Here is a 144,179-nt window from a genome sequence, read left to right on the forward strand (position 1 = left end):
GGTTCTCGCCCGGCTTGTGGAACTTGAGCGCCGCGCCTCTCAGCTGGTCCAGGAGGGCCGTGGAGGTCACCGTCGTCGCGTCCTCCGGGGGTTTCGCCGTCTCGCCGGCTTCTTTCGTCTTGGCTTTCTCGCCGGCGTTCGTCGCCGCCTTTGCCTCCACCGCGACGACCTCCGCCGGCTCGGCGGCGGCGTTCTCCTCGCCGCCTCCTCCTCCGGGGGTGGTGTTTCTTCGGAAAGCCTTCGTGGCCTTGGGTTTGGGTCTCCCGGTCCGGAGGAGGTCGGCCGGCGTCTTGGCGCCGAGGAGCCGCAGCAGCTGCGCGTCCACCTCGTCTCGGACGCTCCTCCCGTCGGCCCAGCGGAGCGTGTCGCGCCGCGCCTCCCCGACCAGGAGGCCCGTGTTGAAGCGGTACCGCTCCGCCAGCAGCCGCTCCCGGTGCCTCTCCACCGCCGCCGTCACCGCCGCCCGGATCTGCTCCGGCGTCACCACCGCCACGCCCACGCCGCACGCCGCCTCCAGCTCCCGCGGGTCCACGGCGGATTCCCCGTGGCGGCCCTTCAGGAAGTCGATGGCGGCCGCCAGCTGGAGCTCCGTGCGGATCTTGCGCTGGGCGATGTGTCGCGCCAGGAGGAGGAGGTGGTGTCTGGGCTCTCTGAGGCGGGAGGCCATGGCGTAGAGCAGCGTGCCCATGGCCTTGTCCACTCCGGACGACCGCGACGACGAGCCTCCCTCCGATTGGACGCTCTCCTGCGCCTGAGCGATGGCCTCCCGGAGCGCGGCGCTCAGCGCCTCGTTCTTCAGCGTCTCCTTCGCCCGCTGCTCGCTGAGCCCGATGGACGTGAAAAGGGTCAGGGCGTCGTCGGCCATCTTTATACCGAAGCGCACGCGAGTTAAACCTAAACGTCAACGCGTCAGGCGTCGACTTATAATGGGATGGATGCGTGATGTCACGTCATGCGTCATATGTCATCATATATAAATGCACCGAGTCTCGTGCGTGTACGTACGGTTTTAATCCACGTATCTCGGGAACCGTTCGCCTCGTCGACTTCTCATTCGACACGTGCGTTCCACACCCCCGCGGGGAGGGCAGTGCCTGGTGTCGAGTCGGTCGGACCCACGGTTGTCCAGAACCGCCACAAAAAGGCCTCTCTCTCTGCCCGGGCTCTGCATGGACAGCTATAGGGCCCCTGCCCAGGCTCCAGAGGTGGGGACTTGGACTCGAGACTCGAGACTCGACTTGGACTCGAGTCCCGATTTTGATGACTTTAGACTTGCTTGATCAAATCAAAAATAGACTTGGACTTGCTTGGGACTTGAATGCCAAAGACTTGAGACTTGACTTGACTTGAACGCCAAGGACTTGAGACTTGACTTGACTTGAGCCCTCTTGACTTGAACATTTTCAAGTCACTTAATACCTTACAGCATCTGATTATCTTTTGTATGACATGTAAAATGGTTTGGTATTGGTATATAAAGGGCCGCAGATCGGATATCTGGTCGATTCGATATCAGCCAAAAAACGTGATCTGGATCGGATCGGACTACAGCGAAACGTAGGCTACTGCAAGCACTCCACTCCAGTCCATTCCAGTACTCCACTCCAGGACTAAAGGACTTTATTCCTCCAGCAGTGTTGCGCTACAGAGCTGCACATTGTATTATATATTATAAAACAAAAAAGACCCAACAGCCGAGTGCAAAAATGGATTCGCCACCGTGGCAACTACAGCAGCAAAGTTTCAGCCATGCAAGCTAATCTTTAGCATTGATTAGCGTCAACATCTTAGACGAGAGAGACGGAACAGCGCAACAAGCTGACAGCTGAGCATGACGACATGCTCATGTTCTTAAAATGATATCTCCCCACAGTCCCCAACAGTTTTGGTTGACAAATATGACCGCTGTTTGTCAATACTTATGTGACAGACCATGCTATGATGCTAATAACTGCTTAAGTGCTAACCAATGCTTAAATAAACGGACGTCACTACTAGTTACATTGTCACGGACAGACAGTGTGCTGTGTAGCTGTAGGACAGTGCACGGTTTGGGGATCAGGGGTCCCCTGCACTCCCAGCCAAATGATAGGTTCCATTTGTACACTCTAAATTGACATTGATTTTACAATATAAACAAATACAAAAAAATAATTTGGGGTCCCAGAGATACAAATTGCTGGGTCCTTAAAATTTAAATGATGATCATTGATAGATCCATAAAAACACAGCTGCTGTATTGGGGCAAATTAGTTTAAAAACTTATATTCAGAATGAATGTGTATAGCCTACCTATACTATTGATAAATGTATTAACACAAAGAAACCTGATCAATGTGCATTAATAATAATAAATAGTATGGATAAAAAAAGCATAGAATACAATAAAATAAATTTGTCACTAGAACACTTCCACATTTGAAGTATAGGCTCAAGTTGGTAAAAATAAATGGGTCAGTTATTCTCAACCTACTCATGTGGAACTTGTTTGTTGACTATTATTGTTTGTTGACTATTATTCTGGGGAGGTGTTGTTCTCTGTTTTGAGTAATAATATTATCACTTGATCAATCCTGATTCAACATTCCAGACTATAAAATCTGTAATAAAAGGTAAAGATAAAAAAGTGTGCTATCTGACAGATTTGGTAAAGCATAGAGCGACTTAAATATGTGCTGGATCGGATCGATATCGGATCGGTAATCGGATCGGTTTTGATGATTTTAGATCGGTATCGGATCGGGAGTGGAAAAAGTGGATCGAGGCATTATGTAACATTCCTCTTCTACCCTGTATTTTAACACGGTTTCAATGCAAGTAATGACATTTTACCATTGTAATAATACTAGCCTGCTTGCTCAGGGGAAACATTGAATTTGTGTCAGATCCTGTGTCTCGGTGAGACATGACCTTTGACATGATCTAAATGGCTCAATAGAAGAGCAGAGAGACAAACTACAACCACACCATTGTACAGAGTGGTGCTTTAAACCATATATGTCAAACTCAAGGCCCGGGGGCCAAATCAGGCCCGTGAATGAATTATCTTCGGCCCGCGGGATGATATTTAATTAGTATTAGAACTGGCCCTCTGGTATATTATTGCACGGACCACCATAATACTACAAGTCCTGCTTTGTGAGGATCATAGAACAGGAAACTGAGCATAATAATAATAATGCATTTTCAGTTTTAAATGCATTTACTTTTTTGCTGTTTGCCGTTTGGGACGTCCTCCTGACCGCGGTGCCCCGTGTGTTGAAACACAGTCCGGCCCTCGACTTCTACCAATTTCTTTATTTTGGCCCACCGTGTATTTGAGTTTGACATCCCTGCTTTAAACCCTGTCCTCACGGAGGAAATTGAAAAGTACAGTATCGTTGTGGAATTGTGGAAAATGCTCATGATTTATGTAAATCTTTACATGTCATTAATTAGTATTATGTCTTGGTGGGACTTGTTTGGGACTCGAAACAAAAGGTAAGGACTTGGTTGGGACTTGAAACAAAATGCTTAGGACTTGTTTGGGACTCGAAACAAAAGGTAAGGACTTGGTTGGGACTTGAAACAAAATGCTTAGGACTTGGTTGGGACTCGAAACAAAAAGTTCAGGACTTGGACTTGCTTGGGACTTGAATGCCAAAGACTTGACTTGACTTGAGAGCAAAGACTTGAGACTCGACTTGGACTTGCAACATAGGGACTTTGTCCCACCTCTGCCAGGCTCCATATATGGAGCCGGCCTGCTCTGACACTCCATATTTGGGCATGCCTGACACAGAACTCCATATATAGGAATAAAGGGACACCACTGGGCACCGGTCTATAGTTTGTACAACACCACACACACACACCCGCGAATACTGGACTACTCGCCCCGGTGCGTGCCCGTTTTTCCTCCCGGAATTGTTCCCAGTGAGGGGGATAACTTTGTAATATGTTATTGGCTGTTTGTATTCTTTTTGGAAAAATATAAAGAGATACTCCTGTGGAAAGGCTATATTATTTGACTTATATTGAACCTATAAACAATTTAGTATTATTTAGTATATGTAAGGTTTTGCCCCCTCAAATGGTACCTCGTCAGATAATCCCCACATATCCTACAACAACTTCTGTGAACAGACTTCACTGTAGTAGCTTTTCATAAATTATATTTGTACTTAGGCTGTTCTGCTGTCATGAAAGTTTATAGTTAGAGAAATTCAAAGTCCAGCCGTCTGCTGTCCAGGAAAACAGAAACGGGGCGAGTCTTCTTGTTACCACACACGCATACACACACACACACACACACACACACACACACACACACACACACACACACACACACACACACACACACACACACACACACACACGCACACGCACACGCACACGCACACAATGAAACTTATCCAGATGATTACCGGTACTTATATTAAAACTACGATTTTTTTGTATTAAAGTGTTCTGAAATTATATGTTTAAATATGCAAATTAGGCATTATATGTGCTAATTTGCATACATTTCGGGACGTTAAATCTGAAGATGGGATAAAGCCAGGTTCAAAATTATTGTTTCATTTTGTTGACATATTTGAGACAAAGAACAAAGAGGGGATTTTAGATATCTCTAATGATCACTCCACAAATCAGAAAATAGTGTCAACAGGCATAAAAATACACAACTTTCGGCATGTTTTTATATAAAATGTGATGTAAATCAGGCTGTGAATGATTAAAACCCCTCTGTAAATTCCTGCAGAATATTATGAATAAGATTGGTGTATGTGAGTTCAGTGGAGAATCTTTGTCTCAGGTATGAGGAAAACTCATTTTGAGAAAGATTTGTATTGAAAGTATTGTATTTGTAAGATTTGTATTTTAAAGATTTGTATTGTAAAATTCCAAAACGTTTTATTTGAAGCCACTATTTTGAGACAAAATATCTCATCCAAACCTTGGCAACAACATATAATGCCATATATCATTGGAAAGGTCTGGACCTCGAGCTGACTGTGGTCTGATCCAAATATGGTCACTTCCTTTGTACCAACAACCAATCATGAAAATAGAGAGGGTGGATTTTCACCCAGCAAAACGAGCTGCCATTGGCTAAAATAAACTACTAAAATAAACATCTAAATCTGTATTTCGAATGTTTATTTTGCTTTAGTTTGAAAGAAAACATGTTTAGGAAGCAAAATATAAAAATAAAAAAATGGAAAAATCACGATTTCACCGTAAAATGGGTGCTAATAAACGGGTATTATTACAGTAGGTTCCCAACTTGCATCGTTCCTAAGTAGGCTACTGTAGGTCGGTGACTGACGGGCGCGTACAGGTCTAGTCCAGACAATCTCAGTTAACCCATTTAGGCCTGAAAAAATGTCTTCTAAATCCTGACAGTTTTCTGAAATACCTATAATGTTTAAAACACCAAAAGGTGTTCCCGCCCCAAAATGGGTTAAATATGAAATTATATTATGTGGGCTACTAATCAACTAATCATTAAAGTACATATTTTGGAACCTTTCTTGTGCACCTACATTTTTAACCACTTTGTCATCCCTGTTTTGGTTATTATTATATTATATATTATATTATGTTCATGTTATTATATATTATTATTATATTATATATTATATTATGTTCATGTTATTATATAGGTGAACTGGTGGTGCCTTTTAACATTATTGTTTCTGTTTACAAATAAAAATAAATTAATTTTGTGTATAAATATAACTTTCTCTAAGCTTATTTCACTTTAGTTTCTAATCACTGGAATAATAAAGGTTACTATAAGGAACATCATTGTATTTTATGTAAGGCTTATGTTAAAATACATTTCATAAAGGCTAAACATAAATATCAGTATGTTTTATCCTTTCCATAAGACTGTTTAGTTTAGTGTCAACTTTCTAATCACTGCTCCAGTCTGGAGACAATTTCATAAATAGCTGATCTATACAATAAACATGTCATTGTGATCTTGTAGATTGCATATTTTCATAGACTAAGGAAACACTATAGCCTATACATTGTACAGTAGGCCTATAGGCTATAGTCAGATAGTCTATACTATATCAACCCTGACTATAAAAACAACTCATTGAAATAATTTGAGAAATAAATACATAATAAATAAATCTGTGGGTTTGACATCCTATTGATTGATTGTTTGATTGATTGAAATATTTATTAACAGTTTGCAGAATTACAGTACATTTCAAGCACAAACTCAATACAAAGACTGTTAACTGTGAGTGGACGACCCAATTAAGCATTACACTTGTTTACAAGAGGGTCCACCATGTTCAATTCATCAAAACATTTAGAGACGTACAAATAGACACTTCTTATATAGTAAAAGAACAGAACAGGAATTCATCACAAAGGAAGCAAAAACACTGATGAAGACAGCATATGTTAGCATAACGATGAAGACACTGATGAAGAGTTTTCGCTGCAAGTTGGACAACTGGCGAGTTCTCCGGTGTCCCTCTGTGTCCTTAATGTAAACGAAGTCCACACCCACAACACCAGAGGGAGTGCAACAAACCATGTACAACCCAGATTCACCCACAACACCAGAGGGAGTACAACAAACCATGTACAACCCAGATTCGGCACAAACAAGGGACTAAATTATTATCGCTCCTATGCCACCAAAATGTGGAACACCCTACCAACAGTCATTAAGACTCCTTCAAAACCGCTCTCAAAGGGCACCTACGGACAGCTGCAATTTGAAACTGGCCTCTGTAAAATCTGAATCCCCCCCCCCCCCTTTTCCCCTCACTGTATATGTATCTTTTCCCTTTTTGCTTCCTTTATGATGAATTCCTGTTCTGTTCTTTAACTATATAGAAGTGTCTATTTGTACGTCTCTAAATGTTTTGATGAATTGAACAATGTGGACCCTGTTGTAAACAAGTGTAATGCTTAATTGGGTCGTCCACTCACAGTTAACACTAGTCTTTGTATTGAGTTTGTGCTTAAAATGTACTGTAAATGCTACAAACTATTAATAAATATTTCAATCAATCAATCAATCAATCAATCTGAACTTGCATCACAAGTTGCGAAACAAGCGGAACGCTCGTTTGGAACATTTCGAACTGCTTGTGTTGCCCGTCGGTGAGGTTCAGACGTCACACCACCAAAACCCCGGCCCCCTGGTGACGCGTGTTCCGGTGCTGAAAGCAGCCAACTCATTGAGTGTTTAATGTTGAGTCGCAGAAATATAAACATCAGTTAAAAACGGACAGAACGGAACCACAAAGCAGGTAAAACCCGTGTGGATGTTCTCCTCGTGGACAATGACGACCCAAAGCACCGCCTGGGTTACATTTACTGACCTGTAGTTTACTGTAGTTTACTGACCTGTAGTTTAGCATTTTTAGGGACTTTCTAGTTGGCACGTTAGCATGTTAGCACGCCGGCTAGCCGGCTAGTGGTGGTGTGGTGGTGGTTTGATGCTAACGCCGACTAGCTAGCTGCTAAATCCCAGTGTGTCACAGGCTAGCGAAGGGAGAAGATTGTAAAAGAACAATATTATATCCATTATTGTGTTTTTGCAGATTATTTACTTTCTGTTCCACGTGAATAAAACCCTGTTCTTGTTGCAGGTTGTGTATTATTTGTTCCAGCATGTTTCTGACCAGATCAGAGTATGACCGGTGAGTCCGAAGGGGGATACAAGTTGCTTTGTCACGGATTGGATTTAAGTTTTTGATTGATTGAAATATGTATTAACCGTTTGCGGAATTTACAGTACATTTCAAGCACAAACTCAATACAAAGACTGTTAACTGTATGAGTGGACGACCCAATTAAGCATTACACTTGTTTACAACAGGGTCCACATTGTTCAATTCATCATTTAGAGACATACAAATAGACACTTCTATGTAGTTAAAGAACAGAACAGGAATTCATCATATAGGAAGCAAAAAGGGAAAAGATGCATGATATACAGTGAGGGGAGAGCAAACTGTCATGATTTAAATTCAATGACGTTGATGGTGTAATCTGTTGTGAGGTCTTAATAATGTAACTCACTATCAAATACATCATCTGCACACATTGTTGATTATAGTGTAATAGGGGTATATATATATATATATATATATATAGATCAGATCAGATTCACTCAAAAATTCATATATATTTTGTATGTACCTTTTTTTTATGTCATATTTTTAAATAATTCATGTCTTTTTCGTAAATGTAGGATAATGGTTGATTTGGGCTTTGTGTGTGTGTGTGTGTGATATTGTATTCGGTTATTTTAATTGTTTAGCTTTTGCGTGTAAATTTCTTTAAGTGCAATGTCCTTTTTTTTAATTGTACTGTTTGACCAAGGAGGGAATGAATGAGGACCTAAAAATAAACCATGACAGTTAACCCATTTTGGGGCGGAAACCCCTTTTGGTGTTAGCATTAAGTTATGCTTTAGCTATTGAAAAATAGCAGATCTATAAGCTCATATCGCGCCACCGAGTGGCGCGCTACGAGCTTGTAGGTCTGCTATTTTTGAAAAATGAAAGAACGACTGACACACAGAAACATAGCTTTTTCAGAAAAGTGTCAGGATGTAGAAGAACATTTGTAGAATCTGATCTCAGGTCAGAATGGGTTAATAGTTTATATGTGGTGGTTTATTGTACAGTGCTGTATTTTTGTGTGTCTCGTCATTAAAATGTTTCGATGAATTGAGTATTCTGGTCCCCAATGGAACTGCTCTGTGTTGCAGGGGGGTGAACACCTTCTCTCCTGAAGGGAGGTTATTCCAGGTCGAGTATGCCATCGAGGCCATCAAGGTGAGGCTTTCACTGTGTGTGTGTGTGTGTGTGTGTGTGTGTGCACTTGTGTGTGTGCACTTGTGTGTGTGTGTGTGTGTGTGTGTGTGTGTGTGTGTGTGTGTGTGTGTGCGTGCGGGATCTATTATCCTATTTAGACCTGAGGACACATCTGTGTCACCTTATAGCTTTTGACCATATTTTAAACTTTAGCTGTTAAAAAATATCAGATCTACAAGCGCTCATAGCGCGGCACTCGGTGCCGCGCTATGAGTAGATCTGCTATTGGCTGCCTACATGCCCCCAGCCATTGTAACCTGAGACCTCTCGTGGCTTATTGTTTAACCCATTCTGAACGGGAACCCATTTTGGTGTCAGCATCATGTTGTGCTTTAGCTATTTAAAAATAGCAGATCTACAAGCTCATACGAGCTTGTAGGTCTGCTATTTTTGAAAAATCGAAGAATGACTGACATTTTTAGAATCTGATCTTAGGTCAGAATGGGTTAATCAGACCAGTGTGTGTCCAGTGGAAACCTCGTATGAATCTGATCTCAGGTCAGAATGGGATAAATATTGTATCGTTGTGTCCAGCTGGGCTCCACAGCCATCTTTATAAACATGTATATTGTGTTGTTCTGTCCAGCTGGGCTCCACAGCCATCTTTATAAACATGTATATTGTATCGTTCTTGTCCAGCTGGGCTCCAACAGCCATCTTTATAAACATGTATATTGTGTCGTTCTGTCCAGCTGGGCTCCACAGCCATCTTTATAAACATGTATATTGTATTGTTGTGTCCAGCTGGGCTCCACGGCCATCTTTATAAACATGTATATTGTATCGTTCTGTCCAGCTGGGCTCCACAGCCATCTTTATAAACATGTATATTGTATTGTTGTGTCCAGCTGGGCTCCACAGCCATCTTTATAAACATGTATATTGTATCGTTCTGTCCAGCTGGGCTCCACAGCCATCTTTATAAACATGTATATTGTATTGTTGTGTCCAGCTGGGCTCCACAGCCATCTTTATAAACATGTATATCGTGTCGTTCTGTCCAGCTGGGCTCCACGGCCATCTTTATAAACATGTATATCGTGTCGTTCTGTCCAGCTGGGCTCCACGGCCATCTTTATAAACATGTATATCGTGTCGTTCTGTCCAGCTGGGCTCCACGGCCATCGGCATCCAGACAGCAGAGGGAGTGTGTCTGGCCGTGGAGAAGAGGATCACGTCTCCTCTGATGGAGCCCAGCAGCATCGAGAAGATCGTGGAGATCGACTCGCACATCGGTGAGTCGGCCGGACAATACTTTCTGACGCCTAAAAACGAGTTAACCCCATTCTGACCAGTGTGTGTCCAGTGGAAACCTCGTATGAATCTGATCTCAGGTCAGAATGGGTTAATGTCGTCATAACGTTCCAAACCGTTTCCCCTCCCAGGCTGTGCCATGAGTGGTCTGATCGCAGACGCCAAGACTCTCATCGACAAGGCTAGAGTGGAAACACAGGTACGTTTATGATTATTAATATTAAACACATTAAACACAGGTACGTTTATGAGTATTAATATTAAACACATTAAACACAGGTACGTTTATGATTCTGACTGAAGGATTGGCAGCACACAAAGGGCAGACATCAACGTTTAACGCTTCCGTTGCTCCAGACTGTACGACAAGAGCATTTATATTTTACTCGTGATCAGAGCTTCCGTTGCTCCAGACTGTACGACAAGAGCATTTATATTTTACTCGTGATCAGAGCTTCCGTTGCTCCAGACTGTACGACAAGAGCATTTATATTTTACTCATGATCAGAGCTTCCGTTGCTCCAGACTGTACGACGGAAGCATTTATATTTTACTCATGATCAGAGCTTCCGTTGCTCCAGACTGTACGACGGAAGCATTTATATTTTACTCATGATCAGAGCTTCCGTTGCTCCAGACTGTACGACGGAAGCGTTTATATTTTACTCATGATCAGAGCTTCCGTTGCTCCAGACTGTACGACGGAAGCATTTATATTTTACTCATGATCAGAGCTTCCGTTGCTCCAGACTGTATGACGGAAGCATTTATATTTTACTCGTGATCAGAGCTTCCGTTGCTCCAGACTGTACGACGGAAGCATTTATATTTTACTCATGATCAGAGCTTCCGTTGCTCCAGACTGTACGACGGAAGCGTTTATATTTTACTCATGATCAGAGCTTCCGTTGCTCCAGACTGTACGACGGAAGCATTTATATTTTACTCATGATCAGAGCTTCCGTTGCTCCAGACTGTATGACGGAAGCATTTATATTTTACTCGTGATCAGAGCTTCCGTTGCTCCAGACTGTACGACGGAAGCGTTTATATTTTACTCATGATCGGAGCTTCCGTTGCTCCAGACTGTACGACGGAAGCATTTATATTTTACTCATGATCAGAGCTTCCGTTGCTCCAGACTGTACGACGGAAGCATTTATATTTTACTCGTGATCGGAGCTTCCGTTGCTCCAGACTGTACGACGGAAGCATTTATATTTTACTCGTGATCAGAGCTTCCGTTGCTCCAGACTGTACGACGGAAGCATTTATATTTTACTCGTGATCAGAGCTTCCGTTGCTCCAGACTGTACGACGGAAGCATTTATATTTTACTCGTGATCAGAGCTTCCGTTGCTCCCGACTGTACGACGGAAGCATTTATATTTTTTACTCATGATCAGAGCTTCCGTTGCTCCAGACTGTACGACGGAAGCGTTTATATTTTACTCATGATCAGAGCTTCCGTTGCTCCAGACTGTATGACGGAAGCATTTATATTTTACTCGTGATCAGAGCTTCCGTTGCTCCAGACTGTACGACGGAAGCATTTATATTTTACTCGTGATCAGAGCTTCCGTTGCTCCAGACTGTATGACGGAAGCATTTATATTTTACTCATGATCAGAGCTTCCGTTGCTCCAGACTGTACGACGGAAGCATTTATATTTTTTACTCATGATCAGAGCTTCCGTTGCTCCAGACTGTATGACGGAAGCATTTATATTTTACTCATGATCAGAGCTTCCGTTGCTCCGGACTGTACGACGGAAGCATTTATATTTTACTCGTGATCAGAGCTTCCGTTGCTCCAGACTGTACGACGGAAGCATTTATATTTTACTCATGATCAGAGCTTCCGTTGCTCCAGACTGTACGACGGAAGCGTTTATATTTTACTCATGATCAGAGCTTCCGTTGCTCCAGACTGTATGACGTAACGTGGGACTAGCTACATTTAAACGGTGTTTCGTTCCTCACAGAACCACTGGTTCACCTACAACGAGACCATGACGGTAGAGAGTGTGACCCAGGCTGTGTCTAACCTGGCTCTGCAGTTTGGAGAGGAGGACGCCGACCCTGGAGCCATGGTACACACACACACACACGGACACACACGGACACACACACACACACACACACACACACACACACGGACACACACACACACACACACACACACGCACACACACACACTCCACCTGCAGAGGAGGAGGCTGACCCTGAGGCTAGGGTCAGTCAGTCACTCTCCTCATCCTCGCCTCAAATCCATTGACTTGAGTTATTACACAGCCTTACACTATACTATTATTATTAATAATAATAATAACTTATATAGCGCTTTTCTGAGTACCCAAAGACGCTTTGCAGAGGGGGGTCTTTACAGAGATAACAACACAAACAAAAACAACTTTATTAGAAATAATCACTGGAAGCTAAAAAAAACATTAAAAGACAGTGAAAAGGTTTAGCTGCGGAAGGCAATGTTGAAAAACCCACCTTTTCAGACTCCATCATGGCCCATAGCACTTACCCCACCCCCTTAGATAGCATTTCTATAGACTTAGATAGCATTTGACACAGACTTATAGCATGTTATGTAGACAGCACTATAATTGCATTGTATGTAGTCATAGCACGTCATAGTACATATGTATAGCATAGTAGTATAGATGTATAGTTTATATGTATAGTTTCATTATATAGATATTCCACTGTTACTTTCTTAGCTTACGCATGTTTCATGATTGTTTTTATGTGATGTATTCCCATGCTTTTTGTTCTTGCTTAATGTAAGTCGCTCTGGATTAAGAGCGTCTGATAATGCCTACATTGTAAATTGTAAGAGGGGGGTCTTGAGGGCGGTTTTGGAGGGGGGGGGGGCATCTCTGAGTGCCTTAGGGAGGGCATTCTGTCACCCCGTGTTATTAAAGGGACACTTCACCCTTTTTGCAAAAAAAAATATGTTAATGACGTTTAGAAGATTTAGAACACTTTCCTGGGGGTCTTTATGTGTGTAATATGTGGTTTTAGATATTTTAGATTGTAGCAGTGAGCCCGGTGTCTCTGATGTCATGGACACTGGTCTCACTACCTTCCTGGACTACAATTCCCACCATTCTTTGGTGCACTGCTCCTCCTTGTGGATAGGAGGGAGGGGCTGTCTTACTGAGACAACATGTAGTCCAGGAAGGAAGTGAGCCCAGTGTCCATGACATCAGAGACACTGTGCTCACTGCTACAATCTAGAATATCTAAAACCACATATTACACACATAAAGACCCCCAGGAAAGTGTTCTAAAGCTTCTAAACGTCATTAACATATATATTTTTGCAAACAGGGTGAAGTGTCCAATTAATGCCTATTGTGGGGCACGTGAAAGGTTCCCGTCTCTAAATAAATGTCCCCGTCTCTAAAAAGCGTGCGTTTCTCCTCCTCAGAGTCGGCCTTTCGGTGTAGCGCTGCTGTTTGGAGGACTCGACGAGAAAGGACCCCAGCTGTACGTAGAATCACTAATCGCACGCACGCACACACACACACACACACACACACACACACACACACACACACACACACACACACACACACACACACAGCATGCTTTCTGCCAATGTTGTATTTTGTTTAACCCATGTCTTCTACATCCTGACAGTTTTCTGAAAAAGCTAAGTTTCTGTGTCAGTCGTTCTTCGGACTTTTCAAAAAATAGCAGACCTACAAGCTCATAGCGCGCCACTCGGTGGCGCGCTATGAGCTTGAAATATGTACACGGTAGAATGTGGTTCTGCGTGGGAGCGTGCACGACGAAAATACTAGATCTGCGAGCTAAGAACACGTTGCGGCGTGATACCTTTGTTAGCTTGTAGATCTGTTATTTTTTGTCACATGTAGCTTTCGCTGGAGTCTGTCTTGGTGCATTAATGGAACACTGTTGTTTTCTCTGCCAGACATTACTCTATAAGACATGTCTCTAAACCTGGAGGGTCAAACTGAACGACCAATATGTCCATTTGAAGCTATGATTGATTCCATGCTTTCATATGGCATGAAACAACGGAAATATGGCCACCTTCTTTCACTGCATTCTTTCACCTTTTTAACTCTTAACTTTGCTTACTTTGTCCTAAATGGGTTCATTTCGTCCTGTGCTCCTCAGGTCCATATTTAACCCTTCCCTGTGCTCCTCAGGTCTATATTTAACCCTTCCCTGTGCCCCTCAGGTCTATATTTAACCCTTCCCTGTGCCCCTCAGGTCTATATTTAACCCTTCCCTGTGCTCCTCAGGTCCATATTTAACCCTTCCCTGTGCTCCTCAGGTCCATATTTAACCCTTCCCTGTGCCCCTCAGGTCTATATTTAACCCTCTGTGCCCCTCAGGTCCATATTTAACCCTTCCCTGTGCTCCTCAGGTCCATATTTAACCCTTCCCTGTGCTCCTCAGGTCCATATTTAACCCTTCCCTGTGCCCCTCAGGTCTATATTTAACCCTTCCCTGTGCCCCTCAGGTCTATATTTAACCCTTCCCTGTGCTCCTCAGGTCCATATTTAACCCTTCCCTGTGCTCCTCAGGTCCACATTTAACCCTTCCCTGTGCCCTTCAGGTCCACATTTAACCCTTCCCTGTGCCCCTCAGGTCCACATTTAACCCTTCCCTGTGCCCCTCAGGTCTATATTTAACCCTTCCCTGTGCTCCTCAGGTCCATATTTAACCCTTCCCTGTGCTCCTCAGGTCCACATTTAACCCTTCCCTGTGCCCTTCAGGTCCACATTTAACCCTTCCCTGTGCTCCTCAGGTCCACATTTAACCCTTCCCTGTGCCCTTCAGGTCCACATTTAACCCTTCCCTGTGCCCCTCAGGTCCATATTTAACCCTTCCCTGTGCTCCTCAGGTCCATATTTAACCCTTCCCTGTGCTCCTCAGGTCCATATTTAACCCTTCCCTGTGCTCCTCAGGTCCATATTTAACCCTCTGTGCCCCTCAGGTCCATATTTAACCCTTCCCTGTGCTCCTCAGGTCTATATTTAACCCTCTGTGCTCCTCAGGTCCATATTTAACCCTTCCCTGTGCCCCTCAGGTCTATATTTAACCCTTCCCTGTGCCCCTCAGGTCTATATTTAACCCTTCCCTGTGCTCCTCAGGTCCATATTTAACCCTCTGTGCCCCTCAGGTCTATATTTAACCCTCTGTGCCCCTCAGGTCCACATTTAACCCTTCCCTGTGCCCCTCAGGTCCATATTTAACCCTTCCCTGTGCCCCTCAGGTCTATATTTAACCCTTCCCTGTGCTCCTCAGGTCCATATTTAACCCTTCCCTGTGCTCCTCAGGTCCATATTTAACCCTTCCCTGTGCCCCTCAGGTCTATATTTAACCCTTCCCTGTGCTCCTCAGGTCCATATTTAACCCTTCCCTGTGCTCCTCAGGTCCATATTTAACCCTCTGTGCCCCTCAGGTCTATATTTAACCCTCTGTGCCCCTCAGGTCCATATTTAACCCTTCCCTGTGCCCCTCAGGTCTATATTTAACCCTTCCCTGTGCCCCTCAGGTCTATATTTAACCCTCTGTGCTCCTCAGGTCCATATTTAACCCTTCCCTGTGCCCCTCAGGTCCATATTTAACCCTTCCCTGTGCTCCTCAGGTCTATATTTAACCCTTCCCTGTGCCCCTCAGGTCCATATTTAACCCTTCCCTGTGCCCCTCAGGTCTATATTTAACCCTCTGTGCCCCTCAGGTCTATATTTAACCCTTCCCTGTGCTCCTCAGGTCCATATTTAACCCTTCCCTGTGCCCCTCAGGTCCATATTTAACCCTTCCCTGTGCTCCTCAGGTCTATATTTAACCCTTCCCTGTGCCCCTCAGGTCCATATTTAACCCTTCCCTGTGCCCCTCAGGTCTATATTTAACCCTCTGTGCCCCTCAGGTACACATTTAACCCTTCCCTGTGCCCCTCAGGTCCATATTTAACCCTTCCCTGTGCCCCTCAGGTCTATATTTAACCCTTCCCTGTGCCCCTCAGGTCTATATTTAACCCTTCCCTGTGCCCCTCAGGTCTATATTTAACCCTCTGTGCCCCTCAGGTCTATATTTAACCCTTCCCTGTGCCCCTCAGGTCTATATTTAACCCTTCCCTGTGCCCCTCAGGTCTATATTTAACCCTTCCCTGTGCCCCTCAGGTCTATATTTAACCCTTCCCTGTGCCCCTCAGGTCTATATTTAACCCTTCCCTGTGCTCCTCAGGTCTATATTTAACCCTTCCCTGTGCCCCTCAGGTCTATATTTAACCCTTCCCTGTGCCCCTCAGGTCTATATTTAACCCTTCCCTGTGCCCCTCAGGTCTATATTTAACCCTTCCCTGTGCCCCTCAGGTCTATATTTAACCCTTCCCTGTGCTCCTCAGGTCCACATTTAACCCTTCCCTGTGCTCCTCAGGTCCACATTTAACCCTTCCCTGTGCCCCTCAGGTCCACATTTAACCCTTCCCTGTGCTCCTCAGGTCTATATTTAACCCTTCCCTGTGCCCCTCAGGTCCACATTTAACCCTTCCCTGTGCCCCTCAGGTCCACATTTAACCCTTCCCTGTGCTCCTCAGGTCTATATTTAACCCTTCCCTGTGCTCCTCAGGTCCACATTTAACCCTTCCCTGTGCCCCTCAGGTCCACATTTAACCCTTCCCTGTGCTCCTCAGGTCTATATTTAACCCTTCCCTGTGCTCCTCAGGTCTATATTTAACCCTTCCCTGTGCCCCTCAGGTCCACATTTAACCCTTCCCTGTGCTCCTCAGGTCTATATTTAACCCTTCCCTGTGCCCTTCAGGTCCACATTTAACCCTTCCCTGTGCTCCTCAGGTCCACATTTAACCCTTCCCTGTGCTCCTCAGGTCTATATTTAACCCTTCCCTGTGCCCTTCAGGTCCACATTTAACCCTTCCCTGTGCCCCTCAGGTCCACATTTAACCCTTCCCTGTGCTCCTCAGGTCTATATTTAACCCTTCCCTGTGCCCCTCAGGTCCACATTTAACCCTTCCCTGTGCTCCTCAGGTCCACATTTAACCCTTCCCTGTGCCCCTCAGGTCCACATTTAACCCTTCCCTGTGCTCCTCAGGTCTATATTTAACCCTTCCCTGTGCCCCTCAGGTCCACATTTAACCCTTCCCTGTGCTCCTCAGGTACCACATGGACCCCTCGGGGACCTTCGTCCAGTGTGATGCTCGGGCCATCGGCTCGGCCTCAGAGGGCGCTCAGAGCTCTCTGCAGGAGGTCTATCACAAGGTACGGAGCGGTGTTGTTTTCCTCGACTAAAACTAAGACGAAAAATGTCCGTCGACTACTTTTTTCCACTGACGAAAACTAAATGAAAACTATGCTATGGTGACTAAAACTAAGACTAGATATACTGACAATTTAGTCAACAAATAAAAATTAGACTAAAATGTTAGGAAGGGACTAGTGGACAAGAAATCCAGTATAAGTCATTTTACACTTGGTTGCATCATGCTGAAAATAGCAGATCTACAAGCTCACAACGCGGCGTCTCTTATGCCTTGCTTTTCTTTTATTCTCCATTGTTCTGTAAACTTTGAGCTGCATTTCATGTCATGAAAGGTGCTATAAAGATAAAGTTGTATTATTATTATTAAAATATGTTTATAATCCTCTCTCTCTCTCTCTCTCTCTCTCTCTCTCTCTCTCTCTCTCTCTCTCTCTCTCTCTCTCTCTCTCTCTCTCTCTCTGTCTCTCTGTCTCTCTGTCTCTCTGTCTCTCTGTCTCTCTGTCTCTCTCTCTCTCTCTGTCTCTCTGTCTCTCTCTCTCTCTCCACAGTCCATGACACTAAAAGACGCCATCAAGTCGTCTCTGACCATCCTGAAGCAAGTGATGGAGGAGAAGCTCAACGCCACCAACATCGAGGTTTGTCATTTCATTTCCATTTTAACCCATTCTGACCTGAGATCAGATTCATACGAGGTTTCCACTGGACACACACTGGTCTGATTAACCCATTCTGACCTGAGATCAGATTCATACGAGGTTTCCACTGGACACACACTCGTCTGATTTACCCATTCTGACCTGAGATCAGATTCATACGAGGTTTCCACTGGACACACACTGGTCTGATTATAACCCATTCTGACCTGAGATCAGATTTAAAAAAATGTCAGTCGTTCTTCGATTTTTTTCAAAAATAGCAGACCTACAAGCTCGTAGCGCGCCACTACGAGCTTGTAGATCTGCTATTTTTCAATAGCTAAAGCATAACATGATGCTAACACCAAAATGGGTTCCCGTTCAGAATGGTTTGGATTATTGATTTTTTTTTAGATATTTTTTATTTTCATTTAGAGAGAACTTTAGAGCTGTCTGTGCTTGAGCAAAATGTGACGGTGTGTCTGGAGCAGTCTGGACACATCCATGTCTCTGCCAGGTGATTTATTCTGATCGACTGCACCTTTTGTTAAACACATTCTGGGCTCTAACTGAGCATCATGTTATACTTTAGCTATTGAAAAATAGCAGACCTACAAGCTCGTTTTTAATCGTGAAAATGCTGCACAAATCGTTGAAAATGTAACATATATTCTTTCAGAAGACTTTTTATTTTATTTCGAAGTCACGCCTAAATGGGTTAAATTGACACACACGTACACACACTCCTCTCTCTCTCTCTCTCTCTCTCTCTCTCTCTCTCTCTCTGTCGCTCTAATTAATCAGTCTCATGTCACACAGCTGTGTCTAGTTTCTTCCGGCAGGATGGGAGCTGCCGTTGCCAGTCTCTCTCTAACCCCTCCCCTCCCCCTCTTTCTATTCCCAGCTGAACCAGGGAAGACGTCCCACATGTATTATAACCTCTCTCTCTCTCTCTCTCTCTCTCTCTCTCTCTCTCTCTCTCTCTCTCTCTCTCTTTCTCTCTCTCTCCCCCCCCCCCCCCCCCCCCCAGCTGGCCACCATAGAACCAGGGAAGACGTTCCACATGTACTCCAAAGAGGAGCTGGAGGACGTGATCAAGGACATCTAGAGACCGACCGACCGACTGAGGGACAGACGGACGGGGTCACGTGTTCCTGTGACCTCTGGGGGGGGGGGGGGGGGGGGGGGTGGTGGTGTACCAAAATGACTCCAAAGGTCACCCACCACCCTCCCAACGACAACAACAAACACTTCCCCATCGGCACTAGAGAGAGAGAGGGAGGTTCTTGGATCAGATCTTATGGTTTTCCATTATTTCTAAAAGTTCTGCGATGTCGTGTAGATGTTTCCTAGCTCTGGGGGGGGAGGGGAGGGGGGGGGGTCTTTTTTTCTTACCGATTAATGCCACCATTAAACTGTTATATTCTAAACGTTGATCTGACTCATGGATTCCTTCTGTTCTTTTAGGAGTTTAGCGGTTTGTTCACATTTAGGGAGGTTTTTTATGGGGGGGAAGTTCAGTGAATTATGTTGAGTTATTTAGGCATCCGTTAACGATATACCGTATTGTGTCGAATATAAGAACCACTCTTATTATAAGACGACCCCTATTTTTCGAAGACTCATTTGTGGGGGAAAAAAAGAACATTGAATGTCAAATCTAGTCCCCCAATAATAATAGTAATACTGAGAAGAGAAGAGAACTGCTGAGGACAGACAACCATCCGCAAACTACAGACAGGTGTCTGTTCTGTTCCAAGGTTATAATAGTTAACTAAAACTAACTAAAAAACGAAAACTAGAAAAAGAAAAAAATAATTGAGTTAACAAACTAATGACTAAAACTAAATTAAACGATAACTACAACTGAGACTGTATTGTGTGTCCTCAAAACTAACTGCAATTATAGACAAAATACCCTTAGTTTTATCTCCTCTTTTCTCCAAGTTTCGCGGCAGTTTCAGCATGTAGCCACGCTAACCCTAACACGCTAACCTAACACGCTAACCCTAAACCCACAAATAAACTAAAACTTAAGCATTTTAACCTAAATAAAAACTAGCAAACCCGCTCTAAAAACTAACTAAAACTAACTGAATTAGAAAAGAATGTCAAATCTAACAAACGAAACTATAATGAAAATAACTAAACTATTGTCTGTTCGTCAGAGGTAAATAAAATCATGTGAAAACTGAAAATACAAGATCCTTGTAAGATAATTGATCAAATAGTTTGTTGGACGAGAGAATTAACATTTAACCCATTCTGACCTGAGATCAGATTCATACGAGGTTTCCACTGGACACACACTGGTCTGATTGACCCATTCTGACCTGAGATCAGATAAAAAAAAATGTCAGTCGTTCTTCGATTTTTTCAAAAATAGCACACCTACAAGCTCGTATCGCGCCACTCGGTGGCGCGATATGAGCTTGTAGATCTGCTATTTTTCAATAGCTAAAGCATAACATGATGCTGACACCAAAATGGGGGCCCGGTCAGAATTTGAAGGAGAAAAAAAAAAGACTTCTCTCTTCTGGGAAAAAAAAACATTTCTTTTTTTAAAGAATCTTGAAACATGTTGAACCAACCTATTGTGGCATCGTGTGAGTTGAGTTCCATAATATAAGCCTAGCTTTTTTTCTACACACTTTTCTGCGCGGGAACCCCTTTTGGTGTCAGCATCATGTCATGCTTTATAGCTATTGAAAAACAGCAGATCTACAAGCTCGTAGCGCGCCACCGAGTGGAGCGCTACGAGCTGGTAGGTCTGCTGTTTTTGAAGAATCGTGACAAAGTGTTCGAGAACGACTGACATAGAAACATAGCTTTTTCAAGAAAACAGTCAGGATTTGTAGAATCGTTCCCAGGTCAAAATGGGTTAATTTATTTGAACATGGAAGTACAGGACTACATTATTATGGTACAAGATGTCATGAAATATCAGTATAATAAATGTCATGTATAATAAATATCACACCCGTGTGAAGTTAGGGCCGCTGTATAGACACAGTTTTATGACGTAATTATCAGACAAAACAAACATTAAACCTTTATATAGCCTCAATACGTTAATACAACAAATGCACAAGAAAGAAGTGTGTGTGTGTGTGTGTGTGTGTGTGTGTGTGTGTGTATACTATAAGGGAATTCTGGACAAAATGTACAACTATTATCAAACCAATAGGCTAATGATAGAACTGTTCTTAGATTCAATCAATCCTCAGTGAAGGTGAAATCCTCTCTTGTCGGGGGGGTCCGTGGCGTGTCTTTTCAAATGGGGGGGGGGGGGGTCCGCGGACTAATAAACCGTCGGTTTGTTTGGGGGTCATTCATTTCATGACATGAAATAGTTTGAGAACCACTGATTTGAAATGTAACGGTTTGACGCTTGTGTCCCAGTGAACTGTAATTCCCACTCAGACCACAGGAGGGCAGACTAACACCACGAAACGAGCCCTGGAAAGCTCCCCTCCTTTAGTTAAACAGCCAATGAAAATGCAGACGATGTTCTCCTCTCAGACTCAGCCAATCCTGTGCCATGCTGGATGGGAGAGAGAGAGAGACACACACACACACACACACACACACACACACACACAGAGAGAGAGGCACACAGAGAGAGAGAGAGAGAGAGAGAGAGGCAGGAGAGAGAGAGAGGGGCAGGAGAGAGAGAGAGACACACACACACACACACACACACACACACACACACACACACACACACACACACACACACACACACACACACACACACACACACACACACACACACACACACACACAGAGAGAGAGAGAGAGATATATACACACACACACACACAGAGAGAGAGAGAGAGAGAGAGAGAGACACATACACACACACACACACACACACACACAATCTACTGGAAAATAACTGAACCGGTTCCCACTGGGAACCAACCGGTGGAAAAGAACTGAACCGGTTCCCACTGGGAACCGACCGGTGGAAAAGAACTGAACCGGTTCCCACTGGGAACCGACCGGTGGAAAAGAACTGAACCGGTTCCCACTGGGAACCGACCGGTGGAAAAGAACTGAACCGGTTCCCACTGGGAACCGACCGGTGGAAAAGGGGTCTGACTCATGTTGTCCTGCAGAGGCCATAATAATAATATTAGCACAGTGAATAATAATATTATAATAATTATTAGCACAGTGAATAATAATATAATAATAATATTAGCCCAGTGAATAAGCTATTGAAATAAGCTGGTCATCAAGGACTGTTTGGACGAAGCTTTAATATTTAGATACTGTGTGTACAGTCGATTTTCACCATATTAACGGTTTGTATTTGCACTGTATATCCACAGAGCTGTGAAAAAAAGGTACATTTTGCATCCAAGTATTAATTGTAAACTGTTAAGACAATAAACTTTTGTATAATGTACGTTCAGCTTGTCTTCATCATTTGCCAAGATAATTATTATTGCTATAGTCATTTAGTCATTGCTATAGAGCCGTATAAATATTCTCTTATGGGGGTGGGGGGGTCCCCTGGCATATATTATCAAATGGGGGGGTATATAAACTAAATAAGGTTTGAGAACCACTGGATTAAGGCAAGGATTGACACGGTTCTGAGGCCGTGGGGGGCCATGGTGTAGCATGTGGGCACAGGGGTCACGTTTGGGCTGGACACTATTAACTTTGCACAGGACGGTGATATTATAATGCGTTTTGTTTGATCCACAATACTCCGGGGCAGAAGGTGGCGCTAGTGAAACAAAAAGACCAACACTATGTCATGTGACATTAGTGGGCGGGACGTTAATACTTCCTGTCATGTGACATTAGTGGGCGGGGCGATGATTCTCTTCCTGTCATGTGACATTAGTGGGCGGGGCGATGATTCTCTTCCTGTCATGTGACATTAGTGGGCGGTTACCCTGGGTAAACATAGTACCTTTCCTTAGTCCAGTTACCCTGGGTAAACATAGTACCTTTCCTTTCCTTAGTCCAGTTACCCTGGGTAAACATAGTACCTTTCCTTTCCTTAGTCCAGTTACCCTGGGTAAACATAGTACCTTTCCTTTCATTAGTCCAGTTACCCTGGGTAAACATAGTACCTTTCCTTTCTTTAGTCCAGTTACCCTGGGTAAACATGGTACCTTTCCTTTCCTTAGTCCAGTTACCCTGGGTAAACAGTACCTTTCCTTTCCTTAGTCCAGTTACCCTGGGTAAACATGATACCTTTCCTTTCCTTAGTCCAGTTACCCTGGGTAAACATAGTACCTTTCCTTTCCTTAGTCCAGTTACCCTGGGTAAACATAGTACCTTTCCTTTCCTTAGTCCAGTTACCCTGGGTAAACATAGTACCTTTCCTTTCCTTAGAGTCCAGTTACCCTGGGTAAACATAGTACCTTTCCTTTCCTTAGTCCAGTTACCCTGGGTAAACATAGTACCTTTCCTTTCCTTAGTCCAGTTACCCTGGGTAAACATAGTACCTTTCCTTTCCTTAGTCCAGTTACCCTGGGTAAACATGGTACCTTTCCTTTCCTTTTTGATGGGGGGGGGGGGAACCCCTCCTTCCAAAAAAAAAAGATCAATTAAGAAAAAAACAATAAAGAAAATGTCAACAAAGAAGAAGAAGAACAAAGCGGCTAAAACACAAAAAGCTCTCGGATGAAAAAAAGTCTCTTCCAGGAAAAACTTTCATGACAATAATCTTTAACGTAGGACGAAAAACGACACCGCTCGGAAAACACGACACTGAAAACAAAGAACGCGACTCAAAAATTAACCTTTTTATCAAAAAATCTAAAAAACCTTCTCCGATTTTATTTTCCCGTAAAACAAAAAGGTATACCTCGTCGTACCAACCAACCAAAGGTCAAAAGGTTTCAATTCATAATTAATTAATATTCACGGGGGGGGAAGGGGGGGGGGGGGGGGGGTTTCGGGGTTTCATCATCATCATCATATTCTGCGGATCTTGTCGGCGACCACCGCCGGGTTCTCCTTGCGGATCTTGGCGGCCGCCTCGGCCTTGTAGTCGTAGGGACAGTCGTGCTGGTCCGAGTAGCGGTGGCGCCCGCAGAACTGCTTCCCGCAGCGGCAGTCGAAGCCCGCCAGGCCCACCTTCTTGCGGCACGAGGCCACGAAGCAGCGGTTGGTCTTGGGCTTGGCGGGGGGGCCGCCCGCGGGGTCGTCTCTGGAGCAGCTGCTGACCGTCGTCGTCGCGAAGGCCGTTGTTGTTGTCGTCGCGACGGCAGGCTGGACGACGGACGGGACCGCCGGCGAGTCCTTCGAGGAGACCGACAACGACGAGTTCTCCGACGAGTTCTCCGACGTCTTCGCCGCCGCCGCCTCCGCCTCGGCCCGTCGCTGCTTGTCGTCGTCCTCCAGGCCGGCCAGGCTCATCTCAGTCATCTGCTGGGAGAGGAGGGTCGACGCCCCCGGCTCCACGCCACCGCCGAGGACCTTGTTCACCGCCACGGCCTCCGAGGAGGACACGGAGGATACGGAACCACCGCCTCCTCCTCCTCCTATAGCGCCCCCTAGGGGGGGGCTCACCCGGCCCGCGGTGGTGGTGGTGGTGTTGTTCTTGAGCCTGGACTGGTGCTCCTTGAAGCAGACGGAGCACATGCCGTTGGTGTTGGGCACGCCGAAGAAGCCGCATCCGTTGGAGCACGGCCGCGGGCTGGTGTTCTGCTCGGCGCTCGGAACCGGGCTGGACTGGTTGGTCTTCTGGGCCATGATGATGATGATGATGACGACGAGGATGGATGGCGTCCACCTCCCGCCGCGCAGACCGTAGCGGTTCTGTGTCGGGCTGTGTGTGAACTCTGTGGACAGGACGTGTACGTACCGGGCATATCAGCCGACCGCCGATACCAACGCTGAGCGTAGAAACCTCCAATGCATGAGTCGAGTGGTTTGGGTTATCTGTGGGAGGGCGGGACCCCCGGCGAAATATATATAACGACACGCGTATGACGTCACCGTGATGTCATCGTCGTCGTGATTAAAACGGCACCGCTCACTTCCACGCGAGTGTGATTTTTTTTTTTTTTTTTTGACGGCCGTCGTGTGACAAGCCAGAGCCGTAGATATAGACAGTTACCGCAACTCCGTTCACTTCTGAGCGTCGCAGTCCCTCCCCCTTTCAGAACAACGAGTGGCCCAGGAAATGGTTCTCCATTCGTTTTCTCCATAGGCTTGTCCTAAAGTATTTATTTAAAGACGGTTACGCCGTGGACAAAGCCAACTCGGATCGTGACAAATCATGACAATGAACACAATGTTTTGGGCCGATCAAATAATATATAAAAAGAAAAACAACAAAAAAAGTGTTATAACCTGTCGTTTTTTTCTACTTTCTGATTATTTGTTTTGCCCAAAACATTGTGTTTATTGTCATGATTTGTCACGACAAGAGGTGGCTTTGTCCGCGGCGTAAACGTCTTTAAATAAATACTTTCTGAAAAGTCTATGAGGAAAATGAACGGCGATTTCTTTTCCGGGTCTCTCGAGGGGGCGGGACTGCGACGCTCTATTGGCTTCAGTCCAACGGAGGCTCTCCTACATAGACTTCTATTGGCTTCAGTCCAATGGAGGCTCTCCTACATAGACTTATATTGGCTTCAGTCCAATGGAGGCTCTCCTACATAGATAGACTTCTATTGGCTTCAGTCCAATGGAGGCTCTCCTACATAGACTTCTATTGGCTTCAGTCCAATGGAGGCTCTCCTACATAGATAGACTTCTATTGGCTTCAGTCCAATGGAGGCTCTCCTACATAGACTTCTATTGGCTTCAGTCCAATGGAGGCTCTCCTACATAGACCTCTATTGGCTTCAGTCCAATGGAGGCTCTCCTACATAGACTTCTGTTGGCTTCAGTCCAATGGAGGCTCTCCTACATGGACTTCTATTGGCTTCAGTCCAATGGAGGCTCTCCTACATAGACTTCTATTGGCTTCAGTCCAATGGAGGCTCTCCTACATAGACTTCTATTGGCTTCAGTCCAATGGAGGCTCTCCTACATAGACTTCTATTGGCTTCAGTCCAATGGAGGCTCTCCTACATAGACATTACAATTTACAATTTAGGCATTTAGCAGACGCTCTTAATCCAGAGCGACTTACATTTAAGCAAGAACAAAATCATGGGAATACATCACATAAAAGCATTTATCATGAAACATGCGTAAGCTAAGAAGGTAACAGCGGAATATCTATATGATGAAACTATACATACACTATACATAATAAACTATACATATTCACTACTATGCTATACATATGTACTATGGCGTGCTATGACTATATACAATACAATTATAGTGCTGTCTACATAACATGCTATAAGTCTGTGTCAAATGCTATCTAAGCCAACATAAATGCTATCTAAGGGGTTAGGGTAAGTGCTATGGGCCATGATGGAGTCTGAAAAGGTGGGTTTTCAGGCTACGGCGGAAGATTGGGAGTGATGCTGCAGTTCTGACTGCAATGGGAAGTGCATTCCACAGTTTTGGAGCCAGAAGGGAGAAGAGTTTGGGACGTGTGGAGCGTTGTCCCGGCGTTTTTAGTGAGGGTACTTCCAGTTTCCCTGCGTTGGCTGATCTGAGTGCGCGGGAGGGTTTGTAGGGTTCAATCATACTTGTAAGATATGGGGGAGCCATACCTTTGGTTGCTTTGAATGCCAGCATCAGAGTTTTGTATTCTGTGCGGGCAGCGACCGGGAGCCAGTGGAGGGAGCGGAGCAGGGGGGAGACATGTGAGAATTTTGGCTGGTTGAAGACCAAGCGAGCTGCTGCATTTTGGATCAGCTGGAGAGGCTTAAGTGCACATGCTGGTAGGCCAGTAAGGAGGGAGTTACAATAGTCGAGTTTTGACAAGACTGTTGTCTGGATTAGGAGCTGGGCTGATTCCTGGGTGAGGAACGGTCTAATCCGTCGTATGTTATAGAGTGTGAACCTACATGATCGAGTGACAGCTGTGATGTGAGCTTTGAACGAGAGCTGACTGTCCAGGACAACACCAAGATTCCTGGCTGTTGGGACAGACGTTACCAGGGCGTTGTCTACGGAAATCGTTAGCTCCCGCATAGGGCAGGACTTAGCTGGGAAGAAGAGAAGCTCAGTCTTGTCTGGGTTCAGCTTGAGGTGGTTGGAGGACATCCACTGTGAGATGTCAGCCAGGCATGCAGTGATGCGCTCTTCCACCTGAGTGGCAGAGGGGGGGAAGGATAGGAACAGTTGTGTGTCATCGGCGTAGCAGTGATAGGATATATTGTGAGCAGAGATGATAGTGCCAAGGGATTTAGTGTACAGTGAGAAAAGGAGGGGACCAAGTACAGATCCCAGTTTGGAGGGTTCGGGGGGATGATAGCAGACCTTTCCAGGAAACCTGGTAGGTCCGGTCGGTGAGGTAGGAGGAGAACCACTTTAGTGCCGTTCCACCGATGCCTAGCTCAGCTAGGGTGTCTAGGAGCAGCTGGTGGTTCACTGTGTCAAATGCTGCTGATAGGTCTAGGAGAATCAGTACTGCAGAGTGGGAAGCAGCTTGGGCAGCATGTAGTGCTTCTGTGACTGCCAGCAGGGCAGTTTCTGTGGAGTGGGCCTTCTTGAATCCGGACTGGTTGGGATCCAGCAGGTTGTTCTGTGAGAGATGGAGAGAGAGCTGGTTGGAGACGACACGTTCAATGGTTTTAGAAATAAATGAAAGGAGTGATACCGGTCTGTAGTTCTTGACATCTGAGGGGTCAAGGGTTGGTTTTTTGAGGAGTGGTGTTACTCTGGCTGACTTGAGGGCAGATGGGACGTAGCCTGAGGTTACTGAGGTGTTGATGATGGAGGTGATGAAGGGGAGCAGATCAGGTGCAATGGTCTGGAAGATTGGAGACGGGACAGGGTCAAGAGGACAAGTGGTAGGTCTAGAGGATGTTACTAGTTGTAGAACCTCGTCTGGGGAAAGAGGAGAGAAGGAGGACATGCATGGTATGTTGGGGTTGGTGTTGGTTGAGTCAGATGCCACTTTATGTGGGAGGGGAGGAAAGGAGCTGCTGATATCATCAACCTTCTTCTCGAAGTAGTTGACAAAAACATCAGCAGTGAGGGATGAGGGTTGAGTGGGGGGAGGGGGTTTAAGGAGGGAGGTGAAAGTGGAGAAGAGCTTCCTTGGGTTAGAAGTACAGGATTGGATTTTGGTGTGGTAGAAAGAAGTTTTAGCAGTGGTTAGTGAGTGGGCAAAGGCAGAGAGGAGTGAGTGAAAGTGTGAAAGGTCATCTGGTAGCTTCGACTTGTGCCACTTTCTTTCGGCTGCCCTTAGAGGTGTTCGTTCAGATCTGAGAGTTTCAGATAGCCAGGGAGCCGGTGGACATGAGCGAGCTGGCCTGGATGAGAGCGGGCAGTGTTGGTCGAATGCAGATGAGATAGAGGAGAGGAAGGATGAGGTTGCAGTGTCAGGTGAGAGGGAGAGGAAGGACATTTGTAGTCTATAAATGTTTTGATTAATTGAACAAGGTGGACCCTCTTTGTAAACAAGTGTAATGCTTTATGGTGTCGTCCACGTCATGCAGTTAACAGTCTTGTATTGAGTTGTGCTTGAAATGTAGGCCTACTGTGATTCTGCAATCTGTTAATAAATGTAGGCCTACTGTGATTCTGCAATCTGTTCATAAATGTAGGCCTACTGTGATTCTGCAATCTGTTAATAAATGTAGGCCTACTGTGATTCTGCAATCTGTTAATAAATGTAGGCCTACTGTGATTCTGCAATATGTTAATAAATGTAGGCCTACTGTGATTCTGCAATCTGTTCATAAATGTAGGCCTACTGTGATTCTGCATTCTGTTAATAAATGTAGGCCTACTGTGATTCTGCAGTATGTTAATGAATGTAGGCCTACTGTGATTCTGCAATCTGTTAATAAATGTAGGCCTACTGTGATTCTGCAATCTGTTAATAAATGTAGGCCTACTGTGATTCTGCAATCTGTTCATAAATGTAGGCCTACTGTGATTCTGCAATCTGTTCATAAATGTAGGCCTACTGTGATTCTGCAATCTGTTAATAAATGTAGGCCTACTGTGATTCTGCAATCTGTTAATAAATGTAGGCCTACTGTGATTCTGCAATCTGTTCATAAATGTAGGCCTACTGTGATTCTGCAATCTGTTAATAAATGTAGGCCTACTGTGATTCTGCAATCTGTTAATAAATGTAGGCCTACTGTGATTCTGCAATCTGTTCATAAATGTAGGCCTACTGTGATTCTGCAATCTGTTAATACATGTAGGCCTACTGTGATTCTGCAATATGTTAATAAATGTAGGCCTACTGTGATTCTGCAATCTGTTCATAAATGTAGGCCTACTGTGATTCTGCAATATGTTCATAAATGTAGGCCTACTGTGATTCTGCAATCTGTTCATAAATGTAGGCCTACTGTGATTCTGCAATCTGTTAATAAATGTAGGCCTACTGTGATTCTGCAATCTGTTAATACATGTAGGCCTACTGTGATTCTGCAATCTGTTCATAAATGTAGGCCTACTGTGATTCTGCAATCTGTTAATAAATGTAGGCCTACTGTGATTCTGCAATCTGTTAATACATGTAGGCCTACTGTGATTCTGCAATCTGTTCATAAATGTAGGCCTACTGTGATTCTGCAATATGTTAATAAATGTAGGCCTATACTGTGATTCTGCAATCTGTTCATAAATGTAGGCCTACTGTGATTCTGCAATCTGTTCATAAATGTAGGTCTACTGTGATTCTGCAATCTGTTAATAAATGTAGGCCTACTGTGATTCTGCAATCTGTTAATAAATGTAGGCCTACTGTGATTCTGCAATATGTTAATAAATGTAGGCCTACTGTGATTCTGCAATCTGTTAATAAATGTAGGCCTACTGTGATTCTGCAATCTGTTAATAAATGTAGGCCTACTGTGATTCTGCAATCTGTTAATAAATGTAGGCCTACTGTGATTCTGCAATCTGTTAATAAATGTAGGCCTACTGTGATTCTGCAATATGTTAATAAATGTAGGCCTACTGTGATTATGCAATCTGTTCATAAATGTAGGCCTACTGTGATTCTGCAATCTGTTCATAAATGTAGGCCTACTGTGATTCTGCAATCTGTTAATAAATCTTTCAATCAATTCAATTCAATCAATCAACCCTGCACAACCACATCTGACACAATTAGACATTATAGACATGAGAATATATGTATTGCATGTAATTGTTTCGTTCAGTGATAAATTCACATATTTAAAGTCATTCTTAATAAGTGGCACTGCAGCGCAGACCTATATATAGTCGCGGGATTGGCTTTATCAGAGCAGAATTATGACAATGCCATTAAAATGCTTACCTGCAGTCGTTTTGGGCGCAAAGATCTATAATAATTAATGCCCACATGAAACAAACTGTTAAATCTGACTCCAGTTAAAAGGGCCAGAGATGTGATTGCATTAAGTAAGTAAGAAGCCTAGATTCAATGGGAGTTGTATCCGACACGTATGGAAACGTATATTGTGCCCAATTCTCATGGAAATGATACCGGAGGAAATCACATTAGGTTTCACTCGTCAAACTGGCTAGAAGGTCTTGGGTTCGATTCCCGCTCGGGACGCTGTGGGGGCTGGGGCCCTTCATTGGCCATTGATTTAGTTAAATTTAGGTCAAAAACATGATAAAAACACGGAAAAACAAAAAAATGTTGCGCGCACGTGTGCTATGGGGGCCCTGCAAAAATGACCGGCCCAGGGGCCCTCATGGGGGTTAATCCGTCCCTGCTGCAGACATTTACCATTTGGATCGATGCACCAACGCAAAGCCAAGTAGGCCTATAGCCAGGTGCCTTTAGATGGGGGTAGCACCCGTAGTTTAATTAAAGAGGATATTTCCAGAGCACTTAACCTGCCACTTATAGGTAAAGAAACGTTGAATATGTATGTTTTTGGTTCCAAAACACCCCAGAGAATTACCTGCAGGAAAGTGAAGGCTCGTTTGAGAAATATTAGGAACAATCAAAGCATTGATGTCCATTTATTGGAAACACCCAAGTTGAGCTCTTCTATGATTAAAGCGCCAAACGGAAAGATAAGGAGGGACTTGGGAAGCAAAAGGAATGCCCATAGCAGATGTACCCATCATAGGGATGGATGCAGTGGAATTAGGAGTCCTAATTGGCGGAGACCAATATTGGAAAATGGTCACAGGACAAACGGAGAGACTGAATGAAGGACTATAGTTGCACTGGAAAGTGTATTTATTTTGGATGGCTGGTGCAAGGAGAAGTCACCACGCTAAATATCATAACTGAAGTTGTGGACATTGAAGTGATGCACATCAGGAACAGGCACTGTCAGATCAGTTATGCAACTTTTGGGAAATCGAATCCACAGGAAAGAAATGCATTCTGAGAAGGAAGACATCATGGCAGTGTATCCCAATCCCAAGCCGTGCATATCCACGGATATCCAAAGCCGTGCATGCCTATTCCCACTATAGGCTGAGGAAGAAATATGCCACTTGACAGTTTTCAAATCAGCCTCATGGTGGCGCTACAAACAGGCCAAGTTGCGTCTCACACACACACGCACACACACACACACACACACACACACACACACACACACACACACACACACACACACACACACACACACACACACACACACACACACACACACACACACACACACACACACACACACACACACAAACAAACAAATGTTCTAGACTCTAGAGGCCCACAAAAGGGTCCCGGACCCAGTGTTTGGAAACCCACTGCCTGTCCTCTCCTTCTTCACCACACTGTGATACTATCCTCTTCCTCCTATTAGCTCAGTTAGCTTAGCATCCCCTCCAGGGAAGGGAAGGGATGACGTAAGTGTCCTCTCCTTCTTTCCATGTCCTCCTTGGCTAGCTCAGTTAGCTTAGCATCCCCTCCACGGCCCCAGACAGACAGAGAGAGTCAGACAGTCAGAAGATGGCGGCGGTGCAGCTGGTGTTCCAGGCGTCCTGCGGCTCCTCGGAGCCCTCCAGCCGGCCCGTGCTCATCGTGGGCGGCCAGAGCAACCTGCAGAGCCTGGACTGGAGCCTGGTGAAGGGCAAGCTGCAGCCTGCAGTCAGCAAGGAGGTCAGACCAATATTAATATTAATATTAATATTATGTATTACATGACATGGCGTTGTGTAAGCATGAAACACACTGCAGAATGAATGGACAGGGGGATAATAGCATTAGCCTGCTAAAGAGCTGTGTGTGTGTGTGTGTGTGTGTGTGTGTGTGTGTGTGTGTGTGTGTGTGTGCGCGTGTGTGTGTGTGTGCGTGTGTGTGTGTGTGCGTGTGTGTGTGTGTGTGTGTGTGTTTGATTGAATTGATTGAAATATGTATTAACAGTTTGCAGAATTACAGTACATTTCAAGCACAAACTCAATACAGAGACTGTTAACTGTGAGTGGACGCCCCAATTAAGCATTACACTTGTTTACAAGAAAGAGTGTCCACCCTGTTCAATTCATCAAACCATTTAGAGACATACAAACAGTGTGTGTGTGTGTGTGTGTGTGTGTGTGTGTGTGTGTGTGTGTGTGTGTGTGTGTGTGTGTGTGTGTGTGTGTGTGTGTGTGCGCGCTTGCGCGTGTGTGCTGGTTGTCAAACTTTTCCAACTATGAAAAAGACCCTAGCTATTTTAAGGGTCCATTTGGTTACATGTGTAGCTCTCAGAGTTACAGACCTGTAAGGCAGTGGTTCTACGTTCTCATGTCAAGGACCCCCAGATTGACACTAATTAGCCCGCAGACCCCCCATTTGAAAAGCTATTCCAGGGACCCCCCCCCAGGGACCCCCCCCCCAGGGACCCCCCCCCAGGGACCCCCCCCCAGGGACCCCCCCCAGGGACCTGCATTAGTCTACGGACCCCCAGTTTGACCTGCATTAGTCTACGGACCCCCAGTTTGACATGCATTAGTCTACGGACCCCCAGTTTGACATGCATTAGTCTACAGACCCCCAGTTTGACATGCATTAGTCTACGGACCCCCAGTTTGACCTGCATTAGTCTATACGGACCCCCAGTTTGACCTGCATTAGTCTACAGACCCCCAGTTTGACCTGCATTAGTCTATACGGACCCCCAGTTTGACCTGCATTAGTCTACAGACCCCCAGTTTGACCTGCATTAGTCTACAGACCCCCAGTTTGACCTGCATTAGTCTACGGACCCCCAGTTTGACATGCATTAGTCTACAGACCCCCAGTTTGACCTGCATTAGTCTATACGGACCCCCAGTTTGACCTGCATTAGTCTATACGGACCCCCAGTTTGACCTGCATTAGTCTACAGACCCCCAGTTTGACCTGCATTAGTCTACAGACCCCCAGTTTGACCTGCATTAGTCTACAGACCCCCAGTTTGACCTGCATTAGTCTATACGGACCCCCAGTTTGACCTGCATTAGTCTATGGACCCCCAGTTTGACCTGCATTAGTCTACGGACCCCCAGTTTGACCTGCATTAGTCTATGGACCCCCAGTTTGACCTGCATTAGTCTACGGACCCCCAGTTTGACCTGCATTAGTCTATACGGACCCCCAGTTTGACCTGCATTAGTCTATGGACCCCCAGTTTGACCTGCATTAGTCTACGGACCCCCAGTTTGACTTGCATTAGTCTACAGACCCCCAGTTTGACCTGCATTAGTCTACGGACCCCCAGTTTGACCTGCATTAGTCTACGGACCCCCAGTTTGACATGCATTAGTCTACAGACCCCCAGTTTGACCTGCATTAGTCTATACGGACCCCCAGTTTGACCTGCATTAGTCTACGGACCCCCAGTTTGACATGCATTAGTCTATACGGACCCCCAGTTTGACCTGCATTAGTCTACAGACCCCCAGTTTGACCTGCATTAGTCTATACGGACCCCCAGTTTGACATGCATTAGTCTATACGGACCCCCAGTTTGACCTGCATTAGTCTACAGACCCCCAGTTTGACCTGCATTAGTCTACGGACCCCCAGTTTGACCTGCATTAGTCTATACGGACCCCCAGTTTGACCTGCATTAATCTATACGGACCCCCAGTTTGACCTGCATTAGTCTACGGACCCCCATTTAATGGCATTTATATCTTTGGGACCCCCAATTTATTATGGTAAAATCAATGTTAATGCAGTTGTACACTCAGAGTTACAGACCCACAATCGTCCATTTTGGTTCCAAATTATCATTTAGCCGGGGACAATTTACAATTTAGGCATTTAGCAGACGCTCTTAATCCAGAGCGACTTACATTAAGCAAGAACAAAAAGCATAGGAATACATCACATAAAAATATTTATCAAGAAACATGCGTAAGCTAAGAAAGTAACAGTGGAATATCTATATAATGAAACTATACATATAAACTATACATCTATACTACTATGCTATACATATGTACTATGGCGTGCTATGACTACATACAATGCAATTATAGTGCTGTCTACATAACAATGCAATTATAGTGCTGTCTACATAACATGCTATAAGTCTGTGTCAAATGCTATCTAAGTCTACAGAAATGCTATCTAAGGGGTTAGGGTAAGTGCTATGGGCCATGATGGAGTCTGAAAAGGTGGGTTTTCAGACCCCCTGGAGCCCCCTCAAGGACCCCTGGGGGTCCCCGGACCACACTTTAGGAACCACTGCTGTGGGCGATGAAGTGAAGTCCACGTGATTTGTGGTCAAAGTGCTGAAACAGCAGAAACTCTGGTGTGTTTTAGCCTAAATATGTCTACTGCTGCATAATGGAACACACACACACACGCACGCACGCACGCACACACACACACACACACACACACACACACACGCACACACGCACACGCACACACGTAGCATGCACACGTGAGTGTTTTTATGGCCAGACCTCATGCTGTCTGGGGTAATAATCTTCTTCCAAAGTTCATAGTTCCATCGTTGCTTCCTTTGCGAAAAAAATGCCAATTAATTATTGTGTGAACGACGATGATGATGTCACCAGAGGTGCAAAGCCTCATCGCTTTGTGTTTTTTTGTTTTTGGGGCGGGAGAAAGAGTTGATGTCTGACTTAGGGATGTGTAAATGTGTCCAAAATGAAAATCGATTTGTATAATTCAATATTAACGATTAATCGATTAATCGTTTTTGGGGGGGGGGGGGGGGGGATTTTTTTTTAATTAAAAAAAAAAAAAGAAAAAAGAAAAACATTTTTTTTTTTTTTTTAATGAACCCTACAAATAAAAAAACTCTTCCCCCCCAAGGGGTACCTAAGTCAAAAATGTTTGGGAACCCCTGATGTAGTTGATTAACAATAATTGTAACTCTTGAGAGTTAATAAGGGTCCATTTGGTTACTAACTCCATCTTTTAAATGAGGACCACTGGTGGTCCCTGGACCACTGTTGATCCAATAGGCCCTGCGGTAAGCCCCGCCCGCTCGCTCAGCTGCCTCGATACCGTTGTTAAGCAGGACAAACATCAGCGAACCTCTATTGAGGACCGTGTTATGTCGGCGTTTTTCCGAAGAGGAATAGAAGCATTCACATCAACAACATTCATACTATAATAACGCCATGGTGAAACGTTGCTGTTGGGCGTCCTGCAACAGTGCTTAATAAGTACCCAGAACGTTTGGGGCATTTCTTTTTATTCCTTTCCCCGTGGGTGCGCACATCATGCACATGTCAATGTTTACATTCTGGAGGTGGAGGACGCGGCGGTCACTCATTCACCCTCCCTGCTACTAAATCATACTATTAACGTCAACTTTTACTAAACAATGTTTAAATCAATCGTCTAATAAACAACTAACAACTTACCTTGGAGCAAATGGTGTGCTTTGTAACTTTCTAATCTCCACGCTCAGTTGCTTGTGTTGGTCTCCAGCCTCCAGTCACGTTCCCTCCCACTGCGGTTCAGAAAAAGAACGCTGCTTACCATTTTCTGCACATTGTATCCAAAAAGTGAAGGTCCGCTAATGGTCTAAACTATTTTGAATTTAGGAACGGCAAAGAAAATAGTTTAGACCATTAGCGGACCTTCACTTTTTGCATGCAGAAGGGGGTAAGCAGCGTTCTTTTTTTTCTGAACCGCAGTGGGAGGGGACGTGACTGGAGCCTGTGGTTGAAGACAGTTATGTGGCTGCCGTCCAACACAAGCAACTAGAAAGTTACAAAGCACACCATTTGCTCCACGGTAAGTTGTTTGTTGTTTATTAGACGATTGATTTAACCATTGTTTAGTAAAGGTTGACGTTAATACTAGTATGATAGTAGCAGGGAGGGTGAACGAGTGACGCCACCGCCGCTTCCTCCTCTAGAATGTAAACATTGTGCGCACCCACGGGAAAGGAATAAAAAGAAATGCCCCAAACGTTCTGGGTGCTTATGAAGCACTGTTGCAGGACGCCCAACAGCAACGTTTCACCATGGCGTTATTATAGTATGAATGTTGTTGATGTGAATGCTTCTATTCCTCTTCGGAAAAACGCCGACATAACACGGTCCTCAATAGAGGTTCGCTGATGTTTGTCCTGCTTAACAACGGTATCGAGGCAGCTGAGCGAGCGGGCGGGGCTTACCGCAGGGCCTATTGATCACCATAGCAACCCCAGCCTAGGCCTGATTAGGTAAATTCCCAACACCTGCTAAATCCTCCAAACCTGTATCTTGATTGGAATCAATCTCCACTCACACTCCTCTCAGTCATGCAGCTACACAGACACATCCCAGGCACACTTTTGTAGGCCTATAGCCTTTCCAACCGATTTTCATTAAAAAAAAAAAAAAAAACAAAAAAAACGATTATCGATTATTAATTTTCATAATCGATTTCGGGTCCTATCAACGATAATCGATTAATCGATTAATCGGACCCATCCCTAGTCTGACTAGTCTCTTTTTTTTCTTTTATATTTTTTATCCCACGATTTTGTAACCCATTTTTCACCCCTGTGTCAATCATCTAATGTGATCCTGGGCTCTACACACCCTCCACCAACCTAGTCCCCATATATGGGGGACAAGGGGAGACCAACCTAGTCCCCATATATGGGGGACAAGGGGAGACCAACCTAGTCCCCATATATGGGGGACAAGGGGAGACCAACCTAGTCCCCATATATGGGGGACAAGGGGAGACCAACCTAGTCCCCATATATGGGGGACAAGGGGAGAGCAACGGACTTGAACTCATGCTTCCTTCATGCCTGAGTGTCCAAGTTGCTCCTTTACACCTGACAGGGGGGAGTTTCCCTGGCTGGACGTAGCGCGTGGAAGGAACACGTTATTCCAACCAGTTCCTTTCCCCTCCATCAGGCGCCCCGGCTGGCCAGGGGGAGGCAGTTTAGTGACCAGGATTACTGCATGTTTTTTGTGAGGGTACCTACCCTAGGGGACACGGGGAGAACATGTGAGGGTACCTACCCTAGGGGACACGGGGAGAACATGTGAGGGTACCTACCCTAGGGGACACGGGGAGAACATGTGAGGGTACCTACCCTAGGGGACACGGGGAGAACATGTGAGGGTACCTACCCTAGGGGACACGGGGAGAACATGTGAGGGTACCTACCCTAGGGGACACGGGGAGAACATGCAAACTCCACACAGAAAGGCCCTTTCGCCAACCCCGCCTTCGGGTATGGGCACTGATGACGCGGAGCCTGACTAGTCTCAATGGGGTTTGTAATCCATAGGATTATTTTTCTTCTTTTAAACCCAAATAATTAATTGAATTGAACATTCATAAATATGTGAATTATTTTAACGTAGACTTCCGTGATATAAAGGTTGTCGATGACTGTATAGGTCTGACCGAGGGCGAACTGATAAAGAGTTGACTTTGGTATCGTCTTATCGCGTTAATTAATGATAGCTACACACATGGTTTCACATTTATTAGCCTGTAGAGAGAAAGAAGAGACATAAAGCAGGTGGTAAAAAAACGAATGGAGGAGAGGGGTGTAAAATCTCTCTCTCTCTCTCTCTCTCTCTCTCTCTCTCTCTCTCTCTCTCTCTGTGTTCTAGGTATGGCAGGCCGCCCTCAGTGGGCTGAACCCCAACCCCACGGACAGCTGTCCTCTGTACCTGAACCTGGCCACGGTGGCGGCGCTGCCCGCCCGGGTCAGCAGACACAACAGCCCCTCCTGTGCCCACTTCGTCTACCGCCTGGTGAAGAGCTGCCTGCCCGCGGCGGGCGACGCCCGCTGCATCCTGGTCAGTGTGTCGTCACCCCGCCACAGTGTGTCCCGCGTTACGTAGCCAGACCACTATTACACAATGTCCGAACGCTGTATAGAGTCTGAAACTCCTCTCCTCTTCCTCTTCCTCTTCCTCTCCAGATGGTGTGTGAGCGCGCCGACGTCTTTGCGTCGGCGTGCGCCATCTCCCGGGCCTTCCCCATCTTCTCTCGCCGCTCATCGGCCTCGCGAGACGGCGGCGCGGAGAAGAAGCTGGTGACCGTGGAGTTTGTTTTGGTGGGCCAGGACGCCGGGCCCCTGAGCCCCAAAGAACTACAGGTAGGACACCACGGGGCCCCTGAGCCCCAAAGAACTACAGGTAGGACACCACGGGGCCCCTGAGCCCCAAAGAACTACAGGTAGGACACCACGGGGCCCCTGAGCCCCAAAGAACTACAGGTAGGACACCACGGGGCCCCTGAGCCCCAAAGAACTACAGGTAGGACACCACGGGGCCCCTGAGCCCCAAAGAACTACAGGTAGGACACCACGGGGCCCCTGAGCCCCAAAGAACTACAGGTAGGACACCACGGGGCCCCTGAGCCCAAAAGAACTACAGGTAGGACACCACGGGGCCCCTGAGCCCCAAAGAACTACAGGTAGGACACCACGGGGCCCCTGAGCCCCAAAGAACTACAGGTAGGACACCACGGGGCCCCTGAGCCCCAAAGAACTACAGGTAACTGATGGGACCATGTGAGAATGTCATAATCTTCTTTTCTTATATCAATAATCTCCGTCCTGCGCGCTGACATTTAACCCATTCTGAACGGGCACCCATTTTGGTGTCGGCATCATGTTATGCTTTAGCTATTGAAAAATAGCAGATCTACAAGCTCATATCGCGCCACCGAGTGGCGCGATATGAGCTTGTAGGTCTGCTATTTTTTGAAAAATCGAAGAACGACTGACATTTTTAGAATCTGATCTCAGGTCAGAATGGGTTAATCAGACCAGTGTGTGTCCGGCGGAAACCTGGTATGAATCTGATCTCAGGTCAGAATGGGTTAACCCCGCTTGAGTTCCTTTGGTCCTTGTATGTGTTTGGTCTCACTGTGATGCTGTTTTCTGTTGTTTTCTGTAATGTGTCTCAGTTGTTGTCACTGTTTGTACTTTGTTTTCTTGCTGTTAGTGCACTTGTTTTTATTACATTTTTTCTCCTGTACAGCACTTTGTAAACTCTGAGTTTTAATACTGTACGTCATATTGTACTTTGACAGACGGCGCCCCCCCCCCCAGGGGTCGAGGCCCCCCCTCCTTTTCTTCTCTCCACACACACACGAGTTATTACACTGTTTATCATAACTAGCTGGTTTCTCATACCTTTACAGTGTTAGTTATTACACTGTTTATCATAACTAGCTGGTTTCTCATGTCTTTACAGTGGTAGTTATTACACTGTTTATCATAACTAGCTGGTTTCTCATGTCTTTACAGTGTTAGTTATTACACTGTTTATCATAACTAGCTGGTTTCTCATGTCTTTACAGTGGTAGTTATTACACTGTTTATCATAACTAGCTGGTTTCTCATGTCTTTACAGTGTTAGTTATTACACTGTTTATCATAACTAGCTGGTTTCTCATGTCTTTACAGTGTTAGTTATTACACTGTTTATCATAACTAGCTGGTTTCTCATGTCTTTACAGTGTTAGTTATTACACTGTTTATCATAACTAGCTGGTTTCTCATGTCTTTACAGTGTTAGTTATTACACTGTTTATCATAACTAGCTGGTTTCTCATGTCTTTACAGTGGTAGTTATTACACTGTTTATCATAACTAGCTGGTTTCTCATGTCTTTACAGTGTTAGTTATTACACTGTTTATCATAACTAGCTGGTTTCTCATACCTTTACAGTGTTAGTTATTACACTGTTTATCATAACTAGCTGGTTTCTCATGCCTTTACAGTGTTAGTTATTACACTGTTTATCATAACTAGCTGGTTTCTCATGCCTTTACAGTGGTAGTTATTACACTGTTTATCATAACTAGCTGGTTTCTCATGCCTTTACAGTGGTAGTTATTACACTGTTTATCATAACTAGCTGGTTTCTCATGTCTTTACAGTGGTAGTTATTACACTGTTTATCATAACTAGCTGGTTTCTCATGTCTTTACAGTGTTAGTTATGACACTGTTTATCATAACTAGCTGGTTTCTCATGCCTTTACAGTGTTAGTTATTACACTGTTTATCATAACTAGCTGGTTTCTCATGTCTTTACAGTGGTAGTTATTACACTGTTTATCATAACTAGCTGGTTTCTCATGTCTTTACAGTGTTAGTTATGACACTGTTTATCATAACTAGCTGGTTTCTCATGTCTTTACAGTGTTAGTTATTACACTGTTTATCATAACTAGCTGGTTTCTCATACCTTTACAGTGGTAGTTATTACACTGTTTATCATAACTAGCTGGTTTCTCATACCTTTACAGTGTTAGTTATTACACTGTTTATCATAACTAGCTGGTTTCTCATGCCTTTACAGTGTTAGTTATTACACTGTTTATCATAACTAGCTGGTTTCTCATGTCTTTACAGTTAGTTATTACACTGTTTATCATAACTAGCTGGTTTCTCATGTCTTTACAGTGTTAGTTATTACACTGTTTATCATAACTAGCTGGTTTCTCATGTCTTTACAGTTAGTTATTACACTGTTTATCATAACTAGCTGGTTTCTCATGCCTTTACAGTGTTAGTTATTACACTGTTTATCATAACTAGCTGGTTTCTCATGTCTTTACAGTGGTAGTTATTACACTGTTTATCATAACTAGCTGGTTTCTCATGTCTTTACAGTGTTAGTTATTACACTGTTTATCATAACTAGCTGGTTTCTCATGTCTTTACAGTGTTAGTTATTACACTGTTTATCATAACTAGCTGGTTTCTCATGTCTTTACAGTGGTAGTTATTACACTGTTTATCATAACTAGCTGGTTTCTCATGTCTTTACAGTGTTAGTTATTACACTGTTTATCATAACTAGCTGGTTTCTCATGTCTTTACAGTGTTAGTTATTACACTGTTTATCATAACTAGCTGGTTTCTCATACCTTTACAGTGTTAGTTATTACACTGTTTATCATAACTAGCTGGTTTCTCATGACTTTACAGTGTTAGTTATTACACTGTTTATCATAACTAGCTGGTTTCTCATGTCTTTACAGTTAGTTATTACACTGTTTATCATAACTAGCTGGTTTCTCATGCCTTTACAGTGTTAGTTATTACACTGTTTATCATAACTAGCTGGTTTCTCATGTCTTTACAGTGTTAGTTATTACACTGTTTATCATAACTAGCTGGTTTCTCATGCCTTTACAGTTAGTTATTACACTGTTTATCATAACTAGCTGGTTTCTCATGTCTTTACAGTGTTAGTTATTACACTGTTTATCATAACTAGCTGGTTTCTCATGTCTTTACAGTTAGTTATTACACTGTTTATCATAACTAGCTGGTTTCTCATGCCTTTACAGTGGTAGTTATTACACTGTTTATCATAACTAGCTGGTTTCTCATACCTTTACAGTGTTAGTTATTACACTGTTTATCATAACTAGCTGGTTTCTCATACCTTTACAGTGTTAGTTATTACACTGTTTATCATAACTAGCTGGTTTCTCATGCCTTTACAGTGGTAGTTATTACACTGTTTATCATAACTAGCTGGTTTCTCATGTCTTTACAGTGGTAGTTATTACACTGTTTATCATAACTAGCTGGTTTCTCATGCCTTTACAGTGTTAGTTATTACACTGTTTATCATAACTAGCTGGTTTCTCATGTCTTTACAGTGTTAGTTATTACACTGTTTATCATAACTAGCTGGTTTCTCATGTCTTTACAGTGTTAGTTATGACACTGTTTATCATAACTAGCTGGTTTCTCATGCCTTTACAGTGTTAGTTATTACACTGTTTATCATAACTAGCTGGTTTCTCATACCTTTACAGTGGTAGTTATTACACTGTTTATCATAACTAGCTGGTTTCTCATACCTTTACAGTGTTAGTTATTACACTGTTTATCATAACTAGCTGGTTTCTCATGCCTTTACAGTGTTAGTTATTACACTGTTTATCATAACTAGCTGGTTTCTCATGTCTTTACAGTTAGTTATTACACTGTTTATCATAACTAGCTGGTTTCTCATGTCTTTACAGTGTTAGTTATTACACTGTTTATCATAACTAGCTGGTTTCTCATGTCTTTACAGTGTTAGTTATTACACTGTTTATCATAACTAGCTGGTTTCTCATGTCTTTACAGTGTTAGTTATTACACTGTTTATCATAACTAGCTGGTTTCTCATGTCTTTACAGTTAGTTATTACACTGTTTATCATAACTAGCTGGTTTCTCATGCCTTTACAGTGTTAGTTATTACACTGTTTATCATAACTAGCTGGTTTCTCATGTCTTTACAGTGTTAGTTATTACACTGTTTATCATAACTAGCTGGTTTCTCATGTCTTTACAGTGTTAGTTATTACACTGTTTATCATAACTAGCTGGTTTCTCATGTCTTTACAGTTAGTTATTACACTGTTTATCATAACTAGCTGGTTTCTCATGCCTTTACAGTGGTAGTTATTACACTGTTTATCATAACTAGCTGGTTTCTCATGTCTTTACAGTGGTAGTTATTACACTGTTTATCATAACTAGCTGGTTTCTCATGCCTTTACAGTGTTAGTTATTACACTGTTTATCATAACTAGCTGGTTTCTCATGTCTTTACAGTGTTAGTTATTACACTGTTTATCATAACTAGCTGGTTTCTCATGCCTTTACAGTGTTAGTTATTACACTGTTTATCATAACTAGCTGGTTTCTCATGTCTTTACAGTGTTAGTTATTACACTGTTTATCATAACTAGCTGGTTTCTCATGTCTTTACAGTGTTAGTTATTACACTGTTTATCATAACTAGCTGGTTTCTCATGTCTTTACAGTGTTAGTTATTACACTGTTTATCATAACTAGCTGGTTTCTCATGTCTTTACAGTTAGTTATTACACTGTTTATCATAACTAGCTGGTTTCTCATGTCTTTACAGTGGTAGTTATTACACTGTTTATCATAACTAGCTGGTTTCTCATGTCTTTACAGTTAGTTATTACACTGTTTATCATAACTAGCTGGTTTCTCATGTCTTTACAGTGTTAGTTATTACACTGTTTATCATAACTAGCTGGTTTCTCATGTCTTTACAGTGGTAGTTATTACACTGTTTATCATAACTAGCTGGTTTCTCATACCTTTACAGTGGTAGTTATTACACTGTTTATCATAACTAGCTGGTTTCTCATGTCTTTACAGTGTTAGTTATGACACTGTTTATCATAACTAGCTGGTTTCTCATGTCTTTACAGTTAGTTATTACACTGTTTATCATATCTAGCTGGTTTCTCATGTCTTTACAGTGTTAGTTATTACACTGTTTATCATAACTAGCTGGTTTCTCATGTCTTTACAGTTAGTTATTACACTGTTTATCATATCTAGCTGGTTTCTCATGTCTTTACAGTGTTAGTTATTACACTGTTTATCATAACTAGCTGGTTTCTCATGTCTTTACAGTGTTAGTTATTACACTGTTTATCATATCTAGCTGGTTTCTCATGTCTTTACAGTGGTAGTTATTACACTGTTTATCATAACTAGCTGGTTTCTCATGTCTTTACAGTGGTAGTTATTACACTGTTTATCATAACTAGCTGGTTTCTCATACCTTTACAGTGGTAGTTATTACACTGTTTATCATAACTAGCTGGTTTCTCATGTCTTTACAGTGTTAGTTATTACACTGTTTATCATAACTAGCTGGTTTCTCATGTCTTTACAGTGGTAGTTATTACACTGTTTATCATAACTAGCTGGTTTCTCATGTCTTTACAGTTAGTTATTACACTGTTTATCATAACTAGCTGGTTTCTCATGTCTTTACAGTGTTAGTTATTACACTGTTTATCATATCTAGCTGGTTTCTCATGTCTTTACAGTGGTAGTTATTACACTGTTTATCATAACTAGCTGGTTTCTCATGTCTTTACAGTGTTAGTTATTACACTGTTTATCATAACTAGCTGGTTTCTCATGTCTTTACAGTTAGTTATGACACTGTTTATCATAACTAGCTGGTTTCTCATACCTTTACAGTGTTAGTTATTACACTGTTTATCATAACTAGCTGGTTTCTCATGTCTTTACAGTGTTAGTTATTACACTGTTTATCATAACTAGCTGGTTTCTCATGTCTTTACAGTTAGTTATGACACTGTTTATCATAACTAGCTGGTTTCTCATACCTTTACAGTGTTAGTTATTACACTGTTTATCATAACTAGCTGGTTTCTCATGTCTTTACAGTGGTAGTTATTACACTGTTTATCATAACTAGCTGGTTTCTCATGTCTTTACAGTGTTAGTTATTACACTGTTTATCATAACTAGCTGGTTTCTCATGTCTTTACAGTGTTAGTTATTACACTGTTTATCATAACTAGCTGGTTTCTCATGTCTTTACAGTTAGTTATGACACTGTTTATCATAACTAGCTGGTTTCTCATACCTTTACAGTGTTAGTTATTACACTGTTTATCATAACTAGCTGGTTTCTCATGTCTTTACAGTGGTAGTTATTACACTGTTTATCATAACTAGCTGGTTTCTCATGTCTTTACAGTGTTAGTTATTACACTGTTTATCATAACTAGCTGGTTTCTCATGCCTTTACAGTGTTAGTTATTACACTGTTTATCATAACTAGCTGGTTTCTCATGTCTTTACAGTGTTAGTTATGACACTGTTTATCATAACTAGCTGGTTTCTCATACCTTTACAGTGTTAGTTATTACACTGTTTATCATAAATAGCTGGTTTCTCATGTCTTTACAGTGTTAGTTATTACACTGTTTATCATAACTAGCTGGTTTCTCATGTCTTTACAGTGTTAGTTATTACACTGTTTATCATAACTAGCTGGTTTCTCATGTCTTTACAGTGTTAGTTATTACACTGTTTATCATAACTAGCTGGTTTCTCATGTCTTTACAGTGGTAGTTATTACACTGTTTATCATAACTAGCTGGTTTCTCATGTCTTTACAGTGTTAGTTATTACACTGTTTATCATAACTAGCTGGTTTCTCATGTCTTTACAGTGGTAGTTATTACACTGTTTATCATAACTAGCTGGTTTCTCATGTCTTCACAGTTAGTTATTACACTGTTTATCATATCTAGCTGGTTTCTCATGTCTTTACAGTGTTAGTTATTACACTGTTTATCATAACTAGCTGGTTTCTCATACCTTTACAGTGTTAGTTATTACACTGTTTATCATAACTAGCTGGTTTCTCATGTCTTTACAGTTAGTTATTACACTGTTTATCATAACTAGCTGGTTTCTCATACCTTTACAGTGGTAGTTATTACACTGTTTATCATAACTAGCTGGTTTCTCATACCTTTACAGTGGTAGTTATTACACTGTTTATCATAACTAGCTGGTTTCTCATACCTTTACAGTGGTAGTTATTACACTGTTTATCATAACTAGCTGGTTTCTCATGTCTTTACAGTGGTAGTTATTACACTGTTTATCATAACTAGCTGGTTTCTCATGTCTTTACAGTGTTAGTTATTACACTGTTTATCATAACTAGCTGGTTTCTCATGTCTTTACAGTGTTAGTTATTACACTGTTTATCATAACTAGCTGGTTTCTCATGTCTTTACAGTGGTAGTTATTACACTGTTTATCATAACTAGCTGGTTTCTCATGTCTTTACAGTGGTAGTTATTACACTGTTTATCATAACTAGCTGGTTTCTCATGTCTTTACAGTGTTAGTTATTACACTGTTTATCATAACTAGCTGGTTTCTCATGTCTTTACAGTGGTAGTTATTACACTGTTTATCATAACTAGCTGGTTTCTCATACCTTTACAGTGTTATTTATTACACTGTTTATCATAACTAGCTGGTTTCTCATGTCTTTACAGTGTTAGTTATTACACTGTTTATCATAACTAGCTGGTTTCTCATGTCTTTACAGTTAGTTATTACACTGTTTATCATAACTAGCTGGTTTCTCATGTCTTTACAGTGGTAGTTATTACACTGTTTATCATAACTAGCTGGTTTCTCATGTCTTTACAGTTAGTTATTACACTGTTTATCATAACTAGCTGGTTTCTCATGCCTTTACAGTTAGTTATTACACTGTTTATCATAACTAGCTGGTTTCTCATGTCTTTACAGTGTTAGTTATTACACTGTTTATCATAACTAGCTGGTTTCTCATGTCTTTACAGTGTTAGTTATTACACTGTTTATCATAACTAGCTGGTTTCTCATGTCTTTACAGTGTTAGTTATTACACTGTTTATCATAACTAGCTGGTTTCTCATGTCTTTACAGTGTTAGTTATTACACTGTTTATCATAACTAGCTGGTTTCTCATGTCTTTACAGTGGTAGTTATTACACTGTTTATCATAACTAGCTGGTTTCTCATGTCTTTACAGTGGTAGTTATTACACTGTTTATCATATCTAGCTGGTTTCTCATGTCTTTACAGTGGTAGTTATTACACTGTTTATCATAACTAGCTGGTTTCTCATGTCTTTACAGTTAGTTATTACACTGTTTATCATATCTAGCTGGTTTCTCATGTCTTTACAGTGGTAGTTATTACACTGTTTATCATATCTAGCTGGTTTCTCATGTCTTTACAGTGTTAGTTATTACACTGTTTATCATATCTAGCTGGTTTCTCATGTCTTTACAGTGGTAGTTATTACACTGTTTATCATAACTAGCTGGTTTCTCATGTCTTTACAGTGGTAGTTATTACACTGTTTATCATAACTAGCTGGTTTCTCATGTCTTTACAGTTAGTTATTACACTGTTTATCATAACTAGCTGGTTTCTCATGTCTTTACAGTTAGTTATTACACTGTTTATCATAACTAGCTGGTTTCTCATGTCTTTACAGTGGTAGTTATTACACTGTTTATCATAACTAGCTGGTTTCTCATGTCTTTACAGTGTTAGTTATTACACTGTTTATCATAACTAGCTGGTTTCTCATGTCTTTACAGTGGTAGTTATTACACTGTTTATCATAACTAGCTGGTTTCTCATGTCTTTACAGTGTTAGTTATTACACTGTTTATCATAACTAGCTGGTTTCTCATGTCTTTACAGTGTTAGTTATTACACTGTTTATCATAACTAGCTGGTTTCTCATGTCTTTACAGTGTTAGTTATTACACTGTTTATCATAACTAGCTGGTTTCTCATGTCTTTACAGTGGTAGTTATTACACTGTTTATCATAACTAGCTGGTTTCTCATGTCTTTACAGTGTTAGTTATTACACTGTTTATCATAACTAGCTGGTTTCTCATGTCTTTACAGTGGTAGTTATTACACTGTTTATCATAACTAGCTGGTTTCTCATGTCTTCACAGTTAGTTATTACACTGTTTATCATATCTAGCTGGTTTCTCATGTCTTTACAGTGTTAGTTATTACACTGTTTATCATAACTAGCTGGTTTCTCATACCTTTACAGTGTTAGTTATTACACTGTTTATCATAACTAGCTGGTTTCTCATGTCTTTACAGTTAGTTATTACACTGTTTATCATAACTAGCTGGTTTCTCATACCTTTACAGTGGTAGTTATTACACTGTTTATCATAACTAGCTGGTTTCTCATACCTTTACAGTGGTAGTTATTACACTGTTTATCATAACTAGCTGGTTTCTCATACCTTTACAGTGGTAGTTATTACACTGTTTATCATAACTAGCTGGTTTCTCATGTCTTTACAGTGGTAGTTATTACACTGTTTATCATAACTAGCTGGTTTCTCATGTCTTTACAGTTAGTTATTACACTGTTTATCATAACTAGCTGGTTTCTCATACCTTTACAGTGGTAGTTATTACACTGTTTATCATAACTAGCTGGTTTCTCATACCTTTACAGTGGTAGTTATTACACTGTTTATCATAACTAGCTGGTTTCTCATACCTTTACAGTGTTAGTTATTACACTGTTTATCATAACTAGCTGGTTTCTCATGTCTTTACAGTGTTAGTTATTACACTGTTTATCATAACTAGCTGGTTTCTCATGTCTTTACAGTGTTAGTTATTACACTGTTTATCATAACTAGCTGGTTTCTCATGTCTTTACAGTGGTAGTTATTACACTGTTTATCATAACTAGCTGGTTTCTCATGTCTTTACAGTGGTAGTTATTACACTGTTTATCATAACTAGCTGGTTTCTCATGTCTTTACAGTGTTAGTTATTACACTGTTTATCATAACTAGCTGGTTTCTCATGTCTTTACAGTGGTAGTTATTACACTGTTTATCATAACTAGCTGGTTTCTCATACCTTTACAGTGTTATTTATTACACTGTTTATCATAACTAGCTGGTTTCTCATGTCTTTACAGTGTTAGTTATTACACTGTTTATCATAACTAGCTGGTTTCTCATGTCTTTACAGTTAGTTATTACACTGTTTATCATAACTAGCTGGTTTCTCATGTCTTTACAGTGGTAGTTATTACACTGTTTATCATAACTAGCTGGTTTCTCATGTCTTTACAGTTAGTTATTACACTGTTTATCATAACTAGCTGGTTTCTCATGCCTTTACAGTTAGTTATTACACTGTTTATCATAACTAGCTGGTTTCTCATGTCTTTACAGTGTTAGTTATTACACTGTTTATCATAACTAGCTGGTTTCTCATGTCTTTACAGTGTTAGTTATTACACTGTTTATCATAACTAGCTGGTTTCTCATGTCTTTACAGTGTTAGTTATTACACTGTTTATCATAACTAGCTGGTTTCTCATGTCTTTACAGTGTTAGTTATTACACTGTTTATCATAACTAGCTGGTTTCTCATGTCTTTACAGTGGTAGTTATTACACTGTTTATCATAACTAGCTGGTTTCTCATGTCTTTACAGTGGTAGTTATTACACTGTTTATCATATCTAGCTGGTTTCTCATGTCTTTACAGTGGTAGTTATTACACTGTTTATCATAACTAGCTGGTTTCTCATGTCTTTACAGTTAGTTATTACACTGTTTATCATATCTAGCTGGTTTCTCATGTCTTTACAGTGGTAGTTATTACACTGTTTATCATATCTAGCTGGTTTCTCATGTCTTTACAGTGTTAGTTATTACACTGTTTATCATATCTAGCTGGTTTCTCATGTCTTTACAGTGGTAGTTATTACACTGTTTATCATAACTAGCTGGTTTCTCATGTCTTTACAGTGGTAGTTATTACACTGTTTATCATAACTAGCTGGTTTCTCATGTCTTTACAGTTAGTTATTACACTGTTTATCATAACTAGCTGGTTTCTCATGTCTTTACAGTTAGTTATTACACTGTTTATCATAACTAGCTGGTTTCTCATGTCTTTACAGTGGTAGTTATTACACTGTTTATCATAACTAGCTGGTTTCTCATGTCTTTACAGTGTTAGTTATTACACTGTTTATCATAACTAGCTGGTTTCTCATGTCTTTACAGTGGTAGTTATTACACTGTTTATCATAACTAGCTGGTTTCTCATGTCTTTACAGTGTTAGTTATTACACTGTTTATCATAACTAGCTGGTTTCTCATGTCTTTACAGTGTTAGTTATTACACTGTTTATCATAACTAGCTGGTTTCTCATGTCTTTACAGTGTTAGTTATTACACTGTTTATCATAACTAGCTGGTTTCTCATGTCTTTACAGTGTTAGTTATTACACTGTTTATCATAACTAGCTGGTTTCTCATGTCTTTACAGTGTTAGTTATTACACTGTTTATCATATCTAGCTGGTTTCTCATGTCTTTACAGTGGTAGTTATTACACTGTTTATCATATCTAGCTGGTTTCTCATGTCTTTACAGTGTTAGTTATTACACTGTTTATCATAACTAGCTGGTTTCTCATGCCTTTACAGTGGTAGTTATTACACTGTTTATCATAACTAGCTGGTTTCTCATGTCTTTACAGTGGTAGTTATTACACTGTTTATCATAACTAGCTGGTTTCTCATGTCTTTACAGTTAGTTATTACACTGTTTATCATAACTAGCTGGTTTCTCATGCCTTTACAGTGGTAGTTATTACACTGTTTATCATAACTAGCTGGTTTCTCATGTCTTTACAGTGGTAGTTATTACACTGTTTATCATAACTAGCTGGTTTCTCATGTCTTTACAGTGGTAGTTATTACACTGTTTATCATAACTAGCTGGTTTCTCATGTCTTTACAGTTAGTTATTACACTGTTTATCATAACTAGCTGGTTTCTCATGCCTTTACAGTGGTAGTTATTACACTGTTTATCATAACTAGCTGGTTTCTCATGTCTTTACAGTGGTAGTTATTACACTGTTTATCATAACTAGCTGGTTTCTCATGTCTTTACAGTGGTAGTTATTACACTGTTTATCATAACTAGCTGGTTTCTCATGTCTTTACAGTGTTAGTTATTACACTGTTTATCATAACTAGCTGGTTTCTCATGTCTTTACAGTGTTAGTTATTACACTGTTTATCATAACTAGCTGGTTTCTCATGTCTTTACAGTGGTAGTTATTACACTGTTTATCATAACTAGCTGGTTTCTCATGTCTTTACAGTGTTAGTTATTACACTGTTTATCATAACTAGCTGGTTTCTCATGTCTTTACAGTGTTAGTTATTACACTGTTTATCATAACTAGCTGGTTTCTCATGTCTTTACAGTGTTAGTTATTACACTGTTTATCATAACTAGCTGGTTTCTCATGTCTTTACAGTGTTAGTTATTACACTGTTTATCATATCTAGCTGGTTTCTCATGTCTTTACAGTGGTAGTTATTACACTGTTTATCATATCTAGCTGGTTTCTCATGTCTTTACAGTGTTAGTTATTACACTGTTTATCATAACTAGCTGGTTTCTCATGCCTTTACAGTGGTAGTTATTACACTGTTTATCATAACTAGCTGGTTTCTCATGTCTTTACAGTGGTAGTTATTACACTGTTTATCATAACTAGCTGGTTTCTCATGTCTTTACAGTTAGTTATTACACTGTTTATCATAACTAGCTGGTTTCTCATGCCTTTACAGTGGTAGTTATTACACTGTTTATCATAACTAGCTGGTTTCTCATGTCTTTACAGTGGTAGTTATTACACTGTTTATCATAACTAGCTGGTTTCTCATGTCTTTACAGTGGTAGTTATTACACTGTTTATCATAACTAGCTGGTTTCTCATGTCTTTACAGTTAGTTATTACACTGTTTATCATAACTAGCTGGTTTCTCATGCCTTTACAGTGGTAGTTATTACACTGTTTATCATAACTAGCTGGTTTCTCATGTCTTTACAGTGGTAGTTATTACACTGTTTATCATAACTAGCTGGTTTCTCATGTCTTTACAGTGGTAGTTATTACACTGTTTATCATAACTAGCTGGTTTCTCATGTCTTTACAGTGTTAGTTATTACACTGTTTATCATAACTAGCTGGTTTCTCATGTCTTTACAGTGTTAGTTATTACACTGTTTATCATAACTAGCTGGTTTCTCATGTCTTTACAGTGGTAGTTATTACACTGTTTATCATAACTAGCTGGTTTCTCATGTCTTTACAGTGTTAGTTATTACACTGTTTATCATAACTAGCTGGTTTCTCATGTCTTTACAGTGGTAGTTATTACACTGTTTATCATAACTAGCTGGTTTCTCATGTCTTTACAGTTAGTTATGACACTGTTTATCATAACTAGCTGGTTTCTCATGTCTTTACAGTGGTAGTTATTACACTGTTTATCATATCTAGCTGGTTTCTCATGTCTTTACAGTGGTAGTTATTACACTGTTTATCATATCTAGCTGGTTTCTCATGTCTTTACAGTGTTATTCTAAAGTTATTAACCCCCTATTAGCTCTATATTCCTTCCTGACGGTAGCCAATGTGCAAAACAATGTTGTTTCTGATAAACGCATAACTACAGTATATTCTTTACCCTCTGTGTGTGTGTGTCTGTGTGTGTGTGTGTGTGTGTGTCTGTGGTGTGTGTGTGTGTGTGTGTGTGTGTGTGTGTGTGTGTGTGTGCGTGTGTGTGTGTGTCTGTGTGTGTGTGTGTGTGTGTGTGTGTGTGTGTGTGTGTGTGTGTGTGTGGTGTGTGTGTGTGGTGTGTGTGTGTGTGTGTGTGTGTGTCAGTGTCTCTCCAACACAGCGGACGGCGTGAGACTGGCGGCGCGCATCGTAGACACGCCCTGCAACGAGATGAACACTGACCACTTCTTAGCTGTGAGTCACTGTGTGTGTGTGTGTGTGTGTGTGTGTGTGTGTGTGTGTGTGTGTGTGTGTGTGTGTGTGTGTGTGTGTGTGTGTGTGTGTGTGTGTGTGTGTGTGTGTGTGTGTGTTTTATACTATAGCCTACGTGAGGCCCAAATGTGCACAAGTTTAGTCGATTATCAGAAACGGACGTGTTTTCCTGGTTTTTACATATTTTCTTTTAGGTCAAATTGATCGTTAGAGATACCTTTACAATGAGGACAAGATTGGGGTTAAGTTCGGGGTTGTAGTAAAACATAATTTAAACGTAGTTTAATAATTTAAACATAGTTTTGGGGTTGGAATTGGAGTAAAACATAATAATAATAATTGTAGTAAAACATAATTTAATCGTAGTTTTAACGTAGTTTTGGGGTTGGAATTGGAGTAAAACATAATAATAATAATAATTGTAGTAAAACATAATTTAAACGTAGTTGCGCGTCGGTGTAATGCATAGACAAAATGGCTGATCTGTAAGCTGCGGCATGTTGTGAGCTTGTAGATCTGTTATTTTTCGGCTTCGGGCTTAACGATTAAAAAAATGGCTAAATAGCATTCATACAATCGTTGTGCTAAACTATTGAAGTTAACTATATATTTTACTGTATTTTACTGTATTAGAGACCCTCCTGTTTTCACCGTACACTTATAATCGCCTCAAATGTAACGTTAGCTCCAGGTCAGGGATGCCAGGTTTGAAGTGAAACATGGATATTATTACTCTAGTAAGTAAAATATATTCTTTATCCCACGATTTTGTAACCCATTTTTCACCCCTGTGTCAATCATCTAATGTGATCCTGGGCTCTACACACCCTCCACCAACCTAGTCCCCATATATGGGGGACAAGGGGAGACCAACCTAGTCCCCATATATGGGGGACAAGGGGAGAGCAACCTAGTCCCCATATATGGGGGACAAGGGGAGACCAACCTAGTCCCCATATATGGGGGACAAGGGGAGAGCAACCTAGTCCCCATATATGGGGGACAAGGGGAGACCAACCTAGTCCCCATATATGGGGGACAAGGGGAGAGCAACCTAGTCCCCATATATGGGGGACATGGGGAGACCAATCTAGTCCCCATATATGGGGGACAAGGGGAGACCAATCTAGTCCCCATATATGGGGGACAAGGGGAGAGCAACGAACTTGAACTCATGCTTCCTTCATGCCTGAGTGTCCAAGTTGCTCCTTTACACCTGACAGGGGGGAGTTTCCCTGGTTGGACGTAGCGCGTGAAAGGAACACGTTATTCCAACCAGTTCCTTTCCCCTCCATCAGGCGCCCCGGCTGGCCAGGGGGATGCAGTTTAGAGACCAGTTCCTTTCCCCTCCATCATGCGCCCCGGCTGGCCAGGGGGAGGCAGTTTAGAGACCAGTTCCTTTCCCCTCCATCAGACGCCCCGGCTGGCCAGGGGGAGGCAGTATAGAGACCAGTTCCTTTCCCCTCCATCAGACGCCCCGGCTGGCCAGGGGGAGGCAGTTTAGAGACCAGGATTACTGCATGATTTTGTGAGGGTACCTACCCTAGGGGACACGGGGTGAACATGCAGACTCCACACAGAAAGGCCCTATCGCCAACCCCGCCTTCGGGTATGGGCACTGATGGCGCGGAGGAGGAAACTGAACTGATCGGTGGGGGACTGAACTGATCATTAATGTGTGTTTCCAGGAGATCCAGGCGGTGGGGACTGAACTCGGCATCACTCCAGTGGTCGTCCGCGGAGAGGAACTGAAACAGCGAGGCTTTGGAGGTTTGTTGTTGTTGGTTTTGGAGGTTTGTTGTTGTTTATTTTTCTCTCCACTGTGGGGCGGCAGTGGATCAGCGGTAGAGTGGTCAGTTCGATCCCTGTGGGCTCCATCAGAGTTGGTGTCGGAAAGTGTCCTTGAGCAAAGACTGAACCCCTAATTTAGAGTTCTGGCTGATCAGGCCCTAACTGGGCCTGATCAGATCTACAAGCTCGTAGCGCGCCACCGATTGGTGCGCTACGAGCTTGTAGGTCTGCTATTTTTGAAAAATCAAAGAACGACTGACGTAGAAACATAGCTTTTTCAGAAAACTGTCAGGATGTAGAAGAACATTTTGTAGAATCTGATCTCAGGTCAGAATGGGTTAAGACCACCTGTTCCTCTGCCCCCCCCCCCCCCCCGGTCAGGTATCTATGGAGTGGGCAAGGCAGCATCCCACCCCCCTGCCCTCGCCGTCCTCAGTCACACACCAGAGGGCGCCACCCAGACCATCGCCTGGGTGGGCAAGGGCATCGTCTACGACACCGGAGGGCTCAGCATCAAAGGAAAGGTAGGAAGACTCCATCATGGCCCATAGCACTTACCCTATACCCCCTTAGATAGCATTTCTGTAGACTTAGATAGCATCTGATACAGACTTATAGCATGTTATGTAGACAGCACTATAATTGCATTGTATGTAGTCATTGCACGTCATAGTACATATGTATAGCATAGTAGTATAGATGTATAGTTTATATGTATAGCTTCATTATATAGATATTCCACTGTTACTTTCTTAGCTTACGCATGTTTCATGATGAATGTTTTTATGTGATGTATTCCCATGCTTTTTGTTCTTGCTTAATGTAAGTCGCTCTGGATTAAGAGCGTCTGCTAAATGCCTAAATTGTAAATTGTAAGGAGGGAGGAAAGGAAGGGAGGGAGGGAGGAGGTAGGGAAGGAAGAGAAAATCACTCTGGAACATATTTTAACACATCTGTTATGGTAGCAGTCAGTGTTGTTTTTTCACGGCAAAGTTTAATTTCAGTTTTAGTCACATTTTAGTCACCTGGAAAATGTGTTTGTGTCGACTAAATATCACAAGATCTTTGGTCGACTAAAAATCTACAGTTGATTTAGTCGAACTAAATATATTTTGGCGGGACTCGATGCCGTCGTGATGACTGCTTTTACACTTTCCATGAAAATATCAGATCTACAGCAACGCGCTGCGACGCGTCGGTGAGCCTAGCTACTTCAGCCACATCCGGTCCGGCGCTAAAAGTGCTCCGCTAGCTATAAACCGCCGGGCGCTCTGATTTATTAAAACAGTTTGACTGTTTTAAACGCGTAACCCACATTTTAATCAACCCCCCTTCACTGCCCAGATTGTTGTATTACCTTTAGAGCATACGCTGAATTATTTGGGCTTTTGATCCGTGAAAATCCGGAGAAAAAAGGTTGCTCCGCTTGTTATGCACGATCTTAGCTTACGCATGTTTCATGATAAATGCTTTTATGTGATGTATTCCCATGCTTTTGTTCTTGCTTAAATGTAAGTCGCTCTGGATTAAGAGCGTCTGCTAAATGCCTAAATTGTAAATTGTAATTGTAATCGCACCACCCGCCATCTTGGCACAAGACCCTCCTCCATGAGGCGTTGTACCCCGTTCATTTGCATTGGCCTCAGTTTCCCAGAAGCCCTAGCGGCCCCACAGCATGTGTTGATTTCCGGTTTCGTCATCAAAACGAAACCTTCTCGTCTCCAGCTCCGCAGCAAAGACGGAGTTTCTTTTTAATTATTACAATAGGGCGTATTAAACACATAAAACAATCGTTTTACAGTCGTATATCGCAGCGACAGTAACCTGGAGTAAACCATTCCTGGCAGCCTGGATTATAAATAACCCTGGGGCGCTCTGATTTATTAATGGATTAAATAAATAACCCTGGGGCGCTCTGATTTATTAATGGATTAAATAAATAACCCCCGGGGCGCTCTGATTTATTAATGGATTAAATAAATAACCCCCGGGGCGCTCTGATTTATTAATGGATTAAATAAATAACCCCCGGGGCGCTCTGATTTATTAATGGATTAAATAAATAACCCCCGGGGCGCTCTGATTTATTAATGGATTAAATAAATAACCCCCGGGGCGCTCTGATTTATTAATGGATTAAATAAATAACCCCGGGGCGCTCTGATTTATTAATGGATTAAATAAATAACCCCGCGGCGTTCGCGTTGTGTTTCTCCAGACCTCCATGCCGGGGATGAAGAGAGACTGTGGCGGAGCGGCGGCCATTTTGGGAGCTTTCAAAGCCACCATAAAGCAGGTGTGACTTTAACTTTAACCCTTTCTCCTCTTACTTATTTCCTCCTTTAACCCATTCTGACCTGAGATCAGATTCTAAAAAATGTCTTCGACATCCTGACAGTTTTCCATTCTGACCTGAGATCAGATTCAAAAAAATGTCTTCGACATCCTGACAGTTTTCCATTCTGACCTGAGATCAGATTCTAAAAAATGTCTTCGACATCCTGACAGTTTTCCATTCTGACCTGAGATCAGATTCTAAAAAATGTCTTCTGCATCCTGACAGTTTTCCATTCTGACCTGAGATCAGATTCTAAAAAGGTCTTCGACATCCTGACAGTTTTCCATTCTGACCTGAGATCAGATTAAAAAAAATGTCTTCGACATCCTGACAGTTTTCCATTCTGACCTGAGATCAGATTCTAATAAATGTCTTCGACATCCTGACAGTTTTCCATTCTGACCTGAGATCAGATTCTAAAAATGTCTTCGACATCCTGACAGTTTTCCATTCTGACCTGAGATCAGATTCTAAAAAAAATTCTTCGACATCCTGACAGTTTTCCATTCTGACCTGAGATCAGATTCTAAAAAATGTCTTCTGCATCCTGACAGTTTTCCATTCTGACCTGAGATCAGATTCTAAAAATGTCTTCGACATCCTGACAGTTTTCCATTCTGACCTGAGATCAGATTCTAAAAAATGTCTTCGACATCCTGACAGTTTTCCATTCTGACCTGAGATCAGATTCTAAAAAATGTCTTCGACATCCTGACAGTTTTCCATTCTGACCTGAGATCAGATTCTAAAAAAATTCTTCGACATCCTGACAGTTTTCCATTCTGACCTGAGATCAGATTAAAAAAAATGTCTTCGACATCCTGACAGTTTTCCATTCTGACCTGAGATCAGATTAAAAAAAATGTCTTCGACATCCTGACAGTTTTCCATTCTGACCTGAGATCAGATTCTAAAAAAATTCTTCGACATCCTGACAGTTTTCCATTCTGACCTGAGATCAGATTTAAAAAAATGTCTTCGACATCCTGACAGTTTTCCATTCTGACCTGAGATCAGATTCTAAAAAAATTCTTCGACATCCTGACAGTTTTCCATTCTGACCTGAGATCAGATTTAAAAAAATGTCTTCGACATCCTGACAGTTTTCCATTCTGACCTGAGATCAGATTCTAAAAAATGTCTTCGACATCCTGACAGTTTTCCATTCTGACCTGAGATCAGATTCTAAAAAAATTCTTCGACATCCTGACAGTTTTCCATTCTGACCTGAGATCAGATTCTAAAAAATTCTTCGACATCCTGACAGTTTTCCATTCTGACCTGAGATCAGATTCTAAAAAATGTCTTCGACATCCTGACAGTTTTCCATTCTGACCTGAGATCAGATTCTAAAAAATGTCTTCGACATCCTGACAGTTTTCCATTCTGACCTGAGATCAGATTCTAAAAAGCTCGTAGGTCTGCTATAAAATCGTGATATTTATGTCAGAAAACTGAAAGGATTTAGAAGGTTTTTTTTTTCAATGTTGAGCTCAGGCCTAAATGGGTTAAGTTCGTATAGCTGTGAGCTTGTAGATCTGCTATTTTTCTGTCTCCCAGGGATTCAAAGACAACCTCCATGCTGTGTTCTGTTTGGCGGAGAACGCTGTCGGCCCCACGGCCACGAGACCCGACGACATCCATACGCTGTACTCTGGGAAGTAAGTACAAATACTCTGTACTCTGGGAAGTAAGTACACATACTCTGTACTCTGGGAAGTAAGTACAAATACTCTGTACTCTGGGAAGTAAGTATTCTAAGTAAACACTAATACACCCATAATCGTACTGTATATGTTTACAGTATATTTCTACAGTGATGTGTCGACACTGAACCCCTGATTGCTCCTGATGTGCAGGTTGGTGCCTTGCATGGTTTCCGCCGCCATCGGTGTGTGAATGTGTGTGTGAATGGGTGAATGTAATGCACAATATATGTAAAGGTGTGTGAATGTAATGCACAATCTATGTAAAGGTGTGTGAATGGGTGAATGTAATGCACAATCTATGTAAAGGTGTGTGAATGGGTGAATGTAATGCACCATCTATGTAAAGGTGTGTGAATGGGTGAATGTAATGCACCATCTATGTAAAGGTGTGTGAATGGGTGAATGTAATGCACCATCTATGTAAAGGTGTGTGAATGGGTGAATGTAATGCACCATCTATGTAAAGGTGTGTGAATGTGTGAATGTAATGCACAATCTATGTAAAGGTGTGTGAATGGGTGAATGTAATGCACAATCTATGTAAAGGTGTGTGAATGTGTGAATGTAATGCACATTCTATGTAAAGCGCCTTGGATAAAGGCGCTATATAAATGCACCATTTAGTATTGAAGTCCACACCCACACCCACAACACCAGAGGGAGTACAACCCAGATTCGGCACAAACAAGGGACTAAATTATTTTCGCTCCTATGCCACCAAAATGTGGAACGCCCTACCAACAGTCATTGAGACATGTGAATCCCTTGACTCCTTCAAAACCGCTCTCAAAGGGCACCTACGGATGGCTGCAATTCAAACTGGCCCCCGTAAAATCTGAATCCCCCCCACCGCTCCCCCCCCCCCCCTTTCCCCTAACTATATGTTTCTTTTCCCTTTTTACCTCCTATATGATGAATTCCTGTTCTGTTCTTTAACTACATAGAAGTGTCTATTTGTATGTCTCTAAATGTTTTGATGAATTGAACAATGTGGACCCTGTTGTAAACAAGTGTAATGCTTAATTGGGTCGTCCACTCACAGTTAACAGTCTTTGTATTGAGTTTGTGCTTGAAATGTACTGCAATTCTGCAAACTGTTAATAAATATTTCAATCAATCAATCAAAGTATATATTTACAGTATGTTTCTTCTCGTCAGGACTGTAGAGATCAACAATACGGACGCAGAGGGCAGGCTGGTGTTGTCGGACGGCGTCGTGTACGCCAACAAGGACCTGAGTGCTGACATCATCCTGGACATGGCAACCCTCACCGGGGCACAGGTGGGTCCGTTGTTCACTCGCTGAACCTCGTTATAGAATGCTGACATCATCCTGGACATGGCAACCCTCACCGGTGACGGTTGGGTTGAATTCAGCGGTGTGTTATCCCATTCTGACCTGCGATCAGATTCATATGAGGTTTCCACTGGACACACACTGGTCTGATTAACCCATTCTGACCTGAGATCAGATTCTAAAAATGTCAGTCGTTCTTCGATTTTTCAAAAAATAGCAGACCTACAAGCTCGTATCGCGCCACTCGGTGGCGCGATATGAGCTTGTAGATCTGCTATTTTTTAATAGCTAAAGCACGACATGATGCCAACACAAAAACGGGTGCCCGTTCAGAATGGGTTATGTAAGGGATAATGTCTGGCTAGGTGGTCGTTGTAGGAGATAATTCACCTCCTTTATGTAAGGGATAATGTCTGGCTATAGGTGGTCGTTGTAGGGAGATAATTCACCTCCTTTATGTAAGGATAATGTCTGGCTATAGGTGGTCGTTGTAGGGAGATAATTCACCTCCTTTATGTAAGGGATAATGTCTGGCTATAGGTGGTCGTTGTAGGAGATAATTCACCTCCTTTATGTAAGGGATAATGTCTGGCTATAGGTGGTCGTTGTAAGGAGATAATTCACCTCCTTAATGTAAGGGATAATGTCCGGCTATAGGTGGTCGTTGTAGGGATATAATTCACCTCCTTTATGTAAGGGATAATGTCTGGCTATAGGTGGTCGTTGTAAGGAGATAATTCACCTCCTTTATGTAAGGGATAATGTCTGGCTATAGGTGGTCGTTGTAGGGAGATAATTCACCTCCTTTATGTAAGGGATAATGTCTGGCTATAGGTGGTCGTTGTAGGGAGATAATTCACCTCCTTTATGTAAGGGATAATGTCTGGCTATAGGTGGTCGTTGTAGGGAGATAATTCACCTCCTCTATGTAAGGGATAATGTCTGGCTATAGGTGGTCGTTGTAGGGACATAATTCACCTCCTTTATGTAAGGGATAATGTCTGGCTATAGGTGGTCGTTGTAGGGAGATAATTCACCTCCTTTATGTAAGGATAATGTCTGGCTAGGTGGTCGTTGTAGGAGATAATTCACCTCCTTTATGTAAGGGATAATGTCTGGCTATAGGTGGTCGTTGTAGGGAGATAATTCACCTCCTTTATGTAAAGGATAATGTCTGGCTATAGGTGGTCGTTGTAGGGAGATAATTCACCTCCTTAATGTAAGGATAATGTCTGGCTATAGGTGGTCGTTGTAGGGAGATAATTCACCTCCTTTATGTAAGGGATAATGTCTGGCTATAGGTGGTCGTTGTAAGGAGATAATTCACCTCCTTTATGTAAGGGTTAATGTCTGGCTATAGGTGGTCGTTGTAGGGAGATAATTCACCTCCTTTATGTAAGGGATAATGTCTGGCTATAGGTGGTCGTTGTAGGGAGATAATTCACCTCCTTTATGTAAGGGTTAATGTCTGGCTATAGGTGGTCGTTGTAGGGAGATAATTCACCTCCTTTATGTAAGGGTTAATGTCTGGATATAGGTGGTCGTTGTAGGGAGATAATTCACCTCCTTTATGTAAGGGATAATGTCTGACTATAGGTGGTCGTTGTAGGGAGATAATTCACCTCCTTTATGTAAGGGATAATGTCTGGCTATAGGTGGTCGTTGTAGGGAGATAATTCACCTCCTTTATGTAAGGGATAATGTCTGGCTATAGGTGGTCGTTGTAGGGAGATAATTCACCTCCTTTATGTAAGGATAATGTCTGGCTATAGAGCACCGAAGTCTGACGTCACTTTCAGTAGAGGGCGTCAGTCCCCAGGTTCATGTATTTGTTTAGTTGCATTGTAATCCCCATTGAGGCGATTTGACATCGCCTCATATAACAACTGTGTTTGAAAAATAAACATGTCACCCCGGCCGCTTCACTCATATGGATATGAAGAATCAACTGACTGAGAGAAAACGCTAATGTTACTGCTGCTGAATTAGTTAGATTTTCGCTAGAAGCAGACTGTGTCATATATGAGTGACTGACTGTTGCAAACGATACAGAGACACCTCCCTGACAATAACGCCGAGACAGCTTGTTTATGTTTGGACCACAACGCTTATAGTAGACGATATTAAGATCACCCCATGTTATTCTCCATAGAGAAATCACTTCCGCGAACCAGGGGAATGGTCGGGATGAGCGAGTTACGTCAGGACTTCGGTGCTCTATAGCTGGTCGTTGTAGGGAGATAATTCACCTCCTTTATGTAAGGGATAATGTCTGGCTATAGGTGGTCGTTGTAGGGAGATAATTCACCTCCTTTATGTAAGGGATAATGTCTGGCTATAGGTGGTCGTTGTAGGGAGATAATTCACCTCCTTTATGTAAGGATAATGTCCGGCTATAGGTGGTCGTTGTAAGGAGATAATTCACCTCCTTTATGTAAGGGATAATGTCTGGCTATAGGTGGTCGTTGTAGGGAGATAATTCACCTCCTTTATGTAAGGGATAATGTCTGGCTATAGGTGGTCGTTGTAGGGAGATAATTCACCTCCTTTATGTAAGGGATAATGTCTGGCTAGGTGGTCGTTGTAGGGAGATAATTCACCTCCTTTATGTAAGGGATAATGTCTGGCTATAGGTGGTCGTTGTAGGGAGATAATTCACCTCCTTTATGTAAGGGATAATGTCTGGCTATAGGTGGTCGTTGTAGGGAGATAATTCACCTCCTTTATGTAAGGATAATGTCTGGCTAGGTGGTCGTTGTAGGGAGATAATTCACCTCCTTTATGTAAGGGATAATGTCTGGCTATAGGTGGTCGTTGTAGGGAGATAATTCACCTCCTTTATGTAAGGGATAATGTCCGGCTATAGGTGGTCGTTGTAGGGAGATAATTCACCTCCTTTATGTAAGGATAATGTCCGGCTATAGGTGGTCGTTGTAGGGAGATAATTCACCTCCTTTATGTAAGGATAATGTCCGGCTATAGGTGGTCGTTGTAGGGAGATAATTCACCTCCTTTATGTAAGGGATAATGTCTGGCTAGGTGGTCGTTGTAGGGAGATAATTCACCTCCTTTATGTAAGGGATAATGTCTGGCTATAGGTGGTCGTTGTAGGGAGATAATTCACCTCCTTTATGTAAGGGATAATGTCTGGCTATAGGTGGTCGTTGTAGGGAGATAATTCACCTCCTTTATGTAAGGGATAATGTCTGGCTATAGGTGGTCGTTGTAGGAGATAATTCACCTCCTTTATGTAAGGGATAATGTCTGGCTATAGGTGGTCGTTGTAGGGAGATAATTCACCTCCTTTATGTAAGGGATAATGTCCGGCTATAGGTGGTCGTTGTAGGGAGTTAATTCACCTCCTTTATGTAAGGGATAATGTCTGGCTATAGGTGGTCGTTGTAGGGAGATAATTCACCTCCTTTATGTAAGGGATAATGTCTGGCTATAGGTGGTCGTTGTAGGGAGATAATTCACCTCCTTTATGTAAGGGATAATGTCCGGCTAGGTGGTCGTTGTAGGGAGATAATTCACCTCCTTTATGTAAGGGATAATGTCTGGCTAGGTGGTCGTTGTAGGGAGATAATTCACCTCCTTTATGTAAGGGATAATGTCTGGCTATAGGTGGTCGTTGTAGGGAGATAATTCACCTCCTTTATGTAAGGATAATGTCTGGCTAGGTGGTCTTTGTAGGGAGATAATTCACCTCTTTTATGTAAGGATAATGTCTGGCTATAGGTGGTCGTTGTAAGGAGATAATTCACCTCCTTTATGTAAGGGATAATGTCTGGCTAGGTGGTCGTTGTAGGGAGATAATTCACCTCCTTTATGTAAGGGATAATGTCCGGCTATAGGTGGTCGTTGTAGGGAGATAATTCACCTCCTTTATGTAAGGGATAATGTCCGGCTATAGGTGGTCGTTGTAGGGAGATAATTCACCTCTTTTATGTGGCTCGCTTATTACATGGCTACCTATAAATTAATACATTGACCCAAAACCAAAAGTATTCCATAAGTGTCGCGCTGGCTGCGTCTGGCCAGCTCCAGCACTGTCGGGAAAAACAAGGAAGTGGAGTTGATCAATTGGAATCCATTTTCGGGTTTTACTGCTTCGTCTATTTCTCTCTCAAATCTTTTCAAAAACATTCTTGAGAGCAACGTTTAGCTGCAAATGACATTGTGTCATCTACAAGCTCATAGCGCGCCACCGAGTGGCTCGCTACGAGCTTCGGTGGCGCGCTACGAGCTTGTAGGTCTGCTATCAGGGCACCCATTTTGGTGTCAGCATCATGTTATGCTTTAGCTATTTAAAAATAGCAGATCTACAAGCTCATATCGCGCCACCGAGTGGCGCGATACGAGCTTGTAGGTCTGCTATTTTTTGAAAAATCGAAGAACGACTGACATTTCTAAGAATCTGATCTCAGGTCAGAATGGGTTCATCAGACCAGTGTGTGTCCGGCGGAAACCTCGTTACGAATCTGATCTCAGGTCAGAATGGGTTAAAAAAAAAACATCAAAAAGGTCGTCGCCCCCGGCGGGTTTTTGTTTCCCCTTCCTACAGGGCATCTCCACGGGGAAGTTCCACGCGGCGGTGATGACCAACAGCGCGCGCTGGGAGGTGGCGTGCGTGCGCGCGGGGCTGCGGAGCGGAGACATGGCCCACCCGCTGGTCTACTGCCCCGAGCTGCACTACGGCGAGTTCACCTCCGCCGTGGCCGACATGAAGAACTCTGTGGCCGTGAGTTATCAATGCTTTGTTTTTAATACCCTTTTATGGTGTTATAGCATCACGCTATGCTTTAAGCTATTGAAAAATAGCAGATCTATGAGCTTGTAGGTCTGCTATTATTTTTTTTTTAATCGAAGAACGACTGACATTAGAAACATAGCTTTTTCAGAGAACTGTCAGGATGTAGAAGACACTTTTAGAATCTGATCTCGGGTGTGTGTGTGTGTGTGTGTGTGTGTGTGTGTGTGTGTGTGTGTGTGTGTGTGCGTGTGTGTGTGTGTGTGTGTGTGCGTGTGCGTGTGCGTGTGCGTGTGCGTGTGCGTGTGCGTGTGCGTGTGCGTGTGCGTGTGTGCGTGCGTGTCTTTCCAGGACCGTGAGAACGCCCAGAGCTCGTGTGCAGGCCTGTTCATCGGCTCCCACCTGGGCTTCGACTGGCCTGGAGTCTGGGTGCACGTGGACATCGCCTCCCCCGTGCACGCTGTGAGTTTACACACACACACACACTACTGTGGTGTCTGGGTGCACGTGCAACGTGCACGCTGTGAGTCTCACTGTCATTTCACGACAGGGATTTAGGTTCAACTTGAGACTCTCTGAGTCAACATGGATAGACTGACTGACGTTGTGGTCTCGTCTCCACCAGGGGGCGCCACAGGGCCTTGGGGTTAGATGTTAGATCAGAGGTGGAGCAACTTTGACATGGGATGAGGGCCAATATATTTCCACACTCACTCCAGAGGGGCCACAATGCATAGTACTGTCGTAGCAAAAGTAGCTGATCTACAAGCTCAAAACACGTCGCACTGCGACGTGTTTTGAGCTTGTAGATCAGCTATTTTTGCTATATTTGAATTGAAAACCTGAATATTTTTGCCATTTTTTAATTGGAAGCCTGAAAAGTAACCTTTTTATTGAATTCAAAATGCATTTAGTTATAGTTATGTCAACTTTATAAACTGTTAACATAACTACATTTAGACACAAAAGGACAGGAACATTTTAATACTATAGTCATTTAACCCGAGTGAGTGTGGAACTATAGTGGCCCTCTGGAGTGAGTGTGGAACTATAGTGGCCCTCTGGAGTGAGTGTGGAACTATAGTGGCCCTCTGGAGTGAGTGTGGAACTATAGTGGCCCTCTGGAGTGAGTGTGGAACTATAGTGGCCCTCTGGAGTGAGTGTGGAACTATAGTGGCCCTCTGGAGTGAGTGTGGAACTATAGTGGCCCTCTGGAGTGAGTGTGGAACTATAGTGGCCCTCTGGGGTGAGTGTGGAACTATAGTGGTCCTCTGGAGTGAGTGTGGAACTATAGTGGCCCTCTGGGGTGAGTGTGGAACTATAGTGGTCCTCTGGAGTGAGTGTGGAACTATAGTGGCCCTCTGGAGTGAGTGTGGAACTATAGTGGCCCTCTGGAGTGAGTGTGGAAATATATTAATAATGATAATAAATCTTTATTTGTATATCACCTTTCATGACATGAAATGCAGCTCAAAGTGCTTTACAGAACAATGGAGAATAAAAAAGAAAAGCAAGGCAACGACATTAAAAAACAAGCAGTAATGCAATACAGTGAGGACATGAATAACAAAAAATAAAAGATCAATTAAAAGCAATGTTGTAGAAGTGGGTCTTGAGCTGTGCTTTAAAAATGTCTACAGAGGCTGCCTGACGAAGGTACAGTGGGAGCTTGTTCCATGCCGACGGCCCGTAGAAGCAAAAAGCTGCTTCCCCGTATTTTTTAGTTGCCATTTCTTTAGGCAAAGCGAGCAGGCCAGCAGTGGAAGACCTTAGCGGGCGGTTTGGGACATATTTAGGCAGGCAGTCATGTAGGTAGGAAGGTGCGAGACCATTGAGAGCTTTATACACAAGTAAAATAATTTTAAATCAATCCTAAAAACAACCGGAAGCCAGTGCAGTGATGCCAAAACTGGAGTAATATATTCTCTCATCTTAGTTCTAGTTAAAACTCTGGCTGCTGCATTTTGGACAAGTTGTAATCTGTCAGTTGTTTTCTCAGGCAGTCCTGAAAAAAGTGCATTGCAGTATAAATCAAGCCGAGAAAAAACAAAGGCGTGGATTAGCGTTTTTGCATCGTCCAAGGACAAATAGGCTCTGATTCGTGCAATATTTCTAAGGTGAAAAAAGGCAATCTTGGTAACATGATTAAAGTGTGAATTAAAATTCAATTCAGAATCAATAATGACCCCCAGGTTCTTTAGTGGCCCTCTCCGTCTTCAAAGTGGCCCACCCCTGTGTTAGATGTTCTGTTCTCGTCTCCACCGAGCGGGCCGAGCGGGCCACAGGCTTTGGGGTTAGATGTTCTGACGTTGTGGTGCTTCCTGTCTCGTCTCCACCAGGGCGAGCGGGCCACGGGCTTCGGCGTGGCTCTCCTCATGGCTCTGTTCGGCCAGGCCTCAGAAGACGCCATGCTGAACCAGGTGTCTCCGCTGACCGTCTCCAAGTCCAGCAGCGCCACCTCCTGTTCCTCGGGCGACCGCCTGGAGAGGGACTGCAAGAGGAGACGACTGGTGTAGAACATATAAAACAATAAAACGGTCTACTTGTGTAACCGATTGCTGCCACAACACACCCTCACTCTTCTTAAAGGTATATTCAGTGATTTCACTCAAAGAAACCTTAGGTTTCGTTTTTGGCTGGGACCCAGCCTTTCGTCCAATCAGTATAGAGAGTCAAAAACGAAACCTAAGGTTTTTTGACCCCCAGGGGTTAACTGGGGACAGGGAGGAACTCCTTATATGGTCAGCACACTCTATAGTAGAGGATTATCACAACAAAACAAAAAAATAAGTGATATTTGAATTAAGGGAAATCACTGAATATACCTTTAAAGGTTTTATGACATTCATTTTCATTTATTTTTGTTTTTGTTTTTTTCTTTTAGGTTTTATGACCTCAGTTACACCCCAAAAAAACCTGAACTTTGAACATTCAGTGGATTTTCTGTGGTCTGAAGTTTTCTTTGGGGTTTGGAAGCCTTTTGAGCTACAATGAAAACAGGCAACACAGTGAAAACAGTGACATCTGCTGGCAAATCCCATTGACATATATGGGATTTGCAGGCTCTTACATCACAAACTGCCGGCAAATCAGAGCACCTGTTTGAACCAGAAAACCCCAGATCACAGAAAATCTACTGAATGTTAAAAGTTCATGTTTTTTGGGTGCAATTGAGATTAGAAAACCTAAAAAAAATAAGAACAATTCCAAAACCTTTTTTTTTAAATGTCACAATCCCTTTAACGCAAAGTGCTCCACAATCATGGTCTAATTATAGAGCAGTGGTTCTCAATTTGTTTTTTAAATTTTTTACTTAGTTTAGACTAGTCATTGGTTAGACATTGGTTAAGGTTAGGTTTAGGTGTGCTGCCCCGTGGGAGGTTAGGTTTAGACTAGTCATTGGTTAGACATTGGTTAAGGTTAGGTTTAGGTGTGCTGCCCCGTGGGAGGTTAGGTTTAGACTAGTCATTGGTTAGACATGGGTTAAGGTTAGGTTTAGGTGTGCTGCCCCGTGGGAGGTTAGGTTTAGACTAGTCATTGGTTAGACATGGGTTAAGGTCAGGTTTAGGTGTGCTGCCCCGTGGGAGGTTAGGTTTAGACTAGTCATTGGTTAGACATGGGTTACGGTTAGGTTTAGGTGTGCTGCCCCGTGGGAGGTTAGGTTTAGACTAGTCATTGGTTAGACATGGGTTAAGGTTAGGTTTAGGTGTGCTGCCCCGTGGGAGGTTAGGGTTAGACTAGTCATTGGTTAGACATGGGTTAAGGTTAGGTTTAGGTGTGCTGCCCCGTGGGAGGTTAGGTTTAGACTAGTCATTGGTTAGACATGGGTTAAGGTTAGGTTTAGGTGTGCTGCCCCGTGGGAGGTTAGGTTTAGACTAGTCATTGGTTAGACATGGGTTAAGGTTAGGTTTAGGTGTGCTGCCTCGTGGGAGGTTAGGTTTAGACTAGTCATTGGTTAGACATGGGTTAAGGTTAGGTTTAGGTGTGCTGCCCCGTGGGAGGTTAGGTTTAGACTAGTCATTGGTTAGACATGGGTTAGGGTCAGGTTTAGGTGTGCTGCCCCGTGGGAGGTTAGGTTTAGACTAGTCATTGGTTAGACATGGGTTAAGGTTAGGTTTAGGTGTGCTGCCCCGTGGGAGGTTAGGTTTAGACTAGTCATTGGTTAGACATGGGTTAAGGTTAGGTTTAGGTGTGCTGCCCCGTGGGAGGTTAGGTTTAGACTAGTCATTGGTTAGACATGGGTTAAGGTTAGGTTTAGGTGTGCTGCCCCGTGGGAGGTTAGGGTTAGACTAGTCATTAGTTAGACATGGGTTAAGGTTAGGTTTAGGTGTGCTGCCCCGTGGGAGGTTAGGGTTAGACTAGTCATTGGTTATAGACATGGGTTAAGGTTAGGTTTAGGTGTGCTGCCCCGTGGGAGGTTAGGGTTAGACTAGTCATTGGTTAGACATGGGTTAAGGTTAGGTTTAGGTGTGCTGCCCCGTGGGAGGTTAGGTTTAGACTAGTCATTGGTTAGACATGGGTTAAGGTTAGGTTTAGGTGTGCTGCCCCGTGGGAGGTTAGGTTTAGACTAGTCATTGGTTAGACATGGGTTAAGGTTAGGTTTAGGTGTGCTGCCCCGTGGGAGGTTAGGTTTAGACTAGTCATTGGTTAGACATGGGTTAAGGTTAGGTTTAGGTGTGCTGCCTCGTGGGAGGTTAGGTTTAGACTAGTCATTGGTTAGACATGGGTTAAGGTTAGGTTTAGGTGTGCTGCCCCGTGGGAGGTTAGGTTTAGACTAGTCATTGGTTAGACATGGGTTAAGGTTAGGTTTAGGTGTGCTGCCCCGTGGGAGGTTAGGTTTAGGGTGAGGGTTTGAGATAGGTTGTAGTTGTAGGACTAATGACTAAACCAAGAACTGTCTAAACTAAGTACTGTCCTTTTCAACGGCAGTGAAGTGAAATCTGAAAGGAGCAGGTGGACTCGTCTGTCTCGTCTTGAATGACTGACTGATTAATTGGCTGATGTTTTCTATTTAAATGGTGGTTGTTCATGTTTGACCTTGTGTGACCTTAAAGATGTGGCGACGTGTGCACTTTAAAGATGTGGCGATGAATTAAAGTTTGACCTGCCAAAGTGACTTTGGTTTCAGAACTTAACGCTGCCGACAGTCTACAGCGAGCGATCCAGTTCCATGGTTTTATTTATACATTCGTCGCTGTCTGACTCGGAACAGAAATGTCTTTATGTTTTGCCTACATTAATGTTAGCCTTTAGTTGTGACAGTATCAAACATGGTCTCCTGAATATAGTAGGCGTGGTTTGCTTCTCTCTGATAATCCCCCACAATCCCCTGATAATCCCCCACAAAAATACCCCACAATATGCCCACAATAATGTGATACATTGCAACAGAGTTTGACCCAATTGTAAACTGGCTATTTGCAAATGGCTGAAATGAGATGGTTAGTGTATGTTTTTGTAATAATAATCAGTTGGATAGTAACCAAAGTTTTCAAATGTGACTACATTTGACTGAGGGACTGCAATTGGATTTTGTTCATGTCCTATGAAAGCAGGGAATCATAGCAATTCAATTAGAGATATTGCTTGTTCAGTTTGACCCACCAGTTCTGGATTGGAGATATGGTTTATAGAGTATTTATTGTCTTGCAGAGAAACAGCGAGTTGAGAAAACAGGCTTGAAAGGTTCACTTCTGTGGTCTCTTAACATTACACCTATAGCTACATGTTTAAGCATTTATTTCATATTTACATGTCTTCTGTGGTCTCTAACATTACACCTATAGCTAGCTACATGTTTGAGCATTTATTTCATATTTACATGTCTTCTGTGGTCTCTAACATTACACCTATAATTACATGTTTAAGCATTTATTTCATATTTACATGTCTTCTGTGGTCTCTAACATTACACCTATAGCTACATGTTTAAGCATTTATTTCATATTTACGTCTTCTGTGGTCTCTAACATTACACTTATAGCTACATGTTTAAGCATTTATTTCATATTTACATGTCTTCTGTGGTCTCTAACATTACACCTAGCTACATGTTTAAGCATTTATTTCATATTTACATGTCTTCTGTGGTCTCTAACATTACACCTATAGCTACATGTTTAAGCATTTATTTCATATTTACATGTCTTCTGTGGTCTCTAACATTACACCTATAGCTACATGTTTAAGCATTTATCTCATATTTACATGATTTCTGTGGTCTCTAACATTACACCTATAGCTACATGTTTAAGCATTTATTTCATATTTACATGTCTTCTGTGGTCTCTAACATTACACCTATAGCTACATGTTTAAGCATTTATTTCATATTTACATGTCTTCTGTGGTCTCTAACATTACACCTATAGCTACATGTTTAAGCATTTATTTCATATTTACATGTCTTCTGTGGTCTCTAACATTACACTTATAGCTACATGTTTAAGCATTTATTTCATATTTACATGTCTTCTGTGGTCTAACATTACACCTAGCTACATGTTTAAGCATTTATTTCATATTTACATGTCTTCTGTGGTCTCTAACATTACACCTATAGCTACATGTTTAAGCATTTATTTCATATTTACATGTCTTTGTGGTCTCTAACATTACACCTATAGCTACATGTTTAAGCATTTATTTCATATTTACATGTCTTCTGTGGTCTCTAACATTACACTTATAGCTACATGTTTAAGCATTTATTTCATATTTACATGTCTTCTGTGGTCTCTAACATTACACCTATAGCTACATGTTTAAGCATTTATTTCATATTTACATGTCTTTGTGGTCTCTAACATTACACCTATAGCTACATGTTTAAGCATTTATTTCATATTTACATGTCTTCTGTGGTCTCTAACATTACACCTAGCTACATGTTTAAGCATTTATTTCATATTTACATGTCTTTGTGGTCTCTAACATTACACCTATAGCTACATGTTTAAGCATTTATTTCATATTTACATGTCTTCTGTGGTCTCTAACATTACACCTATAGCTACATGTTTAAGCATTTATTTCATATTTACGTCTTCTGTGGTCTCTAACACTACACCTATAGGCTACCTACATGTTTAAGCATTTATTTCATATTTACATGTTCATTTCAGCTCTGACACTTATTTCAGACATGCTCTAGTATGTGAAGAGTTTGCCTGTGCTATTAACTCATTATGAAAAGGGAAAAAGATCATTCGAACTGGGGCTAAATGTGTATTTTTGTTATTTTGTTATTTTTTAATTATTTACTATAGTCCTACTGGACCTCAGGAAATTACATCTGGTCACAAAAGATCACAGGATCTACTGAATGTAAAGGGGGTCCAAATTAACTGACATGTTGAGCCATACAACGCACTATGGCACACAAGAGTAACACATCCCAACAGCAGCGATGTTGCACAGAGAACTGTGACCCGTTGAAAGTAGTTACTTCTTCCCAGCATGCATTGCACTGTTTTAGACAAACAGCAGCGTCCATTAGCTTAGCTCATATAGAGTTATATAACTCTATGGCTTAGCTCTGTTAGAATAGGACTGAGTCAAGAAGAAGCTGACAACATGGCAGCGAGTAAAGTCACATCCCAGACGCTAAAAGCGGACCTCAAACGTACTGGACCGTCAGAGCGGACCGAAGGAGGAGACCAACTAGTTGGGCTTTTTAAGAGAGAGATGTCGGAGGAACAGATCTACCAGACCTCCATGCTGAAGCAGCCTGTGATAAAGTTACACAGAACAGAGAAGGAACAGATCTACCAGACCTCCATGCTGAAGCAGCCTGTGATAAAGTTACACAGAACAGAGAAGGAACAGATCTACCAGACCTCCATGCTGAAGCAGCCTGTGATAAAGTTACACAGAATCAGTAAGTGCATGTTTTCATGTCACTGTTGATTTCATCTTCAACAGAAAGCACAAATGTTGTCGCTACTCGGTGGAGTAACGGAGTAATGCTTCCTCCTATAGGAGTCCTAGCGCTAACCCCAAACTGTAGTTAATTGTCTCCACCAGGCCGAAGGCATGGGGAGAGTATGTTTTATTGTCTCCACCAGGCCGAAGGCATGGGGAGAGTATGTTTTTGTCCGTTTGTATTTTTAACTATAACTGCACGTCTGCACCGATCAGTGTAAAACTTTGTATGCACACTCCCTAGAGGCCAAGGAAAAACCTTTGCCCTGCATTTTTCACATCTGCTCTTCATAGCGCCACCAGGAGGCCAACTTATGTAAAACACATTTTTTTTATATTACACCTTCAGATTTGATCAAAATTTCACTCTAATCGGTACACATGATTTCTGTAGTCATGTGATCAACAAGGATCTGTTTGATTTATCATATTCCATCCTCATTGGCTAAGATTGTCTTCCAAAGTTTTCAGGAGTGGCTCATTTTGTACAAAATGGCACAAAATTAACGCTTTTTTGATTGATTGAAATATTTATTAACAGTTTGTAGAATTTACAGTACATTTTAAGCACAAACTCAATACAAAGACTGTCAACTGTGAGTGGACGACCCAATTAAGCATTACACTTGTTTACAACAGGGTCCACATTGTTCAATTCATCAAAACATTTAAAGACATACAAACATTTAGAGACATACAAATAGACATTTCTATGTAGCTAAATTCATCATAAATTCGCAGCATCCGATTGCGGGGAAACTGTGCACGCATATTCCCACTAGGCTGAGGAAGGAATGCCACTTGACTGAAAAAACTGTGTGTGTGTGTGTGTGTGTGTGTGTGTGTGTGTGTGTGTGTGTGTGTGTGTGTGTGTGTGTGTGTGTGTGTGTGTGTGTGTGTGTGTGTGTGTGTGTGTGTGTGTGTGTGTGTGTGTGTGTGTGTGTGTGTGTGTGTGTGTGTGTGTGTGTGTGTGTGTGTGTGTGTGTGAGAGAGAGAGCTGCAGTGATCAGGCATGCCAGGAATCAGCCTGAATGTTCCAACTGACATCATGAAATTAGAACATTAGTTGCTAATACAAGTATGTGTATGGGTGCGTACTGTACGCGGTACTTACAATGTCTTTATGGGTTCCTACTTGGAACTAGGGATGGTTATCGTTAGGATTCGTATGAGTCCGATACCGGATCCGGTTCTGTTGTTCCCTATTTCAGTTCAGATCCGGTTCTGTTGTTCCCTATTTCAGTTCCAAAATGGTATAAAATAAGAAATATATATCTCTGCTGTCGGGAAGAAACCTCTTAACTTCATCATTAGAAAGAAGAAAATAAAGGCAGGAGACATAACACTATTTGTTTTGTTTTTCTTCTTATAACTTATTTGGTCGGCCCCAAAACATTGTGTTCGTTGTCATGATTTGTCACGATCTGAGTTGTCTTTGTCCGCGGCGTAACCGTCTTTAAATAAATACTTTAAGAAAAGCCTATGGGGGAAAATGCACTGGGTTTCATTTCCTGGGCCACTGGTCGTTCTGAAAGGGGGAGGGGCTGCGACGCTCTGTTCCAAGGTGCTGATAACGGATGATTTCTCAGATTCAATGAAGAGATAACGGTCGAATCCGCTGAGCAATACGTTGTTAAAAACATGAAGAGCTGCCTGTGTGTTATCATTGGAGCCTATACTGACACACAGCGAACAGTCTGTGTGTTATCATTGGAGCCTATACTGACACACAGTGAACAGTCTGTGTGTTATCATTGGAGCCTATACTGACACACAGTGAACAGTCTGTGTGTTATCATTGGAGCCTATACTGACACACAGCGAACAGTCTGTGTGTTATCATTGGAGCCTATACTGACACACAGCGAACAGTCTGTGTGTTATCATTGGAGCCTATACTGACACACAGTGAACAGTCTGTGTGTTATCATTGGAGCCTATACTGACACACAGCGAACAGTCTGTGTGTTATCATTGGAGCCTATACTGACACACAGTGAACAGTCTGTGTGTTATCATTGGAGCCTATACTGACACACAGTGAACAGTCTGTGTGTTATCATTGGAGCCTATACTGACACACAGCGAACAGTCTGTGTGTTATCATTGGAGCCTATACTGACACACAGCGAACAGTCTGTGTGTTATCATTGGAGCCTATACTGACACACAGTGAACAGTCTGTGTGTTATCATTGGAGCCTATACTGACACACAGCGAACAGTCTGTGTGTTATCATTGGAGCCTATACTGACACACAGTGAACAGTCTGTGTGTTATCATTGGAGCCTATACTGACACACAGCGAACAGTCTGTGTGTTATCATTGGAGCCTATACTGACACACAGCGAACAGTCTGTGTGTTATCATTGGAGCCTATACTGACACACAGTGAACAGTCTGTGTGTTATCATTGGAGCCTATACTGACACACAGTGAACAGTCTGTGTGTTATCATTGGAGCCTATACTGACACACAGTGAACAGTCTGTGTGTTATCATTGGAGCCTATACTGACACACAGCGAACAGTCTGTGTGTTATCATTGGAGCCTATACTGACACACAGCGAACAGTCTGTGTGTTATCATTGGAGCCTATACTGACACACAGCGAACAGTCTGTGTGTTATCATTGGAGCCTATACTGACACACAGCGAACAGTCTGTGTGTTATCATTGGAGCCTATACTGACACACAGCGAACAGTCTGTGTGTTATCATTGGAGCCTATACTGACACACAGCGAACAGTCTGTGTGTTATCATTGGAGCCTATACTGACACACAGCGAACAGTCTGTGTGTTATCATTGGAGCCTATACTGACACACAGCGAACAGTCTGTGTGTTATCATTGGAGCCTATACTGACACACAGCGAACAGTCTGTGTGTTATCATTGGAGCCTATACTGACACACAGCGAACAGTCTGTGTGTTATCATTGGAGCCTATACTGACACACAGCGAACAGTCTGTGTGTTATCATTGGAGCCTATACTGACACACAGCGAACAGTCTGTGTGTTATCATTGGAGCCTATACTGACACACAGCGAACAGTCTAATTCTAACATCAGTCGGCCAGGTCCAACAACGGGATCAAACCCCTCGGTAGCTCCGCATAAGACGGACGCTCCTTTAACCCATTCTGACCTGAGATCAGATTCATACAAGGTTTCCGCCGGACACACACTGGTCTGATGAACCCATTCTGAACTGAGATCAGATTCTAGAAATGTCAGTCGCTCTTTGATTTTTCAAAAATAGCAGACCTACAAGCTCATATCGCGCCACTCGGTGGCGCGATATGAGCTTGTAGATCTGCTATTTTTCAACATCTAAAGCATAACATGATGCTGACACCAAAATGGGTGCCCGTTCAGAATGGGTTAACACCAAGCATGTGTTCATTGGGTTCCTACTTGGAACCGGATTTCAGTTCCCAATAACCAACACCGCTTACATGTTATTTTAAAACGTTTTATTTAGCCTCTGTTTCTCTCTCCTCATTCTCCATCCCAGATGTCTTTCCTGCCCAACTCAAACATGTCTACAGCAGAAAGAGACATCTCAACCAACACCAGAGAACTCATACAGCTGAGAAGCCCTACCACTGTGACCAATGTGGGACTAGGTTCAGCCAGAGCAGTGAACTCAAACTTCACCAGAGAATTCATACAGGAGAGAAGCCCTACCACTGTGACCAGTGTGGGACTAGGTTCAGCCAGAGCAGTCATCTCAAACAACACCAGACAATTCATTCAGGGGAGAAGCCCTACGCCTGTGAGACTAGGTTCAGCTGCAGCAGTACTCTGAAAACACACCAGAGAATTCATACAGGAGAGAAGCCCTACGCCTGTGACCAATGTGGGACTAGGTTCAGCCAGAGCAGTTCTCTCAAAGTTCACCAGAGAATTCATACAGGAGAGAAGCCTTACGCCTGTGACCAGTGTGGGACTAGGTTCAGCTGCAGCAGTACTCTGAAAAAACACCAGAGAATTCATACTGGAGAGAAGCCCTACGCCTGTGACCAGTGTGGGACTAGGTTCAGCCAGAGCAGTCATCTCAAAGTTCACCAGAGAATTCATACAGGAGAAAAGCCCTACCACTGTGACCAGTGTGGAACTAGGTTCAGCCGCAGCAGTGAACTCAAACTTCACCAGAGAATTCATACAGGAGAGAAACCCTACGCCTGTGACCAATGTGGAACTAGGTTCAGCCGCAGCAGTCATCTCAAATGTCACAAGAGAACTCATACTGGAGAGAAGCCCTACGCCTGTGACCAATGTGGGACTAGGTTCAGCCAGAGCAAACATCTCAAAGTTCACCAGAGAATTCATACAGGAGAGAAGCCCTACCACTGTGACCAGTGTGGGACTAGGTTCAGCCTGGAAAATAATCTCAAACGTCACAAGAGAACTCATACAGGAGAGAAGCCCTACGCCTGTGACCAATGTGGGACTAGGTTCAGCTGCAGCAGTACTCTGAAAACACACCAGAGAATTCATACAGGAGAGAAGCCCTACGCCTGTGACCAATGTGGGACTAGGTTCAGCCAGAGCAGTTCTCTCAAAGTTCACCAGAGAATTCATACAGGAGAAAAGCCCTACGCCTGTGACCAGTGTGGAACTAGGTTCAGCCGCAGCAGTGAACTCAAACTTCACCAGAGAATTCATACAGGAGAGAAGCCCTACGCCTGTGACCAATGTGGGACTAGGTTCAGCACGAACAATAGTCTCAAAAGTCACCAGAGAATTCATACAGGAGAGAAACGCTACGCCTGTGACCAGTGCGGGAGCAGGTTCGGCACAACCGGTCATCTCAAACTTCACCAGATAATTCATACAGCAGAGAAGCCCTACCACTGTGACCAGTGTGGGACTAGGTTCAGCAGGAAAGGTGGTCTCAAAGATCACCAGAGGATAAATCATACTGGACTAGGTTTAGCCTGGAAAATGATCTCAAAGTTCACCAGAGAACTCATACAGGAGAGAAGTAGGTGTGCACCGATGTGGAAATTCTTGACCGATACCGATGTTAAATGAAGGGAACATTTACATCATATGTAGACGAGCAAATCGACTAAACCAATCACATAAGTTCAGTTCATGAGATGATGTGTAATGGTGTATAATGATAAGAGCGCCCCTCACTTCACACAGGTGTGAATTCCCCCCCCCCCCCCTTTTTTTTAATAGTTATTAACGGCTGTTTATGCTTGTTGTGTAACCTAAAAAAAAAAGATGTCCCAGGAATAGGAAATCTTTACAATTATACCCACACCTATCACAGATTCCTCCCCACATGATAGCCTATGTGTTGTTGAGCCCCTCCTATATGCAGCTTTGATGGTGTCTGTCCACAAACTTGGTCTTAACCCCTTTAGGCCTGAGGCCGATTCTAAAAACAAATATTTATAAAGCAGCATCAAAATTATTTTTAAACAGAAAACATACCTGCACGGCGGTCTGCTTCGTGCCAGCATATGACGTCATATCATAATGCTGCTAAGGGACATATATATACATATGACGTCATATCATAATGCTGCTAAGGGACATATATATATATACATCGTAGCACCTGACTGATAACATTACTTGCACGCTCTGCTTGCGCAAGTAATTCCATTGACAACGAATGGAGAATTTTACGTCACAGTGTCTGAGCAAACAGGCATAGTGTCTATTTAATGTCATGATGATGTATACGATGATAAGAACGCCCCTCACTTCACACAGGTGTGATTTAGTTTTGTTGTTTCATGGTGAAATATTACAGAACAGTATACCTCACATGGACCATATTTGTTGTACTTTAATATCTTTTGATGGGAAATATTGTTCATGGAATATACTGTAATACATCGGGTAAAACTGTCAGGCATGCCCAAATATGGAGATGCAGATGTCAGAAAACTGTGTGATGTCAGTTTCAGTTCCAGCTCCATATTTGGAGATCTAGGGGGTGATCAGGTGTGATCAATTGGCTAATTTGGGCCATGTCCAGAGCCTGGACAGAGGCCTTTTGAGCTGGTTCTAGACAACCGGCTATCCGACGGACTCGACACCGGGCTCTGCACTCCCTGTGGTGGTGTGGAACGCCTGTGTCAAATTTGAAGAGGTCACATTCCGTGTCCCTGTTGTATATTTCTTTGTGCATTTATTTTGTATACCTTTATTTTGTAGTATTGTTTTGTGCCTTCCTGTCTTGCCTCTGTAGTTCTGTACCTACCTTGTTACCTTGCCTTTTTTCACCTTAGAAATATTGCACGAATCAGAGCCTATGTGTCCTTGAATGATGCAAAAACGCTAATCCACGCCTTTGTTTTTTCTCGGCTTGATTACTGCAATGCACTTTTTTCAGGACTGCCTAAGAAAACAACTGACAGATTACAACTTGTCCAAAATGCAGCAGCCAGAGTTTTAACTAGAACTAAGATGAGAGAACATATTACTCCAGTTTTGGCATCACTGCACTGGCTTCCGGTTGTTTTTAGGATTGATTTTAAAATTCTTTTACTTGTGTATAAAGCTCTCAATGGTCTCGCACCTTCCTACCTACATGACTGCCTGCCTAAATATGTCCCAAACCGCCCGCTAAGGTCTTACACTGCTGGCCTGCTCGCTTTGCCTAAAGAAATGGCATCTAAAAAATACGGGGAAGCAGCTTTTTGCTTCTACGGGCCATCGGCATGGAACAAGCTCCCACTGTACCTTCGTCAGGCAGCCTCTGTAGACATTTTTAAAGCTCAGCTCAAGACCCACTTCTACAATATTGCTTTTAAGTGATCTTATATATATATATATTTTTGTTATTCATGTCCTCACTGTATTGCATTACTGCTTGTTTTTTAATGTCGTTGCCTTGCTTTTCTTTTATTCTCCATTGTTCTGTAAAGCACTTTGAGCTGCATTTGATGTCATGAAAGGTGCTATACAAATAAAGTTTTATTATTATTATTATTATTATTATTATTATTGTGATTCGTCAGTGTTTCCACCTGTGTCCTCTTAGTCCCCCAGCCAATCACCTGTGTTGATTTGTCAGACATGTGAATCCCTAGACTCCTTCAAAACTGCTCTCAAAGGGCACCTACGGACGTCTGCAATTCGAAACTGGCCCCCGTAAAATCTGAATATCCCTCCCCCCTCACTGTATATGTTTTTTACCTCGTCTATGATGATTTCCAGTTTTTATATTGAGTTAATCTTTAAATGTATACTGTAATTCTCCAATCTGTTATTCAATCAATCAATCAATCAGTTGTGTTCACCTGTGTCTATTCTAGTTAGTCCTTGTCTATGAATATGCCAAATATAAATATTATATAGATATGTCTATAAATATGTGTGTTCAGTTCTCTGTTCGTAGTGTAATGTAGTCACAGTCTTGTTTATAGACCGATTCAGAAACGGCTCTCATGGTCGCACCTCCTTCTAACTACAGTGAATATACTCTTTTCCAAGTGTCTGTTTTCACAACTGCATGAGATGAGTGCACAAATAAATAATAAATAATGTAGACAAATGTAAAGTTTATTTTTACTTGAGATTTTACATCATTTTTTTATTTGGCTTTTGACTAGAGGTACTATAGGCACTTTTACATTTTTCATTTTCTTTCATTTTTGCTGGTGAAAACCGATTAAGCCATTTTGGGGCGGGAACCCCTTTTGGTGTTAGCATTATGTTATGCTTTAGCTATTGAAAAATAGCAGATCTACAAGCTCGTAGCGTGCCTCTCGGTGGCGCACTACGAGCTTGTACATCTGCTATTTTGTACTTGTACTGTAGGTCTGCTATTTTTGAAAATTCGTAAAAATCCGGCACAAATCTTTGAATATATATATTCTTTCAGAACGAACGTTTTTCTTATTTCGACGTCAAGCCTAAATGGGTTAAATAATCTGTATTATTATGGCATTTCTATGGCTGGTATGGTCTATTCCTATTATATTGTGCATCCCTAATTCCTAGTCCTAGTGTGTTCTATAGTGTAGATATTTTGTCCAAATACAAACATTAAACGCCATTGACAATGAATGGAGAATTTCTGTCATATGTAATAATAATAATGAATTGCATTTTTATGGCGCTTTTCTATGCACTACATGCCTACTCAAAGCGCTTACAATGGTTCATTCATTCATACATTGTGCCTACTCAAAGCGCTTACAATGGTTCATTCATTCATACATTGTGCCTACTCAAAGCGCTTACAATGGTTCATTCATTCATACATTGTGCCTACTCAAAGCGCTTACAATGGTTCATTCATTCATACATTGTGCCTACTCAAAGCGCTTACAATGGTTCATTCATTCATACATTGTGCCTACTCAAAGCGCTTACAATGGTTCATTCATTCATACATTGGGAGGTGAAGCGGCGAACAGTCGACGCCAGCGTCCTCACTTCCCACCCCCAATCCAACCCTTAATGCTGAGTGTCAAGCAGGGAGGCACTGGGTCCCATTTTTACAGTCTTTGGTATGATGACCCGGCCGGGGATCGAACCCCGACCTCCCAGTTTCAGGGCGGACACTCTAACCACAAGGCCACTGAGCTGGTCAAGTGAAGTGATATGTAGACATGTTATATGATGATGTACGATGATAAGAGGCGAGTGCCCCTCACTTCACTTTATTTTATAACCACCCCCCTCCTCATTTTCACAACTTTCTGAGTGCTCGGATCGTCGCCTTATCTTCAGTATAGCTGTGGCTTGGTTGCCATCCAATCAGAGAAGATTCTAAAGGAGCGTCATTGTGACATCATCACAATGTGTTTAATAAAGGACTTTACTTTCAACATTTCTTCAGTTTGGTATTAATTATTCTGCGAGGTAATTTATCTGGAGTCGGACAACGGAAGAGTAGGGCTAACTCCTAAACTGTCTACAAGCGGAACGGGTAAACGGGAAGAAAGAGCTAATCTAATTTGGAGGTCAAAGTCAACGTTGACATTTAGCCAAACACATCGCCATCATTATGTCCAGATCCAGGGCGTCTCCGTCACGCCCCCCTGCTGGTTCAGGCGCCACTGCCAACAACGTGTTCGAGCGCAAGATGGACTTCTCCGTCCTCTTCAAGTTCAGCCAGATCCCGCGCTCCACCCAGGAGCACCTGAAGAAGGTCTACGCCAGCCTGGCGCTGTGCATGCTGGTGGCGGCCGCCGGCGCCTACGTGCACGTGGTCACCCGCCTCCTCCAGGGAGGCCTGCTGTCGCTGCTGGGCTCGCTGGGCGCGCTGCTCTGGCTGGCCGCCACCCCGCACAACCACAAGACGGAGCGGAAGAGGCTGGCCATCCTGTCGGCCTTCGCCTTCTGCACGGGCCTGGGCCTGGGCCCCGTGCTCGACTACGTCGTCCAGGTAAACCCGGCCGTGGTGCCCACGGCGTTCCTGGGCACGGCGGCCGTGTTTGCGTGCTTCACGCTCAGCGCGCTGTACGCGGAGCGCCGCGGCTACCTCTACCTGGGCGGCGTGCTCATGTCCGGCCTGTGCCTGCTGCTGAGCGCGTCCGTGGCCAACCTGCTCCTGGGCTCCGTGGCGCTGTTCCGCGCGCACACGGTCGCCGGCCTGCTGGTGTTCTGCGGCTTCGTGCTGTTCGACACGCAGCTCATCATCGAGAAGGCGGCGCGCGGCGACAGGGACTACGTGTGGCACTGCGTGGACCTGTTCCTCGACTTTGTCACCATCTTCAGGAAGCTGATGGTTCTCATGGCCATGAACGACAAGGAGGAGAAGAAGAAGGAGAAGGGGAAAAACGGCAGGGACAACGGCGACTCTCTGTAAGGTTTCCCTATACAGAGAAAAGAGAGAGAGTCTCTTTTAAGAGCCTCTGCCTGATGAACACAAAGCCTAATCCCTAATAGGCTGCTGATTACGATGTTGGCTTTCCGACCCGAGGCAGCTGGCGTAGCCACTATAGGCTGGTCATTGGAGCTGAAAGCGAGGTGCCGTGTCATTAGTCAGAAGGTTCATTGTTCCGAAATTACTATCCCTACCTCTAACCCTAACCTAAACCTAACCGCAAGCACGGGAGCAGTGCATGTTCGGACTAACGGGACTTCGGATCTATGGGTAGTTCCCGAAAGGGACACCCTTCCGGAGCACCAGCCAATTTATTTCCCCTTGAGCGCGGTGCATGTTTTAAAATATTGTTTTGTAATCTCCAGCAGCTTGGCGTTGTGCCAGCAGAGTGGCGTTGCTCTGCCTGCCAAGAGAGCCCAAATATCTTAAAAACTCTGTCCGTCTTGAAGCGCTGCGCCACCAGGAGAGCCCCGCTCGTTGTCTTAGACACCACGGGGCCTATAAGAGACGAGGACCCCACTTTCTTTATTTCCTGTTTTGAGGCCCCTCCTATATCCAGCTTTTAGTGTACTGTATGTTCAAAGATTTTGTCCTACACTAACAATAAATGTATGTCATAAGAGCCCCCTCACTTCACACAGGTGTGATATTTGAGGGCCCCTCCTATATACACAGCTTTTGTCCCCACACGTCTCAATATTTTGCCTTTGACAACGAAAGGAGAAATTAGGTCAAATGTCCACCAAGTATGGCGTAAATTTGTGCCAACATAAACTTCACACGGGAGTGATTTTTATAGTATAGTTTTGTTGACTACTTTTGACGCAGTAATGTTTGTGAAGTCCGTTAACCACGCCCACGCCCCGCTAGCCACGCCCACACCCCGCTAGCCACTCCCACGCCCCACTAGCCACTCCCACGCCCCGCTAGCCACTCCCACGCCCCGCTAGCCACGCCCACACCCAACTCTCTGCGTTTGTGTGAACACAAACAAACATTGGCTTAATTGGCTGATCACACCCACAGAGATGATTTGATTGGCTCATCACACCCACAGTGATGATTTGATTGGCTGAGCAAACATACATATTGAAGCTAAAAGTGAGAGCGGAAAAGTGAGGTCGCAAATTGTGATTGGCCGGTGTTATGAATGATGATGTATGATGATAAGAGCGCCCCTCACTTCACACGGGTGTGATTTTTATTCTTTCTTTCTTTCTTTCTTTTGGGGTATTAAAAAAAGTCTTTAAAAGTGCGCTGCACCAATCGTGTGCACGCTGCTAGTAGGACGTACCTCCACAATAATTCAAAAAGATTTTTACATATTATTGTTTTAGTTTTAGTTAGGCCGTTATTTATTCACACAATAAAAACATTTAAAAAAGGTAACATTATTAACCCATTCTGAACGTGGAACCCATTTTCAGTGTTAGCATCATGTTATGCTTTAGCTATTGAAAAAATAGCAGATCTACAAGCTCATAGCGAGCTTGTAGGTCTGCTATTTTTGAAAAATCGAAGAACGACTGACATTTTTAGAATCTGATCTCAGGTCAGAATGGGTTCATCAGACCAGTGTGTGTGTGTGTGTGTGTCCAGTGGAAACCTGGTATGAATCTGATCTCGGGTCAGAATGGGTTAATCAGACCAGTGTGGTGTGTCCAGTGGAAAACCTCGTATGAATCTGATCTCAGGTCAGAATGGGTTAATCAGACCAGTGTGTGTCCAGTGGAAAACCTCGTATGAATCTGATCTCAGGTCAGAATGGGTTAATCAGACCAGTGTGTGTCCAGTGGAAAACCTCGTATGAATCTGATCTCAGGTCAGAATGGGTTAATCAGACCAGTGTGTGTCCAGTGGAAAACCTCGTATGAATCTGATCTCAGGTCAGAATGGGTTAAAAAGAGAAAATAAGTGCAGGTGAGAAAGAAAGCTTCCTTACCGCTAAACCCCTTATCCCTAAACTTAAACCCCTTATCCCTAAACTTAAACCCCTTATCCCTAAACTGAAATAGTCCAACTAGCCAATCTACATTGATCAGATTGTTGTGAACTTGTAGACTGGTCATTTTAACTATTAAAAAATGCTTTGCAAAATAGTAAAAAAAAAAAGAAAATGGCAAAGAAGTTTAGGGATAAGGGGTTTAACGGTGAGGAAAATGGAGCCCCCATGGTTCTCACCTGCAATAATTAAACAAATACCAAATTAAACAAAGTAATCAAACAATCACAGTTATAATAATTATTGATCATGTGCAAAATGGTAAAATATGTTGCATTATTGAGGCAAGTTTAATGTTTGTTTTTGGTTCAATGTTTCGTTTTAAAAACGCCATTGACAACGAAGGGAAAGTTTAACGTCATCTTGTCCCTGACATTAAACGCCATTAACAATAAAGAGAATGCCCAATGTTTGTTTTACATTGATCACCATTTACATCACCTAATGAGTTAGACCTAATTTAATATATTAGTGTGATTATATTTATATTATATCGCTTTTTCATCCAAAGCAGTGAGTTTATTTTATTTCTCCATAATAGGCTAATGATTTACTTTAGTAACAAACGTTTCGGTTCTCTCTTCTCTCCTTTTAATTCTCTACATGTGACTCTATATTATATAGGATAGATAGAGTGCAGTGTAAATAATATAATCCGCTCGACGACACAGAACTACAAACTGACGTTATGCTTCGTCGTGCGACGGTGTGGCGCGCCGCACGCACACGCACACACACACACACACACACACACACGCACGCACGCACAGGACACGGCAGAGCTACAAGCCCACGGCGAGTGACATCGGCGATGCATTGTGGGCTTGTAGATCGGCTCGCCAGGCAGCCTGCACACAACAATAAGTCCGCACAGCACGGAATCATATATAGCCCTATAAATGACGATAAAACAAACACTAAAGACGAAAATAGACGAGCTAGCCAGGAGTCGAACCTAGAATCTTCTGATCCGTAGTCAGACGCGTTATCCATTGCGCCACTAGCCCGATATCAGACACCCGCTACCGTAAAGGGATATACACATTATAACGTGTCAATATGACTATAAAAAACATTTGTTTTGCAACAAGACGAGTGAGAGAGTGAGGTTATTTACAGCCCCCCATTTTCCCCTCACTGTATATGTTTCTTTTCCCTTTTTACCTCCTTTATGATTAATTCCTGTTCTGTTCTTTAACTACATAGAAGTGTCTATTTGTACGTCTCTAAATGTTTTGATGAATTGAACATGGTGGACCCTATAAGCTTGTAAACAAGTGTAATGCTTAATTGGGTCGTCCACTCACAGTTAACAGTCTTTGTATTGAGTTTGTGCTTGAAATGTAGCCTACTGTAATTCTGCAAACTGTTAATAAATATTTCAATCAATCAATCAATCAATCAATATTATTATCGTCACCAGACTCACCACAGTCAGTGGGAAATAGTTTGTTATGGGGATGTTTTATAATTAGTATGGCCACACGGTGGCGCTCTAATCAAACACATAAGCCTGAGACTTTAGTTCTTATAGATTCCGTTGCCTGTCTTAGCCTTAGAGCCCCAAGATGAAGAGATATGCCAGGGACCCCCATAAGAGCAGTGTTGTTTTTGGCAGCAAATTTCTATTTTAGTTTTAGTCATAGTCTCCTGAATAGTTTTCACTTAGTTTTTAGTCACATTTTAGTCACCTGGAATATATTAGTGTTAGTCTAGTTTTAGTCGACTAAGTGTCTTAAGATTTTAGTCGACTAAATCTACAGGTGATTTAGTCGACTGAAATGTATTTTTGCGGGCCTTGTTGCCGTCATAATTACTTATTTTACACTTGTAGATCGGCTATTTTCAGCATGCAACCAAGTGTAAAATGACTTATACTGGATCTCTTGTCCACTAGTCCCTTCCTAACATTTTAGTCTAGTTTTTATTTGTCTGTATATTTAGTCTTACTTTTAGTCACCATAGCACAGTTTTAATTTAGTTTCCATTTAGTTTTCTTCATTGGAAAAAGGTAGTCGACGAACATTTTTCGTCTTAGTTTTAGTCGACGAAAACAACACTGCATAAGAGAAGATTTATACGGCTCTATAGCGGTGATTCTCAACACGTTTAATTTCCTACTTGTGTATCCTAAAAAATAAATAATATTATTTTATGAAAGTTTTTCAAAACCTTTCACCCCCCCCCAATGGCCCCATATATATTTATTCATATATATTAAAAAATATAGGCTATATTTCAGAAATAAATAAAACAGAACTCTAAGAAATAGCCTACCATGAATTAGAAAAATAGAATTGTAGTGAAAATAGCTCAGAACACATCTTCTATTTTCACTAGCGACGCGTTGTGAGCTTGTAGGCCTATATCTGCTATTTTCACTAGCGACGCGTTGTGAGCTTGTATATCTGCTATTTTCACTAGCGACGCGTTGTGAGCTTGTAGATCTGCTATTTTCACTAGTTCGGGGTCCCGTTGGGCAAACGTCTAATATAGGCTATCTATTTTTGGAACACAGGCTAAAAGTTTCGACTCACTGAATATTTGTAGGCCTATATGTCTCTAAATGTTATGATTAATTGAACAATGTGGACCCTGTTGTAAACAAGTGTAATGCTTAATTGGGTCGTCCACTCACAGTTAACAGTCTTTGTATTGAGTTTGTGCTTGAAATGTACTGTAATTCTGCAAAAATGTTAATAAATACTTAACCCATTTTGGTGTCAGCATTACGTTATGCTTTAGCTATTGAAAAATAGCAGATCTACAAGCTCAAAGCGCGCCACCGAGTGGCGCGCTATGAGCTTGTAGGTCTGCTATTTTTGAAAAATCGAAGACACTTTTAGAATCTGATCTCAGGTCAGAATGGGTTAATAATGAAACTGTCAGGATGTAATAGACATTTTTAGAATCTGATCTCAGGTCAGAATGGGTTAATAATGAAACTGTCAGGATGTAATAGACATTTTTAGAATCTGATCTCAGGTCAGAATGGGTTAATAATGAAACTGTCAGGATGTAATAGACATTTTTAGAATCTGATCTCAGGTCAGAATGGGTTAATAATGAAACTGTCAGGATGTAATAGACATTTTTAGAATCTGATCTCAGGTCAGAATGGGTTAAATAAAAATAAAATAAAAAAACTGAAACCGTGCGGAACTGAAACAACAGTCAGTCAGAGGGGCATGGTCGGACCGCAGACGGTGTGACACAGCCAGCCGGGACAGTACGGTTTATTTACTTCCGTTACGAAACACACACACACAGCTAGCAGTGCGACACACACACAAACACACACACACACACACACACAGCTAGCAGTGCGACACACACACAAACACACATTTATAATAATAATAATAATAATAATAATAGTTCTATGATGATGGCCTCTTCCCCGCCTCCATCCTCCGTCCCCACCACCACCGCCGGGGGTCATGCTCCAGAGACGCCCGGGGAGTGGCTCGCCTCCTCGGGGGACCCCAGGGCCAACAAGCCGCCGGAGTGGCTGAGCTCCACCGGAGACCCCAAGGCCAACTGGCTGCAGTGGAAGCGGCAGTTCGGTGACTACCTCCGGGCGCTGGGTCTGGACGCGGAGCCCGGGGGGAGGAAGGTAGCGTTGATGCTCACCACGGCGGGCCCGGTGGCGATAGAGGCTTACAACTCCATGCTGTTTGAGAGGCCAGGTAACACACTATATACACACACACACACACACTATACACACACACACACACACACACACACACACACACACTATACATAGAGGCTTACAACTCCATGCTGTTTGAGAGGCCAGGTAACACACTATATACACACACACACACACACACACACACACACACACACACACACTATACATAGAGGCTTACAACTCCATGCTGTTTGAGAGGCCAGGTAACACACTATATACACACACACACACACACACACACACACACACACACACACACACACACACACACACACACACACACACACACACTACACACACACACACACACACACACACACACACACACACACACACACACACACACACACACACACACACACACACACACACACACACTATACATAGAGGCTTACAACTCCATGCTGTTTGAGAGGCCAGGTAACACACTATATACACACACACACACACACTACACACACACACACACACACACACACACACACACACACACACACACTATACACACACACACACACACACACACACACACACACACACACACACACACACACACACACACACACACACACACACACACACACACACACACACACACACACACACACACACACACACTATATACACACACACACACACACACACACACACACACACACACTATACACACACTATACACACACACACACTATACACACACACACACACACACACACACACTGTTCTGTTCTTTAACTACATAGAAGTGTCTATTTGTACGTCTAAATGTTTTGATTAATTGAACATGGTGGACCCTGTTGTAAACAAGTGTAGTGCTTTATCGGGTCGTCCACTCACAGTTAAGTCTTTGTATTGAGTTGTGCTTGAAATGTACCTTTTCTGCAAACTGTTAATAAATACTTCAATCAATCAATCACACACCAGGTAGAATAGTACGCTCTCCTCAGGGTTTCCTGCACAATGTTGTTGGTATGGCGCTGCGCCACACTTGAAATAAATCGCGCCATGCCAAGCTGCAATTTCTTTTTTTAGTGAATCATAGTGAATCATGGTGTGTGTGATATGAAATGTCCAGTACCTCCCCAGTGCCTCCCCCAGTGCCACCCCAATGTCTGCCCAGTGGCTCCCCAGTACCTCCCCAGTGTCCCCCTGAGTGCCTCCCCAGTGTCCCCCTGAGTGCCTCCCCAATGTCTCCCCAGTGGCTGCAGTTTCTCCCCAGTGCCTGCCCAGTGCCTCCCCAGTGCCTCCCCAGTGTCTCCCCAGTGTCTCCCCAATGTCCCCCAGAGTGCCTCCCCAATGTCCCCCCGAGTGCCTCCCCAGTGTCCCCCTGAGTGCCTCCCCAGTGTCCTCCTGAGTGCCTCCCCAGTGCCTCCCCAGTGCCTCCCCAGTGTCTCCCCAATGTCCCCCAGAGTGCCTCCCCAATGTCCCCCAGAGTGCCTCCCCAATGTCCCCCCGAGTGCCTCCCCAGTGTCCCCCTGAGTGCCTCCCCAGTGCCTCCCCAGTGTCTCCCCAGTGCCTCCCCAATGTCTCCCCAGTGCCTCCCCAGTGTCTTCCCAGTGCCTCCCCTGTGTCTGCCCAGTGCCTCCCTAGAGCCTCCCCAATGTCTCCCCAGTGGCTGCAGTTTCTCCTCAGTTTTTTTTCCTTTTTTCGAGTAAGATACATATCCATTGGCCAATCAAATGGTTCACTGCAGCTCAACCGTCAGTGTGAGGGGGGGGGGGGGGGGTGGTCAGGAGATATCTGTGAGCTCTGCGTTTAAAGGCTTGAAGGCCGTTGTCTGTGATGGAGTCCACTTCATGCTCTGGTAGGCTGTTCCACACCTGGACAGCAGTGTGGAGAAAAGTTCTGTCCAATGCCCACTGCCTCCCCAGTGTCTCCCCAGTGTCCCCCCGAGTGCCTCCCCAGTGTCTCTCCAGTGTCTCCCCAGTGTCCCCCTGAGTGCCTCTCCAGTGTCTCCCCAGTGCCTCCCCAGTGTCCCCCTGAGTGCCTCTCCAGTGTCTCCCCGGTGTCTCCCCAGTGTCCCCCTGAGTGCCTCCCCAGTGTCTCTCCAGTGTCTCCCCAGTGTCCCCCTGAGTGCCTCTCCAGTGTCTCCCCAGTGTCCCCCTGAGTGCCTCTCCAGTGTCTCCCCAGTGTCTCCCCGGTGTCTCCCCAGTGTCCCCCTGAGTGCCTCTCCAGTGCCTCCCCAGTGCTTCCCCAGTGTCTCCCCAGTGTCTCCCCAGTGTCTTCCCAGTGCCTCCCCAGTGCCTGCCCAGTGTCCCCCCAGTGTCTCCAATAGCAATACAAGAGCAATAATACAAATTAATCTTAATTTATCAATCAAATTAATGAATTAATCAAAAACAAATTGCCGCGCACCAGAAGGCCCCCCCGCTCCCAGCACCATGCCAAAGCATGCAGGAAACACTGCTCCTGTAACAGGAAACACTGCTCCTGTAACAGGAAACACTGCTCCTGCGTTATGATGATTGTCAGTGAGCCCTTTTTTTATCATGATAAACGATAATAATTAGTAATTTTATTTTATTTAATAAGGATTACCTTCCCATCCCTGCAGGAGACGATAGTAATAATAATGATGTTTACCATCCCATCCCTGCAGGAGACGATAGTAATAATAATGATGTTTACCATCCCATCCCTGCAGGAGACGATGGTAGTAATAATAATGATGTTTACCATCCCATCCCTGCAGGAGACGATGGTAATAATAATAATGATGTTTACCATCCCATCCCTGCAGGCGACGGAGACAAGATGAAGACGGTGCTCCACATGATGGACGTGCACTTCTGCACGCGGAGCCGCAGCGAGCCGCTGGAGCGGTTCTCGTTCCGCGCGCGGCTGCAGCTCCCCGGCGAGGCCTTCGACACCTTCCTCAGCGACCTGAAGGCCAAGGTGCAGAAGTGCCACTACGGCGCGCTGACGCACTCCCTGGTGCGGGACCAGGTGGTGTGCGGCGTGCGAGACGCCGAGCTACGCGAGAGGCTGCTCAGGTTAGAGACGAGACGAGACGATGGGGACTCTGGTTTAAAACCCGTTCTGAACGGGAACCCATTTTGGTGTTATAGCATCATGTCGTGCTTTAGCTATTGAAAAATCGAAGAGCGACTGACATTTTTAGAATCTGATCTCAGGTCAGAATGGGTTGATCAGACCAGTCACCTAGCTACATGTTTAAGCATTTATCTCATATTTACATGTCACCTAGCTACATGTTTAAGCATTTATTTCATATGTACATGTCACCTAGCTACATGTTTAAGCATTTATTTCATATTTACATGTCTTCTGTGCACTCTAACATTACACCTATAGCTACATGTTTAAGCATTTATTTCATATAATTTACATGTCGATTTCAGCTCTGACATTTCTTTCAGACATGCTCTAGTCCAGTGTCTCTCAACCTTTTTTGTCCCGGGGCACACTTTTCATAGCCTAAAAATCTCGGGGCACACCTAGATATATGGTGTGTGTGTATATACTGTATATATGCCGGTGTATGTATGTATATATATATATATATATATATATATGAACCCAATATACTTTTAAAAACACACATGACAGCACTCGTCAAATAACTTTAAAGAGAAAGAAAAGGACGAGTTTGAATGATCTGGCTATTACTGTTTCTGCCAATGTATGTGGCATTTTTAACTGTGCCAACATCTCTGCGATTTGGTAGCTTAATTCCAGACCTTTTTCAGAAGTCTTAGTAGTACTGCGTATCAAGAGACTTGCCTGCTTCGTTGTGTCTTTCTCTTTTTTTCTTTCAAGCTCACGAAAAAGTGTTTGTCCTTTGTAGCGAGTTCATCATGATTGGTATGAAGGTGGCGCTTCAGTTTACTCGGAACCATGCCGCTGTTTGCAAGCTTGAATCCACAAACTATACACAGCGGAATCGGGTACGTTTTATCCCCAGTAAACGTGAAGCCAAACTTCATGTAATCATCGCGGTACAGTCTGGCAGGGGCTTTCTTTGTAGGCGTTGCGTTAGTAGCCGCCGTTGTTGCTGCTGTTGCTGTGCCGTTGTCAGGTGGAGGTGACTCGGCGGCGCTGTGTGTGCTGCTGTCGGGTTCTGGTGGTGTCTTTCTGGAGGGATTGACACCACCAGGCGATTAACATTTCTATGGCCGATGGTCGTTAAGAGTCTATTGTTCCGTCGTCATGTTGTTTTCGGACGTCTATTTAGACGTGTGACAACAACAACGACGCAACAATAGGACGCCTAGCTATCGCTTTCGGGGGAGGGCTAGTGTTACTTTCGGTCAAAATCTCGAGGCACACCTGGAGATTTCAAAGGCACAGTAAAGTGCCGCGGTACATAGGTTGAGAAACACTGCTCTAGTCAGTATATGAAGGCTGCCTGTGATATTAATTCATTTTGGATACAAAAATAAATCAGTTTTTCTCCTTTTGAGAAGCTGCAGAGCACGATGGCAGCCCCTCAGTCAGATCGGGTCACATGTATAGATGGAAATGTGTCTTTTTACTGTGTGTTTCCTTAACCCATTCTGACCTGAGATCAGATTCATACGAGGTTTCCACTGGACACACAATGGTCTGATTAACCCATTCTGACCTGAGATCAGTTTCATACGAGGTTTCCACTGGACACACACTGGTCTGATTAACCCATTCTGACCTGAGATCAGTTTCATACGAGGTTTCCACTGGACACACACTGGTCTGATTAACCCATTCTGACCTGAGATCAGTTTCATACGAGGTTTCCACTGGACACACACTGGTCTGATTAACCCATTCTGACCTGAGATCAGTTTCATACGAGGTTTCCACTGGACACACACTGGTCTGATTAATGTTTAGACTAGTCGTGTCTCTGTTACAAAATAAATGTGTAAACGTTTCAAAATAATACTGACATTCTTAGCTTGCGGCCCTTAAAGGAGAATTCCATGCTAGAATGCTTTCTTATCTTTCTTACCTTTCTTTGTAGTTGTTACGTCCCCACCAAAGAGGTCCAGGTTTTTTTGTGCAAAAGCTCCTTATTGGCCATTTCCCCTACCATAAGCCCTCAATGAATTGCATTGAATTGAATGGGAATTGAATGGGGCTATGGGGTGTTGTGCTAATTCGCTTATTTCCATCGAAAGAAGTAGTAAAGTGTGCCGCTTGGGATATTATTTACATTATGAAGAGAGGATATATACAAAGAAATTATAATTTTGAGCGATGGAAATAAGCGAATTAGCACAACACCCCATTCAATTCCCATTCAATTCAATGCAATTCATTGCAGGGCTTATGGTAGGGGAAATAGCCAATAAGGTGCTTTTGCACAAAATAACACCTGGAACCTCTTTGGTGGGGACGTAACAACTACAAAGAAAGGTAAGAAAGCCTTTTAGTATGGAATTCTCCTTTAAATGGACTTTTGGAATGTTGTTGAGTGGCCCCTGAGCCCCGGTTTAACCCATATCGTTTCCAATAGATTCCATTTATGAGTGGTGTCATGGTTGCTTGAATCCTTCTCATATCCTCCCTCTGGTGTTGTGGCTGTGGGAGTGGGGACAACCCAACTGGGACAATTAACCCATTCTGACCTGAGATCAGATTCATATGGGGGACAACCAACTGGGACAATTAACCCATTCTGACCTGAGATCAGATTCATATGGGGGACAACCCAACTGGGACAATTAAGTCCTGGACCGGAAGTAGGCAGAAATGCGTTGGTCTCTCAGGGCAACAGCCCAGCTTTAATAATCTTTAATCCCCTTTATTTTAGATTGTTTTGTAGTAACAGAACAACATAAACATTATACAGAGACTTTAGTTACTGTACAGTACTTTAAATCAGTCGTCATGTTGCACACATGCTTTAACCCATTCTGACCTGAGATCAGATTCATACGAGGTTTCCACTGGACACACACTGGTCTGATTAACCCATTCTGACCTGAGATCAGATTCTAGAAATGTCAGTCGCTCTTCGATTTTTCAAAAATAGCAGACCTACAAGCTCATAGCGCGCCACTCGGTGGCGCGATACGAGCTTGTAGATCTGCTATTTTTAAATAGCTAAAGCATAACATGATGCTGACACCAAAATGGGTGCCCGGTCAGAATGGGTTAAAATGGTAACAAGAAGACTCGTCCCGGTGCGTGCCCGTTTTTCCTCCCGGAATCTTCCCCAGTGAGGGGGATAACTTTGTAATAATGCTATTGGCTGTTTGTATTCTTTTTGGAAAAATATAAAAAGATACTCCTGTGGAAAGGCTATATTATATTACTTATATTGACCCTATAAACAATTTAGTATTATTTAGTATTATGTAAGGTTTTGCCCCCTCAAATGGTACCTCGTCAGATAATCCCCACATATCCTACAACAACCTTCTGTGAACAGACTTCACTGTAGTAGCTTTTCATAAATTATATTTGTACTTAAACTGTTCTGCTGTCATGAAAGTTTATAGTTAGAGAAATTCAAAGTCCAGCCGTCTGCTGTCCAGCCTCTGCCATTAACCCCTCACTGGGGGACATTCTGTGAGGAAAACAGAAACGGGGCGAGTCTTCTTGTATTCCTTAAAATAGCTCTTGTTTGCGCCCCCCCCTCGTTGAAAACAATGTATTTCCAACTCCAGCTTGTCTCAGTTCATCAGGCTGCACGAACAGCGCTCGAGCGCTCGGTTTCTGCCACCTCTATGTCCTAACTCTTCTATTAGATGGCTCTGGTTTAAATGGCACAAATGAAAAAAACATTAATAAAAGTAAGGGGGAAAAAAGAAAATAAATCCAGTTTTATTGGTCAGTTTATATGATTTTTGTCCTGTTGTTTGTTTTATTGTTTTATGTTTTTGCCTCCTGTTTTTGTCTGTATTGTTCTGTTATTGTCTGTTGCTCCCCTTCCTCTTCCCCCAAGAGGACCACAATGGAAACAAGCCTAACAGCTTTCTTGTGAATTTATCCTTTTGAATGTATTTTCAATAAAGTATTCAATCAATCAATCAATCAATCTCCCTGTGCCCCCCCCCCCCCCCAGGGAGCCGGGTCTGACTCTGGAAGGCGCGGTGAAGCTCTGCCGCGCCGCCGAGGCGCCGCCGCCCGGCCCGGCCACCAGCATGGTGGAGGCCGCCGCCATGGCCGCCGCCTCGGGCTACGCGGCGCTGTCCCCTCCCCGCAGGAAGCCCCTCCTCGACCCTTCCTCCTCCTCCTCCTCCACCACCACCACCACCACGGAGGGCCTCTGCAGGGCCTGCAGGTAGGGCTGATCTGAGATCAGGTTAACACAGCGTCTGGTAGGGCTGTGAATCTTTGGGTCTATAGTAACAGTGTGTCTATGGGTGGACTGGGTCTATAGTAACTAGGGCTGTGGATCTTTGGGTCTATAGTAACAGTGTGTCTATGGGTGGACTGGGTCTATAGTAACTAGGGCTGTGGATCTTTGGGTCTATAGTAACAGTGTGTCTATGGGTGGACTGAGTCTATAGTAACTAGGGCTGTGGATCTTTGGGTATCCCACGATTCGATTCGATTCCGATTCTTGGGGTCTCGATTCTCCAAAAACGATTTTTCTTTTTATTCAAAAGATTTTTTTTTTCCAGATTCGAAACTATTCTCTATTCAAAATGATTCTTGATTCAATACATAGGATTTCATCACAATCTACAGTCAACTGAAGTGATTAACTTGAAAATGACTGAAGACATGATGTTTACTGTAAGGGTGAGGGTTAGGGTGAGCTTACATTTCATATTATAAACACCATGTAGTGATATGACTGAAGACATGATGTTTACTGTAAGGGTGAGGGTTAGGGTGAGCTTACATTTCATATTATAAACACCATGTAGTGATATGACTGAAGACATGATGTTTACTGTAAGGGTGAGGGTTAGGGTGAGCTTACATTTCATATTATAAACACCATGTAGTGATATGACTGAAGACATGATGTTTACTGTAAGGGTGAGCTTACATTTCATATTATAAACACCATGTAGTGATATGACTGAAGACATGATGTTTACTGTAAGGGTGAGGGTTAGGGTGAGCTTACATTTCATATTATAAACACCATGTAGTGATATGACTGAAGACATGATGTTTACTGTAAGGGTGAGGGTTAGGGTGAGCTTACATTTCATATTATAAACACCATGTAGTGATATGACTGAAGACATGATGTTTACTGTAAGGGTGAGGGTTAGGGTGAGCTTACATTTCATATTATAAACAGCATGTAGTGATATGACTGAAGACATGATGTTTACTGTAAGGGTGAGGGTTAGGGTGAGCTTACATTTCATATTATAAACACCATGTAGTGATATGACTGAAGACATGATGTTTACTGTAAGGGTGAGGGTTAGGGTGAGCTTACATTTCATATTATAAACACCATGTAGTGATATGACTGAAGACATGATGTTTACTGTAAGGGTGAGGGTTAGGGTGAGCTTACATTTCATATTATAAACACCATGTAGTGAAATGACTGAAGACATGATGTTTACTGTAAGGGTGAGGGTTAGGGTGAGCTTACATTTCATATTATAAACAGCATGTAGTGATATGACTGAAGACATGATGTTTACTGTAAGGGTGAGGGTTAGGGTGAGCTTACATTTCATATTATAAACACCATGTAGTGATATGACTGAAGACATGATGTTTACTGTAAGGGTGAGGGTTAGGGTGAGCTTACATTTCATATTATAAACACCATGTAGTGATATGACTGAAGACATGATGTTTACTGTAAGGGTGAGGGTTAGGGTGAGCTTACATTACATATTATAAACACCATGTCGAGAAAACTCCTGTAACTAACCAGAAATAAAATCTAAAAATAATAATAATAATAATAAATAATAATAAAAAAATCGATTTTTGGAAATTATGAATCGATTTTGAAACGTTCATAACGGGAATCGCGATTTTTTTTGACACCCCTACCTGCAGGGGCCCGCGGCACCAGCACCCCTCCCTGTGCCCGGCGGCCGTCTGCAAGGCGTGCGGGGGCCCCCGGCACCAGCCCTCGGAGTGCCCGGCCGCCCTCTGCAAGGCGTGCGGGGCCTCGTGGCACCAGCCCGCCGTCTGCCCCTCGGCCCTCTGCAAGGCGTGCGGCGAGCCCTGGCACCACCCCCCCGCCCTGTGCCCCGCGGCGGGCGCCAAGTGCACCAAGTGCGGCAAGAACAACCACTACGCCAAGTTCTGCTGGAAGACCCGGAGGGAGCGCGAGAGGAAGCGGAACGGAGTGGCGGCGGCGTCGGCGGCCGGCCACGAGGGACAGGCCTCCACCGCTGGTATTGATCGATTGATTGAATGATTGATTGAATGATTGATTGATTGATTACTTTATTGAAAATACAATTCTAAAGAATACAGACACTGTGTGTGGCATGTTCCTCCCCCCCCGTAATCGGGTATAAGCATTTTTTTCAAACTGCTCGAATGGCAGAAAATCTGAGCTTACTTACGTCAAAGTGACAGATGTGTTCCCAATGAGTCAAAGTGACAGATGTGTTCCCAATGAGTCAAAGTGACAGATGTGTTCCCCATGAGACAAGGAACATGTGGAAACGAGTGCCACGGCTTTTGGCCAAACGGGGCCTGAGTCATGGCTGTGCAGTTCCAAAAATTGCTATAGCGCCTAGGGTAGCTACCCTCACATGTTCTCCCCGTGTCCCTATAGGGTAGCTACCCTCACATGTTCTCCCTGTGTCCCCTAGGGTAGGTACCCTCACATGTTCTCCCCGTGTCCCCTAGGGTAGGTACCCTCACATGTTCTCCCCGTGTCCCCTAGGGTAGGTACCCTCACATGTTCTCCCCGTGTCCCCTAGGGTAGGTACCCTCACATGTTCTCCCCGTGTCCCCTAGGGTAGGTACCCTCACATGTTCTCCCCGTGTCCCCTAGGGTAGGTACCCTCACATGTTCTCCCCGTGTCCCCTAGGGTAGGTACCCTCACATTTTCTCCCCGTGTCCCCTAGGGTAGGTACCCTCACATGTTCTCCCCGTGTCCCCTAGGGTAGGTACCCTCACATGTTCTCCCCGTGTCCCTATAGGGTAGCTACCCTCACATGTTCTCCCCGTGTCCCCTAGGGTAGCTACCCTCACATGTTCTCCCCGTGTCCCCTAGGGTAGCTACCCTCACATGTTCTCCCCGTGTCCCCTAGGGTAGGTACCCTCACATGTTCTCCCTGTGTCCCCTAGGGTAGGTACCCTCACATGTTCTCCCTCCGTGTCCCCTAGGGTAGGTACCCTCACATGTTCTCCCCGTGTCCCCTAGGGTAGGTACCCTCACATGTTCTCCCTGTGTCCCCTAGGGTAGGTACCCTCACATTTTCTCCCCGTGTCCCCTAGGGTAGGTACCCTCACATGTTCTCCCCGTGTCCCCTAGGGTAGCTACCCTCACATGTTCTCCCCGTGTTCCCTAAATTAAAAATTATTTAAAAAATGAAAATTAATTCAAAAGGATACAGACACAAGAAAGCTGTTAGCCCATTCTGGACAGGAACTCCTTTTGGTGTTAATAGCATTATGTTATACCTTAGCTATTGGAAAACATAGCAGATCTACAAGCTCATAGCGCGGCACTCGGTGCCACACTACGAGCTTGTATGTCTTTTTAAATCGTAAAAATGTGCCTCAAATCTTTGAATATAAAACGCAGTTTTCATTTTATAATAAAACAACGACCTCTGCATCCACGGGATGCACTACTGTACTGTACTTTTAACCCATTCTGACCTGAGATCAGATTCATAACGAGGTTTCCACTGGACACACGCTGGTCTGATGAACCCATTCTGACCTGAGATCAGATTCTAAAAATGTCAGTCGCTCTTCGATTTTTCAAAAATAGCAGACCTACAAGCTCGTATCGCGCCACTCGGTGGCGCGATATGAGCTTGTAGATCTGCTATTTTTAAATAGCTAAAGCATAACATGATGCTGACACCAAAATGGGTGCCCGGTCAGAATGGGTTAACATGGACTGAGAGGCTTGATTGAGCACAGCAGGTGAGACTGAGATTCTGGAGTCTATCAGGCCAGCGCACTGTGCGATTCAAGTCACAGGCAGTGGCACATCGCCACACAGGCAGACACACTCCACATGCACATTGGAGATTTGAACAGTCAGAATGTTCAAATGTGTTTATGTCCCCCACAGACCTAGTGGAATAATACAATATCTTTGTATATTTTTGTAAATATTGTATTTTTAAGTGGTGCAACCACTTCTACATCCAGCTTGCAATGTCCGTGTAGCTGTGTACGTGTTTGTGATGTGTGTAGGTACTTGGTTCACCACTTGGTTCACACTGGTGTGCTTTTTATATACACTATTTTGTGGAACATCGGCTAAGAGGTGGTCAGTCGACTGGGACCCGTTACGATCGATTAGTCGACTATTCGACTAATCGAGGTCAGCCCTATAAGTAACCATATCAAATGAAATGGGAGTTAAATGCTACGACAACAAAAACAAAGGCTAAATATGACTCCTAACGTCGCTGAAGTGGGACTCGTCTTTACATCACTGGTTTTGTCTCTCCAGAGAACTGTGTCCTCATGACGGGGGACAGCGCTGAGGACGGCAGACGCCACCAGGAGACGGACCGAGACATGGACATGATGACGGAGGACCCCGGGGACACCCTAGGGGGCGCTGCAGGCTCCGAGATGAGTGCCCTGGACGGTAGCACCCTCGAGGCTAGCGACCTCTACAGCAGTGCCCTAGAAGACTCTACCTGTAACCTAGAGAGCACTATTGATTTCATCGACTAACATTTACTAGCTTTTCTTTCACTTGACGAAAACTAAATGAAAACGAAGCTACGGTGACTAAAACTAAGGGCCGATTCATACTCCTATTTTAGAGCCGAATAAAAGTGGGTTCGGCTCTGTAGAGCATACAATGTGACGTCATTTGGCTCTGTAGAGCCTACAATGTGACGTCATTTGAGGTTTGGGGGGGGGGGGGGGGGGGGGGCGGGTACGGTCCTAAAGTCGGCTCTTCGGTGCTACTGAAATTTTCTGATGAGCCGAAATCATTTCGGCTCTACAGCGCCGAAACAGCGGTAAAATAGGAGTATGAATCGGCCCTTAGACAGATAGCAGATCTGCTATTTTCAGCAAGTGTAAGATCAGTCCTTAAGACAAAAAGAATAGACTCGTCACATAAAGCATGTGATAAATATTCAGATCACGATTCTATCACGTTCACGATACGCTTTTTCACCGTTTTTTCTTTAACCCATTTAGACCTGATGTCGAAATTTAAAATAATAATTCTTCTACATCCTGACAGTTTTCTGATAAAGCTACGTTTCTATGTCAGTCGTTCTTCCATTTTTCAAAAATAGCAGACCTACAAGCTCGTAGCTATGAGCTTGTAGATCTGCTATTTTCCAATAGCTAAAGCATAACATAATGCCATAACACCAAAAGGGGTTCCCGCCCAAAATGGGTTTTAAACGCAATGTTTTTTTTTCAGACAAATGACCGAAAACTTATTTTTTTTTAATTCATTTCTCATATACATAAATCCAGTATTTTTTGTAATCAATCCTGTATTTTTTGTTCTCTTTTTGTGCGCAATGTGCTTCCATGCCTAGCCCATTCTGACCGGGCACCCATTTTGGTGTTAGCATCATGTTATGCTTTAGCTATTGAAAAATAGCAGATCTACAAGCTCGTACGAGCTTGTAGATCTGCTATTTTTGAAAAATCGAAGAACGACTGACATTTTTAGAATCTGATCTCAGGTCAGAATGGGTCAATCAGACCAGTGTGTGTCCAGTGGAAACCTCGTATGAATCTGATCTCAGGTCAGAATGGGTCAATCAGACCAGTGTGTGTCCAGTGGAAACCTCGTATGAATCTGATCTCAGGTCAGAATGGGTTAAAAATGGTTTGGAATTAATCCAAAAAAGGAAAAGGAAAATGTTAAGATATAATTTACTGTTTTTTTTTTGGCTATTGATTTAGTAAAAGGGGGGGAAAAAAGTCTGTGGCCTAATGTGTATACAGGTCACGTCACGTGACAGAAAATACTAGATCTACAATGTTGTACGTCTATGTTTCACCATGATATCGTTGTTAGTTAGCTTGTAGATCAGTTCTGTTTTGTGCCCTGGAGTCTGTCTGGGTGCGTTGACAGAACTAACGATACTAAACTTAAGACATTACTTAAAAAAAAAAAAAACAGATAAACAAGAAATGATATTTGTCAGGTGAAACGAGCGCTGTCTCCGTTTGTTCTTTTTGTAACGTGTATGTTTCTCTGTGACCTCGCCGACGTTGTTTGCGTTTTAGGGCCGATTCATACTCCTATTTTAGAGCCGAATAAAAGTGGGTTCGGCGCTGTAGAGCCTACAATGTGACGTCATTTGAGGTTCGGGGTGGGGGGGGGGGGGGGGGGCGGGGGTACCGTCCTAAAGTCGGCTCTTCGGTGCTACTGAAAGTTTCTGACGAGCCGAAATCATTTGGGCACTACAGCGCCGAAACAGCGGTGAAATAGGAGTATGAATCGGCCCTTAGTTTCTGCCGTTCTTTTGTCGGTTCAGTCGCGGCGTTTTGTTGCCGTAGCTCCAGTTAGCTCAGAACGTTAGCTCAGAACATTAGCTCAGAACATTAGCTCAGAACATTAGCTCAGAACATTAGCTCAGAACGTTAGCTCAGAACATTAGCTCAGAACGTTAGCTCAGAACGTTAGCTCAGAACATTAGCTCAGAACGTTAGCTCAGAACATTAGCTCAGAACATTAGCTCAGAACATTAGCTCAGAACATTAGCTCAGGTTTCACCTGGAAAAGGAACACAAAATGAACTCTGATGAGCATCCAAAGCCCCAGTAACACAGAACATGTTATTTTAGTCTTCTAGCCCTAGTAACAGAACATGTTATTTTATTTCTTATTTAGCAGCAGTCTTCTAGCCCTAGTAACAGAACATGTTATTTTATTTCTTATTTAGCGGCAGTCTAACATGTTATTTTAGTCTTCTAGTCCCCTAGTAACACAGAACATGTTATTTCATTTCTTATTTAGCCCGAGGGACGAAAGTGTTTATTTCAGTTTTGTGTCGACTACACTTCGAGGCTCCATTCCTCTCCCCCGGATGGTAACAGTTATATCTGTTTTATTTACATTAAAGCTGTTAACGTTCCTCTGCCCCGGATGGTAACGGTTATATCTGTTTTATTTACATTAAAGCTGTTAACGTTCCTCTGCCCCGGATGGTAACAGTTCTGTTTCATTTACATTAAAGCTGTTAACATTCCTCTGCCCCGGATGGTAACAGTTCTGATTCATTTACATTAAAGCTGTTAACATTCCTCTGCCCCGGATGGTAACGGTTATATCTGTTTTATTTACATTAAAGCTGTTAAAGAACTGAGCATACTTTTCTTTTTTTAATTAAAGATGTTAACGAACACGACATATTTAGTTTGTATTTTATTTCACTGAGGAAGCTGTCAATGTTTCCCCTCCAGTGATGCTACAGCTGTATGCAGACATGCATGTGACTAGTAGTATTAGCATTATTATTATTAGGCCTATTAGTATTATTGCTGTATGTTACTGTACACATGTATGTGAAAATGAACATTCGTAAAGGTAATGTTTTCCTAGGGTGGGAGAGGCTGGACTTTGAATTGTATTATATTATATTGAACTATAAACGTATTACTTACTATAAGCCACGACGGCCTTAAGTACAAATATAATTTATAAAGTCAGGGCCGTGACGGGTAAATAGCGGGCCGACTTTGATATGAAAAGGGTTGAAAATGTATTAATTCATGATTTATTGTTCATTGAGATAGTTGGATTTGTTTTTAATATATTTTGTATTTGTGCTTTTATTGTTTTATTGTGACTTTCATTCTAGGTGGTCGAAACAAAAGAAGGAAAGTCTATCGGCCATATTTGGAACAGGCCGAGAGACAAAAGGTCTGTTCATGTAAGACTCCAAAGATGGAGTGAGTATACAACCCTCGCATTTCTGCAACAAAATAATATCTCTCTCTTCATGTGACAACACTGAAGAAATAACACAGCTTCAGCTTAGATATCAGTGTAGATTAGATTTTCCCCTTAAAATAACTAAGAACACAGCCATTAAATTAAAATAACCAAGGACACAGCCATTAAATTAAAATGACCAAGGACACAGCCATCAATTTTTTTTTACCAAGGACACAGCCATTAAATTAAAATTGCCAAGGACACAGCCATTAAATTAAAATAACCAAGGACACAGCCATTAAATTAAAATTGCCAAGGACACAGCCATTAAATTAAAATAACCAAGGACACAGCCATTAAATTAAAATTGCTAAGAACACAGCCATTAAATTAAAATGACCAAGGACACAGCCATTAAATTAAAATGACCAAGGACACAGCCATTAAATTAAAATGACCAAGGACACAGCCATTAAATTAAAATGACCAAGGACACAGCCATTAAATAAAAATTGCCAAGGACACAGCCATTAAATTAAAATGACCAAGGACACAGCCATTAAATAAAAATTGCCAAGGACACAGCCATTAAATTAAAATGACCAAGGACACAGCCATTAAATTAAAATGACCAAGGACACAGCCATTAAATAAAAATTGCCAAGGACACAGCCATTAAATTAAAATGACCAAGGACACAGCCATTAAATAAAAATTGCCAAGGACACAGCCATTAAATTAAAATGACCAAGGACACAGCCATTAAATTAAAATTACCAAGGACACAGCCATTAAATTAAAATTGCCAAGGACACAGCCATTAAATTAAAAACTGCTGTCAACACAAAGGTGAGTCCACCCTTAAGTGAAAATAATAAGTGTCAATATGTTGTGTGGTCACTATTACAATTACTGCAGCACTGCCTTCACCCTGATGGGTGTAGAGTTCACCCTCCTGGGTGTAGAGTTCACCCTCCTGGGTGTAGAGTTCACCCTCCCTTCCTTTCCTCCCTCCTTTCAATTTACAATTTAGGCATTTATCAGACGCTCTTAATCCAGAGCGACTTACATTAAGCAAGAACAAAAAAGTATGGGAATACATCACATAAAAACATTTATCAAGAAACATGCGTAAGCTAAGAAAGTAACAGTGGAATATCTATATAATGAAACTATACATATAAACTATACATGTATCTATACTACTATGCTATACATATGTACTATGACGTGCTATGACTATATACAATGCAATTATAGTGCTGTCTACATTACATGCTATAAGTCTGGGTCAAATGCTATCTGAGGTGCTATTTACACGAGGATGGTGTTCATAAAAAACGGCAAAATAAAGTACCGTTTAGCGCTGTCATTTAGACGAGAACGGTGTTCTCAGGAGGTGAAAACGCATCGAAGTGAAACCGCCTCCCAGAGTGGAAATCTTTCAGAACCCCATTTCCTATGGTCTCCATATAAACAGGCAAAACGGTGAATCCGCAAAACTTATGACATCATGGCTCACGTTGGCTCACAGCGCATATGTTTATTACATTGATGCAGAGCCATATAATTATGATGTAATGGAGTTCCTGAACAAGCCTCCCTCCTCGCCTACAAAGTGCTGCTCATCAGCGATGTTGAATGTAAAACCATGATGTAAATAAAAAGCCTTGTGATAGACGGCAGCCGCGGCAGCAGCGTTTATGTAGCCTAATGTATTATAATATATATAATGTGGGGCGGCGGTGGCTCAGGGGTAGAGTGCCTGGATGGTAATCGTAAGGTTGCCAGTTCGAACCCGGGCTCCCCCAGAGTTACTGTCGAAGTGTCCTTGAGCAAGACACTGAACCCCTAATTGCTCCCGATGTGCTAGTTGGTGCCTTGCATGGTTTCCGCTGCCATCGGTGTATGAATGTGTGTGTGAATGGGTGAATGTAATGCACAATCTCTGTAAAGCGCCTTGGATAAAGGCGCTCTATAAATGCACCATTTACCATTTACCATTTAACCATCCCGTGGCGCGCCCAGAGCCGTGTTGCGCAGCCTTGCGTGAAGGTTTCTTCTTCTTGTACGTGGGTGACCTGTCTATTTGGCAGCCCGTTCTCGCCACCTAGCGACAGTATAGCATAATAGCACATCATATCATAACGTGTGCGTTCTCGTGTAAAGGGTAAGAAAAAATTAGAACGCAACGGGACTTTGACGTGTTATATGGAGATGGTCGCCGTCTAAAAGAGGCCTAAGTCTACAGAAATGCTATCTAAGGGGGTGGGGTAAGTGTTATGGGCCATGATGGAGTCTGAAATGGTGAGTTTTCAGACTACGGCGGAAGATTGGGAGTGATGCTGCAGTTCTGACTGCAATGGGAAGTGCATTCCACAGTTTTGGAGCCAGAAGGGAGAAGAGTTTGGGACGTGTGGAGCGTTGTCCCGGCGTTTTTAGTGAGGGTACTTCCAGCTTCACCTTGTTATCCCCCATCTTCCGTTTGAACAACCTCTTCATGGCGTGATGTTATGACGTTTGTCCATTAAGCATTAAACTGATGTCCAAACATATATGAGTATATTAAATGATACTCCAGTTTTGGCTTCACTGCACTGGCTTCCGGTTGTTTTTTTAGGATTGATTTTAAAATGATTTTACTTGTCTATAAAGCTCTCAATGGTCTCGCACCTTCCTACCTACATGACTGCCTGCCTAAATATGTCCCAAACCGCCCGCTAAGGTCTTCCACTGCTGGCCTGCTCGCTTTGCCTAAAGAAAATGGCAACTAAAAAATTCGGGGAAGCAGCTTTTTGCTTCTACGGGCCGTCGGCATGGAACAAGCTCCCACTGTACCTTCGTCAGGCAGCCTCTGTAGACATTTTTAAAGCTCAGCTCAAGACCCACTTCTACAACATTGCTTTTAATTGATCTTTTATTTTTTTGTTATTCATGTCCTCACTGTATTGCATTACTGCTTGTTTTTTTTAATGTCGTTGCCTTGCTTTTCTTTTATTCTCCATTGTTCTGTAAAGCACTTTGAGCTGCATTTCATGTCATGAAAGGTGCTATACAAATAAAGTTTTATTATTATTATTATTATTATTATTATTATTATTATTATTATTATTAGCTCTGCCATGCAGAGTCCAATACTTTTACATACATAGCCTATATGAATAAACTAAACTAGTGTCTCAAACACACACACACAGAGAATGAATCAGCCTTGAATCACAGTCTAAACAGTCGATGCTCGATGGCAGACCTTCAGTCAGAATCCCCCCCACCGTCTCCCCCCCTCTGTGTGGGCGTGAACATTTCTCAGGTATGTCCCATGCCAGCCCAGCCAGGCTAGGGGAGAGAAGTCTAGCCCATTTAGACCTGAGTCCCATTCTACTAATAAATGTCTTCTAAATCATGACGTTTCTTGTCATCATTGCAGGTTCTCAAACTATATTTCACGCTGACCCCCCCCCCCCCCCCCCCCCCCATCTGAAAACATGTCGTTCCTGCAGCGACAACATTCGACCCTCTGCAAAGATTTGATTGAAAATAAAACGCTCTCTCTGAAAGGATATATTCAAAGATTGTTTTGTGCCACATCTTCGTGAAATAGCATTTTGCTAAAAAGTAGCAGATCTACATACAAAGCTTCGTAGATCTGCTATTTTTTTCAATAGCTATAAAGTATAACATAATGCTTTATAAAACACCAACAGGGCCGCGGGTTCCCGTTCCGAATGGGCTAGTCTGCAGTAGGCGCCTGTAATACACTGTTAACTGGACAGAGACACACAGCGTGTGTGTGGATTGGACGCGGAGCGGACATGGCCGTTCCCCAGACGATCGCCCTGATGCTCCTCATGACCTACATCTGCCACGGAGGTGATTTTGGCAGCAGGTTTTTAGTTTTTTTAGTCATTATTTTAATCACCTGGAATGTTTTAGTGTTTAAGTCTAGTTTTAGATCTATAGTTCTAGCTTTATGTGTCTTGACGGGCCTCGATGGCCTCTGATTTTACACTATGCTGAAAATAAATAGTGTAAAAGCTCACAACGCGTTGCGTTGTGAGCTTGTACAATTTACAATTTACAATTTAGGCATTTAGCAGACGCTCTTAATCCAGAGCGACTTACATTAAGCAAGAACAAAAAAGCATGGGAATACATCACATAAGAACATTTATCAAGAAACATGTGTAAGTTAAGAAAGTAACAGTGGAATATCTATATTATGAGACTATACATATATAAACTATACATCTATACTACTATGCTATACATATATGCTATGACGTGCTATGACTACATACAATGCAATTATAGTGCTGTCTACATAACATGCTATAAGTCTGTATCAAATGCTATCTAAGTCTACAGAAATGCTATCTAAGGGGGTGGGGTAAGTGCTATGGGCCATGATGGAGTCTGAAAAGGTGGGTTTTCAGACTACGATTGGGAGTGATGCTGCAGTTCTGACTGCAATGGGAAGTGCATTCCACAGTTTTGGAGCCATAAGGGAGAAGAGTTTGGGACGTGTGGAGCGTTGTCCCGGCGTTTTTAGACGTTTTGTAGATCTGCTATTATTCAGCACGCAAAACAAGTGTAAAATGACTTGTGTCTTCCTATAACATTGTGTTTTTCTAACGTTTTAGTCTAGTTTTTATTTGTTGACTATAAATTGTCTTAGTTTTAGTCGTCACATAGCTTAGTTTCCATTTCGTTTTCATCGGTGAAACAAGGTAGTCGATGAACATCTTTTTGTCACAGTCGCCTATTAGTCGACGCTGCATCCATCCATGCAGACAAAAACAATTACAATCTTTCGTCTTTTATACTGTAGTATGAACTGGCTTTTATAACTGGCTTTTATAAAGCTACACGACAAAAAAGATCAAATTGATGCATTGAAGCCGGCCGGGGCGCCTGATGGAGGGGAAAGGAACTGGTTGGAATAACGTGTTCCTTCCACGCGCTACGTCCAACCAGGGAAACTCCCCCCTGTCAGGTGTAAAAGGAGCAACTTGGACACTCAGGCATGAAGGAAGCATGAGTTCAAGTCCGTTGCTCTCCCCTTGTCCCCCATATATGGGGACTAGGTTGGTCTCCCCTTGTCCCCCATATATGGGGACTATAGGTTGCTCTCCCCTTGTCCCCCATATATGGGGACTAGGTTGGTCTCCCCTTGTCCCCCATATATGGGGACTAGGTTGGTCTCCCCTTGTCCCCCATATATGGGGACTAGGTTGGTCTCCCCTAGTCCCCCATATATGGGGACTAGGTTGGTCTCCCCTTGTCCCCCATATATGGGGACTAGGTTGGTCTCCCCTTGTCCCCCATATATGGGGACTAGGTTGGTCTCCCCTTGTCCCCCATATATGGGGACTAGGTTGGTCTCCCCTTGTCCCCCATATATGGGGACTAGGTTGGTCTCCCCTAGTCCCCCATATATGGGGACTAGGTTGGTCTCCCCTTGTCCCCCATATATGGGGACTAGGTTGGTCTCCCCTTGTCCCCCATATATGGGGACTAGGTTGGTCTCCCCTTGTCCCCCATATATGGGGACTAGGTTGGTCTCCCCTTGTCCCCCATATATGGGGACTAGGTTGGTCTCCCCTTGTCCCCCATATATGGGGACTATAGGTTGCTCTCCCCTTGTCCCCCATATATGGGGACTATAGGTTGCTCTCCCCTTGTCCCCCATATATGGGGACTAGGTTGGTCTCCCCTTGTCCCCCATATATGGGGACTAGGTTGGTCTCCCCTTGTCCCCCATATATGGGGACTAGGTTGCTCTCCCCTTGTCCCCCATATATGGGGACTATAGGTTGCTCTCCCCTTGTCCCCCATATATGGGGACTATAGGTTGCTCTCCCCTTGTCCCCCATATATGGGGACTAGGTTGCTCTCCCCTTGTCCCCCATATATGGGGACTATAGGTTGGTCTCCCCTTGTCCCCCATATATGGGGACTAGGTTGGTCTCCCCTTGTCCCCCATATATGGGGACTAGGTTGGTCTCCCCTTGTCCCCCATATATGGGGACTAGGTTGGTGGAGGGTGTGTAGAGCCCAGGATCACGTTAGATGATTGACACAGGGGTGAAAAATGGGTTACAAAAATCGTGGGATAAGAAATATAGTTGCTTTGACGCCTTGTGTTGACTTTTCACAGCTCTGCTGGAAGAACGGTCTCGGGCCGCGGAGTTCCTCGGGCCGCGGCTGGCGGCCAGAGAGAAGCGCTCCCCACCCGAGTGGGGCGGGCCGAGGGGGGGGGAAGAGGAGGAGGAGGAGAGCCACGAGACCGCCGAGGAGACCACGATGAAGACCTCTGAGGAGACCGCGATGAAGACCTCTGAGGAGACCATGACGATGCCAGAGCTCCACGGGAACCATGATGTGAGTCCATTGATTGATGAATGTATGTATTAACTAAAATGTTAGGAAGGGACTAGTGGACAACAGATCCAGTATAAGTCATTTTACACTTGATTGCATGCTGAAAATAGCCGATCTACAAGCTAACAAGCTTGTGAGCTTGTAGATCTGCTATTTTCAGCAAGTGTAAAAACACTCATTACGACGGCATCAAGACCGCCGTAAATACATTTTAGTCGACTAAATCAACTGTAGATTTAGTCGACTAAAATCTTATGACATTTAGTCGACTAAAACTAGACTAACACACTAAGACATTCCAGGTGACTAAAATGTGACTAAAACTAAATTAAGTTTCAGTCCAAAGACTATGACTAAAACTAAAATAGAAATCTGCTGCCAAAAACAACACTGGTCCCTTCCTAACATTCTAGTCTAGTTTCTGTTGGCGAAATTGTCAATACATTTAGTCTTAGTTTTAGTCGTCGTAAAGCTTAGTTTTCATTTAGTTTTCCTCAGTGAAAAAAAAGGTAGTTGACGAACGTTTTCCGTCTTGGTTTTATAGTCGACAAAAAACAACACTGAATCCTTCCTGGACCTGGAACGCGTCTGTGTCAATTCAGCGTTTAACCATAACCATTATTTATTCATTTTTTCCTTGATGACTAAATAGGCTAATTTTAGAAAAATCGAAGAACGACTGACATAGAAACATAGCTTTATCAGAAAACTGTCAGGATGTAGAAGAACATGTATAGAATCTGATCTTACTTGTCATGTAAACAGGAGGGGGGGGGAGGGGGGGGGGGGTGGCTAGGGGCTCTGTTGAAACTTGGCCGTTACCCATACCCTGGGGAGGGGGAGGGGGAGGGGGAGAGGGGGGGGGGGGGTAAATGGACCTATATACTTCCTTCACAGAGAGAGATGTTTATCGTTGTGTGAAACCGTAGAGGATGAGTGAATTAACCGGTTTAGGCCTGGCGTCGACGTTTAAAAAAATGTCTTCTAAATCAGACGGTTTCTATGTGTCAGTGGTTTCTATGTCAGTGGTTTCTATGTGTCAGTGGTTTCTATGTGTCAGTGGTTTCTATGTGTCAGTGGTTTCTATGTGTCAGTGGTTTCTATGTGTCAGTGGTTTCTATGTGTCAGTGGTTTCTATGTGTCTGTGGTTTCTATGTGTCAGTGGTTTCTATGTGTCAGTGGTTTCTATGTGTCAGTGGTTTCTATGTGTCAGTGGTTTCTATGTGTCAGTGGTTTCTATGTGTCAGTGGTTTCTATGTCAGTGGTTTCTATGTGTCAGTGGTTTCTATGTGTCAGTGGTTTCTATGTCAGTGGTTTCTATGTGTCAGTGGTTTCTATGTGTCAGTGGTTTCTATGTCAGTGGTTTCTATGTGTCAGTGGTTTCTATGTGTCAGTGGTTTCTATGTGTCAGTGGTTTCTATCTGTCAGTGGTTTATGTGTGTCAGTGGTTTCTATGTGTCAGTGGTTTCTATGTGTCAGTGGTTTCTATGTGTCAGTGGTTTCTATCTGTCAGTGGTTTATGTGTGTCAGTGGTTTCTATGTGTCAGTGGTTTCTATGTCAGTGGTTTCTATGTGTCAGTGGTTTCTATCTGTCAGTGGTTTATGTGTGTCAGTGGTTTCTATGTGTCAGTGGTTTCTATGTGTCAGTGGTTTCTATGTGTCAGTGGTTTCTATGTCAGTGGTTTCTATGTGTCAGTGGTTTCTATCTGTCAGTGGTTTATGTGTGTCAGTGGTTTCTATGTCAGTGGTTTCTATGTCAGTGGTTTCTATGTGTCAGTGGTTTCTATGTCAGTGGTTTCTATGTCAGTGGTTTCTATGTGTCAGTGGTTTCTATGTGTCAGTGGTTTCTATGTGTCAGTGGTTTCTATGTCAGTGGTTTCTATGTGTCAGTGGTTTCTATGTGTCAGTGGTTTCTATGTGTCAGTGGTTTCTATGTGTCAGTGGTTTCTATGTGTCAGTGGTTTCTATGTGTCAGTGGTTTCTATATGTCAGTGGTTTCTATGTCAGTGGTTTCTATGTGTCAGTGGTTTCTATGTGTCAGTGGTTTCTATGTGTCAGTGGTTTCTATGTCAGTGGTTTCTATGTGTCAGTGGTTTCTATGTGTCAGTGGTTTCTATGTGTCAGTGGTTTCTATGTCAGTGGTTTCTATGTGTCAGTGGTTTCTATGTGTCAGTGGTTTCTATGTCAGTGGTTTCTATGTGTCAGTGGTTTCTATGTGTCAGTGGTTTCTATGTGTCAGTGGTTTCTATGTGTCAGTGGTTTCTATGTGTCAGTGGTTTCTATGTCAGTGGTTTCTATGTGTCAGTGGTTTCTATGTGTCAGTGGTTTCTGTGTGTCAGTGGTTTCTATGTGTCAGTGGTTTCTATGTGTCAGTGGTTTCTATGTGTCAGTGGTTTCTATGTGTCAGTGGTTTCTATGTCAGTGGTTTCTATGTGTCAGTGGTTTCTATGTGTCAGTGGTTTCTATGTCAGTGGTTTCTATGTGTCAGTGGTTTCTATGTGTCAGTGGTTTCTATGTGTCAGTGGTTTCTATGTGTCAGTGGTTTCTATGTGTCAGTGGTTTCTATGTCAGTGGTTTCTATGTGTCAGTGGTTTCTATGTGTCAGTGGTTTCTGTGTGTCAGTGGTTTCTATGTGTCAGTGGTTTCTATGTGTCAGTGGTTTCTATGTGTCAGTGGTTTCTATGTGTCAGTGGTTTCTATGTCAGTGGTTTCTATGTGTCAGTGGTTTCTATGTGTCAGTGGTTTCTATGTCAGTGGTTTCTATGTGTCAGTGGTTTCTATGTGTCAGTGGTTTCTATATGTCAGTGGTTTCTATGTGTCAGTGGTTTCTATGTGTCAGTGGTTTCTATGTGTCAGTGGTTTCTCTGTGTCAGTGGTTTCTATGTGTCAGTGGTTTCTATGTGTCAGTGGTTTCTATGTGTCAGTGGTTTCTATGTGTCAGTGGTTTCTATGTCAGTGGTTTCTATGTGTCAGTGGTTTCTATGTGTCAGTGGTTTCTATGTCAGTGGTTTCTATGTGTCAGTGGTTTCTCTGTGTCAGTGGTTTCTATGTCAGTGGTTTCTATGTCAGTGGTTTCTATGTGTCAGTGGTTTCTATGTGTCAGTGGTTTCTATGTGTCAGTGGTTTCTATGTGTTTCTATGTGTCAGTGGTTTCTATGTGTCAGTGGTTTCTATGTCAGTGGTTTCTATGTGTCAGTGGTTTCTATGTGTCAGTGGTTTCTATGTGTTTCTATGTGTCAGTGGTTTCTATGTGTCAGTGGTTTCTATGTCAGTGGTTTCTATGTCAGTGGTTTCTATGTCAGTGGTTTCTATGTGTCAGTGGTTTCTATGTGTCAGTGGTTTCTATGTCAGTGGTTTCTATGTGTCAGTGGTTTCTATGTCAGTGGTTTCTATGTCAGTGGTTTCTATGTGTCAGTGGTTTCTATGTGTCAGTGGTTTCTATGTCAGTGGTTTCTATGTGTCAGTGGTTTCTATGTGTCAGTGGTTTCTATGTGTTTCTATGTGTCAGTGGTTTCTATGTGTCAGTGGTTTCTATGTCAGTGGTTTCTATGTGTCAGTGGTTTCTATGTGTCAGTGGTTTCTATGTGTCAGTGGTTTCTATGTCAGTGGTTTCTATGTGTCAGTGGTTTCTATATGTCAGTGGTTTCTATGTGTCAGTGGTTTCTATGTCAGTGGTTTCTATGTGTCAGTGGTTTCTATATGTCAGTGGTTTCTATGTGTCAGTGGTTTCTATGTCAGTGGTTTCTATGTCAGTGGTTTCTATGTGTCAGTGGTTTCTATGTGTCAGTGGTTTCTATGTGTCAGTGGTTTCTATGTGTCAGTGGTTTCTATGTGTCAGTGGTTTCTATGTCAGTGGTTTCTATGTGTCAGTGGTTTCTATGTGTCAGTGGTTTCTATGTGTCAGTGGTTTCTATGTGTCAGTGGTTTCTATGTGTCAGTGGTTTCTATGTGTCAGTGGTTTTCTATGTCAGTGGTTTCTATGTGTCAGTGGTTTCTATGTGTCAGTGGTTTCTATGTGTCAGTGGTTTCTATGTGTCAGTGGTTTCTATGTGTCAGTGGTTTCTATGTGTCAGTGGTTTCTATGTCAGTGGTTTCTATGTGTCAGTGGTTTCTATGTGTCAGTGGTTTCTATGTGTCAGTGGTTTCTGTGTCAGTGGTTTCTATGTGTCAGTGGTTTCTATGTGTCAGTGGTTTCTATGTGTCAGTGGTTAATTTCATGATTCCATGTCAAAGTGATCTGTAATTGGCCGCTGACCTCTATCTGAAAACATGTTGTAGAAGCAAAGATTTGAGTTAAAAAAAAAACATTCGCTCTGAAAGAATAGAATATAATATTCAAAGAGATCGACCACATTTTCACGATTTTTCAAAACTAGCAGATCTACAAGCTCACACAGCGCTCATGATCTCAGATCTACAAGCTCACACAGCGCTCATGATCTCAGATCTACAAGCTCACACAGCGCTCATGATCTCAGATCTACAAGCTCACACAGCGCTCATGATCTCAGATCTACAAGCTCACACAGCGCTCATGGCACCGAGTGCCGCGCTATATGAGCTTGTGTAGATCTGCTATTTTTCAATAGTTAAAGTATAACACGATGCTTAAAACACCCAAAGGGGGGTTCCCGTCCTGAGTGAATTAAGCAGCGTTCCAACTCTGGTGTCGGACTGAGATCGGCCTCCAGCAGACTGAAGCTCTCTGTGTTCCACCTGTAATCTGACCCCCTCTAGGACGGCACGGAGCGCTTCAGCCTTTAACTCATCGATTGCGCAAAACGCTCTAAAGCGTTTTATTAATCTCGAGCGCCGTCTGCGCATCACGCTCTAAAGCGTTTTATTGGTGTTTTTACTGTATACTGTACATCAACTTCTCTGACGCCCGGACAACACATAATGTAACACTGATCATCTCCAGAAAGATCCGCTGTGAGATCCGGGAGTTTAAAGCCCCCCACCTCCTGAAAAGAGGCCTGGTCTAACCACATTCCAGGCATGCCGTATCCATTACGACGTACTGGGGAGGCGGCATCGCCGTCCTGCACACGGCATAGACCAACGCAGATCAGGGGATCTAAAATGGAGCTACCCATTTTCTAGTGTGTGTGAAATTTGTGAATACACTCGATTACCCTTCCCCTCCTGTTTCTACATGGTTTCTCCCGAGGCATCTCTCCATCGCATTACAGTTTCTTCCCCCCCCCCCCACTCATTCACACAGATCCACTCGACACAGCCCTCTCTAATTCTTTCCAACGACAACTCACCGGTCTGCCGCCTCATTCTCGGAAATATAAACCCGTATATAAACCAAGAATAATCTCCAACGGTCGATCGCCATTTCACGGACAGGTATACGCGAAACGAATGACGTATTCTCGAAGGACCGCCATAGGAGAAGCAGTATACATCTGACCAACTGTCTTTTTTTCGCCGTCGCGTCAGCCATGTTTGGACAAAGAAGCAGTATACTAGGCTAGCAGATATCACACCGTGGAACCCCCCCCACACTGCGAGTTGCGATCGATCGTTTTGCAGTTTGCAATGCTACTCTCATTCTCGGAAAAAAGATTCTCGGCAGTTGATCACCATAATCGCCATAGCGCCTTCGCCAGCCAATTGCAGTGATAAGGCGTCTGGGACGTAATCGACCCGTTTGTAATGGATAACTAATACAATCCTAAGCTGCGGAAGCCATCGTGTTGTCTGTCATTTTGTCGAAATCACAGCCAGCCGGGCTACGCTTATCGCTCCTGTGGTTCATGTCCAGACATGTCGTGGAACCCCCCCCCCCCACTGCGAGTTGAGTCGCTCCTGTGGTTCATGTCCAGACATGTCAACCTCTCAAGTCACTGTTATGCTATCAAACGATCTGTTGATTTTGTTTACTGAGACAATGATCACATATGTGCATAGAATCATCATCATCATGACGTTATCATGACAGGCAGATATAAACATAAATAAATTATCATATACATACTACACACTGAATGAAAGCCCTAAATGTCTAATTTTAGGAGGAAAACAAATAAAATACACATATCCCATATACTGTTTGTCAATACTAGACTATTGAATCCATTTCATTTATAAAATTCTCTTTTTCAGAGAGAACTTTAGCCCATTCTGACCTGAGATCAGATTCATACGAGGTTTCCACTGGACACACACTGGTCTGATTAGAGAAAGCATGGACCTATATAACTATTATTCACAAAATAAGGCATATAGCGACATGTACATACTATATACCGTATGAAACAGAAGACTCTCTGCTTTCATAAGAAAAAAACTAATACTGTAATAATAATAAAAATCACACCCATGTGAAGTGAGCAGTGCAATGTTGTGAAGTGAGCAGTGCAACATTGCACTGCTCACTTCACAGGGGTGTGATTTTCATTATTATTACAGTAGAAGTATTTTTCTTATGAAAGCAGAGAGTCTTCTGTTTCATACGGTATATAGTATGTATAGGCCTTATTTTGTGAATATTTAGTTGTCAGTTCCTTGTCTTGTCTAAAATACTCTGAGGATTTCAGAAAATGCATGGACCTGAAGAACCATTATTCACAAAATAAGGCCTATAGCGACATGTACATACTATATACCGTATGAAACAGAAGACTCTCTGCTTTCATAAGAAAAATACTTCTACTGTAATAATAATAAAAATCACACCCATGTGAAGTGAGCAGTGCAATGTTTGCACTGCTCACTTCACAGGGGTGTGATTTTTATCCATGCATTTTCTGAAATCCTCTCTGGTGGGCGCAAGCTGCATTCAACAGCCAATTACTGACAAACTATACATGGGACCATGTGTATTTGTTTTCCTCCTAAAAGTAGACATTCAGGGCTTTCATTCAGTGTGTAGTATGTATATGATATTATTTGTGTTCATTTTTATATCTGTCTGTCAATGTCTGTCAACTTCAACCTTCCATATCTCTGCTGTTTTTTCAAAAGAGCAGCGTGCAGTGAAAAGCAGGTTTTAGAAAAAGGTCAATATCTCCAGAATGGAAGATGGTAGAATCATATATATTTTTTTTAATTGAAGTGGACTAGTTTGGCTTCCTTTTGATTTATGCAATGTGCGATGTGCTATAAGAGGCCCCTCGCTGTGGGCCCCTAAAAAGTTAAAAAGTCCAATGTTAATCGCTTAGCAGAAGCAATCCTGAGTAGAATTTCAAAAGTTAGCAATCAATGTGTTAACAACCACTTTAATAACCACACATTATTATTTAAAACTTTTAGCTGTTGAAAAATAGCAGATCTAAAGCGAACGATACTGTGTCGGCATCGACCCTTAATAATGAAACTGTCAGGATGTAATAGACATTTTTAGAATCTGATCTCAGGTCAGAATGGGTTAAAGGACAACTTTAGTTGTTTTCAACCAAGGTTCATGTTTTAGGTTGTCATTAGAGAAAGTTCATTTTTTTTTTCATTTGCTGCTTTCTTTTGTTTTGGGGATTTTAGCTGTTTTTGACAGGGGGGCGGGGGCATTCGAGCATGTGGGCTAAATATGTATTATTTTACAACATTTTATAGCGATTTCTTATTTTTATTATTTACTATAGTCCTAATAAACCCCAGGAAATTACATCTGGCCACAGAAGATCACAGGATCTACTGAATGTGAAGGTAGCCTACTGGGGGAAGGCTTATACTGTGTGTATAGGCTGAATATGTCAAGTTTGTCACATTCAGTAGATCCTGTGATCTTTTGTGGCCAGATGAAATTTCTTGGGGTTTATTAGGACTATAGTAAATAATAATAAAAAACATTACATAACATTTTGTAAAATAATACATATTTAGTCCCATGCTCGAATGCCCCCGCCCCCCTGTCAAAAACAGCTAAAATCCCTAAAACGAAAGAAAGCAGCAAATGAATAAAATTTAACACTCATCTTTTAGTTTCTCTAATAACAACGTAAAACATGAACCTTGGTTGAAAAAAACTAAAGTTGTCCTTTATTGTCATATCGGTATCGGTGAATATGCCAGTCTAACCAGTGATCCCACACAGGGGTAAGGGGTCGACACTATGCCAGTCTAACCAGTGATCCCACACAGGGGTAAGGGGTCGACACTATGCCAGTCTAACCAGTGATCCCACACAGGGGTAAGGGGTTAACACTATGCCAGTCTAACCAGTGATCCCACACAGGGGTAAGGGGTCGACACTATGCCAGTCTAACCACCGATCCCACACAGGGGTAAGGGGTCGACACTATGCCAGTCTAACCAGTGATCCCACACAGGGGTAAGGGGTCGACACTATGCCAGTCTAACCAGTGATCCCACACAGGGGTAAGGGGTCGACACTATGCCAGTCTAACCAGTGATCCCACACAGGGGTAAGGGGTCGACACTATGCCAGTCTAACCACCGATCCCACACAGGGGTAAGGGGTCGACACTATGCCAGTCTAACCAGTGATCCCACACAGGGGTAAGGGGTCGACACTATGCCAGTCTAACCAGTGATCCCACACAGGGGTAAGGGGTCGACACTATGCCAGTCTAACCAGTGATCCCACACAGGGGTAAGGGGTCGACACTATGCCAGTCTAACCACCGATCCCACACAGGGGTAAGGGGTTGACACTATGCCAGTCTAACCAGTGATCCCACACAGGGGTAAGGGGTCGACACTATGCCAGTCTAACCAGTGATCCCACACAGGGGTAAGGGGTCGACACTATGCCAGTCTAACCAGTGATCCCACACAGGGGTAAGGGGTCGACACTATGCCAGTCTAACCAGCGATCCCACACAGGGGTAAGGGGTCGACACTATGCCAGTCTAACCAGTGATCCCACACAGGGGTAAGGGGTCGACACTATGCCAGTCTAACCAGTGATCCCACACAGGGGTAAGGGGTCGACACTATGCCAGTCTAACCAGTGATCCCACACAGGGGTAAGGGGTCGACACTCTGGCAGGTAAATAAAATGTTATGACATGTGGAGTTTGCTTTGGAGTTTAGCCAAACTGCAAAGTGCACATTTGAGTGAGGAGTCTGCTATAAACACAACACCAGATATATAGCTAGATAGCTATAAACACAACACCAGATATATAGATAGATAGCTATAAACACAACACCAGATATATAGATAGATAGCTATAAACACAACACCAGATATATAGCTAGATAGCTATAAACACAACACCAGATATATAGATAGATAGCTATAAACACAACACCAGATATATAGATAGATAGCTATAAACACAACACCAGATATATAGCTAGATAGCTATAAACACAACACCAGATATATAGCTAGATAGCTATAAACACAACACCAGATATATAGCTAGATATCTATAAACACAACACCAGATATATAGCTAGATATCTATAAACACAACACCAGATACATATACTAGATATCTATAAACACAACACCAGATATATAGATAGATAGCTATAAACACAACACCAGATATATATACTAGATAGCTATAAACACAACACCAGATATATATACTAGATAGCTATAAACACAACACCAGATACATAGCTAGATAGCTATAAACACAACACGAGATATATATACTAGATAGCTATAAACACAACACCAGATATATATACTAGATAGCTATAAACACAACACCAGATACATATACTAGATATCTATAAACACAACACCAGATATATAGATAGATAGCTATAAACACAACACCAGATATATATACTAGATAGCTATAAACACAACACCAGATATATATACTAGATAGCTATAAACACAACACCAGATACATAGCTAGATAGCTATAAACACAACACCAGATATATATACTAGATAGCTATAAACACAACACCAGATATATATACTAGATATCTATAAACACAACACCAGATATATAGATAGATAGCTATAAACACAACACCAGATATATATACTAGATAGCTATAAACACAACACCAGATATATATACTAGATAGCTATAAACACAACACCAGATACATAGCTAGATAGCTATAAACACAACACGAGACCACTCAAGTCTAAATGGGCTAATCGGACCCCCCAGGGAGCACTCAGGCGTTGACATGCCAGCCTGGAGACAAAGTGAAGGCCGGGGCCGTTAACATGGACTCTGTAGCTTTAGTGCACCTGCTGCTGAGATCAGATGACCAGCCGTGAACACCACTAGACAGCAGGAATGGGATCCGTTTCACTCGGCTAACAGCCAGGACATTTAACAACTATAACAGCCAGGACATTTAACAACTATAACAGCCAGGACATTTAACAACTATAACAGCCAGGACATTTAACAACTATAACAGCCAGGACATTTAACAACTATAACAGCCAGGACATTTAACAACTATAACAGCCAGGACATTTAACAACTATAACAGCCAGGACATTTAACAACTATAACAGCCAGGACATTTAACAACTATAACAGCCAGGACATTTAACAACTATAACAGCCAGGACATTTAACAACTATAACAGCCAGGACATTTAACAACTATAACCGCCAGGACATTTAACAACTATAACAGCCAGGACATTTAACAACTATAACAGCCAGGACATTTCATTAGACCTACTGTTTTAACAACTATAACAGCCAGGACATTTAACAACTATAACAGCCAGGACATTTAACAACTATAACAGCCAGGACATTTAACAACTATAACAGCCAGGACATTTAACAACTATAACAGCCAGGACATTTAACAACTATAACAGCCAGGACATTTAACAACTATAACAGCCAGGACATTTCATTAGACCTACTGTTTTAACAACTATAACCGCCAGGACATTTAACAACTATAACAGCCAGGACATTTAACAACTATAACCGCCAGGACATTTCATTAGACCTACTGTTTTAACAACTATAACCGCCAGGACATTTAACAACTATAACAGCCAGGACATTTAACAACTATAACCGCCAGGACATTTCATTAGACTACTGTTTTAACAACTATAACAGCCAGGACATTTCATTAGACCTACTGTTTTAACAACTATAACAGCCAGGACATTTCATTAGACTACTGTTTTAACAACTATAACAGCCAGGACATTTCATTAGACCTACTGTTTTAACAACTATAACAGCCAGGACATTTCATTAGACCTACTGTTTTAACAACTATAACAGCCAGGACATTTCATTAGACTACTGTTTTAACAACTATAACAGCCAGGACATTTCATTAGACCTACTGTTTTAACAACTATAACAGCCAGGACATTTCATTAGACCTACTGTTTTAACAACTATAACAGCCAGGACATTTCATTAGACTACTGTTTTAACAACTATAACAGCCAGGACATTTCATTAGACCTACTGTTTTAACAACTATAACAGCCAGGACATTTCATTAGACTACTGTTTTAACAACTATAACAGCCAGGACATTTCATTAGACCTACTGTTTTAACAACTATAACAGCCAGGACATTTCATTAGACCTACTGTTTTAACAACTATAACAGCCAGGACATTTCATTAGACTACTGTTTTAACAACTATAACAGCCAGGACATTTCATTAGACAACTGTTTTAACAACTATAACAGCCAGGACATTTCATTAGACTACTGTTTTAACAACTATAACAGCCAGGACATTTCATTAGACTACTGTTTTAACAACTATAACAGCCAGGACATTTCATTAGACCTACTGTTTTAACAACTATAACAGCCAAGACATTTCATTAGACTTACTGTTTTAACAACTATAACAGCCAGGACATTTCATTAGACTACTGTTTTAACAACTATAACAGCCAGGACATTTAATTAGACCTACTGTTTTAACAACTATAACAGCCAGGACATTTCATTAGACCTACTGTTTTAACAACTATAACAGCCAGGTCATTTCATTAGATCTACTGTTTTAACAACTATAACAGCCAGGACATTTCATTAGACCTACTGTTTTAACAACTATAACAGCCAGGACATTTCATTAGATCTACTGTTTTAACAACTATAACAGCCAGGACATTTCATTAGACCTACTGTTTTAACAACTATAACAGCCAGGACATTTCATTAGATCTACTGTTTTAACAACTATAACAGCCAGGACATTTCATTAGACTACTGTTTTAACAACTATAACAGCCAGGACATTTCATTAGATCTACTGTTTTAACAACTATAACAGCCAGGACATTTCATTAGACTACTGTTTTAACAACTATAACAGCCAGGACATTTCATTAGACAACTGTTTTAACAACTATAACAGCCAGGACATTTCATTAGACTACTGTTTTAACAACTATAACAGCCAGGACATTTCATTAGACCTACTGTTTTAACAACTATAACAGCCAGGACATTTCATTAGACTTACTGTTTTAACAACTATAACAGCCAGGACATTTCATTAGACTACTGTTTTAACAACTATAACAGCCAGGACATTTAATTAGACCTACTGTTTTAACAACTATAACAGCCAGGACATTTCATTAGACCTACTGTTTTAACAACTATAACAGCCAGGACATTTCATTAGACTACTGTTTTAACAACTATAACAGCCAGGACATTTCATTAGACTACTGTTTTAACAACTATAACAGCCAGGACATTTCATTAGACTACTGTTTTAACAACTATAACAGCCAGGACATTTAATTAGACTACTGTTTTAACAACTATAACAGCCAGGACATTTAATTAGACCTACTGTTTTAACAACTATAACAGCCAGGACATTTCATTAGACCTACTGTTTTAACAACTATAACAGCCAGGACATTTCATTAGACCTACTGTTTTAACAACTATAACAGCCAGGACATTTAATTAGACTACTGTTTTAACAACTATAACAGCCAGGACATTTAATTAGACCTACTGTTTTAACAACTATAACAGCCAGGTCATTTCATTAGACCTACTGTTTTAACAACTATAACAGCCAGGTCATTTCATTAGATCTACTGTTTTAACAACTATAACAGCCAGGACATTTAATTAGACTACTGTTTTAACAACTATAACAGCCAGGACATTTAATTAGACCTACTGTTTTAACAACTATAACAGCCAGGACATTTCATTAGACCTACTGTTTTAACAACTATAACAGCCAGGACATTTCATTAGACCTACTGTTTTAACAACTATAACAGCCAGGTCATTTCATTAGATCTACTGTTTTAACAACTATAACAGCCAGGACATTTCATTAGACCTACTGTTTTAACAACTATAACAGCCAGGACATTTCATTAGATCTACTGTTTTAACAACTATAACAGCCAGGACATTTCATTAGATCTACTGTTTTAACAACTATAACAGCCAGGACATTTCATTAGACTTACTGTTTTAACAACTATAACAGCCAGGACATTTCATTAGACTTACTGTTTTAACAACTATAACAGCCAGGACATTTCATTAGACTACTGTTTTAACAACTATAACAGCCAGGACATTTCATTAGACCTACTGTTTTAACAACTATAACCGCCAGGACATTTAATTAGACTACTGTTTTAACAACTATAACAGCCAGGACATTTCATTAGACTACTGTTTTAACAACTATAACAGCCAGGACATTTAATTAGACCTACTGTTTTAACAACTATAACAGCCAGGACATTTCATTAGACCTACTGTTTTAACAACTATAACAGCCAGGACATTTCATTAGACCTACTGTTTTAACAACTATAACAGCCAGGACATTTCATTAGACCTACTGTTTTAACAACTATAACAGCCAGGACATTTAATTAGACCTACTGTTTTAACAACTATAACAGCCAGGACATTTCATTAGACTACTGTTTTAACAACTATAACAGCCAGGACATTTAATTAGACCTACTGTTTTAACAACTATAACAGCCAGGACATTTCATTAGACCTACTGTTTTAACAACTATAACAGCCAGGACATTTCATTAGACTACTGTTTTAACAACTATAACAGCCAGGACATTTCATTAGACAACTGTTTTAACAACTATAATAGCCAGGACATTTCATTAGACCTACTGTTTTAACAACTATAACAGCCAGGACATTTCATTAGACTACTGTTTTAACAACTATAACAGCCAGGACATTTCATTAGACAACTGTTTTAACAACTATAATAGCCAGGACATTTAATTAGACCTACTGTTTTAACAACTATAACAGCCAGGACATTTAATTAGACCTACTGTTTTAACAACTATAACAGCCAGGACATTTCATTAGACAACTGTTTTAACAACTATAATAGCCAGGACATTTCATTAGACCTACTGTTTTAACAACTATAACAGCCAGGACATTTCATTAGACTACTGTTTTAACAACTATAACAGCCAGGACATTTCATTAGACTACTGTTTTAACAACTATAACAGCCAGGACATTTCATTAGACCTACTGTTTTAACAACTATAACAGCCAGGACATTTCATTAGACCTACTGTTTTAACAACTATAACAGCCAGGTCATTTCATTAGATCTACTGTTTTAACAACTATAACAGCCAGGACATTTCATTAGACCTACTGTTTTAACAACTATAACAGCCAGGACATTTCATTAGATCTACTGTTTTAACAACTATAACAGCCAGGACATTTCATTAGATCTACTGTTTTAACAACTATAACAGCCAGGACATTTCATTAGACTTACTGTTTTAACAACTATAACAGCCAGGACATTTCATTAGACTACTGTTTTAACAACTATAACCGCCAGGACATTTCATTAGACTACTGTTTTAACAACTATAACAGCCAGGACATTTCATTAGACCTACTGTTTTAACAACTATAACAGCCAGGACATTTAATTAGACTACTGTTTTAACAACTATAACAGCCAGGACATTTCATTAGACCTACTGTTTTAACAACTATAACAGCCAGGACATTTCATTAGACCTACTGTTTTAACAACTATAACAGCCAGGACATTTAATTAGACTACTGTTTTAACAACTATAACAGCCAGGACATTTCATTAGACCTACTGTTTTAACAACTATAACAGCCAGGACATTTCATTAGACCTACTGTTTTAACAACTATAACAGCCAGGACATTTAATTAGACCTACTGTTTTAACAACTATAACAGCCAGAACATTTCATTAGACTACTGTTTTAACAACTATAACAGCCAGGACATTTAATTAGACCTACTGTTTTAACAACTATAACAGCCAGGACATTTCATTAGACCTACTGTTTTAACAACTATAACAGCCAGGACATTTCATTAGACTACTGTTTTAACAACTATAACAGCCAGGACATTTCATTAGACAACTGTTTTAACAACTATAACAGCCAGGACATTTCATTAGACTACTGTTTTAACAACTATAACAGCCAGGACATTTCATTAGACAACTGTTTTAACAACTATAATAGCCAGGACATTTCATTAGACCTACTGTTTTAACAACTATAACAGCCAGGACATTTCATTAGACTACTGTTTTAACAACTATAACAGCCAGGACATTTCATTAGACCTACTGTTTTAACAACTATAACAGCCAGGACATTTCATTAGACCTACTGTTTTAACAACTATAACAGCCAGGACATTTCATTAGACCTACTGTTTTAACAACTATAACAGCCAGGACATTTCATTAGATCTACTGTTTTAACAACTATAACAGCCAGGACATTTAATTAGACCTACTGTTTTAACAACTATAACAGCCAGGACATTTAATTAGACCTACTGTTTTAACAACTATAACAGCCAGGACATTTCATTAGACTACTGTTTTAACAACTATAACAGCCAGGACATTTCATTAGACCTACTGTTTTAACAACTATAACAGCCAGGACATTTCATTAGACTACTGTTTTAACAACTATAACAGCCAGGACATTTAACAACTATAACAGCCAGGACATTTAATTAGACTTACTGTTTTAACAACTATAACAGCCAGGACATTTCATTAGACCTACTGTTTTAACAACTATAACAGCCAGGACATTTAATTAGACCTACTGTTTTAACAACTATAACAGCCAGGACATTTCATTAGACCTACTGTTTTAACAACTATAACAGCCAGGACATTTCATTAGACCTACTGTTTTAACAACTATAACAGCCAGGACATTTCATTAGACCTACTGTTTTAACAACTATAACAGCCAGGACATTTCATTAGACCTACTGTTTTAACAACTATAACAGCCAGGACATTTCATTAGACTTACTGTTTTAACAACTATAACAGCCAGGACATTTCATTAGACCTACTGTTTTAACAACTATAACAGCCAGGACATTTAATTAGACCTACTGTTTTAACAACTATAACAGCCAGGACATTTAATTAGACCTACTGTTTTAACAACTATAACAGCCAGGACATTTCATTAGACTACTGTTTTAACAACTATAACAGCCAGGACATTTAATTAGACCTACTGTTTTAACAACTATAACAGCCAGGACATTTCATTAGACCTACTGTTTTAACAACTATAACAGCCAGGACATTTCATTAGACCTACTGTTTTAACAACTATAACCGCCAGGACATTTAATTAGACCTACTGTTTTAACAACTATAACAGCCAGGACATTTCATTAGACCTACTGTTTTAACAACTATAACAGCCAGGACATTTCATTAGACCTACTGTTTTAACAACTATAACAGCCAGGACATTTCATTAGACTACTGTTTTAACAACTATAACAGCCAGGACATTTCATTAGACTACTGTTTTAACAACTATAACAGCCAGGACATTTCATTAGACCTACTGTTTTAACAACTATAACAGCCAGGACATTTCATTAGACCTACTGTTTTAACAACTATAACAGCCAGGACATTTCATTAGACCTACTGTTTTAACAACTATAACAGCCAGGACATTTCATTAGACTTACTGTTTTAACAACTATAACAGCCAGGACATTTCATTAGACCTACTGTTTTAACAACTATAACAGCCAGGACATTTAATTAGACCTACTGTTTTAACAACTATAACAGCCAGGACATTTAATTAGACCTACTGTTTTAACAACTATAACAGCCAGGACATTTCATTAGACTACTGTTTTAACAACTATAACAGCCAGGACATTTAATTAGACCTACTGTTTTAACAACTATAACAGCCAGGACATTTCATTAGACCTACTGTTTTAACAACTATAACAGCCAGGACATTTCATTAGACCTACTGTTTTAACAACTATAACCGCCAGGACATTTAATTAGACCTACTGTTTTAACAACTATAACAGCCAGGACATTTCATTAGACCTACTGTTTTAACAACTATAACAGCCAGGACATTTCATTAGACCTACTGTTTTAACAACTATAACAGCCAGGACATTTCATTAGACTACTGTTTTAACAACTATAACAGCCAGGACATTTCATTAGACTACTGTTTTAACAACTATAACAGCCAGGACATTTCATTAGACCTACTGTTTTAACAACTATAACAGCCAGGACATTTCATTAGACCTACTGTTTTAACAACTATAACAGCCAGGACATTTAATTAGACTACTGTTTTAACAACTATAACAGCCAGGACATTTCATTAGACCTACTGTTTTAACAACTATAACAGCCAGGACATTTCATTAGACCTACTGTTTTAACAACTATAACAGCCAGGACATTTCATTAGACTACTGTTTTAACAACTATAACAGCCAGGACATTTAACAACTATAACAGCCAGGACATTTCATTAGACCTACTGTTTTAACAACTATAACAGCCAGGACATTTCATTAGACCTACTGTTTTAACAACTATAACAGCCAGGACATTTCATTAGACTACTGTTTTAACAACTATAACAGCCAGGACATTTCATTAGATCTACTGTTTTAACAACTATAACAGCCAGGACATTTCATTAGATCTACTGTTTTAACAACTATAACAGCCAGGACATTTCATTAGATCTACTGTTTTAACAACTATAACAGCCAGGACATTTCATTAGACTACTGTTTTAACAACTATAACAGCCAGGACATTTCATTAGACCTACTGTTTTAACAACTATAACAGCCAGGACATTTCATTAGACCTACTGTTTTAACAACTATAACAGCCAGGACATTTCATTAGACTACTGTTTTAACAACTATAACAGCCAGGACATTTCATTAGACCTACTGTTTTAACAACTATAACAGCCAGGACATTTAATTAGACTACTGTTTTAACAACTATAACAGCCAGGACATTTAATTAGACCTACTGTTTTAACAACTATAACAGCCAGGACATTTCATTAGACCTACTGTTTTAACCCATTCTGACCTGAGATCAGATTCATACGAGGTTTTCCACCAGGACACACACTGGTCTGATTAACCCATTCTGACCTGAGATCAGATAAAAAAAATGTCAGTCGTTCTTCGATTTTTCAAAAATAGCAGACCTACAAGCTCGTATCGCGCCACTCGGTGGCGCGCTACGAGCTTGTAGATCTGCTATTTTTCAATAGCTAAAGCATAACATGATGCTGACACCAAAATGGGTGCCCGTTCAGAATGGGTTAATTAGACCTACTGTTTTAACAACTATAACAGCCAGGACATTTCATTAGACTATTAACCGACACATACATTTACATCAGGGTCCTCCATGTTCAATTCATCATTTTCAACGTGTACATTTTCAGGAGGAGAGTTCAAAGATGCAGTTGGACGTCTTGGACGCACGTGATGATCAAGTCATTCATTCAGTAAGTTGTAACAACTGTTTGTCTTGAAATGTGCTGTATAAATAATGAATTAGCATTATCATTAACAGCATAGCACAGCGTTAATAAAACGACAACAACGTAATCACAGCTACAACAAGATATCAGTGAATAAGCAAAGCACAAAATGAAAGCATACACGTATCGTATAATCAAAAATAGAATAGAATACGGAATAGGAAATTAAGAGAAGGCCTTAAAGGAGAATTCCATACTAAAAGGCTTTCTTACCTTTCTTTGTAGTCGTTACGTCCCCACCAAAGAGGTCCAGGTGTTATTTTGTGCAAAAGCTCCTTATTGGCTATTTCCCCTATCATAAGCCCTAAATGAATTGCATTGAATTGAATGGGAATTGAATGGTGCTGTGCTCAAAATTATAATTTCTTTGTATATATCCTCTCTTCATAATGTAAATAATATCCCAAGCGGCACACTTTACTACTTCTTTCGATGGAAATAAGCGAACTAGCACAACACCCCATAGCCCCATTCAATTCCCATTCAATGCAATGCAATTCATTGAGGGCTTATGGTAGGGAAAATAGCCAACAAGGAGTTTTTGCACAAAAAAACACCTGGACCTCTTTGGTGGGGACGTAACAACTACAAAGAAAGGTAAGAAAGATAAGAAAGCATTCTAGCATGGAATTCTCCTTTAACGTAAAACATGGTGGGTTTTCAGGAGGGATTGAAAACATGACACAGACTAATTGCGAGTCTTACATTAATAGGCAGGGCGTTCCACAGCTTGGGGGGCCACGGAGCCCTGCCACGCTTTGAGATGAGCTGGGCTGTGGGGGTCTCAAGGAGTTAACAGTTTGCAGAATTACAGTACATTTCAAGCACAAACTCAACACAAATACTGTTAACTGTGAGTGGACGACCCAATAAAGCAAGAAAGAGGGTCCACCATGTTCAATTCATCAAAACATTTAGAGACGTACAAATAGACACTTCTATGTAGTTAAAGAACAGAACAGGATTTCATCATAAAGGAGGTAAAAAAGGGAAAGGATACATATACAGTGAGGGGAAAAGGGTGGTGGGGGGGGATTCAGATTTTACAGAGGCCAGTTTGAATTGCAGCCATCCGTAGGTGCCCTTTGAGAGCGGTTTTGAAGGAGTCAAGGGATTCACATGTCTTAATGACTGTTGGTAGGGCGTTCCACATTTTGGTGGCATAGGAGCGATAATAATTTAGTCCCTTGTTTGTGCCGAATCTGGGTTGCACTCCCTCTGGTGTCAGTGTTAGTCTAGTTTTAGTCGACTAAATACCATAATATTTTAGTAGACTAAATCTACAGTTGATTAATGTATTTTGGCGGGCCTTGATACCGTCATAATGACTGATTTTACACTTTACGCTGAAAATAGCCGATCTACAAGATCAAGATCTGCTATTTTCAGCATGAAGCATGACTTATACTGGATCTCTTGTCCACTAGTCACTTCCTAGTGGATCTCTTGTCCACTAGTCCCTTCCTAACATTTTAGCCTATAGTTGGTCTTTGTTGACGAAATTGTCAATACATTTAGTCTTAATTTTAGTCATCGTAGCTTAGTTTTCATATTGTTTCCATTTCGTTTTCGTCAGTGAAAGAATGTACAGTCGACGGACATTTCAACACTATAATGATTATAGTGTTGAAGTGTGCAACAAACCCTTAAATTAACCACAATCTCTTTGTTTTAACATCAGATCCCTGGCGTTGCCGTGGAGGAAGACGAGGGCTCTGGGATGTAGCCATGAGGCACACCGTTAGGCAGGGTGGCTCAACCAGAGCCATAGAATAAGACAGAGTTACCACAACTATACCTTCACGGGGCTTCAGTCCAATGGAGGCTCTCCTACATAGACTTCTATTGGCTTCAGTCCAACGGAGGCTCTCCTACATAGACTTCTATTGGCTTCAGTCCAATGGAGGCTCTCCTACATAGACTTCTATTGGCTTCAGTCCAATGGAGGCTCTCCTACATAGACTTCTATTGGCTTCAGTCCAATGGAGGCTCTCCTACATAGCCTTCTATTGGCTTCAGTCCAATGGAGGCTCTCCTACATAGACTTCTATTGGCTTCAGTCCAATGGAGGCTCTCCTACATAGCCTTCTATTGGCTTCATTCGAATGGAGGCTCTCCTACATAGACTTCTATTGGCTTCAGTCCAATGGAGGCTCTCCTACATAGACTTCTATTGGCTTCAGTCCAATGGAGGCTCTCCTACATAGACTTCTATTGGCTTCAGTCCAATGGAGGCTCTCCTACATAGACTTCTATTGGCTTCAGTCCAATGGAGGCTCTCCTACATAGACTTCTATTGGCAGAATTCAACTGGACTCAGGGCAACAGCCCAGCTTCAATGATCTTAAAGGGATTGTGACATTAAAAAAAAGGTTTTGGAATTGTTCTTGTTTTTTTTTAGGTTTTCTAATCTCAATTGCACCCAAAAAACATTAACTTTTAACATTCAGTAGATTTTCTGTGATCTGGGGTTTTCTGGCTCAAACAGGTGCTCTGATTTGCCGGCAGTAAGTGACATCACTTACTGCAAATCCCATATATGTCAATGGGATTTGCCAGCAGATGTCACTGTTTTCACTGTGTTGCCTGTTTTCATTGTAGCTCAAAAGGCCCCAAAAAACCCCAAAGAAAACTTCAGACCACAGAAAATCCACTGAATGTTCAAAGTTCAGGTTTTCTGGGTGTAATTGAGGTCATAAAACCTAAAAGAAAAAAGAAAAGGAAAAATAAATGAAAATGAATGTCATAAAACCTTTAAATTCCTTTTATTTTAGATCGTTTTGTGGTAACAGTACAACATAAACATTATACAGAGACTTTAGTTGTCACTGTGCAATACTTTTAAAACAGTTGTCGTGTTGCACACATGCCTTAACCCATTCTGACCGGGCACCCATTTTGGTGTTGGCATCATGTCGTGCTTTAGCTATTGAAAAATAGCAGATCTACAAGCTCATATCGCGCCACCGAGTGGCGCGATACGAGCTTGTAGGTCTGCTATTTTTGAAAAAATCGAAGAACGACTGACATTTTTAGAATCTGATCTCGGGTCAGAATGGGTTTTAATCAGACCCAGTGTGTGTCCGGCAGAAACCTCGTATGAATCTGATCCCAGGTCAGAATGGGTTAAAATAGCTCTTATTTGCTCCGCCCCCTTCGTTTATAACGATGCATTTCCAACTCCAGCTCGTCCCTCTCCATCCAGGCCAGCGCTCGAGCGCTGCTCCGTTTTCTGCCCCCTCAATGTCCTGTAGTAACTCTGTCTTACTCTTATCTCTGGCTCTGGGTGGGGTGGGGTGGGGTGGGGTGGGGTGGGGTGGGGGGGGGGGGGGTGCAGCCATCCGCGAGACGAAGAGCAGAACAAGGTGGTTGTTGTCTCGCCTGGAGGAGGAGGAGGAGGAGGAGGAGGAGGAGGAGGAGGAGGAAGGTGGAAGCTTTGGGCTCGGACGAGAGATCATGTTCTGATTCTGCATCAGTGGAGAAAACACTCACACAGCGACGAGTCACCGTATCGGGTTTGAGGAATGTCGGAACGGCCGACTGCCTGCCCGCTGGACCTTTAACCCGCTCTGCGCGGGAACCCGTTTTGGTGTTAGCATCATGTTATGCTTTTAGCTATTGAAAAATAGCAGATCTACAAGCTCGTAGCGCGCCACCGAGTGGCGCGCTACGAGCTTGTAGGTCTGCTATTTTTTTGAAGAATCGAAGAACGACTGACATTTTTTTTAGAATCAGGTCAGAATGGGTTTTAATCAGACCCAGTGTGTTGTCCAGTGGAAACCTCGTATGAATCTGATCTCAGGTCAGAATGGGTTTTAATCAGACCCAGTGTGTTGTCCAGTGGAAACCTCGTATGAATCTGATCTCAGGTCAGAATGGGTTAACCCGTTTGGCCCTGACGACGTCGACATTAAAATAATGTCTTCTTAATCTTAATCATGAGAGTTTTTCTGAAATATACCCCATGTTTCTATATCAGTGGACGGTGCTCAACATTTCATGTCAAGGACCCCCAGAATTATCTGTGACCCCCCCCCCCCCCCCCCATCTGAAAATATGTTGTTCCAGGGACCCCCCCATGAGAAGCAAAGATTTGAGCTAAAAAAATAAAATAAAAACGCTCTGAAAGAATAATATATTCAAACATTTGGGCACACATTTTCAACATTTTTCAAAAAATAGCAGACCTACAAGCTCGTAGCGCGCCACTCGGTGGCGCGCTACGAGCTTGTAGATCTGCTATTTTTCAATAGCTAAAGCATAACAGTTAAAACACCAAAAGGGGTTCCCGCCCACTCTGGGTTAACTCTGCCAACAACACAAGTAGAGCATCGTGATTAAGAGTCGATCAACTTCATGTTTTTCTGTCTTTTTTTTTTTTTTTTTTTAACACACAAAGGGCTCTGTTTTCATCCATGCTCTAAAGCCCTTATCCCTAAAGCGTCTTTAGCCTTTCCGCTGAAACCTGACTAATGAAAGCTCATGAAATGTAAGCGACCTAGTTCTTTTTTTGAGGGGTGCTAGCCCCTCCTATATAAACAGGTTTAATGTTTGTCTTTAGTTCAATGTTTGTTTTGTAAACGCTGTTGACAACGAAGGGAAAACTTACGTCATAATGTGCCTCATTGGGTCATATTGTCTCTTTAATGTTTGTGTTTGCATCGTTTGTTTTACATCACCATATCAACATGAGTTAGACTTTAATAGCGCCCCTCACTTCACACAGGTGTGATTTTTACTAACTAATTTGAAGAAGAAAAAATTGAATAGTTCAACTATAGTCTATCTACATCGACACATTGTGTTTTGAGCTTGTAGATCTGCTATTTGAACTAATCGCAAATGTTTTTCGAAATAGTAAAAAAAAAAAGGCAAAGAAGTTTAGGGATAAGAAGTTTATAGCGGTGACAAAAATAGAGCTCAAAATCTATTCTAAAAGCATGTTGATTTGTTGATATGTGAAAAACACATTTAACCCATTCTGACCTGGGATCAGATTCATACGAGGTTTCCACTGGTCACACACTGGTCTGATGAACCCATTCTGACCTGAGATCAGATTCATACGAGGTTTCCACTGGTCACACACTGGTCTGATGAACCCATTCTGACCTGAGATCAGATTCATACGAGGTTTCCACTGGACACACACTGGTCTGATTAAGAAGAAAACGCACTTCTCTTTTATTCGATTATTCAAAAAAACATCATAATTAATAAAGAATAATACAAAGAAATACTGCCTCAGAGTCGCAACTTAATCATTCTATAAAATGTCATTTGCTTTCAGCGTGAATACGCACTGGATATTTTATTTCCTGTTTTTGAACAAATATTAAGAAAGTGATTTTAAGATACGTGCTATAATTAAACTGCTTTTCAGAGATATGATAATATAAGTAGGAACGATATACCGTAAGTATAAAAATAGATTTTTTTTAGACCTATATATATAATGTTGCTTGTGTATGTAATGCTAAATCCAATCTAACAACATATTTAGGGTGATTAAAACTGTTTGTAAACATTTTAATAAATCAAATATTGTATCGTTGTTTGTTTCAATTTGTTTCAAATGGCCCATATAGCTGTACTGAGATGAGACACACACACACACACACACACACACACACACACACACACACACACACACACACACACACACACACACACACACACACACACACACACACACACACACACACACACAGGGGGTTCCAGGGGGTCCTTTGGGGGGGTTCCAGGGGGGGTCCTCAGCAAAAGAATTGTAGATCTGCAGGCTCACAGAGCAAGCTTGCTATTTTTTGGTATTTTATTATTTTTAATGAAAAATCTTGAAATTAATAAAACATATACAGGATCAACATAGCAGTGTTACTGTGTGGAGTAGAGGGCGCTGTTTTCCCTTAATGTTTTCAATAGAGGGCGCTGTTTTTCCTTCATGTTTTCAGTAGTGGGCGCTGTTTTCCCTTCATGTTTTCAATAGAGGGCGCTGTTTTCCCTTCATGTTTTCAATAGAGGGCGCTGTTTTCCCTTAATGTTTTCAATAGAGGGCGCTGTTTTCTTCCCTTCATGTTTTTCCGATGGGTTCTCAGATGGCTGTCAGCCCGGAGCTGTTACGGCCTGACTCCAGTGTTGCCATGTCTGCTTATTATAAGCGACTCTGGGCTTGTTCTTCTTTAAATATTGTTCTGCGTGTGTGTGTGTGTGTGTGTGTGTGTGTGTGGGGGGGGGGGGGGGGGCATCATTTTCAATTCATCATATAAGAAATACTTTTTCTTTTCACATTTGTTGTTAACTGACTTTCACCCATTGTTGTGTGCATAGTTACATACACACAATCACTCAAGTTTTTTCATTCATTCAAGTTTTGATTATTCTCTAAATTACACTGAGTAATCAAACTCATTTTCAGTGTCGTCGAGTAATACAATATCATATAGAAAAAACATCACAATACATCAGAAGATCAGGAAAAGAAAAACAAAAGATATACATGTGAATTACATAGGTTTACAAATAAAAAGCTAAGACAAATTTCAAAACGATCTAAAAACAGTTACATATTGTGTGGGTCTGTATATGCTCCCTTATATTCCAAGAAAAAAACAAAACCTCAAAGACATTTTCATGTCAAGGACCCCTAAATGATTATGAATTTATTTTGTCCGCATGTTTAAAAACATTAAAATATGTTTCCGCAGATCTACAAGCTTGTACAAAGGCTTCTATTTTAACATATAAGTTATAACAGCAGATCTACAAGCTGTATACACAGGCTTCTATTTTCAAATAGCTGATGGAATAGGACAGTGGTTCCCAAAGTGGGGTCCGAGGACCCCCAGGGGTCCATGAGGGAGTTCCAGGGGGTCCCCAGCTATATTATATAAGTTTAAGGAACCAAATTGTACAATTAATGGATCTCTAACTCAGAGAGTGCACAAATGGAACCAAATGCACCCGTCAGGGTCCATTTGGTTCCATTTGTGCACTCTCTGAGTGGGGGTCCTCCTCGGCATATCCTTTCAAATGGGGGTGGGGGGTCCGCAGCCAGGCTAAAGTATCAATTTATTTTGGGGGTCCTTCGTCCTTGACATGCAAAAGTTTGATAACCACTGTAAGAAGGGCTTCCCACGGGGCTTGTTTTCAGTTCACAGACCTGGCAACCCTCCGTTAGCATTAGCAGCATTAGCTTCCAGAGCTCCAGAGAAGAAGCAGCGTCGCAAGAACTCCTTCTTCTATCAAAAACATGTAAGTTCAGCCACGTCTCTAATTAACACTTATAACCACTAACCACCTAACTAACTATTAACTAGATATAAAGCATTACATCATACAGTATGATACAGTTTAATAATACATAACTGTAATAACAGGAAAAAGTATCAACAACGCCCCAAAAGTTTGTCATTCAACAAGTGGAGGAGTTTTTAAAAAGCTGACATCTTTGGGTTTGATCTGCTTTTATAGTGTTTTATCACAGTGCTGAGAGTTAGATAAGTGTTCTGTAACTCCGCCGGTTGAAGGAATGATGTTTAAATCATTAATATTTAATCTGTAAAAACGGAATGATTGACGAGAAGCAGCTAAATGGAGGCCTGACGTTGTTGCACATCCGGTCACACAGTCATATGTTCCATCTCTGCTCTGTGCTGGGATCAGGATGTTTTTAACTCTTTACATTTCAATGTTTACTAAACCTTTTGGAAACAAAGTGTTTATTGTTTTAAACCAGTTGGAAACAAAGTGTTTGATTTGAATTGAACAATGTGGACCCTGTTGTAAACAAGTGTAATGCTTAATTGGGTCGTCCACTCACAGTTGACAGTCTTTGTATTGAGTTTGTACTTAAAATGTACTGTAAATTCTACAAACTGTTAATAAATATTTCAATCAATCAATCAAAGTTTATTTATTGTTTTAAACCAGTTGGAAACAAAGTGTTTATTGTTTTAAACCAGTTGGAAACAAAGTGTTTATTGTTTTAAACCAGTTGGAAACAAAGTGTTTATTTATTGTTTTAAACCAGTTGGAAACAAAGTGTTTATTGTTTTAAACCAGTTGGAAACAAAGTGTTTATTGTTTTAAACCAGTTGGAAACAAAGTGTTTATTTATTGTTTTAAACCAGTTGGAAACAAAGTGTTTATTTATTGTTTTAAACCAGTTGGAAACAAAGTGTTTATTTGTTGTTTTAAACCAGTTGGAAACAAAGTGTTTACTTGTTGTTTTAAACCAGTTGGAAACAAAGTGTTTACTTGTTGTTTTAAACCAGTTGGAAACAAAGTGCCATGTTTGTATTTTCCAGATAGACAGTCTGTCATCACATGTCAATACTTTGTCGACGTTCATTTTAATGACACCACATAGAAATGTCCAACATATTTTGATTGAACACAAATCAAACCTTTTTTCCCTTTTTAAAGATGTTGTCTCACATTGTTATTTATATCAAACGTTTTCATGTCCAGGACCCCCAAATTGACACTAATTATCCCCGCAGACCCCCGTTAGAAAACATATGCCAGGGACCCCCCCCCCAGGGACCCCCGTTAGAAAACATATGCCAGGGACCCCCCCCCCAGGGACCCCCGTTAGAAAACATATGCCAGGGACCCCCGTTAGAAAACATATGCCAGGGACCCCCGTTAGAAAACATATGCCAGGGACCCCCCCCCAGGGACCCCCGTTAGAAAACATATGCCAGGGACCCCCCCCCAGGGACCCCCGTTAGAAAACATATGCCAGGGACCCCCGTTAGAAAACATATGCCAGGGACCCCCGTTAGAAAACATATGCCAGGGACCCCCGTTAGAAAAAATATGCCAGGGACCCCCGTTAGAAAACATAATTATGCCAGTGACCCCCGTTAGAAAACATATGCCAGGGACCCCCGTTAGAAAACATATGCCAGGGACCCCCGTTAGAAAACATATGCCAGGGACCCCCGTTGCCAGGGCCCCCCATAAGAGAAGATTGTTACGGCTCTAGCAGTGATTCTCAACCCGTCTTAATGTCAAGGACCCCCAGTTTGACATGCATTAGTCTACGGACCCCCCCATTTAATGGCATTTCTAATATCTCTGGGACCCCCAATTTATATTGTAAAACCACTGTTAATTTAGGCTCCATTTGGTTCCATTTGTACACACTCTGGGTTACAGACCCACAAGGGTCCATTTGGTTCCTATAATGATCACTTAGCTGGGGACCCCCTGGAACTCCCCCAAGGACGCCTGGGGGTCCCCCAAGGACGCCTGGGGGTCCCCCAAGGACGCCTGGGGGTCCCTGGACCCCACTTTAAACCAGGGGTTGCAACTTTTGTTTGTATTTTCTAATTAGGCAGTGTGTGTCATGTCAATAATTGTCAACGTAATTCATTTCTCCCTTTTTACCTCCTTTATGATGAATTCCTGTTCTGTTCTTTGGCTAAATAGAAGTGTCTATTTGTACGTCTCTAAATGTTTTGATGAATTGAACATGGTGGACCATGGTGTAATGCTTTATGTTAATTGGGTCGTCCACTCACAGTTTTAACAGTCTTTGTGTTGAGTTGTACTTGAAATGTATACTTTACTTCTGCAAACTGTTAATACATATTATTTCAATTAATCAATCAATTATACATTATCTAATTGTGTGTAGACTCTTCTTGTAAATTAAGTAATGCAGATGTTTAATTAACTGAGTTTGAATTAACTGAGAGTGTAAAACTCAAGGACCCCTGGTGGTCCCTGGACCACCTGGAACCCCCTCAAGGACCACTGGTGGTCCCCGGACCACCTGGAACCCCCTCAAGGACCACTGGTGGTCCCCGGACCACCTGGAACCCCCTCAAGGACCACTGGTGGTCCCCGGACCACCTGGAACCCCCTCAAGGACCCCTGGTGGTCCCCGGACCACCTGGAACCCCCTCAAGGACCACTGGTGGTCCCCGGACCCCCTGGAACCCCCTCAAGGACCACTGGTGGTCCCCGGACCACCTGGAACCCCCTCAAGGACCACTGGTGGTCCCCGGACCACCTGGAACCCCCTCAAGGACCACTGGTGGTCCCCGGACCCCCTGGAACCCCCTCAAGGACCCCTGGTGGTCCCCGGACCACCTGGAACCCCCTCAAGGACCACTGGTGGTCCCCGGACCACCTGGAACCCCCTCAAGGACCACTGGTGGTCCCCGGACCACCTGGAACCCCCTCAAGGACCACTGGTGGTCCCCGGACCACCTGGAACCCCCTCAAGGACCACTGGTGGTCCCGGGACCACCTGGAACCCCCTCAAGGACCACTGGTGGTCCCTGGACCACCTGGAACCCCCTCAAGGACCACTGGTGGTCCCTGGACCACCTGGAACCCCCTCAAGGACCACTGGTGGTCCCTGGACCACCTGGAACCCCCTCAAGGACCACTGGTGGTCCCTGGACCACCTGGAACCCCCTCAAGGACCACTGGTGGTCCCTGGACCACCTGGAACCCCCTCAAGGACCACTGGTGGTCCCTGGACCACCTGGAACCCCCTCAAGGACCACTGGTGGTCCCTGGACCACCTGGAACCCCCTCAAGGACCACTGTTTGAAAACCACTGTTTTTCCAACCTTTTTCACATCAATGTTTATTCATATTGTTTAAAGTTTGGCTCAAATGCTGAATAAATAATAATGGATTAAACTTTAAACCATTATATATTCAGCATTTATTGAGCCACGGAACACCATTTGATTTGATTGATTGAAATATTTATTAAGTACAATACAATACAGTACAATTACAGTACACTTCTTCAAGCACAAACTCAATACAAAGACTGTTAACTGTGAGTGGACGACCCAATTAAGCATTACACTTGTTTACAAGAAAGAGGGTCCACCATGTTCAATTCATCATAATGGCGGCTGTGGCTCAGGAGGTAGAGCGGGTCGTCCAATGATCCCTGGGTCGACGGTTCGAATCCCGGCTCCTCCTCCTGTCCACATGTTGAAGTGTCCTTGGGCAAGACACTGAACCCTACAATGAGTCGGTCGGTGTGAGCTCGCCACCATTGGTGTGAATGTGGGAAGTGAGGACGCTGGCGTCGACTGTTCGCCGCTTCACCTCCCAATGTTTGAATGAATGAACCGTTGTAAAGCGCTTTGAGCACTTGGAAAAGCGCTATAAAAATGCAATTCATTAATAACAATTGTACAAATATACACTTCTATATAGCCATAAAGGAGGTAAAAAGGGAAAATAAACGTATACAGTGAGGGGGAAAAAAAGGGGTGGTGGGGGCGATTCAGATTGTACAGAGGCCAGTTTCGAATTGCAGCCGTCCGTAGGTGCCCTTTGAGAGCGGTTTTGAAGGAGTCAAGGGATTCACATGTCTTAATGACTGTTGGTAGGGCGTTCCACATTTTGGTGGCATAGGAGTGAAATTAATTTAGACATTTAGCCTCACAGACCCAAAACTAAAGAATATTGTTGTAATTTGATAAGATTTTGTCCACAGTTCCATCATGCTGTATTGATGTTGGTACCATTAGCAGAGATAACAGGCAAACGTTATAAATATATATATATATATATATATATATATATATATTCAATTATTCTACATTAACTAATTGAGTTGGCAACTCAAATATTTTAGTGCAGTCAGTGGTTCTTGAAGGTCTTGTAGATCTGTTGTTTTTGGTGAAGAGATTTGGTCTAGAATAGATTGAAAAAGAATGCAACTCCAGGTCCGTTTGTATTTCCTAAGTTTAGAGAAAGTCTTCTCGAGTTAACCCATTCTGAACGGGAACCCATTTTGGTGTTATAGCATCATGTCGTGCTTTAGCTATTGAAAAATAGCAGATCTACAAGCTCATAGCGTGCCACCGAGTGGCGCGCTACGAGCTTGTAGATCTGCTGTTTTTTGAAAAATCGAAGAACAACTGACTTTTTTTAGAATCTGATCTCAGGTCAGAATGGGTTCATCAGACCAGTGTGTGTCCAGTGGAAACCTCGTATGAATCTGATCTCAGGTCAGAATGGGTAGACGTAGATTTATTTGGTGACACTTGTAGATTTATTTGGTCACTCACGAGTGAATGGCATGCTTATGAAGAGTGATGACATCAGACACAGAGACCTTAAGATAAGGTCATTTCATGTCTGCATCATTCCTATACACACACACACACACACACACACACAACAAGAAACAATCAGTAATGGTTGATGACTGAAATTATGTTATAATTACATTATATTTTCCCCGTGACTTCACTTGAATCAACTCAGCATAGCTATAGTTAGACTTATAGACACTTCTGATGTCTCTGGGAAGAGAAGAGACACGTTTTATTCACTATAGCAGCTAAAGAGAGATTTGATTCACTATAGCAGCTAAAGGAGAGATTTGATTCACTATAGCAGCTAAAGAGAGATTTGATTCACTATAGCAGCTAAAGGAGAGATTTGATTCACTATAGCAGCTAAAGCAGAGATTTGATTCACTATAGCAGCTAAAGAAGAGATTTGATTCACTATAGCAGCTAAAGGAGAGATTTGATTCACTATAGCAGCTAAAGCAGTGATTTGATTCACTATAGCAGCTAAAGAGAGATTTGATTCACTATAGCAGCTAAAGGAGAGATTTGATTCACTATAGCAGCTAAAGAAGAGATTTGATTCACTATAGCAGCTAAAGAGAGATTTGATTCACTATAGCAGCTAAAGCAGAGATTTGATTCACTATAGCAGCTAAAGAGAGATTTGATTCACTATAGCAGCTAAAGGAGAGATTTGATTCACTATAGCAGCTAAAGAAGAGATTTAATTCACTATAGCAGCTAAAGAAGAGATTTGATTCACTATAGCAGCTAAAGAGAGATTTGATTCACTATAGCAGCTAAAGGAGAGATTTGATTCACTATAGCAGCTAAAGGAGAGATTTGATTCACTATAGCAGCTAAAGAGAGATTTGATTCACTATAGCAGCTAAAGGAGAGATTTGATTCACTATAGCAGCTAAAGAAGAGATTTGATTCACTATAGCAGCTAAAGGAGAGATTTGATTCACTATAGCAGCTAAAGGAGAGATTTGATTCACTATAGCAGCTAAAGAAGAGATTTGATTCACTATAGCAGCTAAAGGAGAGATTTGATTCACTATAGCAGCTAAAGGAGAGATTTGATTCACTATAGCAGCTAAAGAAGAGATTTGATTCACTATAGCAGCTAAAGGAGAGATTTGATTCACTATAGCAGCTAAAGAAGAGATTTGATTCACTATAGCAGCTAAAGAGAGATTTGATTCACTATAGCAGCTAAAGGAGAGATTTGATTCACTATAGCAGCTAAAGGAGAGATTTGATTCACTATAGCAGCTAAAGGAGAGATTTGATTCACTATAGCAGCTAAAGGAGAGATTTGATTCACTATAGCAGCTAAAGGAGAGATTTGATTCACTATAGCAGCTAAAGAAGAGATTTGATTCACTATAGCAGCTAAAGGAGAGATTTGATTCACTATAGCAGCTAAAGGAGAGATTTGATTCACTATAGCAGCTAAAGAAGAGATTTGATTCACTATAGCAGCTAAAGCAGAGATTTGATTCACTATAGCAGCTAAAGCAGATATTTGATTCACTATAGCAGCTAAAGAAGAGATTTGATTCACTATAGCAGCTACATCAGACCAGTGTTTGTGTCCAGTGGAAACCTCGTATGAATCTGATCTCAGGTCAGAATGGGTTAATTCACTAGCAGCTAAAGAAGAGATTTATTGTAATAATTATGTTTTGACGGAGGGGGTACCAAATTTGCAACCAAATTCATGTCAACTTGGATTCGAGGTCCTCCTTTGGCACGTTTTGAGAATCGGCCATCAAAGTCCTAAAAGTCTTAAAGTAGAACCAAATTTACCCGTTAGGCAGCCATTTTTCATGCATGGACCCCTTGCATAATTCAATCCAATAATTGCATTGTATGTAGTCATAGCACACCATAGTACATATGTATAGCATAGTAGTATATAAGTATAGTTTATATGTATAGTCTCATAATATAGATATTCCATTGTTACTTTCTTAGCTTACGCATGTTTTATGATAAATGTTTTTATGTGATGTATTCCCATGCTTTTGTTCTTGCTTATTGTAAGTCGCTCTGGATTAAGAGCGTCTGATAAATGCCTAAATTGTAAATTGTAAATTGTAGCTGCTATGATACAGTATGAACACAGTACAGCAGTGTTGTTTTTGGCAGCAAATTTCTATTTTAGTTTTAGTCATATAGTCTCTTGAATAGTTTTCACTTAGTTTTAGTCACATTTCAGTCACCTGGAATGTTCTAGTGTTTAGTCTAGTTTTAGTCGACTAAATGTCATACGATTTTAGTCGACTAAATCTACAGTTGATTTAGTCGACTCAAATGTGTTTTGACAGGCCTTGATGTCGTTGTAATGACATATTTTACACTTTGGTTGCATGCTGAAAATAGCAGATCTACAATCTCACAACGCGTCGCAGTGCGACGTGTTGAAACTGGATCTCTTGTCCACTAGTCTCTTACTAACATTTTAGTCTAGTTTTTATTTGTTGACGGAATTGTCAGTATATTTAGTCTTAGTTTTAGTCATCATAGATTCGTTTTTATTTAGTTTTTATTCAGTTTTCCTCAGTGAAAAAAGGTAGTCGACGAACATTTTTCATCTTAGTCTTAGTCGACGAAAACAACACTGCAGTACAGTGTGACACAGTAGCTGCTATGATACAGTAGGCCTACAGTAGCTGTACAGTAGCTGTACAGTAGCTGCTATGACACAGACCCCTCTGACGGCCGTCTTGTTGAAGACAGAACTGTATTAGTGTATTCAATCAGAGAACAAGGAAGGTTTTAAAGGGGCATTTCGCAGGCATTCCACTTTAGATTTGCTTAATCGCTTTTACTGTGGGTTTTATAATCTGAGCCTGACGGACGAGGGGAATGATCTAGAAATAATATTAATAATTAATAATGGATGATTTTAATGTTCTCTCTCGTCTAAGCTCTGTTTCTCTGTGTAAAAGCAAGAGTTAGCCCTCCAAGGAAGAGCCTTTGTTCTCAGGCTGAAACGGGAATGAACCCATTCTGAACGGGAACCCCTTTTGGTGTCAGCGTCACGCTATGCTTTAGCTATTGAAAAATAGCAGATCTACAAGCCCATAGCGCGCCACCGAGTGGCGCGCTATGGGCTTGTAGGTCTGCTATTTTTTTTTAAATGTGTGTGTCCAGTGGAAACCTCGTATGAATCTGATCTCAGGTCAGAATGGGTTAACGAGGACTGTAACCTATTCAGTGGCAGGGCGGAAAAGGAACCCCTTTTGGTGTTTAAAAAGCATAATGTTATACTTTTTGCTGTTAATAAATAAATTGCAGATCTACAAGCTCATAGCGCGGCACCGAGTGCCACCCTATGAGCTTGTATAGGTCTGCTATTCTTCTTTTTTTTTTATCGTGAAAATGTAGCTCGTAGCGCGCCACCGAGTGGCGCGCTACGAGCTTGTAGGTCTGCTGTTTTTGAAAAATCGAAGAACGACTGACATAGAAACATGGCTTTTTCAGAAAACTGTCAGGATGTAGAAGATTTTTTTAGAATCTGATCTTAATCGGCCTCAGTCCAAAAGGGACAATAGCTTATCATCTACAAGCTTACAAGACATTGCTTGTGTGATTGTGTGCTGTGATTTATTTCATTTATGACATGCCCAAAGTATGGATAACAGGGTTCTTTTGTCGTTAAGCATTATGTTATACTTTAGCTATTGAAAAATATCAGACCTATACAAGCTCATAGCTCATACGAGCTTGTAGGTCTGCTATTTTTTTTTTAATCGTGTAAAATGTCCCTCAAATCTTTGAATATATATTCTTTCGGAGCGAACGTTTTTAACTCTACTCTTTAGGGGTCCCTGAAACAACATATTTTCAGATCGAGGGGGTCGGCGGCCAATTACATTTAATTAGACCAGTGTGTGTGTGTCCAGTGGAAACCTCGTATGAATCTGATCTCAGGTCAGAATGGGTTAATTTCTGGGGGTCCACTGATATAGAAACATGAGGTTTTCTTCTCTTTTTTTTCC

The 144,179-nt window shown here is 42.2% G+C and overlaps 8 protein-coding genes across 10 annotated transcripts in view; 5 read left to right on the plus strand and 3 right to left on the minus strand.

The window, feature by feature from the left end:
- LOC310876169 (glutamine--tRNA ligase-like) overlaps positions 1–865 on the minus strand; it is a gene marked incomplete at both ends in the record, with an annotated part of 6,064 nt that extends 5,199 nt beyond the window's left edge. Inside the window, one exon of the mRNA XM_083789614.1 lies at positions 1–865. This exon is cut by the window's left edge and continues 2,037 nt beyond it. Within this exon, the coding sequence (XP_083645740.1) occupies positions 1–865 (865 nt within the window).
- A 6,308-nt stretch (positions 866–7,173) lies between these two features.
- Positions 7,174–19,184, plus strand: psma5 (proteasome 20S subunit alpha 5). Its single transcript, XM_083788710.1, has 10 exons — positions 7,174–7,268; positions 7,611–7,661; positions 8,738–8,804; positions 9,952–10,078; positions 10,229–10,296; positions 12,083–12,190; positions 13,543–13,601; positions 17,266–17,368; positions 17,918–18,004; positions 19,035–19,184. The coding sequence occupies exons 2-10, from the start codon at positions 7,633–7,635 to the stop codon at positions 19,110–19,112; spliced, it is 726 nt and encodes a 241-aa protein (XP_083644836.1). The 5' UTR covers positions 7,174–7,268; positions 7,611–7,632; the 3' UTR covers positions 19,113–19,184.
- A 4,763-nt stretch (positions 19,185–23,947) lies between these two features.
- On the minus strand, positions 23,948–24,727 carry LOC310876170 (AN1-type zinc finger protein 5-like; the record flags this gene model as incomplete). Its single annotated transcript, XM_083789615.1, has 1 exon — positions 23,948–24,727. The coding sequence occupies one exon, from the start codon at positions 24,725–24,727 to the stop codon at positions 23,948–23,950; it is 780 nt and encodes a 259-aa protein (XP_083645741.1).
- Positions 24,728–31,967: 7,240 nt separating this feature from the next.
- Positions 31,968–69,669, plus strand: npepl1 (aminopeptidase like 1). Of its 3 annotated transcripts, none has more exons than XR_014570647.1 (13): positions 31,968–32,132; positions 38,051–38,239; positions 38,365–38,541; positions 52,547–52,636; positions 54,343–54,424; positions 54,827–54,969; positions 56,664–56,741; positions 58,344–58,444; positions 59,651–59,774; positions 64,354–64,530; positions 64,891–65,001; positions 66,879–68,962; positions 68,996–69,669. XR_014570647.1 is itself a non-coding variant. In XM_083788633.1 (12 exons), the coding sequence occupies exons 1-12, from the start codon at positions 31,983–31,985 to the stop codon at positions 67,053–67,055; spliced, it is 1,599 nt and encodes a 532-aa protein (XP_083644759.1). In that variant the 5' UTR covers positions 31,968–31,982; the 3' UTR covers positions 67,056–69,669. The 3 variants fall into 3 exon arrangements, 1 of the variants encoding a protein (XP_083644759.1); XR_014570648.1 differs by having other exon boundaries at positions 66,879–68,050; positions 68,132–69,669; XM_083788633.1 differs by having other exon boundaries at positions 66,879–69,669.
- An 11,784-nt stretch (positions 69,670–81,453) lies between these two features.
- LOC310876171 (putative Bax inhibitor 1) lies at positions 81,454–82,257 on the plus strand (the record flags this gene model as incomplete). The annotated part of the gene is made up of 1 exon (XM_083789616.1): positions 81,454–82,257. The coding sequence occupies one exon, from the start codon at positions 81,454–81,456 to the stop codon at positions 82,255–82,257; it is 804 nt and encodes a 267-aa protein (XP_083645742.1).
- A 5,310-nt stretch (positions 82,258–87,567) lies between these two features.
- Positions 87,568–99,852, plus strand: LOC310876172 (uncharacterized protein). The gene is made up of 5 exons (XM_083789617.1): positions 87,568–87,966; positions 90,715–90,967; positions 94,987–95,205; positions 96,909–97,252; positions 99,509–99,852. Exons 1-5 carry the CDS (start codon positions 87,660–87,662, stop codon positions 99,736–99,738), a joined length of 1,353 nt encoding a protein of 450 aa, XP_083645743.1. The 5' UTR covers positions 87,568–87,659; the 3' UTR covers positions 99,739–99,852.
- Positions 99,853–109,678: 9,826 nt separating this feature from the next.
- The window catches only part of ctsz (cathepsin Z), a 241,514-nt gene continuing 207,013 nt past the window's right edge, over positions 109,679–144,179 (minus strand). The window contains exon 7 of the mRNA XM_083789061.1: positions 109,679–109,700. The gene's annotated coding sequence lies outside the window, so the exon portion shown is untranslated. The remainder of the gene's footprint in view (positions 109,701–144,179) is intronic.
- LOC310876173 (vesicle-associated membrane protein 3-like) overlaps positions 135,297–144,179 on the plus strand; it is a gene marked incomplete at its 3' end in the record, with an annotated part of 20,826 nt that continues 11,943 nt past the window's right edge. The window contains exon 1 of the mRNA XM_083789618.1: positions 135,297–135,352. Within this exon, the coding sequence (XP_083645744.1) occupies positions 135,351–135,352 (2 nt within the window). The 5' untranslated portion in view covers positions 135,297–135,350. The remainder of the gene's footprint in view (positions 135,353–144,179) is intronic.

The sequence above is a fragment of the Protomyctophum parallelum genome, assembly GCF_964188405.1.
Source record: "Protomyctophum parallelum genome assembly, chromosome: 18".
Lineage (NCBI taxonomy): Eukaryota > Metazoa > Chordata > Actinopteri > Myctophiformes > Myctophidae > Protomyctophum > Protomyctophum parallelum.

Coding starts and splice junctions, on each gene's coding strand:
- psma5 (XM_083788710.1), top strand. CDS start 7,633: ATGTTTCTGACCAGATCAGAGTATGACCG. Junction 7,662..8,737: donor ACCAGATCAGAGTATGACCG/GTGAGTCCGAAG, acceptor TCTGTGTTGCAG/GGGGGTGAACACCTTCTCTC. Junction 18,005..19,034: donor TCAACGCCACCAACATCGAG/GTTTGTCATTTC, acceptor CCCCCCCCCCAG/CTGGCCACCATAGAACCAGG.
- npepl1 (XM_083788633.1), top strand. CDS start 31,983: ATGGCGGCGGTGCAGCTGGTGTTCCAGGCGTCCTGCGGCTCCTCGGAG. Junction 38,240..38,364: donor GCGACGCCCGCTGCATCCTG/GTCAGTGTGTCG, acceptor CTTCCTCTCCAG/ATGGTGTGTGAGCGCGCCGA. Junction 38,542..52,546: donor TGAGCCCCAAAGAACTACAG/GTAGGACACCAC, acceptor TGTGTGTGTCAG/TGTCTCTCCAACACAGCGGA.
- LOC310876172 (XM_083789617.1), top strand. CDS start 87,660: ATGATGATGGCCTCTTCCCCGCCTCCATCCTCCGTCCCCACCACCACC. Junction 90,968..94,986: donor CTACGCGAGAGGCTGCTCAG/GTTAGAGACGAG, acceptor CCCCCCCCCCAG/GGAGCCGGGTCTGACTCTGG. Junction 97,253..99,508: donor GGGACAGGCCTCCACCGCTG/GTATTGATCGAT, acceptor TTGTCTCTCCAG/AGAACTGTGTCCTCATGACG.